Source organism: Colossoma macropomum, unplaced genomic scaffold, assembly GCF_904425465.1.
Source record: "Colossoma macropomum unplaced genomic scaffold, Colossoma_macropomum, whole genome shotgun sequence".
In the NCBI taxonomy this organism is placed as follows: Eukaryota; Metazoa; Chordata; class Actinopteri; order Characiformes; family Serrasalmidae; genus Colossoma; species Colossoma macropomum.
This window is the reverse complement of record NW_023494789.1, coordinates 33,720,946-33,822,391: the sequence shown is the minus strand read 5'-3', so window position 1 is coordinate 33,822,391 and position 101,446 is coordinate 33,720,946. Positions and strand designations below refer to the sequence as shown.

Here is a 101,446-nt window from a genome sequence, read left to right as displayed (position 1 = left end):
ATGCCCATTTTGAATTTGATGCCAGCAACACCTTTCAAAAAAGTTGGGACGGGGCAACAAAAGACTGGTAAAGTTGTGTAATCAGGTAAACACCTGAAGGTTAATTGGCAACAGGTCTGTAACATCACTGGGTAGAAAAAGAGCATCTCAGAGAGGCTGAGTCTTTTAGAAGTTAAAATTTTGAGGAGTTCAGCACTCTGTGAAAGACTGAGTGGGCAAAGAGTGCAACAATTCAAGAATAACTTTTCTCTGTGTATAATAGCAAAGAACTTGGGGATATCATTGTATACAGTACATAATATCATGAAAAGATACAGAGAATCCAGAGAAATCTCTGTATGCAAGGGACAAGGCTGAAACCAGTATTGGCTGGCCATGATCTTTGGGCCCTCAGGCGGCACTGCTTTAAAAACTGACATGATTATGTAGTGGAAATCAGTGCATGGGCTCAGAAACACTTACGAAAACTATTGTCTTTGATCACAGTTCATCTCTGCATCCACAAATGCAAGTTAAAACTCTACCATGCGAACAAGAAACCATTTATAAACAGGACCCAGAAATGCTGCCATCGTCTCTGGGCTTGAGCTCATTTAAAATGGACTGAGGGGAAGTGGAAAAGTGTCCTGTGACGAATCAACATTTGAAATTCGTTTTGGAAATCATGGACACTGTGTCCTCCCGGCTAAAGACCACTCAGCTTTTTATCAGTGCACAGTTCAAAAGCCAGTATTCATGATGGTATAGGGGTGCATTAGTGCACATGGCATGGGTGACGTGCACATCTGTGAAGGCACCATTAATGCTGAATGATATATACAGGTTTTGGTAAAATATGCTGCCATCCAGATGACCTTTTTTTCAAGGAAGGCCTTGATTATTTCAGCGAGACAATGTCAAACCACAGTCAGCACGCATTGTAACATCATGGTTCTGTAGTAAGAGTCTGGGTGCTAAACTGACCTGCCTACAGATTAGAACTGTCACCCACCAAAAACATTTGGTGCATTATGAAACGAAAAAATATGACAAAGGAGTCTCTCAACTGTTGAGCAGCTGAAATCCTATGTTAAGCAAGAACAGGAAAACATTTCACTTTCAGAACTACAGCAGTCGGTCTCCTCAGTTCCCAAACAGAGTGTTGTTAAAAGAAGAGGTGATGCAGCACAATGGTAAACATGACCCTGTCCCAACTTTTTTGGAATGTGTTCCTGGTATCAAATCCAAAATGGACATATATTTTTCAAAATCCATTAAAATTTCTCCGTTTCAACATTTCATATTTTGTCTTTGTACTACTCTCAATGAAATATAAGGTTTAAATGATTTGCGTATCATTGCGTTCTGTTTTTATTTACATTTTGCATGGTGTCCCAACTTTTTTGGAAATGGGGTTGTAGTTTAACATGTCAAAGATTGTATAACTGTTGCAATTCACTGTGTGTATATATACAGTGCTTTCCAGAGTTACAGAAATATTGGCATCCGTTGTAAAGGTGGGCAAAAAAAATTAATGTTAAAAATAAATGATAAATATTGATACAATGTATAAAATAATACAATGATAATGTACTTCTTTGTCACAGTACTGTGCAAAAGTCTGAAACACCTAAGCAAGTTTTTTGAAACCATGTCTGTTGGCAGTAAGTGTGCATATGTCCATATATAATTAGAATAAATACCAATAAACATAAATATAAGAAACTCCTTAACAAGCACGCTTGATTTAGCATAATGAAGTTTTGATTGCTCAAACCAGGTGTTGGATGATAACTACAATTAAAACTGGGCTGCCATGAGGAGAATTGGAAATACTTAAATGAATACACGTATGTAAAATCACTACTTATTGTCTTATTATTATTTGTATTTATTCTAACAGTGTTTTTTTTCTCAACAGATGAGCACCTTCTTAATTGTAATTTTTTCAGGTTTCTAAACGTTTGCAAAATACTGTATAATCTCCATAGAAAAGCACTGCCAATAAAATGTGCTGCACATGAGCCTGAAGTCTTCAGTGCTGTGTGGAGGAGTTTAACTGGAGTGATGGAGCACCATCCATTGCCCTTCAGATGAGTCGGAGTGGAGTTTGTGATCCAGAACTAATTGTCCAACATCAGTACCTGACCTCACTAATGCTATATGCATATTATATATGAATTTTATACAGATCTTGCCTGCTGCCTGTGTTAAACAGAATTTTCTTCCTGTTGGCCTGAGGGAGGAGCCACTGTTCTTACCACTGGCTCATGATGGATTTGAGGAAACAGGTTAAACTGAACTTGCAGATGGTTCAGTACTTACCAACTTTGCCAAACATAACACTTCTATCACACGTCCGTTATAAAGTTTAGTGCACATTAACCCACACTTCCCACTATTTGTAACCTTCAATCGTATGGGCTTAGGGATAATGTCTGAGTGAACTAGTGACCCCTATTTATCAAAAGACTTTATAAATTTGTTTGAGCACTAGACAGACAGAAAGAAACCGAGATACACAGAGCTTTGAGCTGTTTCCTGGTCAGACATTAACTTATTGGGAATTTGCTTTAGTGTCCAGGTGACTATGAGTTGAAAAGAGCTCTCAAAGCCATGACTGTTAGTGTTCCAGGAAGATAAAAACTAACTTAGCTCTGAAGAAGTATATGTGTTCTGTGTATCTCTATATATTTCTATATATATCTTTATATATCTATATCTATATATATATATACATATATATATATATATATACATATATATATCTATATATATATATATATATATATATATAAAAATTTTTTACTGCATTCATGTTTGTTTGCATTTACATGGTGCTTTTACTCCTAAAAACACATTGCTAAAATAAATGGTTTTAAACAATTTGCTTAGGTGCCCAAGATGTTTACACAGTACTGCACATGTATGTATACAGTCGCACACAAAAGATTTTCTAAGTGAAAGTAAGTTCTCTACAGAGAACACTCTTAAATTGTACTTTTTTCTGTATTTTTAGTACACAGTTTGTATTTATTTTCTGAGTTTAACATATTGGAAAAAAAACAAAATGTAAAATGTGACATAATGTTTGCACAGGCCACATTTTATATTTTTTCTTCCAATATGTTCAATTCATTAAATAAACAGTAATTCTGCATTACAATGTACAGAGGTGTGTTTTCTGAGGATGTTGACTTATTTTCAGTTAGAAAATCAGCAAAACATCTAATTTGACTGGAGGTGTTCAGACTTTTGCATGTGTGCTGTGTACAGCATATTCTACAGTCTTTTTCAGTTTCATTGCTACAGTAGTAATACATCCCTCAATCAGGTGATGTTTTCACGGTCTGAGAGTAACAAAGCTCTGCGTCATGCAAATATCATATGACAAATCTGTTTTTTTTTCTTCCAAGGAAAAAATGAAGTGTACATGTTGTTTGTGACTTTTGACAAGGAAGTGAAATGTCTTTGTAAACCAGTAGGAAGTGTCTGTGTGTGTGTGTGTGTGTGTGTGTGTGTGTGTGTGTGTGTGTGTGTGTGTGTGTGTGCAGGTGTGTGTGTTTTTCAATCAGTGCCTCACTCAAACCGGTGATGCAGGAAGCGCCAGTCCTTTAAACCTGTTCCTCCACTCTCCTCTCGTACACTCACACACGGCTCCTGTTTGAATAAAGCACACCAACAAAGGCCACTCACTTCACTGTGTGCACCCTGTTACCTAAGCAAAGACGAGACAACAACAACAACAACAGCAACAGCACATCATTTCCTGTTCAGCTTGTTTTAAAGAATTGAATGTAAACTCTTTTACACATAAACAGAGTTCTTCCAAACTTTTAAACTTTACAGATTACAGATTAATATAACCATAAAAATATTTGTTTCCAGAAAAAACAGATTGCTTGCTTTTGAATTTTTGTTTTTTGAATGTTTGTTTTTGTATATGTTAACAACCTATTAATTACGTGAGAGTAATTTATGTAAACAGTTGTTTGTTGGTTTGATGAAGGTCTACCTGCTCTGAAATTCTTAACTATTAACTGGGAAATGCAAAAACTAATCTCAGAACAGCGGCAGAGCAACTTCTGCACCAAATTAGCAAAGCACAATGACAGTATATGAGTACATAAACAAGCAAGTAAATATCTAAATAAATCCACAGTTTAAGCGAAATAGCATTGAAATGAGCCTACCAGTATATTTGTTCCTGATTTTGTTAACAATTAAATACTGGAACACAACACTATTTGTGTGAAAAGCATTCCTTCAGTGTTAAGTTATGTAAAGTGTTGGAAAATCAACAAAACATGTCATTTATCTGGGGGTGTTCAAATTTCTACATACAACTGTATGTGTATATACATTTACATGTCAGTCAAAAGTTTTAGAACACATTTTTCCAGTTTTTCTTGACAGTTAAGCAGTTCCAGTGAATAACCTAAAATGGTTGAAAGGTAAGTAGTTAACTGCCAGAGGTAAAACAAACTGAGAACTGAAAAATCATGTACACTTCAGAGTTATAAAAAAGGCTTTTTTCAACAAACAAGTCATACAAAAAGAGGGAACAAGGTAACAACTTACAGCTGTTCTGCAATAATGGCGGTAAATTAATCTTTCAAAGTTGAAGCAAACAATTGTTTTTGCAATGAAAAACAGTCCATGTGACATTTTTTTGTAAACATCATGTAAGCATGGTCTGTCAGTGTTTGATGTCCTGTATTTAAAATAAATGGGTCATTAAAGGATAAATAAAGCATAATTTGGCTTTTTAATGTAAAAGGTTGTACAAAATAAAACAGAAAACAAAATCATTGGTAATCCTAAATTAATTAATCGATCTTTATTTAAACTCTAAGACCCTCATTTACAATGTAACTGAGCTGATACAGAAAACAGGGATTAGAAAACTGGATTGTGAAAACATATGAAATGCTAAAAAAGTAATAATAATCATAAAAGTAAATTTAATGGTAAAACAGGAGAAAAAAATCAATAAACCATTGAAATTCCATACAATACGGTAACTTAATAAATAACAGAGCAAATAAGGACAAAACAAATAAAAACGTAATTAGTGAAATAAATAAAGGAATAGAGGAAAAACAATATCTTGGCAATAATGAAATAAATAAAAAGAACAATAAAAGTGAAACAATAGCTAAAACATGCTCAAATCACATTAAAAGTTAACTAAAATAAAATAAAACAGTTGCAGGCTGAGTGGAGGAGGTTAGAGACTAAAAGTTTAAAATATGACACCAGTGAGCGAAGCATTAGAGATTCCTGTAGTGAATTCCAGCTCACTGGTGCTCTGCAGCTAAAAGCAGATTTGCCTAGTTCAGTAAAAGCTCTCACCACCTGAAGGGTAATCTTTTTATAGATAAAAAGAAGATTTTAAAAGTGTTAAAATCAATGTTAGAGGTTCTGGAAAACAGCATGAATTACTCAACATTTAAGACTAGTTTATGATTGAAAAAGCTGATTGTAGGGCAGTAAAAGAGTGTTGCAGTTCTTCCATTGCAGTACCAATATAGTCAGTTGAGCAGTACAAAATGGTCTTGCTGGCATATAAATGTACTTTGCGATAGAGAATTAAGGCGGCAATGTCATTAATATAAATATTAAATAATACTCGTCCGAGGATCGAAACTTCAGGGACTTGGTTACAGCCTGATTTAGTTTGTCCCAGGGCCTCATATTGCTGTCTATCAGAGAGATCCTTTCTAATCCAGTTGGTCAACACCTGTATTTTGCAGAGTTTTTAAAAGTAGGGAATGATCAACTGTATCAAAGGCTTTGGAGAGATTAATAAAAAAGACTGCTCAATGTTTCTTTCTATTGATGGTGCTGAAAATATCTAAAATGAGAGTAGCAGCAGAGATTGAGCTATGCTTTTCTCTAAAACCAGATTGTTAAAAAAAGGTGGAATGGTTAGTGTGTGGGTTTTAGTTGGTCAGCTGTTGGTCCCAAATTTGTTGATTACTTACAAACCCTTGGTCTGTATAGAAGCAGTGTTGGAACAGACTGACTTACTGCACCCTCAGGGCAGAAATTGGACAGTATTACACTGCAGGATGTTACTAACAAAAAGAAAATACACAGGCCATTATAACCCTCAGAAGTGTAGGCCTTTCCTTTAGAGAAACTGCAAAATTTGCCAGGGTGTCAGTGAGTGCCATTTCCTACAAACAGTTCTTGGAAAGTGGAGGAAACTCTGACAGGAATAGGTCTGGCAGATCTAAAGCCCCAACAGAATCAGAAGACAAGTTTCTGAGAGCAAGTCTCAGTTTCACTTCTGAAGAGTAGACTTCGAACTGCAGGTTTGATGGGTAGAGTGGCAGTAGAAAGCCATTGCTAAGATGGCATAATAAGAAAAGAGGCTTTCCTGGGCCATGCAGCACCACCAGTGGACTAATGAGGACAAGAAGAAGGCCTTATGGGCTGATGAATCAAAATTTGAAATCTTCAGTTCATCATGCAGGGTGGTTCTGCACCTGTCCAACATGGAGAAGTGTGATGGTCTGGGGCTCTTTTGCTGAATTCAGAGTCAGTGACTTTCACAGAGTGACTAGCGCCCTGAAGCAAATGGGCTACCGCAGCAATTTGTAGATGAGTCAAACATTTTGTTCAATTTAATTGAAACGTTAAACTGTATTAATATACATAAACCCGGAAAAGGTGGCATGTTCTAAAACCTTTGACTGGTAGTGTATGTAATTGCAGAAATATCCACATAGTACTCAGCATTGCACAGCTGCTCCATAAAGGATTCCACTGGAAACACAGCAACATGAACCATATCACTGTAAGTCAGTCACTGAGTGCAGCAGTAGTACCACAATCATACAGATTGTATCTTCTGATTGACTGCATTTAAAAAATGAAAAAATAATAAAATAATAAAAATAATAAAAATTATTGAATCACTTTAGATATGGATCTACTCTCTGTCTCTATTCTTAGTCATTTCTATATGCTGTTTACAGCATTTAATGTATATGGTTTACTGCTTTTTCCTGCCCAAAGATGAGAGTGGGATACTTTTAAATGGCCCATATTCTACATTTTCGTTTTGTAGTTTATTTTTACCCTTAGATCCACTTGTGACGTTTGTCTAGATTTGTGTGCCAAAAACAGTCCTGATTCATTTTTACATGACCCTTTTACAACCTCTCTTAATCAGTTAGAGTTAAACAGGCTTTTTTTGTTGCTGTGCCTCTAAGACTGATGTATGTAAATGATCACTGTTCTGATTGGCTAAAGTGTACTGCACCTCATTCAGGAAGCAGTCAAGGCCGAAACACTCCTTATTACATCAGTGTGAATGAGTGGGGCTAAACTGCTGCAGGCTAAATGGATGATTTGATTACATGAAAATGTGCTGGTTTTTGCAATATCACAAAAACAAGAGGTAGTTTATATATGTATGGACTCTATGGACAGTGGAGTGAACGGCACATTTTAAAACTTTAACATACTACAGCAAACTGTTTCATTTTATAAAATCAAGGAAGATTTGATTTTACATGATATTTATTTGTTTGATTGTTTTGTCATGTCTACTAACAAAACCTTGAATAATAATTATTTTGAATGTTTTACTTTTATTCACAGTTAAAATTAATTGTCTTATGCACTAAATATGTCTGTCCTTGAAGTCCAAATTCAAACTCAAAAACATTCAGACACTTCTTACCACAGTGGAAGCAGGATTTTTCAGCACGTGGAGAATAACTAAATAATTAAACTGTGGTATCAACTATCCAACGCATCTATTCAGTTTGTAGATGCTTCAAAACATATTTATCATACGTATTTATCCATTTACATGATTGTTACATATTTTTCAGAAAGGGTGACTGTTAAAGTGTGGGGTGAAATTCTGCTCAAAGTTGCTCTCAGAAAGATTCATTCACTGCAGCATTAAATATTCAGAGCACGTCAGCAACATGAGTTGTGACGTTATTGCCAAAATGTCTCAGCTGTGCAAAACAATCCTGCTGTCTGTGTGTGTGTATGTGTGTGTGTGTGTGTCTATCTGTCTCCTTGTCTGTCTGTGTGCATACATAGTAATTAATAAAGTAATCCATCATAAACACTCATTAAGCAAACATTTTTCTTTGTCTGGTTTCGCTCTGAGTGACTGACTAGACTGTTCAACAAGGTCAGTTTTATTTTCGTTCTTTATTTTTCACCCAAAATATCGGAAAGAACAGATGAATGAGTAAACATTTGGCCCTTACATTCACTCAACAGACACTACTGAACCGCAGAGCAGCTCATCCACTCTGTTTGTGATAGTTTGACACTAACTGTAGAAAACTGTAAAATGGTGAGAAGCTCCACACTGTAAAACACGTTGTGGACTCAGAGGCAATTTGACCCTTCAGACAATGTGAGCATTGTAGGAGCAGGAGTCCAGATCTATCAAAGAAACAGTGATTAACCAGACTGGACACAATGACGTCCTTCACTTACAGCAGCATTCCCCCTCAATGAGAGGGAGAGAGAGAGAGAGAGAGAGAGAAAGAGATAGGGTGAGAGAAAGAGAGAGAAAGTCAAAGATAGAAAGAGAGAGAGAAAGGAGAAAGAAAGTTCATAATATTGTTATTATGTTATCACTATCATCATTGTTATTACTACCTTTAGCCTGATTTGGTAACATTGTACTTGAGACATTATGCCATCAAAGGTACTATGAATTGAGAAAACAAATGGAGAGAGAGAGAGAGAGAGAGAGAGAGAGAGAAGAGAGGGACACAGAAAGACAGACAGAGAGAGAGAGAGAGAGAGATAAAAAATAGAGAGGGACACAGAAAGACAGAGAGGGGGGGGGGTAATTCTATTTCACATATCAATCTAAAACTCCGCACCTCCTCCATCTCTATTCATTGATTCTATTTCATCGTCTTTTTATCGTTTAGCTATTAGACGTTATATGTAATAGAATTCAGACGCTGACGCATTTGATTGGTGCACTGATCAGCGCGCGAGCCAATCAGCGACTGCGGCATGTTCTGGCTGCGTGGTGAACAGGTCGCACAAATTAAGACCAAACCTTCGTGGGCAGCGGACGTGTTTTCGTTTCATCCGCTCTCCTGTTGCTTTGTTGTCTTTTGAAGCCGAGTTTTAAACTTTTTTTAACCGAGTATCGAGGAAGAAGCGGGAGGAACGGCTGATGAATCACTGCACGGACCCGTCGCAGTGATTCAGACCAAAGAGCTGAAAAAGAGCTGTGAAGAAACCAGGATTAAACGAGCTCCTTCACTAACTCGCTCTATGCTATGCTAACACTCTGTGGAAGTGTGTTAGTGCTGAGGTACTGCGGTAAAGAGTCTCTCTGCGTGATGCTTGATTGAGTTTTGGAGAGCGAAGATGAGCGCTTCAGGACTGCAGGTGCTCGCGCTGTGTCTCGCGCTCCTGTGGTTCCCTCAACCTGCGCGCGCACAGACCCAGGAAGGCAAACCGGGTAGGTCAGCATAGGTAGCACAGTCTCTTTATAGTACACATTTATACACTGATTTTATTTCGTTCGTGTGTGTGTGTGTGTGTGTGTGTGTGTGTGTGTGTATGTGTATGTGTATGTTTTGTTTCACGGTAGTTGTAGTTAAGATGTAGCTGTGTGACTAAATCAGTGCTCGCCCACTCTGCTAACCGCCTGAACCAGTTGACTGTGTCAAACCTGTTTACTGACTGCCTGGACTCTACTAGTACTGAGATTCTGTCAAGAGTAGTTCGTACGCTACTGTACAAAGGTCAGAGAGAACCCATTCATTTATCAGATTAACAGTCCAAACGGCCATTAAGTACAATATATTCCTTTTTCAGCAGATCTTATGTATTTTAGATGCAAAATAATCCATTTGAATAAGGAAGGGACAGTCAAAGGTAAATATATCAAAAAATAGGAGTTTTTGAAAAAGTGATTAAAAGCTACAGAGAAAATGGGACTCCGAACAACCGTTCAAGACCTCTTAGACCACCAAAACTGACCCCGTCAGATAAACCGTTTTTAAAACGTTCATCTTTGAGAGAAATTCATGCTCCACTCTTGCTTCAGATCGGAAAAATCCACAGATGATTCTGTCCATCTTTCCATTATAAGAAGACAACTCAACACTGTGAGTCTGTAAGGATGTGTAGCTGTCAAGAAGCCGTTACTGAGAAAAGGAAACAGATAAAAAAGATGAAAATTTGCAAATCAAACAAAGTAGCCGATAGTGTTCTCAGAACAGTGGGCTGTCCACCCCAGAGTCCAGACCTCAGTGTGTTTTGGACTGCTTGGATTGTGAGAAGCAGAAAGTACAACCAACTATATGACTGAACTTTGTAAGTGTGGAAAAATATCCCTGAAGATTTCTTTGAAACACTGAAAGTTTCCTGGCAAGAATGGAAGCAGTAATAAAGGCAAAGCATGACCACACTAACTACTGAAAATGTTTATATTATACTTAGTTCTTGATGTTTCCGTGTCATCTTCTGATATATGTATTCACGTTGTATTTACTTAATGTCAGATTTGACAGCCTTGGAGTCGTCTGTTTAAAATAAAGGCCACTTGGTTTGACGTTTTGTTTTCTAACAAAAAGAACTTAAGTACTTTCTGGGGCAACTACATGTGAGTATGTGTCCAAATGCATTACAATTCAAAGCACATTTTTTGCCGTTGCACACAGCGCAATGAAATTTTTACTTGCATGTTGTTATGGCAAAAAGTGTTCATTCAGGCACTCCTGAACTGCTTTTTAAATCATTTTGATGACTGATAGAGAGAAGGAGGTGGAGGAAGAAGAGAAAAAAAACAGAATGATAAGAGAGAAGTGTTGAGATTTGTACCAGAGAAGTGCTGGAAGTGCTGGGTGATCTTTGGACCTGTGTGATAGTGTTGATTAAGCAAGGTGGAGCACCTCAGGTACAACAACAACAGGTGTGTGGGCCAGGTGATGTCACTGACCACAGGTGGCACCTTTGGTACGAGTCACAAATCACAAAACACTCCTGGCATCTTTTCGTCTGGTGCACAACCCCAAAATATCCAGAACTGGATCATCTCGTAGTTCTGCAGCTCTGTCTGGTATGATAATATGTGTGGCTGTAACAAATCTCAGCTGAAGTTCAGGGTTGTTTGCTTAATGCGATTGGCTTAATGATTTTTGCTAAGCTGAACAAATATCAAATAAAGCCCTGAAGAATTTTGCAATACCAAGCACGCAAATTTGGTTCTTTTTGCACACACTTAAAAATGATGGTTCTTCAACAGGTCTGTAGTAAAGAAAATAATTTGATATAGAACCATGAACACTCAAAGAACCTTTTGGATTATTAAAGGGTTCTTTGCATCGTGAAAGGGTTCTACAGCCCGGCCTGATGGAGAATGTGCTGTAGCTGATTCTATGTAGAACCTTTTTAAAAGGGTTCTGTTATTGTTACGATGTCAAGCTTGTTACAAAAGAAGAGCCCTTTTTGGTACTATATAGAACCCTTTTCAAAAAGTTCTATATAGAACCATATACAGGATATTCTCCATCAATCTAAAAAGCCATTTCACCATGCAAAGAACCCTTTTATCATTCATGGTTTTATAAAGAACTAGTTTTTTTCACTAGAACCCTTGAAGAACCATCATTTTTAACCATCATTTTTATATGAGTAGATGACATTAGGGTTGGGGGATGTAGCAAGAAATTAAAATGCTTAACTGCTTTATCAGTTAATTTGCCTTATTTTGTGTAGTTAATAATGATTGTTGCATTTTGCGAGTTCATACTGTTTCTTCAGCATTTGGTGGTACTATGAGGGGAGACTATGATTGAAGGAGGGGAGAGAACTCAGAGAACTTGGGCTTGAGTTCTGGGCAGCTTCTGCTTGCAACTAGAAGGCTGGAACCCCACCTTTGGATGGTGGTGGGACTGATAGATACGATTGAGGAGCAGGGAGGTGATGAGGTGGTATAATTTGATCACATTATTTTCATCATGTGAACGCAGGGTTCACAAGAACCTGGACGAGGATCACGTAGAGTGAACACAATGAACCAGTGATATATCATCTTTATATATCATAGCCCTCTCATTTTCGTTTGTACAGCTCATGTATTCATTATTAACACAATAACTTTGACAGTTGTAAAAAAAATGTCATGAGATATTTTCACAAAACATCACGATGTTGGATAGAACAAATAAGATATACCTGTTGCGGCACATTTAAAAATACTGTGAAAACTATGAGTACACTGATATTTCACATACTGCACACCAGGTCTGATCAAACAGGACTAATTATACTTTCTTTGTATTGAAGCATGCAGCATCTTAGCGTCCCAAGTACTGACAATATCCACAGTATGTTCAGACAACAAGCTGATGCGACAAAATTTGTCACAAAAACAATAAATTTGTCATCTTGCATACCCAAAGTTGACATATATATTTACTGCTCTAATGGGACGTATAGTCCACACGTTACATAGTATAGTCACTTTGTTGTTGTTACTGGAATGTGGTCTGCTTAGATGTACAAAATATACTCTGAACGTACTACGGCTTTAAAAGTGGTTTGGTGGAAATTACCAAAGACTGTGCTTGTTGTGTTGTTTGCACTGTGATGCGTGTGGCAGCAGCGTGGACCCTCAGTGGAACATTCTGGACTGAATGGAGAACATTATAGAATGAAGTTTGTAGGTGTCAGTCTGAATTACTGTGGGATGGTAGTATGCAGTGCATCTCACTAACAGGGATTCTGTAGAATGCTGTTCAGCATGGTCAGCCCATGGACAGGAAGATGAGAGACAAAAGTTCAGTATACTGCAGCAGGACAGAAATAAAGTGCGGGACAATGCCGTGGTCTAGAGGAGTGCAGGCTTTTGAGCCCTTGTGTTGCACTTTAACGTTCAAGTTCATTGATGTTTTTTCTTAGGGGTGCAATGATATGGAAACCGTATGTCAATATCTGTATATTCTGTCTGCATATCTGCTGATGCCAATACTGATGCAGATACAGAAACATTTATAAAATGTACAAATTGGTACTAAATCTATCTACATTATTTTTATCTAGAAATATAACATTTATTTATATCGAATTACCTTACCTAAATATTCTGGTCTCATAAATTCTTTGTTTTTGTGAATTGTTTTTTTATTTTTCATTTGTTCCTTCCAGAGTCTCTCAACCCTTTTTAAAACTATAAACATTGAAGATGCATACTGGATGAAAACCACAAGGCTCATCAGAGATTTATATTGTAGTATTGTTCCAGATACCATTCTTGTGTAATTCTTAAAATGGTTCTTTTAAACCATATTAACTCATTTATAAATCAATATGTTTAATTAGGGGAGGTACTATAATACACTAGTAAAAAAGATGGTTCTTTAAGGGTTCTTTAGTAAAGACAAAGGACCTGTTTAGAACCATGAACACTCAAAGAACCATTTGCATGCTTAAAGGGTTCTTTGCATTGTGACATGGTTTTTCAGATTGATGGAGAATGTTTTGTGTACGGTTCTATATAGAATTAAAAAAAAAGTTTGTATATAGCACCAAAAAGTGTTCTGTTGTTATAAGCTTTACATCAAAACAATAACAGAACCCTCTTAGTGCTGTATAGAACTTTTATAGTTTTTGTTGTAACAATTCTGGAAAGAATGGTAACCTGGAGCTCCTTCAGTAATAGCAGTCCTATTTGAATTGACCTCACACTATTTGAACCCCAAAAACGAATAATATAAGAAACCAAAAGCTACACACTGTGTTGTTGTTGTTATCAAGTACGACACCTGTTGTGTAACACACACACACCCGTGCAGTGATGTTTTCATCTGGTATGTATGTGGCAAATCAGCCAGTCAAATCCCATACATCACATTGCACAACCGGTGCTGGTAAAACTAATCCAGCTAGAATAGAGCTTATTCAAGAGCCTAAAGAGCTGTAAAAGGCTGCAATCATGTATTTAGAGTGAGACATTGTTTATGTACGTTATTTTGCTGAAGTAGAACACTGAACGTGTGTGCTGTAACTGATATATACACAGATAGCTACAAGCAGTCATAGTGAGCAGGGATTTAATTCATCGCAGTGTGTGTAAGTTGCACCCACTCATGTCGTGGATTGCAGTAAGTGCATAGAATTTATATTTTTAGAACAGTGATATCTGGGGCTGTATGTTTAGCTTCAGGGTTACCAGTTTAAGTCTGGTCTAGTTTTGCTAAGCTGGGCGAAAATCAAATGTATGCCTCTGCATGTGCAAGAATGTATACAGCATCAAAAAGGATTCTAACCTAGCTTGTAACAATAACAAAACCCTTTTTGGTGCAATATAGAGCACTTTTCAAAAAAGGTTCTACATAGAACCATATTCCACAATCATGATGCAGAGAACCCTATAAGCATGCAGATGATTCTTTGAGTCCATCCATCCATCATCTAAACCGCTTATCCTTCTGGGTCGCGGTGAGGTGCTGGAGCCTATCCCAGCTGTCATTAGGCGGAAGGCAGGATACACCCTGGACAGGTCGCCAGTCCATCGCAGGGCAGACAGACAGACATACACACACTCACACCTAGGGGCAATTTAGCATGTCCAATCAGCCTGACTGCACGTCTTTGGACCGTGGGAGGAAACCGGAGGAAACCCACGCAGACATGGGGAGAACATGCAAACTCCACACAGAAAGGACCCTGGTCGCCCGGCCGGGAATCGAGCCCAGGCCCTTCTTGCTGTGAGGCGACAGCGCTACCCACTGCACCACCGTGCCGCCCTGGTTCTTTGAGTCTTTAGAGTTATATATAAAAGCATTGTCTTTACTGAAGAATCCTAACATATCTTTTTAAGAGTGTAGTTACACATTGTTTATTGTAAAGCCTTTTAAATAAACTGGTATAGAGAATAACTACTGTGTGTTTGCATGTGAGAGAGACAGACAGAGAGGGAGAGCGAGAGAGCATGCGTGAGAAAGTGAACGAGTTCATGAGTCTTTATGATGTTGTTTATCCAGATAAGATTTGAATTATAGCATAATAGTACCTGACCCAGACGTTCAGAGACAAACAGGTTACAGTGCAGCTCAGCAGAATGTGAGAACATTTGCACAATTGCTCTTATATTGAAAGATTACTCTCACACTGTAACATTACTTACACTGTAAGGTTAGTATTAAACAGTAAGATTAGTCTTATACTTTCTTTTTATAAAAAAAGGCCAACAGAGGGTTTTTTGAGGGATGCCAACATTTAAAATATTTGAAAAAGAGATTTGTCAGCATGAAGAACCTTTAAAGATATAAAGAAAATAAAGAAATTTAAAGGCTCATTACAAATGTAAGAGTACTTCCTTGAACTTTTACTTTGTGTAGAGATTCTTTAAACTTTAAAAAGTTTACTTCATACTTACTTACCTAATTTCCGAGGACGGTTCTCTAAAGAACCAGCCATTAAAAAGTACTTTAGGAAGCCAAAAATGGTAACCTTATGGCATTGCGCAAAGCATCCTTTCTGGTAGCTTTACATTTAGGAGTGTACTATAATATTACTCATACAGTGTAGAATTACTATAATACTGGAAGAGTGCTCTTTAAATATATGATAGATCTTATGCTGTAACATTACTCTTATATTGTAAGATCACTCTTATGCTATAAAATTATAGGTTAACATTACTCTGATACTGTAACACAACTCTGATACTGTAACATTTCTCTTACAGTATATGATCATTCTTACATGGTATGGCTACTCTTATTTTGTAAAATTACTCTAATGCTGTCAGTTTAGACAGTACTATAAAATCACTCTTAAACTGTAACATTAGTCTTTTATTGTAAAATTACTCTGATGCTGTCAATTTAGACTGTACTACAAAATTATTCTTAAACTGTAACATTACTCTCACATTGTAAAATTACTCTGATGCTGTCAGTTTAGACTGTACTATAAAATTACTCTTAAACTGTAACATTAGTCTTTTATTGTAAGATTAGTCTATACTATAAAATTACTCTTAAAGTGTAACATTAGTCTTACATTGTAAAATTACTCTGATGCTGTTATGTTACTCATATACTTTAAGATTATTCTTGTTACTGTTCTTATTGTTACTTCATACATCCAAACAGACGTTTCAGCAGGTATGATATCACAGGTCTTTGTTTGTAATCTTATTGTGAATCCTCCCTTTCTAGTGCATTTGTTTTCTGATGTGTTGTTTTTTTCACAATGCTTTGGCGCCAGCTAAGAAAACTGCGTGTACATGAACTTGTAACACACACACACACACACACGCACACACATACACACAAAGAAAAAAAATACCTGAGAAGTACACACACACACCTGATAAATCTGGAGTTATTTGACCACACCTGTTCTTGCCTTAGGAACTGATTGACCTGTAAACTGTGTCTCTTAAGTGCAAAACAAAGTCATCAAGCCAACTGTCTGTGTGTGTGTGTGTGTGTGTGTGTGTGTGCACCTCTCAGGTATGTGCTAATCTTCTAGAGACTGAAGCCAAGTTTCTGTTTACCACCGTCACCGTTCCTGTTTTATTCAAACTTGTTTGTCTCCTTTGCTTTTCTTCTCTCTCTTTGTTTTCTTCTTCCCCTCTTTCTTCATCTATGTCTCTTTTCATCGCTATCTCTTTCTGTGTTTATACATTTTCTTTTCCTCTGTGCTAATTCAATAATATTTAGACAAACTGTGGATTAATTAAGTATTAATTGAAATTCTGATTTGTTTAAATTCCAGTTTTAACTGTTCATAGTAAATGGATTCTGAATTCTTTGAGAGAGAGAGTGAGAGAGAGAGAGAAAGAGAGAGTTGTGGAGGTCATTTGGGCGGGCTTTTACACTTGTTTTCGCGCTCTTCCAGAATGGAAGCATTGTATGACAGTTTTTTCCCTCCAGCACACATACCCACAGACACTTTTCTATTGGTTTGCTTACCCAAACCCACACACACACACACACACACGCGCACACACACACACACACACACACACACACAGAGTTATCTAGCCCCCTATAAGCAAGACCCCAAGAGATAAGACTGTGTGAGTTCTGGTCACTATATTCAGCCTCTCCTGTATGGCAAGGTCTTTGCACTGCACGCACAGAAGTGTATTCCTGCAAATAAGTTCAATATATTTTTATATGAAATATAAAATTGATACATTTACATTTGATTTACATTGTATATCGACTGGTTTGTGTCTCCACGTCTGCCCTGTAAAAAAGGGCCAAAACATGGCAAATATATACATTTATAAAAAAGACAAAGACAGCATCCCTTAACAGTTGAAGACATAGCAAATTACCAACAGATGGAACAGTGGGTTGTGTTCGCACAGCAAATAGTAATTTTATAGTGAAGCATTGAATTTACATGAATTTATATTGATTGTGTACATTGTTCATCCACATGAATAAAACATATTATACTTTGCCCCACATTTTATTCTTAGTAATATATTCTCTCCACTGGGACATGATTTCCACACAATTGAATCACATCAGTTTTTAATGTATCACTCTTTTCAGTGTATCAGCTGTGTGTGTGTGTGTGTGTGTGTGTGTGCTTGTGCATGTGTAAGTGTGTGAGATGCTGTGCCTTGACATTCAGCCAAGGTTAGAGCAGGAATATGTGCAGGGCAGTCTACCGTTTAACCAGGTTTTTAATTATATGATCATAAATCCTGTTTGTTCCTGGAAGGCTGTTGTTTGTATGAAGTCTGAAGGTAATAAAGCTCCGAACACAGAAGCTCCAAAACTGGTTTTAAGAAATGTTGCACTGGCAGGAGTAGGTTGTTGTTTTCTGTTCTGAGGAGCTTCTGTCTGAGGCCTGTTTTCATCTCCCTATGAAAATGCAAATTTGAATAGCAAAGTGGAGTAGCTTGTTTCTCTCTCTCTCTCTCTCTCTCTCTCTCTCTCTCTCTCGTTCTCCCTCCCTCTCCCTCCCTCTCTCTCTCTTTCTCTCTTTCTATATGGCAGTGTTCAGTGTTCACAATCTTCTCTCTCTCTTTTTTCTCTTTTTCTGTCTACAGCGATGTGTTTAGGCACCCAAAACATGCTGAGTGTGACGGGCAGTTCGGAGGTGCAGTATCAGCGGATGAAAGAGATGTACACGAACTGTCAGATTGTCATGGGCAACCTGGAGATCACCCACATGGAGCACTACCGCGACTTTTCCTTCCTGCAGGTGGGAGAAATGTATATGTGTGAAAAAAAGACAGAGAGAGACAAAAGCCCCTTTCACACTCATAGACACACTGGGAATATTCCCATCACACGTAGAGAAAGACAGATTTAATATTAGAGAAAAGTTGTCCCTCCTACCTGATCAAATTTCATATGATAATAGAAACCTAACATTTACCAAGTGAGCAAAACATTGCAACGGCTACTATCAAAACTTTGTAGTTACATTACAATAAAATTATTTCATGTTGACTGGACCAATAGAAACAGTCCAAAATGACCTAGAATAATAACACCTTACACTGTTGCACATTAAGGTAAATGTTTCCCTTTTCCTATAAAGTTACAGTTTTAGAGGTGGAAGGTTTTGTTACAACAGTGACAAAATGCTGCTGTTAATGAAATATATTAATATCTCACTCAAGAATTTCTGGATCACCGTCACAGAAGCCTAGACGTTTTTAGGATTAGGTGACAGTTAACCAAGTCACGACAGTAACAGTGGCTGAGGCAGCCCCCAGTGACAGTAAAAACTCATTTACTACCAGTATAAAAAAAGTTGCATTGCATGCAAACCATAGGAAGACACTTGTATTCCCACATGTGAAAATGACTGAACGTTTAAACATGGTGGGTGATGTGATATTCCACATTAATACAACATTTATGGTGCCTAGCTAAACACTATAAAGTTTTACCTAGCAAAAACCTGTAGAAACCAGGGCACCAGGTGCAATAACTCCAGGTGAAACGGCTTTGGACACAATGACGTCAGGCTAAACGGCCACAGATAAAATTATCTCAGAGAGTACAATTTTTGTGACATTCACAATCTCCTCTTTCTTACTAGATTAATTATAGTATTGAGGCCAAATTAAACACAACAATGTAATGCAACCACAGTTTCAAATGAACCATGCTATTACAATGTTCTTAACAAAATTACTCTATTGGTTAGCAGATTACAAGACAAAGGTTTTCCATTATTATTTTTTCATCGTTGTTGTTGTCATTGCTGTGATATAATTATTGCTATTTGTATAAATGCTTTGTGGAAATAAAATATATAAATAAAGTAATAAAATGTAAAGAAAAGACCCCCCCTTTAACCGCGTTATCCGAATAAGAGGATTCTGTTACTGTCAAAAGCCTATTTAGAAATGTTATAAAGAGTAATAAGGCACTATTTTTACAGTACTAAACATGACCACTTCTTGAAATTCTTGATTGTGATTTTAAGCAGTCAAAACGTCTCTTTGGATGTTTCTATGTGTGTGTGAGTGTGTATGAGTCATTTTTGAGCCGGTTGCTTATCATGTCTGCTGTGATGATTTCATTTTCTCAATTGAGCAACATTTTGCCCAGTCCTGGCTCAGGATCCTCATAGCTTTACTTCTGTAAGCCTGAAAGATAAAAGCAAACATGTGCTTGGTTGTGTGCTACATATGCTAAGGGGCAATAAAAGAGGCGCTCAGCAAAATCCACTCACAACTTAGGTTTGAATTGTGTCCCTAATAGTCAATTCTGTTCATTTGATATTGTTCCCAACAATAACCACTGAACACTTACCTTCCTTTCTCTCTTTCTGTCTCTCTGTCTCTGTATCTCGCTGTGTTTCTCTCTAGTCTATTCGTGAGGTAACAGGCTATGTCTTGATAGCTATAAACCAGTTCAGGCAGCTACCACTGGAGAACATACGCGTGATCAGAGGAACGTCTCTGTATGAAGAACGCTTCGCTCTCGCCGTTCTCGTGAACTACCAGAAGGATGGAGACAATGGTCTGCGAGAGCTTGGCCTTACACATCTGACAGGTACACATACACATTCACAAAGATTTCTACTAGTTTTCATTAACTTTTTGTGCCTCACATAAGACACGCATTTCACAACTCCTTTTCAAACAATGCATACAGCACACAAAGCCTGCCTCCCCCGCTGTATCCATAACGACAGGACACTCAAGGTGTGGCACTAACTGGGAGTGAAAAGTCAATGGACAGAAACCTTTAAGTGTGAGCGTATGTGTGAGTGTGCTGCAAATCTAAATTTTGTGGAAATTCAAATTTTTCTGCACACAGCTGCTTATAGTGATCTGAGCTGTACTGTAGTGTATGGTCCATTGTATGTGTTACAGTAGGTATTTGTCTTCAGTGTGACAGTTAACCGCCAGACAGACAGAGACGTGCCTGAGCCTGCTCCAGTCAATACTTTACAGCTACTAGGAAATATAAACAAAAGTTTCTATCAGTCATTGTGCGGGGTTTGTGCATGTGGGTGCGTGGGTGTGATTGGGGGAGTAATATGTCCTAATGTGTGCTCGTCTTGTGTGTCTGTGTGCTCTCAGTCGTAGTAATTGACTCCAAAGAAACTGATTTTTTTTTTCCACAAGAGCCACATGCTATGTCGTTATATAATTGGTGTGTGAAAGGTGTTGCAAAGATGTGTGCACATGTGTGTATCTATTTCTAACTATGTTGTGGGTGTATCAAACAACATCTCCCCACTGCCAAAGGCATCTCCTCATACATGATTATGTAATCTGACACAGGTTAGGTTCTGTAGGTTATAGTAGTTGTAATCCGTCAGGTAACTTAAACACTTGAGAACGAATCCAGATGTCCAGATGTTTGTAAACAGCAGGACTCATGATGTACAAAATGCACAAAACTTTAGTTAGGGACAGTACTGTCATATGTAAAGCTACCAGCAATGTAAGATTTTACATTTTGCTTGCTGTGATGTAAAAGTCAGTCCAAAGACACTCATTCATTCATTGGAGTGTCTATATATATATATATATGGTGTATGGGTGTGTGTATCTCTACATACATACATACTCCTTAATGAATTTTCTCACATTTTTTCCAGAAATTCTGGAAGGAGGTGTGCAGATCATTCAGAATAAATTTCTGAGCTATGCGCCACAGATCAACTGGCTAGACATTGTAAAGGACAGTGGAGCTGAGATCATCATCAAAGACAACAGACCTGACAGTGAGTGGCAACATTATATTAACATAAGCTCTGTTTCTGCTGAATTACTTCTAACCTTTTATTGGATTGCCATCGAGATCCAAAATATTTGTCTGTAGTGTCTGTATTGTTTAGAATATGACAGTAATAAATCTAAAGTGAATAACCTGTAATTCGCTGAACCTGAAAACAAAAAATGATGCTTCAGTGCAGGCTATCTGTGGGGAATTTGGGGAAATTATACTAACATTTTATCTAGTGTAAATCACCCAGTCAGATCCCACAAATTACATGATTATAGAACCTAACCTGGTAGAACAAATCCAGCTTCAATTGTGCTGTACAGTGTAGTAGTTTCTTCTTAGTTTATATAGCATGTTGATGTTGTGTTTCTTGTACAGGGCCATGTCATTCATCTTGTGATGGTCCTTGTTGGGGACCTGGCAGAGAAAGCTGTCAGACCTGTGAGTTTTCACACTTGTACACACACACACGCACACACAATGATTCTCTCATTTCTGTTAGCTCTCTGTTTCTCTGTTTCTTTATCTCTCTTTCTCTCTCTTTAACAGAGGTTCTCAAACCACTCCTTAGGGCCCCCTAGATGGTCCACATTTTTGATTCAACCTAACTTTTTTCAGCTCATAGAGCAACAATGTGGGCTGTCTGGGGGGCCCCAAGGACCGGTTTAGGAACCACTGCTCTTTAACACGCATTGCACAAGCACCTACAAAGTCACACACACATTTACCAGTCTCCTTATCTCTCTCAGTGACTAAGACGGTGTGTGCGCCTCAGTGTAATGGCCGCTGTTTTGGGAGAAACCCCAGTGAATGTTGCCATATCGAGTGTGCAGGAGGCTGCACTGGACCCCTGGATACCAACTGCTTTGTGAGTTACAATCATGCATGTTTATACCTATGGTACTACAGTAACATACTGTAAACCTGTATCTCATAAATCACTGGTTATCAGTCCTATGAGGCTGCTGCAGTGCTTTCTGTTCTTTACTCACCTGATTCAGAATATGAAGTAAAGACATAAATAACAGGCAAACGTGAAACAGTTTTCTTTGTGTGTTTGTTTTCAGGCCTGTAGAAACTTCAATGACTCTGGTTCGTGCGTGCCTCAGTGTCCCCAGGGCCTGATCTATAATAAAGTCACGTTTAAACTGGAGCCAAACCCCAATGCGAAATATCAGTATGGTTCAGTCTGCGTAGCCCAGTGCCCTCGTGAGTCACCTTTCATTCTTCTACGTTTAATCCCATTTCAGCAGCTACCAGAAAACTCAGCTACCTTCTGTCATTTTAACTGTAGCTCAGCATTGTTTCTAAACTGTGTTGAAATAAGTTTATTTATTTATTTATTTGTTATGTTAGGCTTTTCCCACCTTCAAAATGACAAAACTGTAAAAAAGTAGGATTTCATGACTTGTTCTCTGTTTCTCTCTAAGCTAACTTTGTGGTAGATGGAAGCTCATGTGTTAGCAGCTGCCCTTCAGATAAAACAGAGGTAGACAAGAAAGGAGTGAAGAGGTGCGAGCCATGTGGGGGCCTGTGTCCTAAAGGTAGCACACATATGCATGTATGCACATGCATTTCCACACCCATATACAGCAAACATATAGTATATATATTTTCTGCAATGTTTTGTGTACAATTTCTATTTATTTACTGAGTATAACATACGGGAAAAAATAAAACATAAAATATATCATAAAATATAAAATGTGATATATAACCATTGCACAGGCCACATTTTTGTCTTGATATGTTAAATCCACAAATAAACAGTAATTATGCATTAAAATGTGCAGAAGTGTGTTCTCTGTAGAGGGTTGTTTTCACTTAGAAAATCAACAAAACGTAACTTGACAAGGGACAGACTTTGCATACGACTGTATCCTAGTACCCTTTACAAAAAAATACACAAACACACTTTAAAGCCTCCTGTTATGTTGCATATTACTCACCTAATTTTTTAGACCCAGCAGTGAGAATGGAGGCTACAAAGGGTAAAAATACCAAATTTAGACCAAAACTGATTTGTTTTCTTGAATTGAACATTACAGGAGGGTTAAGTGGATTTTTATTTCATTTGTCTCACAAACTACCTTTCTGGACAAGAAAATGCACGGATAGGAATGTAAATAACACATTAGTCAAGCTTGTGCACTGAATCATCTGAAAGAAATTACATTCCATCCAGTGCAAATCTTCCTAACACTAAGGGAAGCCTTGTGCATCTATTAAGTAGTGAAATTCTCAGAATGAATCGCTGGTAAGATGCTTGGTTTGAAGAGATTAACACAGTCTCAAAGAAGTTTATGTTCTCACATACTGTGTCATGTTCTCTCTATCTTTCTCTCTCTTTTTTTCTCTATTTATCGACCTATCTATCTAGTGTGTGAAGGTACTGGGGCAGCCAACAGACAGACAGTGGACTCTAAAAATATAGACAGTTTTATAAACTGCACTAAAATTCAAGGCAGCCTTCACTTCCTCATCACAGGCATTAAAGGGTGAGTAGTTTTTTAAAGGAGTTAACTCAGTTAACTGGTATACCTTGTGACATTCCTGTTTCAGTGGGGCTCTGGTGTAAAAAAGAAATGTATTTTATTAAGATGAATGTACGAATAAATGTTTTTGTTAAAATAGATGTACTGATGTACATATGTATTTTTGGTAAAATAGATTCATAAATGCAGGGGTCCATTTTTGGTCTGATGTGTAAAGGAGGGACCAATGTGAGGAGGATATAGCTTATGGTTAAACACAGTATGTCTACACTTATATTGATATCTCATGCTTTATATGCCAAAATAAAAAAAAAACAAATAACAGGAATATCGTACATACTGAGAATAGAGATTAGGTGCTGTTGCCTATTATGATAGCATTTCTCTTTCCATCATATTGCTAAAATTCTAAGTCTGATCTACATTATAAAATTTTCAGCTAAATACCCTAATAATGATTAATATGATGATGATCAAAAAGAAAGAAGAAGGACTGAGTAGGACTAATAGATGGCATAAGTTAACTAACACTCATAGTGCAGTAAAGAAGTGTTGAAAACGATTCCAGGGCAGGTTAGTGTTTCTTTATTTTTTTCATTACTGAATATAACTAAACAAAAAATAAAATCAGTTTTGCCATTAATTAGAGTTTTAAAATGTAGCTGACAGGTCAGATAATTGATATGGGACAGCTCTTTTGCAGCTCAGCTGTGTACTTTTTTTGAGAACCATCCTGCGACCCCCAAAAATATCTTGCGTAATTTCAGATTTACACCAATGAGTAGATGGATTTTGTTAGCTAGATGTATGTAAAATATTGTTGGTGAAGGGTTTTGTGAGAACACCAGTAACATTCCTCTCTCTCACCCTCAGAGATCGATTTAACAACATTTCAGCTCTTGACCCTAAGAAGCTTAAAATCTTCAACACTGTCAGGGAGATCACAGGTTTGTAAAAACGGAGTAAACAAATACTTGAATTTCTGGACCTGTTTCTTGTCTACTGTATATGACACTCAGTTTTCTATTTGCTAGATTTTCTGAGTATTCAATCTTGGCCTGAAGAGATGGAAGATCTGTCTGTCTTCTCCAATCTGACAACCATACAGGGCCGAACTCTTTACAAGTAAGAGCTGCTGTGCCCTTTGGTCTGTGTGCTTGAAAAAATAACAGTCCATTTGTTTCACTGCATTTCTGCCCATATATTAAGTGTTCTCACCTTAGCATGTTATATAACACTCTAATGCCGTATAACACTTTGTCATGATTATATGTATAAAACGTGTAACAATGTGTAACATATACTTTTCACATAACCATTTTTACTGCACTGTTCTTGTAACTGTTTCACATCCTAAATGTCTAAATGTTAATATCTCCTTCCTCTTTATCTCTGTCTACCCCACTTTCCTTTCTCCGTTGTTTCCCCCACCAGAGGAGTGACCTCTAGAAGGTAGGACCCCATGCCTTGATTAACTTGTGTCACCTTGTGAATCATTAACCTTCTGTGTGTGTTACGTAAGGCAACTGAATTGCTACGCTAGTGTCTGCTACCTGAGGAAAACCAACAGAAATGTGGACCAGCAGAAATGGTCAAAAATTGTTCACTATAAAATTTCATAATGTTAACTTACATGAAAGTTAAGAACTTTTTTCTTTCGCCAATGAAGTTGCCATTCTCTGAAGTGCAAAGTTTTCTTTTAACAGTGACGATAGCTTGTTTATGGACTATTCTGCCGAATTGGTTCAAAGTCAGAGTTCAAAACACATTTTGCTCATCTCATTAAAACGGTATATAAGAAGCTTCCAATTCAGTGTATTTGGTAAAAAATCTGTCAATTCAGTTAACCGAGAAACAGTGTGGGAAAATAGATTTCATCCATCAAAAAATCCCAATCACCAATTGATCCACTTTTCAGTAAAGTCACAGGTTATATTGGCTACCACAGAAGCGCTTTCCTACAAAAGCTCCTTACTATAACCAAAGCCCACAACAACAATTGGGACTTTTTTTGCATATGGTGTGGAAGTGTGGGGAGGTTTATGACTTCTGGATAAATGTTACCATCATACTGTCTGCCCTGGTGGGTAAAGAAATTACTGTGAATCCAGCTGTATTGCTGCTTAATGATGACTCCAGTTTAAATCTAACAGGAATGCAAAGGGAGATATGGCTCACTGGTTTAACACTGGCTAAAATGTAATTACACAGAGGTGGCTTTTCCCACATAATCTTGGCTGTCTCAACTACATGACACAGTTATGTTAGAATTGGCCACAGCTGGAATCAATAATGCTAAAGCATTTATTCTTGAGACATGGGGACAAATTTGTTTTGATGTGATGAAAGGATTGGAGCAAATTATATGATGCACATTGTACAGGTTTGCATTTTTCTTTTAATTTTTTATCTCATTCTTTTCATTAAAATCTTATTTAATGTATTGTTAACAATGTAATTTAAAGAAAGAGGGAATAGATGGACCGGTTGGATGGGGAGGGACAGGGCGTGATTTTTAGTTTACTTCAGTTCTGTAATATTGTGTTATAAAAAGCTGTTTAATAAATGGAAAATGCCCTAAAAAACTTATCACAGAAAACACATTTTGGACTTTTAACGAAATTCCTGAACATTCCATTTTGCCACTATCAGTACAGTCATAACACCACTAAACTTTACCAAGTTTTTTGGTAGTGACTGTTTTGGTAGCGACAATTTTAGCTCATTTTGAGCATAACTCCAAAAAACAAGCAAGGCTAGCAAACACAGCTTTGAACAGTTATACACACATAAAATCATAATATTTCTCATGAAAACACAAAAGGTTTTTATGCACATGTATCTCATCTCAGTGATGTGCTGCTGCTGTTGTTATTGCTTGCTGTTGGTGCATTGATAGACAAAAGGATCTTTATCTATACTTTGAAGTTGAAAGCATTTTACTCAAAAACACATTCAGATTAAATACTGCAAACCATGTCTCTGTTAGGGGCTATGCTCTGCTGGTGATGAGAATCCCCACGCTGAAGTCTCTAGGGCTGCAATCTCTGAAGAAGATCAGTGATGGTGGCATCTACATCACTGGGAACAGTAAGCTCTGCTACCATCACACTGTCAACTGGACACGTCTCTTTGGGACTGGAGCACGAGCCCAGCGTCGACAGAAAAACATCGACATCAAAGAGAATCGACATCGGGATGAGTGCAGTAAGTATGTCTTTGTGTTTGCATGTAAGTAAGAAAAAAGACCAAACCTAAATATATGTATTAACCCTCTGAACCCAAAACTTATTATTTAGTTCCTAATCTTGGGACTTATTAGTCAGTACCTGCTATGAATTATTCTATTACTGCTAAACTAATGTACAAGTTACGTAGATTCAAGGGTATTGAACCAAGGTATGGACCCACTTAGAGGTCCCTTAGGGTTTAAAGGCTGAAGTCAACTATTAACAGAGTTTGTTTTACAATGGTTCCAACCAAATTCTCTGTTAAGGACGAATCAAATTGTTTCTAAAATGATAACCAAACACTACCAAACTACTAACACAAAAAATGATGAATTGACCTCTGAATTGAACTCCCCTGCCAAAAATTAGTCACACGCATCATTTCTTCTGTAATACTTGCTTACGTGTCTCCTTGCCTTTATAACAGTGCCAATCCTGTCAGGTAAGGATTACATCAATCTATTAAGATTCCATTTTAGGCCACTGTTCCACAAACTTTGTGCTTCATGTCTGAGCAGAGCACAAAAATGACACTCCCACATTCCAGGATGACAACTGTAGGGTGTCTGTATGTGACTGGTTCAACAGTCATGATGGAAAACTGGGACAGTTCGGCTGACAAAATCACCAGACCTCAATCCCAATTCTTGAGTTGGAACAGCAGGTGAAATGCTGAAATAGGCACATGGATGCACCCAGCTAGTGAAAGTGTGGGCTAGAATGAACAAGAGACTGGTGTAATCCTTACCTGACAGGACTTGACGCTGTAATTAAATGGCTCATATTAAAAAAAAACAAATTTCCCTTACGTTTTAAATAAAGTAGTTTAAAGTAATATGTAATTTCCTTTAAAGTTTCAAATCATATCATTCACCCTCCAGTCTGTATATGGAAACTAAGCTGCAAAAAAACAGCTTGTTTTGAATTGTATGTTTCTTTGATGTCACAAGGACCAACTCATTTGCAATTATCCATTAGTTCAGCCAACAGCAGTTTAGCTCCACCCCTTCACGCTGTGTTTTAGGGAGTGTTTGAGCCTATACTGTTTTTTGAGTGAGGCACAACACAGGAGAGCCAATTAAAACAGCTTATTAACATACATCAGTGTTAAAGGCACAGTAAATTAAACACCCTATTTTACTCTAAGGGATAAAGAGATGTTGGAAAATGGACATGTAAAATGGACATACAAAAAAAACACACAAAAGATAAAAGTGGACCTTATAGAAAAATGTAGTATATGGGCCCTTTAAGGTATGGGACATGTAATCAGGTATTAGAAAAGAAGTGATGAGTGCAACTAAGTTTTTAATAGGTGAATTTGTCTTAAGCTAAGACTTTTTTCATTTACATTGAGGAATGTGCGAACTATAAAAATCAGTTATATCAGCTGCTCTACACCAGAATTAGTTGTGAACTTTGAACATATATATATATATATATATATATATATATATGTCACTGTTTTCAGAACAATTTGAAAATGCAAGCAAGCAAAGTTTATTTATATAGCGCTTTTTACAACAAGTGTTGTCACAAAGCAGCTTTACAAAAAAAAAAAACAGCATTACAGAAAGAAATCCGGGTCCAAGTCCCCATGAGCAAGCCAGTGGCGACAGTGGCAAGGAAAAACTCCCTAAGAGAAACAGGAAGAAACCTTGAAAGGAACCAAGACTCAGAAGGGGAACACATCCTCCTCTAAGCAACACGGGATAGTAAACATTGTTAGTACAAAAACGGGGGAAAACAGGTGGAGCAAATGATTAATTTGATTAGTTTAGTTTATGCAGCAGCAGCAGCATCAGTGGGGTCAGGATGTGAGGGTAAGGTTGCACAGCATTGTACAACATGAACCTTAATGGTGGTCAAGCCAGTCCAGACGGCTGGCAGCAGTGGTACCCGATCAAGGCAGAAGAGGCAGCAGCATCAGATGCACAGGATGGGCAGCTGTTCATGCCCTTTACATCGTATCTAAATTTCACACTGAATGGGCCAAAAAGTACATTAGGTTTTTTCTTTGTTCTGTAAAGTTACTATTTTGGAGATATAAGGTCTTGTTCAGACAGCAATGAGATATATATATATATATATATATATATATATATATATATATAATGCATTGTGAGGGTTCTCCAACACAACATTTGGATGTGTGTTTGTGTTTGCGTGTGACGCAGTCAGTGAAGGCCACGTGTGTGATCCACTCTGTTCATCCGATGGCTGTTGGGGTCCAGGACCGGATCAGTGTCTGTCCTGCAAGAACTACAGCAGAGGAGGAACCTGCGTACCACACTGCAACTTCCTGGAAGGGTCAGTATAAATGTGTCTGTGTAGGTGTTTGGTTTTAGGTACTTCGTGTTGCTCTCTTTGCTGGGACTGAATGTCCCCAAGCTCATAGGAAAACAGTTTGTGGTGACAGATGCTTTTTGTTTCTTTGCACAAAGTGCACCTTTCAGATGAGTCATATAAGAGTCTAAAGATCCTGTTACTGAAGTTTAAAGTGACGATTAGATTTAGATGTTTAAATTTCACATAGTAAGCTTCAATAAATATGCAGTGGAAAACCACTTAAAAGATGATAATATATAATTGCTCGACTGAGTTGAGAGACTCTATATTTCAATCCTGTCTGTGAGTAATTATATTCATAATGATTTTGAGTCAATCTCTTGAGAAAATAAGTCATATGCGATACTACGTCAGTATTTTGACTTAGCATCTCATATATTTTGAGGAGGAAAACAAAAACATTTTGTCACTTTTTTCTCCTTTACCTGTCAGAAATGAGATTCCATAGTATTGATCAGGGTAGAAATATTTATGGAAGTACTGATGATGAGACGTGTGTTTTTCAGTGAGAGACGGGAGTTTGCAGGACCGAACGGAGAGTGTATGCCGTGTCACTCAGAGTGTGCAGTGCAGGAGAACAGACTGACCTGCCAAGGACCGGTACGGTGACCTCTTTCATTTACTCTTTCCCTTTCCATTTCTACCTCTATCTTTCTCTCTCTCTCTGCCAATGATCCCCCTCTCAGTTTAATTAATCTCTCTCTTTCTTTCTTTTTCCCTCCCTCTCTTTTTCTCCCTCTTTCTGTTCCTCTCCCACTCTCTCAGTCTTTCTCCCTCTGTCATTCTCCCTTTCTTCTTCTCCTTCCTTGTCTTCATTTGTCTCTCCCTGTCTCTTTGTCTCTCTCTCTATTTCTCTTTCTCACCCTGTCTTTCTTCTTCCGCCTCTCTCTCTTTTTGTCTTTCTCCCTCGCTCTCTCTATATATCTCCCTGTCTTCCTCTTTATTTCTCTCCCTTTCTAACTTTCTCTTTCTGTTTTACCTCTGTCTGTCTTTTTCCCTCTCTCTTCCTCTCTCTTTCTCTCTTCCCTGTCTCTCCCTTTCTTTCTCCCTCCTTGTCTCCCTCTCTTCTTCTGTCTCTCTCTCACTCTCACACATACATTACTCCTTTTCTCTTGTTTGTCTTCCAACCTTTTACACCAAAATATATTTTCTCTCTCTCTTTCTCTCTCTCTCTCTTCCTCTTTCTCTCTCTCTCTTTTCTCTGCTTAGGGAGCGGATCAGTGTGAGGTGTGTGTGAGGCTGCAGGATGGCCCACACTGTGTCTCTTCATGCCCGGAAGGAGTCATGGGAGAAAAAGGACTCGTCATATATAAATTTCCTAATGCCCAACGCAAATGCCAGCCCTGCCATTCTAACTGTACCATTGGGTGAGATATACGTACCTTACCATCATGGGGTAACTTCAGACTACATTCATATATTCATATATTCATGTATGTCACAAACCCATGAAGTTAAAATGATCACTGTTAAAAGTTTTATGTGTCCAGAATGATGAACAGAGATTCTGAAAGGTAGAAAGCTGTATAACTTAGAGAATTTAAGTTATAATAAAGTGTATATACAGAATTAATCGTAGTTCAAAAGTGGAGATCAGATCCACAAAAGTGTGTAAATAGATACATACAATATACTACTAATAATTTATTCACTTCTTGTTCACAAAGTTCTTGAAATATTGGTTAACACATGAAAATACCTATTGAATTGTACATAATATACAAAACCACAGTGTGTAATTTATTGATGCAAAAAATATTAATCTGGCAATCTTTTAATTTGGCAAACTTTTGAACTTTTCAGTCTATGGCAGCATTACAGTGAGTTGATTTTGATCTCCTCATTCTGATCATACTATAGATATGAATTGTTTTGAACTTGTTTTTGTAGTAGTTTGTGATCCACTCAGGGCTACAGTATCCCAGCCCTCTGACTAATGCTGCTGAGCCCTTTAGCTCTAAACACCTAATCGCTACAGACATGCTGCAACATTGCAGCACTGTTTCCTCCAGCTCTTTCTCTGACAGGGCTGTCTTGTAAAAAAGCAAGACTGCAGTAGCTGCCCTAATGTCACTGCATAGCCTTAAGGTTTAAATGAAAACAACACCCATAGTTTTGATTTATGTCTGTGTGTTGTAGGTGCACTGGGCCAGGTTTGAGAGACTGTGTGGAGTCCTCCAGGAGTGCGTCAGGGTGAGTATCTCCCTCTGCTGGTCAGAAGCAGCATTACATCACAGTTAAATAGTATACTGGAGTATTACTCTCATGCTGGTCTGTGTATGTGCTGCACAGGTTGCCAGTGACTGCGATTGTGTTGGGCGCTATAGCTGCAGTGTTGGTTGGGTTCTCTGTGTTTGTTATGACTGTTCTGTATCGCCGGAGTCTTGCCATCCGACGCAAACGTGCCCTGAGGAGATACCTCCAAAGTGGAGAGGTTTGCTATTTGTATTTTTCAAAAGAAATAATTGCAAATGTTTTTTTTTTAACATGTGTGTACATTCCTGTATTCATGGTTTTATATGCATACATATGTGCATCTGTGTATAAATATCTAGAGTTTCGAGCCACTGGATCCTGGAGAAAAAGGGACAAAAGTTCATGCTCGCATCTTCAGGGTGTCTGAACTACGGAAGATCAAACCTCTAGGCTCTGGAGTCTTCGGGACTGTCCACAAGGTAGTAATGTCATGAAAATTATGGAATCCAACACCCTTCTGTCACCAGACACTACCAGCACACAGCATCATGTCTGCTCATTTGACTTCTTCTCCTGCTTGTCTTTCTTTTTTCTCTGTCTCTATCTTCATTTATCTCTCTCACAGGGTGTATGGATTCCAGACGGAGAAACCATAAAGATCCCAGTGGCCATAAAAACTGTTCAGGACCGAACTGGACGACAGACTTTCCATGAAGTTACCGATGTGAGACATAACACACACACACACACAGATAGCTGTTAATCTACATTAATCTACCACCCCTGGTGAAAATAACATATTGGAATTTTAGAAACAAAGAAGTAAAAAATCGTGGCATGTGCAAGCTATGGCATTTTACATATTTTTTATATATTTTTTAATATGTTAAACTCAGCAAATAAAATTGAAAATTTGCACACAAAAAAGTCTAACAATTTTGTTCCCTGTAGAGGATGTGTTAACTTATGTTGACTTGGAAAATCAACAAAACAATGTAATCTCACCAGGGGTGCCCAGACTTTTCCATATGACTATACCATTATGGTACATGCCTGTTCGCAAGGAGAATCAGTCAATCAGTCAGCCATGTTCTGTGTATTGTAGCATATGTTGGCGATGGGGAGTTTGGACCATCCCTACATCGTTCGGCTCTTAGGTATTTGTCCAGGCACCTCTTTACAGCTGGTCACCCAGCTCAGCACTCAGGGATCTTTGCTGGAACATATCAGGCGGCACAAGAACAGCCTTAACCCACAGAGGCTGCTCAACTGGTGTGTGCAGATTGCCAAGGTAAGTGGTCTGTGTGTATGTTTTTCATAAATTTATTTTCCCATGGAAGTGTTTAAAGTGTGTGTTTTGAAAGGAGCGAGGAATGTGATTGGGTATTAGGGCCTGGGTGATATATCAGGTGGCTGACAATATTAACTGATAGCAACAACTGGTGGTTTTATCGATATTGGTAAAAATATCTCTGATAATTAGTAACTTTTGTTTGGTTGTTTGCTTGTCGGGATCCCAGCTTACGATTTCCTGATGATATGACAACCCCATAAACAGCTGTGCATCTGAGGAATCCAGTACAAATCACCCCTTGATTAACTGCATTAATGCCAAGCAGACTGAACTGATGAAAATGAACACAAAACACCATCATGGTTATTGTAACATAAACATGTTAAACGTTTTGCATAAAAATTACAAGTTATAACATAAAAAGCCTTATTTTATGAAAAGATTTATTGAAAAAAGAGGTGATAAAGAGACATCAATATCAGTCGATACAGCACTATTTAACAAAAATATTGAAGTATAAAATTAAAATGTAAAATAAAAATCTAAAATTATATTGGTCGATATCATCTGAATTTTTAGTCCCCTAAAATTGGGATCGGCCACAACATTTTGAAATTATTCAGGCCCTAGTGTGTATGTGTGGATATGTTAGACGGAGTGAGTTATGAGTTCTTAACTGCCTTGATGGGATCCTATTGAAATTCCTGTGAACTGTTAATTTTGTTGGTTGTTTTTTAAATAGTCTTTTCTCCTCTGTCTTCGGCCTTCTCCCTCTTTCTGTCTCTCTCACTCTCTCCATATATCTACCTCAGGGTATGTATTATCTTGAGGAGCAGAGGATAGTCCATAGAAACTTAGCTGCTCGGAACATCCTGCTAAAGAGTGACTTTATGGTCCAAATCGCTGACTATGGCATTGCTGATCTACTCTACCCAGACGACAAGAAATATTTCTACAATGAAGTAAAGGTAAACCACCTTCACAGTGCACTTCTAACAACAGGATACTCCTGTATGAGATGGGCCTGTAATTCTCCTTTTTTTGTTGATTTTATACTTCTTTCCAGACACCGATCAAGTGGATGGCCCTTGAGAGTATTTTGTTCCGCAGATATACACATCAGAGTGATGTGTGGAGCTATGGTGAGTATGTATATATGTACAGTAGTTTGCAAAATTTTAGCCACTTTTTTTAATAGAATCTGTACTTAAGTCTTCTGCATTAGTGTGTCAGTAAGAAACAGCATATTTTAGATTTCATTGCAACATCGTAAGTAATGTCCCACTCTCTAGATAAAAATGCTTCAGGTCTTTGTAGGCATATAGCCCAGTACATGATTAAACAGATATAACAAGCTGGTGTTCATGATCAACAACATTATCTACAGATTGAACAAAAGTGATTAACTGAAACAGAAATAGCTGAAACAGGAATAAAGCTGGGTGAGGGACAATGGCAACGTTGTGGTAGATGTGGCAGTTGTGGTTTAACCTTCAAATATTACACTATGGCAAGAATGAGCATAACAACAAGACACAAGGTGGACAAAAACACAATGACTGGGCTACAGAACAATGGTAGCAAGTGCTCAGGACTGATGAGACAGAATTTGAAATTTTGCCTGTAACAGAAGGGCTGGAGAGAGCTATGTGGATCACTGTCTGCATTCAACAGTGAGTAATGGGGGAGGTTCCCTAATGGTTTGGGTCTGTATTTCTGCAAATTGAGTTGGTGATTTGATTCAAATGTATGCCCCCTCACTGCTGAGAAGTACAGGCATATTCTTAACCATTAGCAATACCAACAGGGAGGAATCTGATTGGTCCTGCATTCATTCTCTAGCATGACAATGCTAGCATGACAGTGACCCCAATGTGTGTGTGTGTGTCACTGTTGTAAGAAAACTTTATTGGGGCAGGGAAAAAAAAAACATTTGTAAGAGTTGTGAATGGAACATAAAGAAGCTTTCTATTTGTCCATTCATCATGAAATGTTTACATAAAGGGCAGCTTTTGTTTTCAAATAGTGTAAAAATGTGTGAAAATGCTATTATGAGGTTTTCCTGTAACAGTGACAATATAAGAGGCATTCAGAAAATAAACATGATTAATGGTTTAAACTCTTTTCCTGCCAACTCCTTTCTGTGTAGGTGTGACTGTCTGGGAGATGATGTCATATGGAGCAGAGCCTTACGCTTCAATGCGACCACAGGAAATTCCAGACCTCCTCGAGAAGGGCGAACGTCTCTCTCAGCCTCAGATCTGCACAATAGACGTTTACATGGTCATGGTCAAATGTGAGTCCACTCAGTGTCTGCATCACTTTGGGATATTAAACCACTTGAGTGCAGAAAACCTAACATATTTAACTCTCCTGGCAGGTTGGATGATTGATGAGAATGTTCGGCCAACCTTCAAAGAGCTAGCCAATGAATTCACCCGTATGGCTAGGGACCCACCACGGTACCTTGTCATGAAAGTAAGAGCAAGTGAAAAAGAAGTACCAGGGTTCATTTTGCTTTCAAATTGCAATAGTCAAAACAAGACTGCAGCAACCATTGATAACATAACTCATGTAATTTAGTTTGAAGTCAAAGAATTTTTAAACATACAGTCACATGCAAAGGTGTCCCTAGTCAAATTACATGTTTTGTTGATTTTCTAGTAAAAATAAGTTTTAACACATCATAGAAAACACACCTCTGGACATTTTGATGCACAGTTATGTGTATTTGCTGAATTTAACATTTTGGGGGAAAAAACAATCATAAAATGTGGCAAGCAACAGTTATGGTACATTATATTTTGGATGTTTTCTTTTTTCTAATCTGTTAAATTCACCAAATAAATAGAAATTGTGGCATAACATAATTTTGCAGAAAAAAACGCCATATTTAAGTTTGTTACCTGGAGAGGACATCTTAACTTATTTTCACTTAGAAAATCAACAAAACATGTAATTTGGCAGGGTGTGTTTAAACTTTTGCATACGACTTACATAAAGAGTGTTAACAGGATAATGGTAACCATTTCAGTTTGTCAGTATGTCTGATATCAAAAACATTTTTTAATACATAAAATCTAACTATTCGATTCACAGATCATATTGTTTCGCTACCCACATATATAAAAAAATACATTAATTTGCCTAACAACCCTAGTGGACATCTATGAAAATGAAGGATCGCAGTCTATAAATCTTGCGTAATTGTTATAAATATCATCAGCAGGGGGAGTGCACTGCTCCTGAGCCTGCCTCTGATGAGGCACACCAGCGGGGGACTGAGATGGACATTCTGGCTGTGGGGCTGGAGGACCAAGAAGAAGAGGTATTGGACGAAGGCATGGCAACACCCCCTGTGTACCTCACTCCATCAAGAAGTCTCTCTAGATTGCGTGTGGATACCCACAGGGTAAGAGCGCATTGGCTAAATATGGAAAACCGCAGTGAAATGGCTTGCAAAGTGGATGGGGGAGCAGATACGGGTTAAGAGCAAAGATTAAATGAGTTTGTGAATTAGTGTGAGCCACTGGTGTCTCATCAACTCATTACTTCCCCCTCTCTTTTTCCTCATTTCCATGTTTTCATTTCCCACAGGCAACTTTCACCCCATCCTGTCCTGCTGGTTACTTGCTAATGACTCCAAGTGTGGAGGGTTCCATGCAGGTACGTCTTAAACTAGGCTGGTGCTTTATCACTACACAAAAGTGTACTTTTTACACTGTTGTTACATTGATATGTGCCACTTGCACTGAGTATGATGTTCCTCATGTCTCGCTGTAGACAGTGTGGCCACCTCGCTCACGTCTCAACTCAGCTCGCACTGTCTCTGAGAGCTCAGAGGGACGTGGCACTGTGATGGAAATGGAGATGAATGAAGACTTCGCGTCAGTTGGCAGCCTGAGGCGGGTGCGGCACCGGGAGGACAGTGCCTACATGTCTCAGAGAGACAGCCTGTCAGGTCCTCCAGACACACCTATCCCTGACACGCCTTCTCCATGTACAGAAGGAGAGGAAGACCAAAATGGATATGTGTTGCCAGGACTATGTGATAGCCCAGAGAGAGGTAAGTTAGTTGTGTTTTACCATTCACAGAGGAAATCTCAGAATAAAGGGATATAGTGCTGTTAAAGAATTTGCCCCTCACCTGATTCCTTCTATTTTTGATAATTTGTCACATTTAAATGTTTTAGATCATCCAACTAATATTAATGTCAATTGAAGACAACATGAGTAAACCCAGAATGCAGCTAAATGGATCACTCAATTTATTGAAGATACAGATTTATTCAAAACCTATATCACCCATGTGAAAAAATAATTGCCTCTCTAAACCTAATAACTGGTTGTGACATCCTTGGCAGTAACAACTTTTGAGTCTTTTCACTTTGTTTCCAAAGTTTGCTTGTTTACTTTGGACAAAAGTATGTGCAAAACTGGAGGTTTCAGATAACTGCTAACACTAGTTTGCAACATAATTTTGGACATTTTTTGAGAGGATAGTATGTCGTACAGTGTTAAAAATCACATAAGTAAGTTTGTTCCATATCACTGAACAACTTAGCGAACTTTAGTCCAAACTAATCCTGGCTACATTTGGGATAAGGGGAAAATTGTGCACAATTGATCTTTTGCATAATTATTTCTCAAACTGAGGCATCTTTGTACTCTCAGATAATCATTGATCGACATCTTCCTTCCTTCTCCCTTCAGAAACGGTGCTTTCCATGGCTTCCCATGTGCGGCTGTCCCAAGGGAGATTGTCTAAAGGTCGTTCACATGAACTGTTAGAGGAGCAGGACAGTGCTGAGGAAGAGTACGAGTACATGAACAATCAAAGCCTCCCCCTAAGACACATCCCAGGCCAGAAACAAAGCTGCTGTCAGAGAACATCAAAACGCAGTTCCACCTCCAATCCCTCATGGGGAGACAGCATGCACAAGTCTGCATGTGCCAGTCACCCAAATAAAAGATCATCTATGGAGGACTCTGAAAGCAGTGGAGAGGTTTCTCAGTCCTCCTCGGATGAGAGAAGTCGCAGCGATGCGGAGCTGCTGTCCAGCGAAGCGGAGTACGCAGAGGCTGACCTGGACCAGGAGCGCCAGTATGAGTATATGGACATTCGTAGTGGTCTGGGACATGCAGCAGCCAGCATTCCACACAGAGCTGACCACCTGAGACCAGATGCCTACATTTCTCCCAAGAAATCCCTGGAGGAAGATGAAGAGGAAGAGTATCAATACACGAACCGACAGCCCCGGTTGAGGCACTCGCTGATGCTTCAGGGTTTGATCGGTGGGGAGGGAGAGGTTTATGAATATGAGGAGATGGACTCTCTGGCAGTAGGGGGCAGCTCAGGGGCTGAGTATCAGAACCTCCAGGAGGCTGGGGAAAGGGAGGCTGGGGGGCAACTCCACTCTGGAATTGCGCCATATGTTCAAGTACGTACAGGTTTGGTTGTGGCCAAGGAAGGCGGAGACAGGTGCTTCGATAATCCTGACTACTGGCACAGCCGAATGTACTCAAAAGCAAATGCAGTGAGTACATAGAACAGGACAGAGGGAGGGAGGGAGGGAAGGTGTGAGTGAGGGAGCAAGCAAGGGAGGGAGGGAGGGGGAGGGAGTGTGAATTAGATAAATTAAATGAAATACATATATGGGAGAGAAGTAAGGGTGAAATTAAGTATCAAAGAGGAGTGGAACAAAATACAGAAAAAAAAAGAAAACTGTCAGCAATGACTAAGCAGAAGTAGCAATCAGCACTAAAGCACTACACATTTCCTTGACTAATTCAGTCTTGGCAGTAAAGACATAAGCTGTGTCCAAAACCGCATTCTACCATACTAAATAGTATGTCAAAATAGTACACCACTGATTAAAGTCCATTCATTAGTGTAGTATGTCTTGTATCGTAGTATGAGGTTTTGGACACATGCATGCAAATGCATTCATGCAAATGTGATTCCTAAATCACAAAGACACAAGCACTCAGAAACAATTTACATTTTAATTTATCCTATATTTCTTGAAACACAGTGAAGGAAAGTAGTACCAGATAATGAGCTATTACAGATAATGTACTGATGATTGCATGCAAACATGTATGAATGTCAGTAAATATTTCACATGCTTAAAGACACAAATCAGTTTCTATTTTTGAGGAAAACAGTTTGTATCTGAATATGTTTATGAATCAGTATGTCTGTTACAGGTGTTAATTCAGCCTTCCACATGACAGCATGGCAGCTTGCATTCCATCATTGTGTACCAAATTTCCAATGAGTCAGGGATATTTGTTTTTAACACTATTTTATATTTCTAGAACTGATATTCTAGTCATACAGAGTTTAGCTGTGCAGTAGCAATAGCAATGTCACAAGCTGTTTTTAGTAGTCTTGTGTAATTTGAGTTGTGCCGAACACAGATGGATTTTTTTGTTTGCTTTTGTTGGTTTATAGTTGTGTGTGTGCGAGCGTGTGTGTGTGTGTGTGTTTTTGGGAGGGGGTGGAATTTCTTTCTCTTTCTCTCATATTTCAAATGAAATGGCCAGTTAACAAACTTTATGCTTTTGTACAGCTTATCAGAACAAGTTGTTTATTTTCTCATTTTCGTAATTTTACCTTTCATTGCCTACATGTCTACATGCGGTGATATATTTTTATACAGTGTATTTGAAATCTGTTTTCTTCTCACACAAATAAAAGTTTTGTGCTAAGTGTTGTAAGTTGTTTCTGAGATGCCTCGTAGATGGCCCATCTTTTAATGTGTTGGTGAACTTTGTATTATACATTGTACATTAATTGTCATTGTATTATTAGATCACAATTATTCAAAAAAAAAAATTCTAAAACAATGTATTCAAAATTCAGGGAACAAACATTAGTTGAATGTAGAGGAAACATAACAAGTAAGTTATAGTGTTAAAGAGAATTCACTGTCACCATAGTAACAGATATTGAAATAATTTGAATATCAACACTTCAAAATGTATTTTTTTTGTAAAAACAGAGTTGCCACGTTAAAATTTGATTAATTCTAGTGAAATCAGTTGAGAAAAGCTGTAAGTTCTTAGTAGTAATTAAGTAAAATCTTACATTCTAAAACATAATTCCTACCAGTAAAATTTCAGAATTCGAATTTGTGTTAAATTTTATATTTTTATATTTTTACTATTTCTAGTTTACTGGTTAGTAATGCTAGTTTCCTATTACAGAGAACTTAACTGGTACTTTTTTTTGTTCAAATTGAATTTCTAAATTTCAAAAAATTATGATTAAAGCTAAAGCTTCTCGTCATGGGGGACTTTTTTAAATTTATTTTTATTTCTTTATTTACTTTTTTGTTGCCATGCTGGCCTGTATTTTGGCGCTGGCTGTGTTGTGACGTGCTGTGTGACGTGTGCGCGGCTTGGCGCGGCGCGGGCGCTGCTGTGGCTGATCTGCTGCTCTGATCATCTCGGATTGGGACTCGCTGCGAACCCCGCTGCAAACATGTCCGACGACGAACAGCAGGAGCAGACCATCGCCGAGGACTTGGTGGTGACCAAGTATAAGATGGGCGGCGACATTGCCAACCGTAAGTTTGTCAGATTTGGGCGATAATGAGTTTAGTCGGTGACCTGATGGTGAGGCAGCTCCGGTAACGGCCTTCTTCTCTCACGCTGGTCCCGCTAACAGTTCGCCATGTGCTGACAGTCGCACGCAGCTCTGCAACGTGGGAAAGTAAAGAGGGCGACCCGGCGGTCCGTGTGCTGGAATGCTACCAACTAGATACTCTTTGTGTGCCCTGACTGCTCTGATTTACTGATATTGTCCCACAGAGAGCGCATCTCACTGATCTGCGGTGAAGTCCATGTCGGTAGCTAACACAACGTTAGCTAATGTAGCTAGCCAGCCCGTGTAACTCCCCGTGTGTGTGTGTTCCCATGTAGCCCTGCTAGCTAGCTAGCTTAGCTAACCCTGGCAAGATTACACGATACTTATGAGTGCGCGGACTGTAGAGGCTTGTAGTACTAGCAGTGTTAACTAGTTTAGTTCTTTTCTTTAATGGATTTGAGCTGTCTGTCTTAATGATTAAGTGAGGCTCTATTCTCAGAGCTCGATATTCAGCTGAGAGGGTCTGGCTGCTGTGGGTCGCTGGCTCACGTTACGGCTGTCACTGCCCACGCATCCAGACACGGGCAGTTGGCTAACCTGCTACGCTGCTAACGGGAGCTAACATTACACTAACTGCGATCACTCCAAACACCACAGTACCGCAGGCTGTAATAACTTCATTCTGTGCAAAAAGAGGCGCTCTGCCCTCAGAGGGTCCACCGCTGAAAGGCTGCTAAGTTCAGTCTGTGAGTAGCAGAATGCTGACGGAGCGTTTAACGTTATCTGTGGTGACCAGCTGCCTCACTAGTATCATTGACCCGGGCTTTGTGTGAGGAACACTGAGCCTTTTTACCTTTGTTGCTTGCTGTGCTTTTCCCTGACCTGTAGAGCAACAACACACTTCTCTCCATCGTCTCCATTATCAGTGCACAACCTGCTGGTACTGACACTGCAACAGGTGTCTGTCCTCTCTTAAAACGTTCCCACCACAAAACCCAGGTGGATAGAGTAGCCAGCACCCTTGCTAACTAACAACGTAAAGTATTGTCAATTCAATAAAAAAATTACACTATAAAAGTGCCTCTCCAAAAAAAAGACTGAGTAAAAAAATACTGGAGTAAAAAGTACTAAAGTACCAAGTCCAAGAAGTTTGTAAGTACTGAACAAGAGATAGAAGTGTGGCAGAATGCCACGGCAGGGGAGTTCACTAGGGCTGTGTCCGAAACTGAAGGCAGCTGTCTCGATGCCTTGCTGCCTGTACTCTCTTATAAGTCAGTGCTCTAGAAGACAGCGCTGTCCACTGTGTCAAAGCTGGTGTTTATTGCTTTTTTTTCTCGCTGCATTGACGTGGACGCAAAGGATTATGGGATGTGTACGGCAGAAATGGATACATCTACACTGCCTTCAAAAAATGTCCCAAAGGAGGAGCTCAGACTGGGGCGTGACTGGGTGCCTTGCTGCCTAAGAACTCTGTCGAAATAGGCAGAATTTATGTTTCAGACACAGTCTGTGGCAAAGTGTATCCTCATCGTGATAAGTTACATCACTGAGCATCATAATGTGATTTTCTAGGCATATTGTGGATATCGTCAGTGCTTGGAGAAATGCTGAAAAACAGTTTGATGTTTAAGTTTAATGTTTAATTACAAAGACCTGGATTTAGTGCAGTGGAGTATGTGAAATGGTGTATTAAAGGGCCCATATTTTAAAAAGCTGAATTTTTCTTTATTTTCTTGAAATAAAGGTATTTGATGTAGTATGTAAAGAGTGTTAAAGTGAAAATGTAGCGTTTACTCCACAGTCCAGACAGTCCATACATGGAAACTATGCTGAAAAATTCAGTTTCTATGTCATGAAAACCAAGGCGTTTGCATATATTCGCCTATTCAGGCTGCAGCCGTTTAGCTCCATCCATTCATGCTGAAGTTATAAGGAGTGTTTCAGTTTGGACTGTTTAGAATGAGGCATGATTAGGGGTGGGTGATATGGCAACAGTACAGTATCATGATACTTACATTTTCACAATGCACGGTGTGCATCACAATATTTAGTTTTTCTGAGGTTTGATGAGTTGGAATGGACAAAAAGAACCAGTACTGCCACATTTAGAAAATACAGTCAAAAACATAAAAGTACAAATGATTTTTATTATAACTTTTCAAATACTGTGATACACTAAGTCAAAATTAAAATGGATAATTATGCACTCTTATTAATGAAACATGCAGTTGGCCAGTGTTGGCAAGTACTAGAAGTACTGACGTTGACATTGATCCACAGTTTGATCAGAAAAACGTGATTTATCACAATAAAGGTAAATATCATCATATTGTTAAGCCCAAGGCACAATACAGGGCAGCCACTCAGAACGGATCTTCTATACATAGATCAGTCTTAAAGACACAGTAACATAAACAGCCTGTTTAATTCTAAGGGATAAAGAGAGGTTGAAAAATGGTCATGTAAAAATTAATTAGGGCTGTTTTTGATTTGTAAATCCACACATTATAGGTGAACCTCAGGAGAAAAAATATAGTGCAACATTTTTGATGTTATTTAATTGTGGCTCTGAGGACTTTTTTGTCTGTTCAAATTTATCAGATATATCGGAAGAAAAAAAAAAACTAATTATTTTGAGGCATATTATGTATCGTGAAATATTTTGATGTGTTTTTGCCCCGACTTTTACGTCCAGCATCTTTCAGTATAGGAACTGAAGTTTGTTAGGTGCTGTTCTCTTATAAAATAAAGAATGACTAAAATAAAATGACTAAATTCATTTGCAGTGCAATACAAGATGATGTCACCAACAGAACAGAATCAAATTAAATGGAAAAAAGCAATTATTAGCTAAATATTAATAAGTAAAACGTAGAGTCCTGTTCTTACCAATATGCTTTTTTGGATTTACTCAGTGCCCCCAAAATAGTGCAAAATTTACTGATTGCTCTCAGCCTAGGCAATACAGACACCTGTCTGTGGTACATTTCATCTCCTTAAGGGAATATAGCGTTTGCAAACAAGTTAGAGCCTTTTGATACCTGATGTAATGTCCTTTCCTCCATGTTTGTATGTATTCTGCTTATTCACTCATCATTTTCTGTCAAACACTAATCCCTAATCTTTTCTGCACCTGTCGCTCTCTCAGAGGCACTGAAGTTGGTCATCGAGGCGGCCAAGCCAGGTGTGTCTGTCCTCAGCCTGTGTGAGAAAGGCGATGCTTACATTATGACAGAGACTGGCAAGGTTTTCAAGAAGGAGAAGGACATGAAGAAAGGTAAGCTGGAGGAACAGATGACCTTGATGAATTCTAGGTTAAGAGTATGAAAAATGTTAATGTGAGACTTCATGTTTTTCTTTGATACACGTGGCTGTTGTCGTGTATCTTATGATTTGTGTGATAACCGGCATGGATGGAGTGATAGACTGAGATGTTTTGCTAGTATTTTCAGAAAGCATTTTCTTTAGCTCTGTTCAGTTAGCTGCTTATGGCTGTGAAGAAATTACGTGGCATATAGAATACACATTCTGTAGCATAGCAGTGAGGTCCAAAAATCTAAAATCTGGGGACTGGGGGGGGAGAAATAGAAAGGTTTAGAAATTTTAGTTTTTCTTAAAACAAAGAAAAGTTATGACAAGTAAAATGAAAAAGAAAGTTTCAAGATTCTGCACTAGTTGTTGGTCATCATTAAAATTAAAGCAAATTTGTGACCATATTAAGGCCTTTTTACAAAAAAAATGTTTATTTATTTATTTTTATTTAATTGAGTCTTATCCCTTCTATTGAAGCACATGTGCAGAGTAATAGAAAAACATTGCATTAAATTAGAAAAGAATCCAGAATAGAAGCTTTTTCATTAGTGGTCTCAGATGTTTGGATGCCACTGTATTTGCATCTCTCTCTGTTTCTCACTCTTACTCAGACACTCTTTACAGAAGCACTTGTGTTGAGGACTGGTGGTTGTCTCTCTTGCAGGCATTGCGTTCCCCACCTGCGTGTCAGTCAATAACTGTGTATGCCACTTCTCTCCTTTGAAGAGCGACCCTGACTACACACTTAAAGATGGAGACTTGGTCAAAATGTAGGCAACTCCCACCCTGTCCAGTTCCCAGCCTGTCTCCAGTCTTCTTTCCACCCTGCATTTTCCCTTATCTCCTTCCCCTCGCTCTCACTCTGTTGTGTCTTGTGTGCACTGTCCCCTCCACTGTTTGTCTCAGCTGTGTGTATATAAATAAGTTTATCCTTGCTAATTGTCCTGTCCTCCTTGTTTTTCCCCATCTGTGGTTTTACTGCAGCTTTTTATGTTGTCTGTATATCTTAAGTTTAAACCTTTGGTATGTGTTATCTGTAAGATTGGCTGTAAATAGTAAGAAATGTTTTAATTTGAGTGTGTGAGCTAATCATCCATGAACTGTTGAGTTTATTATAATAATTGGGAGTGTGGGGGTGGGGATAGCCATTTTTGCTTTTGTCTCTGCGCAAAATGAATAATAGAGCAATGTGTACTACATGGATTGGGGAACTTTAGTAGCTCACATTTTTCTTGTCTTTTATCTTCACTCTTATCTCCTTTTTTTCTGTACAGTGATCTTGGAGTGCATGTTGATGGCTTTATCGCCAACGTGGCCCACAGCTTTGTTATTGGGGCTAGTAAGGTGTGTATCTTCATGATGACGATGATAATGATGAAAATAATATGAATAACAATTATTATTATAATTATTATTAGTAGTAGTAGTAGTAGTAGCAGCAGCTACAGCTTTTACACTGTTTTCCAAAAGCCACTTTATGAATTAACGTATTACTCATGCAAGTTGAAATCTTCTCAGGAAGCACCTGTGACGGGCAGGAAAGCCGATGTCATCAAAGCCGCCTATTTGTCTGCAGAGGCAGCGCTGCGTCTTGTAAAACCTGGCAACCAAGTGAGTCCAAGCTGGCAACCATAAAGAGAATTTTTTCAACTCTGGGTCAAACACTGCTGTGTGTAGGTGATCCTGTATTTGCAAATAAAGATGGCAAGATGAAAAGTTGAAGATAATATGGGGTTAGAAGTGAGTCATGTCTGTATACAGAGGGTGGAGCTGTATTTAAATAGCTTCAAATTGTTTCTCTTTGCTCCAGAACACACAGGTGACAGAGGCATGGAACAAGATCGCTCAGTCGTTCAAATGCAATCCAATTGAGGGTGAGGTATTTGTTTGTTTGTTTGTTTGTTTGTTTGTCTTTATCAGATGGGTTGTACAATATAACAAAACCTCACACACCAAATATGCACCTGTATATGAGACACAGTACAGTCATATGCAGAAAGGTCACATTATATGTTTTATTGATTTTCTAAGTGGTAATACGTTATCACATCAAACAAATTTAAATATAGCATTTTTTCTGCATGTCTTAGTGCATAGTTTCTGTTTATTGTTTAATATATTGGAAAACATAACATGGCCTGTGCAAAAGTTTTTTGTTTTTATTTTGTAAATTTAGCAAATAAACATTAATTGTGCATTAAAAAGTGAAGGAATTATTTACACATTATTTTCACTTATTTTCACTTTTCAAATTAACAAGACGTGCTTTGACAAGGGATGCCCAAACTTTTACATATAACTGCTCTCGGAACAATTTTTGTCGTTTTTCATTTTTTGGCATAATTTGAAAATACCTGTTGTCCTTTACATTGTTTGTAAATTTCATGATGAATGGACCAAATTAAAAGGTTGAAAATTATTTGGGTGGGGTGGGTGTGGAGTCTAACCAAACATATTCAGACCCAGGTGCAGGTGTTACTGGATGCTTTCATGTAGGCATTTTAGAGGCACAAACCGTTATATCCATGGAGATTGCTTGAATTTTTAATGAGAATTTGAGGCTGCGAAATCCTAGTAGTGGATCAAGGACAGTTCTGTTGCCTTTTTTCTTGGGTTTTTTTTTTTCTCACTGGTGTCCTTCTGTAGGTATGCTGTCCCATCAGTTGAAGCAGCATGTCATTGATGGAGAGAAAACCATCATCCAAAACCCTACAGACCAGCAAAAGTAAGAATCCAGCTTTCATGGTTATATACTATATCCACAGGCAGAAAAAAAGCACATGGAGCATACAGACAAAGTCAGTAGGACTTCACAAGAACAGTACAACTTCCACATTCACTCCAAATAAAAACCGGTAGATAATAGATGGTTTCATATAGTCAAGGCGACTGAGCTTGTGGCATAATCTTGATGTTTCACCATTCGGGGGCCTTATCAGTTCATCAGAAGATGCCAGATGCACTTTTATATACAAAAGAAAGGTCTCTGTTCACAGGAAGGACCATGAGAAAGCAGAGTTTGAGGTTCATGAGGTGTATGCTGTGGATGTACTGATCAGTACGGGAGAAGGGAAGGTAATTAATAATACACTTATTCTACCTTTTTCCACATGTGAGACCATGTTCTAAAGCTTGAACTTATTCTTGAACTTCAAGTCTGAGAGGGTTTCTCCATTCATTTTTCATCTAGGCCTAACCTGTGTCCAGAAAACTGACCCAAAGACTACTAAGAACAGAGCTTTAATGTAGTGAATAGGAGAACCTACCTATAAAAACTGTTTCTCTTTGTGTCAGGCAAGAGATGGAGGCCAGAGGACTACCATCTACAAGCGGGACCCCAGTAAACAATATGGACTGAAGATGAAGACCTCCAGAATTTTCTTCAGCGAAGTTGAAAGACGCTTTGACGCGATGCCTTTCACTCTCAGGTAGTAAATACTAAAACCCTTTTGTGCCCCATCAGTTTGTGCTTTGACCGAAAGATGCTGTATTGCTTTCACTTTAAACTGGAGCATATCTCATGTAAGATCATGCAGGATAAAACAGTTTTGGGAATTAAAAGTATCTGTCTGTCTGTCTTTCAGGGCGTTTGAAGATGAAGGTAAGGCCCGCCTTGGAGTGGTTGAGTGTGCCAAACATGAGCTGCTGCAGCCCTTCAGCGTACTCAATGAAAAGGAGGGTGAGGATGTGTATTTCTCTGTTTTTCTTTCTTTGTTTACAATTTTTCTTTTCTTTGTGAAGACATTACCAGAATAATGAACCTGTCATCTGTTTTCTCATTTCTTTCTCTTTAGGAGAGTTTGTGGCTCAGTTTAAGTTCACAGTGCTGCTGATGGCCAATGGGCCTTTGAGAATCACCAGTGGGCCTTTTGAGCCAGAACTCTACAAATCTGAGCATGACGTTCAGGATCCTGAGCTGAAGGTATAGAAAATCCACAGCACGCACTGAAGCCTGTAAAATAGTAGATGAAATTAGTGCTAGATGATGTATCAAATATTTACAATGAACTCACTTTTTGGAGATACAAAATTAGGCCACATAGTCATTATTGCAGAGATCCTAATGCTCCTTATTTTTATATATATATTTTTAAAATTGATTATTTAAACTGTGTTTTAGTTCTTCTTGCAGGTAACATTTTGAATGTGCTTGGCAACAAATTTGGTTGCTTACAGTTCTCATTGCATTTAATAAAGGCAAATGTTTATGTTTAGTCCAGGGTATAGCTCCTATGAGTGAAAAGTCAGTCTTAAACCAGTTCAGAAAAAATGTGGAAATGCTGAGAAACATATCATTCTTTGCCAAAAGGCTGTTTAAAATCAAGCTATACAGTTTAGCCATTTTGCAAAGCCTTAGTTGAAATGTTTTGAGGCACACCTAGCATGGTAAAGCGACATTGTGATCTCATGATTTTAATGAAAGTCCTCTAAAGTGTTTTAAATAGTTGTATGCGGAAGTTTGGCCACCCCTGGTCCCACCATGTTTTGTTGAATTTCAAAGTGAAAATAAGTACACGACAGAGAACACAGAGTGTACATCTACAGAGAACACGCTTCTGCACATTTTAATGAACAATTACTGTACTGAATTTAACGTACTGGGGAGAAATACATAAAATGTGGACTGTGCAAAACTTATGGCATTATTTATATTTAATGTTTTAATATTCCATTGTGTTAAACTCAACTAAAACTTGCAGAATAATGCCTGATTCAAGTATGTTCTCCGGAGAGGATGTTTATACTTATATTCACTTAGAAAATGTACAAAACATGTAATTTGACTGGGGGTGTCAAATGTGAGGGGGACAGACATTTTACTGTAGTATCTTACGTCTGATGATACCTGACAAGGAAATTGTTATTTATTGGTGTATTTTACAATGGAAATGATTCGTTTTGCTACCTAACAGAACCCAGACTGGGCACAACATAAGCAAAATATTTGCTATCTGTTCCTTCTTCTTTGTTAATTGTACTTTCTGTTACAGTCTCTGATACAGAGCTCCGCAAGTCGTAAAGCACAGAAGAAGAAGAAAAAGAAGGTGAGGTATTTACTCCTTGGCCAACAGAAACAAATGTGTTATTTGTTATTTATAAGCCTGCATGCTTTCCAGTGTGAGTGTTTAATACAAACTCCTAATTCTTATCTTTTGTCTTTTATTCTAGGCTTCCAAGACTGCAGAAAATGCTACAGGGCAGCCAGTAGAGAATGAAGTTGCTGCAGAATAGATAACCTATACCCCTAAAAACAATACACTCACTCACATATACACATGTACACAAATGCATAACACCTAGTACAAACTTCAATTTGTCTTGCCCCACTCTTAACCTCTTGCCCATTGAAAACACTGACCAAGAGTCACTCTCAGAACCTGGGTAGTGTCCTTTGGAACAACATGAATTTGAATTTGGACTAAAGTGACTTTGTACTGATTTTTCATATAAATCTGTTTGCTCTTACCTTTTTGAATCGCTTTACATTGAAAACTGGAACACCATACCTTTTCAAAATGAAACATTAAAAAAAAGAAACTAGCAGTCATTTTGTAGTTGCGGTTTCCACCATATCAATTATTGCTCTAATAAACAAATGTTTTGGCCTAATATCTGAATCAAAACTGTGCTAAATTATGGAGTGAGGACTCATGAAGTTGTTTGGAAAAAAATACCAAAATGTTTTGTCATTCCTCAGGGTTGGAATGTTGTGATTTCTAAGCAGAACCTCCCACTGTTAAGGACTGGTAGATCTTTATTTTTTTGGATCTGGAACCTTTCTGTGGAGGACTGGAGTGCTTTCTGGGGCATTAGAATCAGAATTCTGTTCACGAGATTCCTACTTACTCCATACTTGTGAAACTAGATAATTCTTAAATGGGAACCTATGAGAACTTTTGGGAACTGTGTTTCCCTTGTTAACTGCCATCCCTGTCTTCTCTCAAGCCTGGCTGAGCTTTAAACCAGAGGGCAGCTTTGTCTGATTTCATTTCTCCTCTCATCCTCTTTTCATTGATTTTTCCAAAAAAAAAAAAAGAAAAAAAAGAAAGGATCTCTTGCTTGTCTCATGTAAAGCTTGTATTGGGTCAGGAAACTAGTCCCAGTTCAGTTTAAAACTGTACTCACATGCTCTAAGTAACATGTTGAAGCCCATGTGAAGTTTAGTTTCACATAAGGTAGAGTAGGTCCAGGTCCAAGTCACTGCCAAGCCACTTTCCCAGGCCTGTTTTTATTCCATGCACATTCACCAGATGCCCTTTAGGTAATGAATTATAAAAATGTGGGTTCTGTTTAGATCGCAAGCTCTACTGGTGTCTGAGTCTGTTTTCAAACTCAGTATGAGGAAGATTTTTGTCTGAACATACAGTCTTCCTGTGAAATTGTAGGTAAGGTCAGTTGTCAGTTTTTCTCCAATCTGAGGGGCATCTGGTCCATAGAGCTGCTTTCAGTAGAAGTGCTGATCTTGCATCTGTTTCTGTGAGGAAGGTCATCGTAAAGAAGAGAGAAATCTGATCCTAGATAGTTAGACTTCCTCTGACTTTCAAGCTTTATGAACGGGCACATATAAGGTCACGACCTTATATGTGACTTGGATGTTTGACATGAAAATGAAATAAGATACAGAATCTGGCCTTTAACTCCTTGGTTGAGTAATAAGCTAAAGGACTCCTGACTGACTTGTTCCGAATTACTGTTCCACAGCCTTTAGCCAGTTTCCTTCAAAAAGGGCCTAGGGGAAGTGTCTGGGTTCTGATTTAGAATTTGGCTGATGTATGAACCTAGCAGGATTATAATGGGCAAATAAGGTGGCATGTGATGTGGCTGTGGTGAGCGGAGTCTGGTTTAGGAGTCTTTTGTTCCATTCCCACACCCTTATCTCAGGCGATGCCTAAAGGCCTGACGTGGTGTGCCTGAGACTGACACAACCTTGTTTTTGTAGAAAAAACCAGCATATGGGACTATTTTACAACTAATGAAATAAAAGGAAACTTTGAATATTTTTTTCTTTAATTCTGCCTCATCATTTGAAATGCCTTCATCGTTGTAGGACCTACACAGATAATCATTGCACATCTTGCAACTTTAGCATCATTCACTGAAGGTTAGTACAAGATTTGGCTTGGCATTTAGTTTCAATAAGCATACAGTAAACAAAACAATTGCACAGAGTTGTACATTATAATTTATATTGCCTGGAGGTTTTTCTCCCATTTTTTTTTTCCTTTTCATTTTAATATTACCATTTGCTACAGTGTGACACTTCAGGAATAACAAAGGGTACATAAGAAGACAAATAAAAAATAAAGAAATGCATCAGGAAAGAATTAATACTGATAAAACAAGGAGCACAATAGTTTGATCAGTTGTACTCTGCAAAATCAAATTTATAACCTTTTTACATTGTTTTAGTTATCCATTCTGAGCTTTGTAAAACATTTCAATTAAAAATTCTACTGAATTTAATAAAAATGTGGGTATATTTTTCAACAATTTCATCAGTATGATTCTTTTAATAAAAAAATGCTTGTAACAAATAATGTCACTGAGTTCAGTGTTATGACCAAAATTAATGTAACAGTAAAAATAAAGGCTTACACTGCGTCCAAAATAACGCACTACTAATACCGTACACACTAAACATAGCTGCTATAGTCAGGAAAGTATGGTGGTGTAACATTTTGACATACAATTATTGTCACTATTGCTTACCACAGTAAACAGGATGTCAAAATAGAACACAGCCATTCACAGAGCACTCATTGGTGTAGTGTGTACTGTGCGTCGGTATGTGGATTAGGACGCAGCCTTAGTTTGGTATGATTTGCAATAACACCGTCACTTCCTTCTCACGGCGCTCCTCCGGTGTGTGTGTATGTCTCTGAGCTCCGAGACAGAGAGAGTGTTTAGCGGAGTGTGTGAGGGGCGAGTTAGGGAACCGAAACAGAAGACCATCCCCCGAGGAGAGTGTGTATGGAACATGGAGTGTGTGAGTATCGTTAGCTAAATATAGTTCATAAGTAAGAGAAGTAAAGTCATCTTATAGGTTAGCGAACCTAGCAGAGCTGTCAGACTGCGCTGCCTGGCTTAGCTTAGCTTAGTTTAGCTCAATGAATAAGTTTGATCCCGCCCTGTTTGCCTCTAACTCACAAACCAGCGCTAGTCGCGACAAAAGGCCACTTAACTAACGATTTTCAGCAGTGTTTCAAAGAGTCTTCAAAGAGTTTTGACACCCATTACAGAGTTACAGCATTCCTTAGCCAGGTAGCTAATGTTAGCTTACAGTGAAACCTAGCTGTAAATAATAATAGCTTGTTAGCTAACTTAGCTGGTGGCTTCCTAGCTAATGTCTTTGGTAGGTTCGTGTACTTGGCCAGCTAATTAACACGGGCTAACCAGAGCTGACTAACGTTTGTCCGGCGGCGCAGTGTGATATATCTTGCTAGCTGTTGCTAACGTTTTCTGTTTGATAATGCTAGCTAGCACGGATCAAATATACATCTGTAGGTTACACAAACGTATTTGGACATTTGGGACATTTGTGCTGTTCTGAAAAATATGGCATGCAAGTTAGTTACCAAACCAAGTGGCAAAGGGCGGCTCTTGTTTCAGATCGTTATCCTGAAAGATCCTCTTCTGTTGTTTGAGCAGTTTCTTGGCAGACTTGTGCAGGTTTGCTTTGTACACTTTGGAGTTCATGATCCCCTCACCGAGCACAAGCACCCCGACACCACTGTAAGAAAAACAGACCCAGACTTTGACGAGTCCCTCTGTGCTTTACAGTAGCCTTGCCCAGGTTTTAGGCTTTAGGCTTTCTCCACATTCAGAGTCCACCAGCAGTTTGTTGTCGTGCTAAAAGTATTTTTCTCTCAAGCAAATATAATTTGGTTAAGGAGACTAAGAACTCAATTTATTCAGTGGTTAGACTGTTAAAATGCTATTTCGGGGCCATTGTATGTATGATTTTCAGTGCTTTGCGGCATTGCTAAAATTCATTATCATCATATTTTCTGAATATTTCCACAAGTTGCAGTGATGGAGTTAATGAACCAATGCTTCGCGTGTACTTGGACCCTTATGTTAAAATAATGTCTGACAAACCTGACACTGCTTGTTTTGATTGGACTGTTCTGCTTTCATTTCTTAAAATGACACCAAGAGTTTCACATAGTATTGTAAAAGTTAACAAGGCAAAAGGTTTCCAGCATATCACCACTGTCCAAAAAAGCAAAAAACAAAAAAAACAACAAACAAGTTTCTCTATTTTTGTTATTTTTTAATAATTTAAATGTATTTATATAATTTGAGAAAATCAACTGCCTTTTACATTGTGTGAAACATTTCATGATGAATGGACCAATAGAAATTCTCTAAAATTGCTTAGAATAAAATCTCTTTACATTAACTTACATTAAAAGTAAAGAACGTTTTTGCCCTTTCCGGTCAAGTTGCCATTTTGGAGATAGTTGTTTTCCGTTGGACAGCGACAATATTTAATTATTATTGTATATATTTTAAGCTGTTCTTGTAATCTGAAGCACTGAGCAAATGATAAACAACCGTCTAAAACCAAACTAAAAACAAACAGGGCATAACTATTTCATGGGAATTGTATTGTGGATCTCAATATTTTGCTAAAAAGTATAGTATATAGATATGTCAATACAGTACCTATCTACTAAAATTTTATTGTGTATGAGTTAAATGCAGATCTCTTTCTTTGTTTTCAGCCCAAATATTTATGACTCAAGCTTCTAAGTACTGGACCAGTTAGTTAGTGCTCATGCGTTGTGTACTCCCTTCAGTGCCAGTGTTTCCTAAATATTAGTGAGCACCATTACGCTGTGTTTGATGAACATGATATGTGTTCCAGTGTATGAGTGTAGCTAGGTGACTTAACTAAACACAGTCTTGTCCAAGTTGATCATATTTCTTGTAATTGAATTGTTCATACAGAACTGTATGCTGTTTTTCTATCAGTAATAAGTAGAGTTCCTGCTTTGTGTCACAGCCTTTGCTGTTCATGCTCTTTCTATTTAAATGTAGGATTGCTGTTTGTTTCAGGCTAAGTAAATGTGAATAAAAGGAGTCAACTGGCCATATTAGAAGTAGTGTGACTAGAGGTGGGGAGTAAGTAGTAGTAGTAACTAGTCATAATTTATGTTTACTCAGTTACTTGTACTCAAGTAAGTTCATGGTGGGCTTGTACATTCTGCAGTATTTGCATATGCTAATAATTTTGCTTCTGTTCAAGTCTATATCTAAGGAAAGGAGTCAAACCTTTACTTGGTTTCATGTTAGAACAGAGTCTATGATCCTTCACTTCCTTTGCTGATAGATGCTGGATGTACCAAGACATTCTGTTTCAGTTCTGTATGTTATTCTGTACCTTTTTCTTTTTGAGTTAATACTTTTGTACTTCTGCCCAAGTTGTTTTTTTGAAAAGCACTTTTACTTGAGTCATTATTCTATGAAAGTAACCTTTTATCTTTTAAAATACTTTTAATTAAGTAAGGTTTTTGGGCTACCCTTGCCACCTCTAAGTGTAGCTAATGAGTCAGTGAAGTGGGAAAGCTTTAAGTGTGGTCACAGTACAGGCAGAGTTTTATATATCCTCTGAAAATCTGTTGAGAGGCAGTATATATTGCTGTGGCTGAAATATGAGGTCATACATTTCCAAAATGTTCATTTTCAGCCAGTAAGATGCTGCATAAACGTTTTGAGGTGCAGGCTGGCTGACCCATCAAAACTGCTTATTTAACTAATATTTAATGAAGAAGGGAAAGATTGGATCCAGCTTGAAGGAGCTAAAAATAACTGGCATGCTGGGACCTCTCTGAAATGGATGGTTTATGGGATCTGATAGAACAGGGCTGGTGAACTCTGGTCCTGGAGTCCAGATTCCTGCGCACTTTAGTGCTTTTCCTGCTCACACACATTTGATTCAACTCTTCAGTTAATTACTAGGTTTAATTGGTGTGTTAGAGTCGGGAAATCAGCAAACTGTGTAGGACTCATTTGGCACTCATTTTTTTATTTAGAGGGACAGATAAACAGATAGACAGACAGATAGTACAAAAATGTGTTCAATGTCAACAAAAGCGTTTTTGAGTGTTTGCCTATCTCCTGTATGTATCTAAGGCTTGTGTTTCTGTTTTTTCAGGTTTCTGCTGTTCTTGATGACTTGGAAGGTAAAAAGGAGACACATGTAGAGGGTAAGAAGCTGAATAATGAATTGTAATTACAAATGAACAAAGGTCCTGTCATCACAGTGCAGTAGTTAGATTGTGTCAGATGGTTTTAAAGTAAACCTGAAATCAAAATGGATCTTTTTACCTTTGTTAGTTCATGTCCAGGATCATATTAAGTATTATTCTTCATTTAAAAGACTGATTTTCCATAATCTTCCATCAAAATGTTATCACTTTTACCCACCTCTAAAAACATCCTGATTTTTGATTGTCATATAAAAAAAACTAACCAGAGAGATCACGTTTCACCTCCAACTTCCACCAAGCCCACCTATCTTAAATTGTTATGCTCAGTGTTTCACTTGGAAATAGTATGTTAAGAGGTTCAGTGAAAGATTTACATTCTGTTGCTGTTTTTCATCTAATGTTGGTTGAACTTTTATCTAATCTTTAATTTTGGTGAGTCTAGATCCTGAACACAATGTGTATACCCGCTTTATGAAGGCACATCGCTGCTATGACCTGGTGCCGACCAGCTCCAAGCTGGTGGTGTTTGACACGTCTCTGCAGGTAAAAAGACTGCTGGAGAGAGCAGAAAGAAAAACAAAAATAAATACAGCCTGTTATGTGCAGTAATTCTATCTGTTGGGAAAGTTATTGGTAAAAATTTAGATGTTTTCGTATGACAGGAGTGTATCTGAGAGAGAGAAAAAGATTGTCTTTCTTGTGTGAATCTGTTGATTCCTCTCCTTCACTAGGTGAAAAAGGCATTCTTTGCTCTTGTCTCCAATGGAGTGAGAGCTGCTCCTCTTTGGGACAGCAAGAAGCAATGCTTTGTGGGTAAGTGGGTTTTTGTGTTTTATTATATTGTCTTTATATCAGGGGTGCACAGACCATTAATTTTTATGATGATTGTAATTTCATTACAGCCTAATTGGCTTTTTGGGCAACTTCATTAGCCTTTTACAATAATTTTTTAGCCTTTCACACTACTTAGTCAGGAGACAAAGGAGATGTTCAATGCATGTCCATGCAGTGCTTCGAGCCCTGTAAAGATTTTTTTAAAAAAAATTGAAGTCTGAAGTGTCAGGTTGGATTTCGCCCGAGTTTTTCAATCCATGTCGTATGTCTTTACTTATTAATGTCATGCACAGGCTCTGGCGTCTTACTTGACAGTGTGAGTCATGCATAATCATGTTACAGTATTTTGGTACATGTGTAGCAGCATTCAAATACAGTGCAAATGCACTTACTTGGCTCATGTTATAAAAAAAAAATCAAAAACCCAAATAATAAATACATTCCACTTTTTGCCGATTCTGATTGCGCATCCCTAGTTCTCAAGATAGGGACTTTAAACATCAGCGGCTGAGGAGAAGTCTACAGTTACTGGAAATAAAGCTGCATTAATGCCATTGCCACAGAAACCAAAGTCACTAAGCAACAACCTTACCACAACAATGAAATGGATGACCTATTTTGAGAAAGTGCAAAAATAGACTTAATTAACCAGTGTCTCTGAAAAATTGCTCTGAATTCATTGAAGAAATGGTATTATTATCTAATGCAAATAAAATTCTACTGAAACAAACTAGAAAAAAAACATGAAATTAAGTTATTTAAACCTTAAGTTTTAACAACTACTACAACTTTGCTGTTTCTGCCACTGTAGCTGTCCCTGCTGGCATCATTGCTTAAAGTTTAAAATGTGTAGCTTTGCTTTTCTTTTAACGCAACATCCTAAACACTGTAATTTTTACAGGTATGTTAACCATAACAGACTTTATCAACATTCTCCATCGCTACTACAAGTCACCTCTGGTAAGTACCTGTGTATTTTGTCATCTAATAGTAACAACAGGAATAGACACCTGTAACTTGTCAGTGTGATACATTTGCATTTTACATCCATTAAAATAAATGCAGTATGTAAATTTTGTAGTTTTGAATGCAGTATAAATATTTGCCTAAAGTTCGTCACTATATTGTGTAGCACAGATAAAATCAAATGCAGACAACCTCAGTCGTGTATACTGTTGAAGTCTGTTGAAGGTTTAAATGATTCCCTTAATATCTGTCTTAGGTCCAGATATATGAGTTAGAAGAACACAAAATAGAGACGTGGAGAGGTGAGAAATTACATACAATATTACAGATTTCTGGGTGTAGTCACTGCTGTATGTAACATTAATACATATTTTGTCATCTGTTTCTTGATAGAGGTCTACCTGCAAGATTCCTTCAAACCTCTTGTTAGCATATCACCTAATGCCAGGTAATATTTTACATATCCAAGTAGGATTTTAGATTATGGATTATGTATGCGTGAGTACTCTGGAGTGATATATTTAGAATAGGGCTCACTTATCATATTACTCTTCTCTCTTCCCTCCAGTCTGTATGATGCTGTATCTTCTCTGCTAAAGAACAAGATCCACAGGCTGCCGGTGATCGACCCTCTGACAGGGAATACACTCTACATCCTTACTCACAAGAGGATCCTCAAGTTTCTCAAGCTCTTTGTGAGTACTGGGACCAGGTGTTAGTTCTGTACCATTAACACAGAGCAGACGAGGCTTTGGGAACCATATCACTCACCTCTGAAATGTTTATTCTCGCTTCTGCCTGGTGGAGGCAGAGGTGAGATGTACAACTTCTTGTGTCAGGTTTCTTCTGGTTTCATGGCAAGATTCATTATTAGATGTTTTTAAGGTGACACATTGTTAATCATGAAATTTTATGCAATGTTAGGGCCAGCTGATGTTTAAATGTTGTAGAAATATTTTTTTTTATTTTTGTTTTTTTTGCAGAGCTACAATATGTACAATATTTTCATTGTATTTTTGATATAGTTCAAGAGGGATCTCTAAATTCGATCCTTTGGGGGGAAAAATTTCTTTCCTATTTTTGTATTCTACACAGTCATTTCAAAATGTAGCTGTTACACTGACCTGATTTGAACTCTATACCACCCATTTTGTAGTGTAGGTACAAATACATTAGAAATAGACATTTTAATTCAGCACAGTTTCATGATTTATAACAGCAGGTATAGTTCTAAATCCAGTATGATTTATCCAAATGCTTTGAACCGATTTTTAATGTCTATTCTGCTCCTTTCAGATTTCGGAGATGCCCAAACCAGCGTTTCTTTCACAAACTCTGGAGGAGCTCAACATTGGAACATTCGAAAACATTGCCGTGGTCCACTCTGATACTCCCCTCTACACTGCACTGGGGATCTTTGTGGACCAGAGGGTCTCTGCACTGCCTGTAGTTGATGATAAAGGTGAGAGTGAGAAGCTGGTGTGAAACTAGAGAATTAGTTTCAGTACAGAGATGTGTAGATTGCACTCACATAGTCATTTACACCATCATGTTATTTCCTGGCTGTTAATCTTCGTTTCTCTGTTTTCTTTCCACTCCCCCCTTCTCCCTTTCACCACACAGGAAGAGTGGTTGACATCTACTCCAAGTTTGACGTAATAGTAGGTTTCTCAACTCTGTGTTCATGTGCAGTGTAGTTGTCAGGGAGGGCTTGGTGAGGTTTTTTTGTGTGTCTGTGTGGTAACAGTTCTGGGTCAATGTAGGCTACTGGTGTCTGTTTGCAGCCTCTGGCTTCAATATTGATCAGTCAGGGAATGTTCATCAGCCACAGTGATGTGTGTCCACGTAACTATTTTAACTATTTCTCTCTTACTCTGTTACACTGATAGAACTTGGCTGCGGAGAAGACATATAATAATCTGGACATTACTGTGACCAAGGCCCTTCAGCATCGCTCTCAATACTTTGAGGGTGTTCTCACCTGCCAAGCACACGAGACTCTGGAGGCCATCATCAGCAGACTGGTGGAGGCAGAGGTGAGACACAAACACATCTCCATGTGGGCGTAGAAAGCACATTGGTTGGTTGGTTGGGTTTTTTGTTTTGTTTTGTTTTTTGGGGGCTTTTTCCCCATTTGTCCATGTTCACAACACAATGATGAAGTGTATTTTAGTAGTTGTAGTAGTAGAAATGGTTCACAGAAAGCGGTTGCCTTGCCCTCATTCAGAATGTTTTGATACATACATACATACATCATCTAAACCGCTTATCCTACTGGGTCGCGGTGGGGTGCTGGAGCCTATCCCAGCTGTCATTGGGCGGAAGGCAGGATACACCCTGGACAGGTCGCCAGTCCATCGCAGGGCAGACAGACAGACATACACAGTCACACACACACTCACACCTAGAGGCAATTTAGCACGTCCAATCAGCCTGACTGCATGTTTTTGGGCTGTGGGAGGAAACCGGAGTACCCGGAGGAAACCCACGCAGACACGGGGAGATCATGCAAACTCCACACAGAAATGACCCTGGTCGCCCGGCCGGGAATCGAACCCAGGCCATTCTTGCTGTGAGGCGACAGCGCTACCCACTGCGCCACCGTGCCGCCCACGAATGTTTTGATATATATATATATATTTTTTTTTGGCTGATTTTTATTAACATTATTATCACTGTGTGGGCTAAGTGAACACATGAAACACTGGTACCAATACATTTTATTAGGCAACATAAATTTACTCATTAACAGGCCAAACTAGCATTTTAAATTACTAAAAAAGAAATGGTGGTTACCTTTTTAAATAACATGAAGACAAAGTGGTACATTGGAAGTAAGAGGCAACTGGCTATTTAGCACAATGTCATGTGCATAGTTATACCTTTAGCTTGACATTAAGCTTTTTAGGGCTTGTCCAATGGACAAATTAATCTAATTAATCTACATTTTGCTTATCCAAAGAACAAAATCCCTTGTCACTCAATAATTACATTAAAGACTTTAACTTGCTTCCAACTGTGTTAAGAGTTCTGCTTCTTAACTCTATTTAAAATTAATAATATTTAAAAAAGTATACTTATGCCGTCTGGTGAAGCCGTGTGGTTTGATGGTCACTTTTGCAGCTAATCTAGCTACTTGCTTCTCTGACAGATTTGTGACTTCTTAGACTTGTTCATTTTGCATTATGAGCTTTCAGAGCTTTATGTTGTGGAGGATGCAAAATCATTCTGACTGATGGGCTTAACTGCGGCTGCTGAAGTAAAGCCCCCAGGTTTAATGATTGTCTGTACTTATTTTCTGTTTATGCTCATGCCTCAGAATGCTTCTTCACACTAGGGCTGAACAATTAATTGGGTTTATATTGAAATCACAATTTGAAAGAGTAAAGTTTTCAAATCACATGAACTGCAGATTTAATCATATCTTACATTATTTAAGCGCCTTAGCAAGTTTGTAAACTTAGCCAATAGTAACTAACTGTTTTATCTGTCTCATGCTCTCTTAGGTCCATAGATTAGTGATAGTAGACGATCATGAGGTGGTGAAGGGCATCGTTTCTCTCTCGGATATCCTGCAAGCTCTAGTGCTCACCAATGGAGACAACGGTAAGACCTTTTTAAAATACTAGTAGTTTAGTAGTGTATAATGGTTACTGATTATCTCCATGCTGTCATAAAATTTTTGAGATTTTACACTAGATCAGTTTTGTTTTCTATAGCGTTAGCTTTGATTAATTTCTACCCAAATGTTATTTGATACTCAGGAACAATTTATTGAAGAGTTAAGATTGCAGTACTCTTGAACACAATTCTCTTCATAAGACCTCATCTTTTCATCCAGGGACTGCTTAATAAAGCACATCGCTCCTTCGACTGGGAGATGAGAAGAAGAAGAGAGAGGAGAAGAGGAGGAGCGTGAGAAGAATTGTGGCTGGTGAAAAATTGGCAACAAGTTGGCAAATCAACAAGACAGTCGATTTGCTAGTTTTCAACAGCCAAACGGGGGAAAAAATGAATCAGCAAGGAATCATCAAATCACGCAGATCTAAATCTCCAGTAAGCCTATGTTTTTAGGAAACAATGAAATGTAGACCGTTTTTGATATTTGATATTTTTCAGATTTGATGTGCCCTTTTGCTTTTGAGTGGAACAGAAGCTGATGAGCATCTGGAGGAAAAGATAAGCTCACCATCTCTTCTCTCTTTCTTCCTCTTGCACTGAGGGGAGAACAAATGTGAAGGAGAATTCAGCAATACAAACACAGGCAATAGGGAAAGAAGGGGCACAACTGTAGCCACAGCAAAGCACACACCAAAATCCTAAACCCACAAACCTGAAGCAGCTATAAGCCCCACTCAGTGCTGCAACTTCTGAAGACCGAACCAAGTATTTATCTTCATGCGTTCTCCAGTAGTGTAGCTGAGAAAGTGGAGAAAGTGGCAAGTGCGATAGGGATACCAGTATATCAGTTCCATCCATAGACAATCCATTTCACTTTTATTTCAATGGCTGTCTAAAAATATTATGACACACGGATGAAGTTATGTAAATGGGCATTTCGTTCAGTACGTCCTGTGAAGACTATTTGTGGTCCCCCTCAGTTATGCCCAGAATGCGGGCATTTTGTTGTGCAGGATGTAAAGAACAGTAAGAATTTGTTTAGGTGTTCTTGAGAATAACAGTGTAGTTGAAGCATGTTAAAAATATCCAATGTACAGCTCCCACATCCAGGGTCATAATGTCACACTCACTACAAAACCTTTTATCTCCGAAATAGTAAATTTACAAGAGGAGGAAATGAAGTTCTTGAACATGCAAAGATTTTAATCCCAGTTCATTTTGGACCATTTCTGTCGGTCTGTCTGTCATGCAGAGTTCTCACAATGAAAAGGGCAGCTGATGTCTTCACATAAGAAAAAATAGAATACCGGAAAAATGGAGATGGGGTTTTGCTACGACAGTGACGATTTCTGTCAGGTCCCTCAGAGTCAGAGTACTGTTCTAGAATCACTTTTCACCTTTCTTAACCTAATTATGTGAATCAGATTAGCACTCTTTGCTCAGATGTTTGAGGCAGATGGACCCTGAGAAATACTCTTTCGTAAGCTGGTCAATGGTAGTTTTGGTAAAACGATCTTCCTGCACTTCAAAATCAGCCACTCTTTGCTTCTGAGAAAGGGGACCCATAAAGCAATCACTACACAGGAACTCCTGTTTGCTCTGAAAACTGGACTGCACTTAAACAGAACTACTCTTCATGCCCTCACAATGTGAAGTTAAAGTACAGATTTTACTGTTTTAGTATGTTTTAACATTGTGTTAAACAGAATATATAAATGTAATCATGAGTTATTGGTTCTTACTACTATTATTGGCAACACATATCATTTCTCTTTAGTTTCCCATAATGATTTTGACCCAAACGCACTGGCTTGGATTGTGTAGTTGATCATGTCGTTGTACAGTATATTTAAAAGGGTTTATAATAAGTGTGAGTTACAGCTTAGTATCCTTCTATGATCCAGGTAATTCCATGGACATTGTTGGACAGGGGTGGGAAAATACTTAAGTGATTGTACTTTTACCTAAGTACTAAAGTATTATTTTGTGATGTGTGTACTCTACTCGAGTATGATTGACACTTGTAGATCAAGAGTAATTTTGCAAATCCAGTCACATTCATATGAATATGAGGACGTTTCCCAAAACCATGGTAATTCACCTTTGTGTAAAGACCCCTACTGCCTGCTACTCACTCAGCCTTGCTAGTTTTGGTTATGTAGTGTGTGATCAGCTCGTGGCCAGTGTTAAAGGTACTTGAATGCAAGTACTGCCTTCTAATTCCACCTGTTAAAACATTAACTTTTATATATTGAATATTTAGTATTAAATGCTGATAAATCAATTATATTTTTAGCTTCATACTTCCACTTTTAATGAAGATTTTTTTCTAGTACCCATACATTCACTTAAGTACAGTTTCTCCACCCCATTGTTGGATGTGTCCAGAGCCATCAAACACTCAAGAATGTTTGATTTAACATGTATTTCCACATAATAGACAAAGTTTATGGGACCGCACCCATAATTGTAGGAAGTGCAAGGAAGGAATAGGTTTTTTCCACTGGCATGTTGAAAATTCCTCAAGCCCCTCAAAATAAAACAAAACAGGTACTGAGAACACCATTTAGGTTGATACAGTATACAGAGGGCTTTTAAGGACCCATGTCTTTGATGCCAAATAACTTCTTAAACAAAGTTGATGGATCTATATAGCAAGACCTCGAAACACTGGCATGTTTTCCTTCGCTAGCCATTGGAGCGGGCGTTGAAGGCCATGTCAACCACCATATTATCTTTGCTGATTTTTTCATTTTATTCGTAATTTCATTTTATTCTTCTCTTAATTAATCAAATATGTATACAAATATTTGTAAATACTTCCAAAACATTTTATATTCCTTATGTTCATAATTTAATGCATGAGCAAAATAAATGTTTTGTTTATCTTAAAATGGTTCATTTCTTGTGCTGAGTTACAAATACTGCAGTGCCTGGAAATCCTTCAAAGTTGTTATTGTAGACATGTCTCTGCAACTATAGTTCGAAAGTGGAAGTAAACCGATACCTACTTTAATACTTGTGGTTTAAAATCACAGGTCTAAAGACGTGATCAGCACTTTTATATTACGGTGTTAGGATGAATGTAGTGCAAAGTCAGGTGTCATGTCACAGGTTGATCACTGACATTTCCAGCGATATATATTATTTGTATAAGTCTGAGTGCATGGCCAAGCTTGAAGATTGGAGGATAAATCTTTCCTTGTTATTGTTTCTGTCAGCTATGCTGTATTTTTTATTTAAGCGAAGAGGTTTGGTTTATAGGTTATTCTCGTTAGACTTTGGACAGGATAGGGAACAGTAAATGACGTGTGTCTGCTGAGTTGACACAATGAGAGGGTACAGCCTGAAGAAATGTAGAGTCTATGATTAGCATAATTCTGCATAATTCAGTCATTGAGGTGTGAACAAAGTCAGAGTTCACACCAGTGCTGGGATGGAACTAGTGGTCATGTCTACAGGGCAAATATTAAAGCTCTCTGTGATGTAGAGTCATTAAACACTTTGGACGTCTGGTTCCTATCACCACCACTGTGAACAATTCTAACTTCTGTGTTTCTCCACATTAAACCACTAAATCACTTTGTATAGGTCTTAATTATATAGAAATTATGTAAAATTAAATGTTAGAATTCCCCTTAAAGCACCATTATCCTACATTTGTCTTGTATTTGATTTTTTTTTATGAGGTCCATTTATAACATTCATGTAGTTTTATGCACCAAAACGTTTTTACATGACGATTTCCAGCCTCTCTATCCCTTTAAATTACACAGGCTGTTTTTGTTACTGTACCTTGAAGACTGAAATATGTAAATGTGCTCTGTTCTGATTGGCTGCTCTGTTGTGCCTCATTCAAAAAGCAGCCCGGCCTAAAACAGTCATGGGTGGAGCTAAACTGCTATAGCCTTAACAGGTCAATATATGTAAATCATATCACACAAAAAAACGGGCTGTTTTTGCAGCTCAGTTTCCATAAACAAACTGCATGGATCAGATAGTGAACAGTACGTTTTAAAACTCAGAGGCTGCAGTTACATACAAGATCTTTTATTTTAAAAAAGTGAGGACCGTTTTCATAACATGGGCCCTTTAAGAGAGCATGACTGCACAGAAGAAAGAGACAGTAAGGAGACTGCAATGTAGGAAAATCTGTCTTTATTACTGTATAATATTACCTATGTACATGATTGGAAACTATTCCTGAAAAGACTCTCGTTTGGGTTTAGGAGCTCACTGAGATTATACGCAGCTGATAGGTTTCAGGGTTCAATATAGTACAATATACCTTTCCTCATAGTAATACATCTGAGCGCGAGCTCATATCTGGCCTGTGCACTTTAATAACGATGCGGCATTTCAGGTATCGTAGCTACACAGGTCTCCTGAATTAGATTCAGAACTGGAGCAGACCTAAATTCATAGATATTATTACAACCCTGACTGTGCTCACTTCTCCAAAACCCACCAGCAGCAGAAACTTTGTCAGGAAGCTATAAATATATGTACATACACTTTCAGCTGGAGAGCTGAAACCAAAGACAGAATAGAAAACAAATACCACTGTTTAACAGTACACAAATCAAATAGAGGTAAAACATGAGGATTTTCTTATTTGTACCTAGAAACCCCAAACCTTTCATTTTCATCATTTACTGACGTTGCTCAGTTTCAGCTCAGGAGAGCGCTGACAGTAGTGTGGACTTTTTTATAGGAAGTTTCTATGGTAGTGCACTCTTCAGTAGTGTACGGTGCAGTAAAAGAGGGTTTTTTGCTTTCCTGAAAACAACAAGTAAGTCTTAATAAACTTTAAAACGACAACCCAAGAAATACCCTACTCTCCACAAATTACATTTTTGGCTTTCACATATATAATAGGTGAGGTTTCGATTAACAATTTCATGCCAAGTTAGCTTTAATTTGAAGGAAAATAAAAAAAAATAAAAAAGTTTATCCTTTAACATGACTAGGTATCCTATTTGTGTTCTGAGTATCTGTGCACCTATCCTTAAGACTGAGTAACTATATCGCAAACATGGTACATAAAGCACTAGCACTCTGTCCTTTACAATTTTCAAGATCGAGAGAGAGAGAGAGAGAGCGAGAAGAGAGTATCAGTAGTAGTACCTCCAAGTATACACTCATCAAAGAAAAGAGGATCACAAAAATACGGCAAGCTACAAGAACAAAACTGTCTATCGGATCAAAAAATCTGACATCAAAACAAAAAAAAAAAATCATACATTATACAAACTATTTACAACTTGCATATCAAGAAGAGTAAGGGAGAGTGAGCAAGAACAGGGCAGTAGTACTGAGTGATTATAGAAAAGTAATTCAGGTTGTCTGCAGTACAGTAGTCAAAAAAAATACAGTGTAAAATAGCAGAGGCCACTCCTCCAACTTCAGTTTTAAAAGGAGTCATTACTGTGTCCACAGACACACCACCAGTGTTTCAAAAGACTAACAGCTTATCAAGTCTCAGTTTACCATCAGGTAATCCAGTCCTAACTAACTGATGGGTTCCCTGTGAATAGTTAGCACATTAAAGGTTCACTCAGTTCAATATTTCCAGTGTTTTTATGGCTGACAGGTTAACGTACGTTACCAAAAGCGCATTGTTAAATAAATCACTGTTACGTTACTTAATGTTACAGTGAAAAGCAACACACAGAGTGGAGTGCCTGAACAAAAAACTGAAAAATGTGCCACCACTTTGGCAGCTCAGCTGATACTGCCATGCTCATCAAGTCCCATCACTGTTTAACAGCTCGAGCCCTAAAAAATCCTCCCCAACACTTTAGCTTAGTATCAAAGCAAAACTCTAAAAGGGTAAAGATATATACACATTAATGTACCTTTCAAAAAAATAAATTCTATGTACATTAGCTTTGCTTATGGAGTACAAGAGAGCCCTAATGACACGAAAAAGGACAAATGGAGCGTCTAAAACCTAAAATAAATACGACGTACCATTCAGTAGTGTGTTCCATAGAAGGAGATGGCGATTAGCTACGTTCATGCTCACAAAACATCATACGTAAGTCAAACATGCAAATAAGATTGTTTTGCTGACAATTTCAATGTGGCTGTCCTAACACTGAAACAATCGATGAAGTCTAAAACAGACGAATAATAATGTCTCACATTAGTCAAAAAATAAAATGAAAAACAAACAAAAAAAAAAATCATCAATTTAGCCACAATCCAGCTCTATGAAGGTATGCCATTATTCAAGCTAGTATAAATACAGTTGTGTGCAAACATCTGGGCACCCCAGTCAAATTGCTTTGTTGATTTTCTAAGTCAGGGGTTCTCAGCCTTCCCCACCCAAACGCCCACCTGTGTATGACTACTAAGCATTGCGGCCCACAGAAAAATAAAATCAGCTTTTAAAAATGCGACCTATCTTTTTAAAATGCTGACACTGCAAACTTTGAATTAGGTCATAAACAAGATCAGACTGGCCAATCCGGCTGTCAGTAGGTTTGCAAAATTTGCAGGCGTGTTAACAAACATGAAAGATGTTAAAAACCACATGGTTTAAGTGATGTCAACAAGGGGGAAAAAGAAAAAAAAAAAAAGAATAAAAATGCTCAAGGTAGATGTGATTTAGAGCTGCAGTGCATCGCGTTTTTACTGAAAAATTTCCAAAAGAGTAGCGTTAACTGTTTGGTGTCGATATCTCTCTATTTTAGAGGATTTCTGTGATTTATTTGAAGTAAACCTCACTTCGCTCACTGGGCTTTTAGATTAGCGTCGTCACTATTAACAATAACGGTAAATCTTACATGAAATCTGCTCGTCATTTATCGGTTTATCAGTTTCAGTTTAACCACTCAGGTCACTGATGATCGACCAAAAGACGCTCCGTGATCAATGAGTTGAAATCAAACGCCTCTCTTCTCTGTCATTTTATGGCTCGTCTGTAGTTTTTAGCAGCAGCCCGTGCTCAGTGTCTGATAAGTCAGTCGTTATGCTGACTGTACGGCGCCGTCGTGCCTCGAGAAGAGACGTAAAGCCAGCTCTGCTGTTGATTCCCTCGTTTGATCACAGAGGCGTTTCCATCAGCAGTGAACTGAACAGGGTTCGACCGAGACCCGCGGGTTCCTGCCGGACCGGTTCAGCTGTTTGCTGCAGACCCGAATACGGGTGGAGTGTTCACACACGTCAAAACGGAGCGAACTAAAGAGAAAGGTGTGATGATCCTCACCAAACAAAGTGCCCTGAGAAACTTCTCCATCTCTGGCCAGCTGTCTGCATCGCGCGCCCGCGGCTGCGTTGTCTGAGACCGATGACGTTTAATTAGCCCAGTACTGCGACGCCTTTATTTGTACGTCTCTATTAATATTTATTTTGGTTATCCCGTGAAAACGTTTAATTCTTAGATTTTATAATTATTAAGTTGATCATTTTTCCACTTATGTTCTAATGACTTATAGTGACGTTACCAGCCCGAATTACTGCCTCCCTCTGAGTTCAGGCCCGCGGACCACTAGAGGGTGCTTCACGGTACACTGGTGGTCCGTGGTTCGCGACCCACAGGCTGAGAAACCCTGTTCTAAATGACATCGACTTCAGAGAACACGCCTCTGCACATTTTAGTGAAAACTTTATACTATGCTGAATTTAACATATTGGAAAAACAAACAGACAGAACTGTGCAAAACGTATGGCATATATTTTGTTTTTTTTTCCCCCCAATATGTAAAACTCAGCAAACAAATATAAATTCTGCACTAAAAATTGCAGAAAATGACATATTTAAGTTTGTTTCCTGAAGATGTTTTTATCAACAAAACATGTAATTTGACTGGGAGGCCCAAACCTTCGCATACGACTGTATATCAGTAGTGCCATAACATCATATCAAGTTTTACGTTTCAGATCGTTATCAGTTCTTCCTGAACTGACGTGCTTGGGTTACCTGCGTAATCTGTCTCCTCTAATCTCCTCCTGAAATCTGAGGTTTGTGTAATCTAATATTACACTGGAGCTAAAGCTCTTGGCTAGCACCCGCATTCCAGCCTGCTAACCTTTAACACAGCCAACCCACATTTCTGAGAGAGAGAGACACAGACAGAGGGAGTGCAAGAAGCTCTGTACAAAACCACATTCAAATTTCACTCCCCTCCATGCTAGCAAACCCACCAATGGCTTCAGAGACATAACTGAGGAGTTCTACACAATATGCACATAGTGAGTCTATGAACAAACTTGTTTTAAAAGGTCACCTGTGGAGTGTGCTGCTGAAATAAGGGGGTCTTTAAAAATGTTAGAGAAAGTAGTCACATCAATAACACAGTTATCCACTTCAGCCATGGAACGGTCTATGGATATTAATAGGGGCAGCAGTGGTAGCAGTAGATCAGTAGTATCGGAACTTGCAGTCTGTGGCCATTTATGAAAATAAGAACGCAGGAAGGACTGGAGTCGGGTTCAAGTTCAGTTCAGTTCATCAAGGGTCATTAGAGGGGAGGCTGTGAGTACGATCGTTTTCAGTAGTTTTGGCTGTGAGGGTGAGGTAGGCCGCATCACAACTCTGTGGACGGCGTTACATTTTTCAAACTGGCAGGATAGTGTGGAGTAGTAGAAGTAGTATTTTTTTGTACAAGCGTTCACGACTTTGCTTGCGCCTCAGATTTTGACGTCCTCCTCCACGCTGAGTTGAGACAGGGTCTTTTTGATGCGCAGGGCGGTCAGCCGAGCGGCACCATTTGCATACCAGCACTCCCTCATGATCTTCCCCATCACACGCAATGCCTGAGAGAACAGGGGGGGCGAGGGACAGTAAGACACAAATGTCAATGACACATGACTATCTGATCTCAAGTTCTGGCAGAGCTACCATAAAAGAGACAGTGCTTTACAGAACTGACGGTCTACTGTCTGTACTACTTTTGGGTGTTGGAAAATTTGATCGTGGTCTCAAGAGTCTTAAGTCTATAGGCTATATCTTGATAGTATAATCAGTTTATCTAACACAGAGGGTCTTATTTTCTCCTCATGTTACTTTTCATAATGGAACACATATGGCAGTATGCTTATGCTGTAAGTTTTGTTTTTGCTAATGGAAAGAATGAAAGCAATAGAACCTTTAAACTGTGAATTCAAAATAATGCTTGTGAATTAAAAAAGAAGAACAAGTCTACACCAAGATACAAGAATGAGAGAAAAATTTGTTAATGTGTTAAATTCAAAAGTGAATTTGAAAAGTGATCAAATCTCGAGCCACATACCATCAAGAAATTACTGTAAATAAATACAGTATATTATTTTCCATTTAATTATTGGTGTTCCAAACAATTTTTTAAATATTAAATAAAACTTCTTAAAAAATACTTTCTGGTGTTCAGCTCATTGTATTTAAAACAACACTATGTTATTTATTAAAAGACAAAAATAAAAATAATTACTAATTTAAGTGATTAAAAATTTTAAACAGTAGTGTTGGAGAAGGGCATACTAATCCTGGCTGGCAGATACATTCAAGAAAAAGTCACAGCTTGAGAGAAAGTGGGTTGGTACATAAGATAAATGTACATAAGTTCATAAAATAGTACCATTAACAGCTGTGTGTGTGTGTAAGATTAAGTCTGTGGTTACCTGTGTTTGTTTGCATGTGACTGATTCATAGGGAGATGTATGATACATTTAAATGCTTTGATAACAATGTAACCTAATATGGTCAAGCCATAAAGCTTATTCAAGTCTGCATACATGTGGCTAAAAATATACACGTTTTAGTGTGTGTGTGTGTGTGTGTGTGTGTGTGTACCTCGTAGCTCTGCCACCAGTTGGGCACGTTTGGTCGTAACCTCTGGTCACACACCACTTTTCTCATCTCCTCTATAGATGGGTCTGAGGGCACCAGGTCATAGTAAGGAAGCTGGTACTCCTCATGGATACCTGACACACACAGACATGAAGAATATAGTGTTGGCTAAGGGAGGGCGATATAGCAAAAATACATCATGATACCTCAACACATGATATGCATCACAATAGTTTGTTTTTCTGAGGTCTGATAAGTTCAAACAAAATAAGTTAGTTGACAAAAAAGCCCCCAGTAGTACATCTAAAAAAAAAACATCAAAAACTAGATTTACAATGATTTTTACTAAGTTTCACATCCTGCACTTGACTAAATCAAATGAAAAAGGACTTATTATGCCCACTTCACAGTGACCATACAGTTGGTCGGTGTATGGAAGCACTGTGCTCAGAAAAGCATACAGCAACATGTGATGTAATTTATCACAATAACAATAAATGTCATCACATTGCCCACTATTAGTTTTGCCATTTGTTCATCATTGTTTTTCCATATTAGATTTTAGGAATGTAAATCTCACATAAAGATTTGATTGTTTAGGAAATGAAATCATAATGAATCATGAAATCGCAATTTCACCATTCAATTTGATTATTTGATTACTGACTGAACTATTGAGTTACATTTGAAAAAAAAAGGCTGAGAATTATATTTCTGCCAAAAAATGAGAGCATACTGTGTTGAATAAAATAACAAATTATAATCACTTCTAACACTCTAAAATCAGCTGAATCCTTAAATAACAGCATCACAATGGTCTGATGCATAATTACTTACTAAATTGTTTACTAAACCGTTAATCACTTTTGTTGCTTCTATAATGTAACAAAGATTTATATATAAAAAAGTGAAGTTGTGTAAAAGTTGTTGCATATTTCTTCACTTAAGAATCTAGACTAAATTATCACTTTTTATATTAGTAGGAGAGTTAGTCATTACTCTTCTTTAGCTTTTCATACCTCCAGCATTGCAGCGGCGAGCAATCTCCCAGTACACCAGCCCCAAAGCGTAGATGTCAGCACATTTAAAGGAGTCAAAGTGACGCATGTTAATACTCTCATCCAACACCTCTGGTGCCATGTACCTGAAACACACATACACAAACCTTTTCAGACACAAATACAAGCAAGCAGTTGTTGTGGCAGACAGGAAAGGGTAGAGCTACTTCTAGGACACTGGTGCTATTAAGTTTCATCTGAAGCCACTGTGGCAGACTGTTTAAATGTGTAGGTGGTGCGTCTGTGTGTACCTCTTGGTGCCAACACGCTGGTTGGGGGCGATATCGATGGTGTCTGTGACAGACTCGTGCCGCACTGCGAGGCCTAGATCCGCGATGGCACATGTGAGGTTCTTCTTTACCAGAATGTTCTTAGATTTCAGATCGCGATGAGCAATACCAGGCTTACCTGATCAATAACACAGATAAAACATTCATTCACAACACGATTCTGACATCCACCTGCAGCTCTAGAAATGTGTTGAAAGACAAGATTCTCAACTTCTAACTGATACAACATTTATCTTGTAAGTAGAAGATTTTATGATGTGAATTTATATTGAATGTGATCTGAAGTTACCATTTATACAACTTGAAAAACAAACTATACATTTTTGTATTTTATACAATTTTTGGAATATCTGAACAAAACAGAAAAAAGGCAGAGGTGCATATTCAAACTTGTCCATACAGAATGCAAATCAAAAGGAAACATTATTCATTACATAGCCATTTAATTAGTTATGTAATTACACTTAAGCAAGTACATTTAAATAGCAAAATGACACTAACTCTACACTTGTAAGGGTTAACTTTCTCTCTCTTTCATACATACATACACACATACCCTGAGTGCCTAGTATTTCCATATGCAGGTGTGCCAGGCCACTGGCTGCAGACAATGCCAGTTTGATCATGCCCTCAATGGTGACGGAGTATCGGTTCAGGTAGTCAAACAGAGAGCCATGCTCATGATAATCAGAGACCAGCCACAACTGTGTCCATGTGCCATTATCTGATAGAGATACACACAAAACATGACCATAAAATTAATAAGCTCTTTAGCCATGTACAAAATCATTTACATTCATGACATTTAATAGATGCTCCTCTTCAAAGTGACTTACAGTTTTAAAACCATACTACAGATGTGGCGAATGTAGTGTTAGGAGTTTTGCCCAATGACTCTCATTGGTATTAATCCCTGGTCTGCCACGTAGAAGGCAGCAGTGTTGCCCACTACGCTACATCAACCAATAGTGTGCTTACCTTTGTTGTCGGCTGCAATAAAGCCCAGAATGTTCTCGTGGCGAAGCATGATGGTCTGGTAGATCTCAGCTTCACGGAACCAGGAGCGCTCCTCTCGCGAGGAGAAGATTTTTCACAGCAACATCTCCACCTCTCCATTTCCCTCTCCAAACCTCCCCGAAGCGGCCCTTGCCAATGATCTCCTGCAGCACGATGGTCCGGGCAACCGTCCTCTGAACAAAGAGAGGCAGACCTGCCGAGAGAGAGCGGTAGTACAGAAAAAATGTAGGTTCAAGTTTAACCCAAGTATTCCATGTTCTATATGTCTACATGTTTTATGTTTATTGACATTTTTCATTTATTCTTTTTTAACATTTAGTCCTCTTGACAAAGGGAATGAATGTCTGACCAATCTGTCTATTCAATGACAATTACAGACACCTCTTTAGGAAACAATTCAATTCATTATGAAATGTCAAAAATTATTTTTCAAACTGAATTCACAAGCGTGTTATTGCAGCTACTAGTTACTGCAGCTATTCTTCTTCAAAACTGCACTAAGCATAAAAGGTTCAGAAAGAGAGAGCTCCAAAAAGCACCAAAATGGTAAGGTAGCCAAACAAGATTAAATCAAAGAAAGATTTCTTTGTATTCAGCTAAACAAAACCTCTGTGCCACATTAGTTCTTATTAGTTCATTCCTCTAGGGCTCTTCTTTGCTGTGATACTGACCTGATCCAGAGCCTGATGTGGACAGGTCATAGATGAGGTCCTGCAGGGTTTTGTCCTTGGCCAGGTACAGGTGCTCAGTGCTGGGGTCCTCCACCTCCAACCTCTGCCTGTGCCCATAGGCCCTCTGGTGGTGCTGGAAGAGGAAAAGTCCCAGCAGCACCAGCACACACACCACAAACACGGGCCCCGCCACCACTGCAGCCAGCTCCATCGGACCCCAGCCCCCCATCAGCCCTGCATCTGGACGCACAGTCACTAAGAAAAAGAGAGAGAGAGTGAAAGATGGAAAGATAAGAAAAAAGAAGGCATGAAATACAGACTATAAATGATCTTAATGTGTAGTGTGAATGGTGCACATGAAAGTAACCCCTGCCTGTTATCTTGAAATTTACTAACATCTTTTTATCCTTGGAGGCAATTTGTTTGCTGTCTCTAAATATATAATTATTTAGAGACAGCAAACACTGAATGGGGTCAAACTGACCCTAAATATAATATGATAATATGAGGGTTAAGAAAGTGATTTTAAAAGTGGTCTTTAGATGCTTTAAATTCAGTTTTCTTTAACCCTGGTCCTGGTGCACCTCAACCTTAGTGACACCTACCTGATCCATGACTAATACGTTCACTAAGAAGCCCTCTCTGAGTTGAAAGGGGTGTGGCAGAGTAGGGAAAATAATAAAATGTACAGAGTGGATGCTTGTATTTATTCTAATACATGGATACCCAAACCCATTTAAGTATTCTTTTACCTATCAGGTATTTGAATAAAGCATGTGCAGCACTGTGCATGAGATGCAGAACCGCAGACAATGTTAGGACAAAAGCACCTGATACTACGTCTCATGTTTAGTGAAATGGCAACATCTGAGCAGAGCTATGCATGGAAATAATTCAAATAAAAAGACGACAAATTTGCAGAAGTCGTCATTCTGTAGTACAACAAGTAGAGTGTTAATCTCATACATCTAAAACACTAGATCAAACGAACCACCAAGTGGATTTTACCTTATATCCTAGCTGTACACAATAAACGAATGTTACATCTTCAGTGTCATTTTCTTTACACTTAACAATACTGTCTTGTTGGGATATTGTAATATTATCCCTTTAAAAATCAGGCAATGATTTTTTTAATAGTTTGTACATTATTCAACTGGTGAGATATAAATAAAGTCATTCAGAGTGGTCTGATGTGGAAAAAGTTTGTTGTAGAGTAACATAGCACAGATTTCTTTACAGTGGTGTTGACAGGAACCAGGGGTCACAATGTTTACAGTGCAAATACAGCTATTTTATTTACTATCCAAAACAACCAGTAAACCTACATTGGCCTTCGCTGCTGTTGGAACAAAACCTTGTATGTCCATTGTTGCTATTTTTCAGTTTATGACATGATTTGAAAATGCCTGTTGCTCTTCACATTGTCTGCAAATTTCATGATGAATGATTACTTTTAAAGTTACATGTTAAATGTGTATGTTCCAAGTTTTAGGATTAAACAGAAGAAGGCGAACATCTTGCTATGTCAGCAATGCGAACAGCATACTATGGAAAGTTTATCCAAACACTAAATATATTTGTTAGAGACAGTTTTAATCTTGATTTTGGACAGATGATTATTTAATTCTATCATTATTTTCTATTATTTTTATTATTTTATCTCCCCATGATCTAATGCAGGCATGTCACACCGGGTACCTTCCAGGCCATTTTTGTGAGATTATTTTCTACCCTCATCATCCTCAATGCTCTGAATTCAGCTCATGAAGGCCTTGCTAAGTAGCTAAAGAGTTGCATCAGGTGTGTTTAATGAGGTAGTCTGCAGTGTTTCTGCCCGCAAGGGATGGAGCCTGACACGTGATCTAACGATTGCTATGATTGCCGCTACATGCTAATTTAACCAGTGCTATCACAGTCATTAGTGTTTATTCAACACTCTGGGTGATGAGTCGGTTAAGATCAGTTTCAGACAGAATTTTGATGGGCTCGTTTCAGATTGAAAACTTGATGATCTGGTTTGGGTCAGATCAGGTTTGGATGAAAAAATTCTTTATGACCCGAATGCTTTATTGGGGTTCATACCAAAATTTCAAGCCTGAGTAAAGTTGTTAAGATAGAGCTCTATTCTGTGTGTGGGACACTCACCAGAGGGCAACTTGAGGTCCAAGCTGTTGCAGTAGTCCGTGTAGCAGCAGTGGATGTTGAGCAGGCCCTCAGCACTCAGACACAAGAAGGGCTGACCAGGAGGGACCAGCTTATCTTTTTCAATGCAAATTCGCACATGCTGCTCCTGGCCTTCGATGAAGGACGTAGAGGCCATGCAGGCGCCCGTCGTCTCACAGCGGTAGCCATTCTTCTCACACTGAGCCGTGGTGCAGTTACACAACAGAGCTAGACAGAGCGCATGCGAAAGAGAGAGAGAGAGAGAGAGAGAAAGACTTGTGAAAACACTAAAAATGTTGCTGCCTGAATTCTCCACATGAAACAGAGAGTACAGACTTTAACATGCTGTTGCATCACTTCAAAACTTGCAGGTGGTTTTTTAGGTTCAAGGCTGTTTCTTTGGTTTCTTCAGGAACAAAACAATGGATACAGCAAAGATGCCTTACATGAGGCCCTATCAGCAATACACTGAAACTTGTCTCATGAAATGGAATTGGAGCTTTCTGCAGGCTACCGTGTTTTTTTTTATTAATAAAAAATGATATTTTATTAACAATATTAGCGATTACTGTTCAATACAACAGCTTCTAAATAAATTTGTGCACATTCAGAAAAGTCAACTCAGAAAATCTTTGATCTTAAGATAATATAGTTTGCATGTCAAATAAATGTGACAATAGCAACAAAAGAATTATCATGTTATTAAAAAAAGCAGACTTGGAAAAAAAGCTGGGTTTTTTTGTCACAACATTAAAGAGTCACAAAAAAAGGGTAGCATTTATTTATTTTAGGCTATATGAACATGCAGCCATGTCTGAAATCTAGTGACATGAACAGGGAACGCTAACAGATTTGACACTGTAAGACAAAGAGCAGTATAGATATATATGGGCCAGGAGGGCGGGGGGTTTGCAGACAGTAACCTGGTAAGTAAGCACATAATTTAATAATGGCTGAGCCAGACCACTTTTTAAAAAGTAGCCCAGACAGTACTGCTGTGCTTCCTGGCCAGGCTGAAACAATCTTGAGTCAAATCTAGAGTGTAGGTGTTGCAGCGCAAGGCCATGTCTATAAGAGAAGGTTGCACCCTGAACCATGTGGCCTGTGTTTCTGTAGGGAGAGGGCACAAAAATGAAATACCCAGTTGCTCCAAATATTTCCTTTCGACATGAATTATATTTTGGGTAATTTTCCCCCCGATGTCATTAAACCTAAGCGATGAAGACTATACACACCTACAAAACTGCCCTGAGAGAGACCAACATTGAGTGAGTCATTTAAAGACTGATAAGAATCGTCTAGAATTTCCATTACAAAGAGACGTTATCTCTTAGACTCTGTACTCACAGCTGTGGTGCTATTAGATCTTGATTCAGGGTTCAGAGATTTCGATTAGGAACATGTTTTAGGCACAAACCTTCCAGTTTGGTTAAATTACGCAGGTAGCATGAAACCACAGGTTTCAAAATCTGCAGACTTCAGAACTTCCGAAAAAGCGTGCTGTCGTCACAGGTGCGCAACCTTATCGACATATATTCACGTTTCCCACCATGGTTTCTGTGCATGTGCTCCATAGAGGCTTACAGGCTGAAAGATTTCTCTGAAGCAGTTTGCAAAATCTGTATTTTACTGTAGACTTTATTTCAAAAGTTTGTTGCTCCATGACGTAGGGGCTGATGACAGAGGCAGGAGAGGATATGGGACTTTAGAATAAGCCTCTTTCAGTCTGAGAGACAGGAATTAAGAACTTAGTATTCGCAGCTTCACTCTGTGGTCTGCAGACTGCAGTCTTTTATTTGTCTCATTTCCAATATACTGTAAGCGAACCCATATAACACTTAAACAGTTTCAAAAAAATAAATAAGGCCAAAGTAGACCTAGACTCAGGTCTATAGTCAAGTACATTTATCTAATGAAAATTAGACAAGGGCAATAATGATATGTTATCATTATCATGGTCACAGTGCACTTATATAAGCATATCACAGATCTCATCAGTACGTCTAGAACACTTAATAGCATGCATCATAAAAAAGGCAGACTTATTAGAGAGCCTGTAAACAACAATCAGTATACAGTAACTGTGTAAACTGCATAGTAACTAATAACAACAACTGACTGCACGTCATGTCATTACCTTTATTTAGTTTAACTGTTTGATTAAATACTTTATTTTTGCAAAACTTTAATTTAAAAAATTTCAAAACTTTAATTTACATTGTATTTTTTTTTAAATCCAGCATTCTCGTTTTGCTGGTCTACTTCATTTATTCCAACTTTGCAAACAGAGGAATACTAGGAACACACATGTATTGTGATGTCATAATATTTTCACGATATCTCCTTTAGCAGCCTCTGAAAAGGAAGCCTTCAGCCTACATAGAGTTAGACTAGGGGTAAAGTTGGGCAACATGACAATGTTTATTGTTATTGTGATGCATATCACAATACATTTACAATGAATCACATAAGTGCATTCCAAAGGGCACACTGTTACAGACGTGACCGAGAACGAGATCGAGGGGCTTCATCACTAACCAGCCTAGCTACACTAGGTAATATTAACTATGGGCAAAAAAAGGAAAACATTTTTTTCTCTGACAAATAAAATGCTGGCATATTGTCGACTGAGGAGGAAATACTTTTTGTAGAAGACAACGAGTCGTCAGCATTCAGCGTGACACCTGACTAATCTGAAGAGTCCTCTTCCATGTTTGGTGCGACACCAGTGTTGTCACCTAAAAAGGTAGCCCTGCTTCCCTACATCATTTTTAGCCAAGCCTGTTTTTGCCAGAAGTTTACCAAATACGCATTTATATATTCTTACAGATACTCACATATTAAAATTAGTCAGAATACACATTCCTACTTAAAGAGGACTGGCCAACCATATGTGTCACTACAAAGAGAGCATAAACAGATATTAGATTTGTTGCCATCCTATCTGTAAAATATTGAATGAATAATTGTACTCTGTGTTTTTGACAGTATTTCATGAAATATGGCACTTCTGGTTCTATTGTACCTGTTCCAACTAATCAAACCCCAGAAAAACCAAATATCATAAGTTTTTTAACTGTACTGAAATGTGCAGATCTCCCTCCCACACCACATTTTACAGCTCAGAACCTCTTCTGTGTGTCTCACTTGGTTCACTTGGAGGCACTCTGCTTTCTTCAAGACTGTACGAATGCGTCAGACTAACACAGGGCCTCACCCGAGTGGCCACGTTCGTGCTCTCTTACACACTCCACTCCACACAGTCCTGACAGCTTCCTGCCGCTGCTGAGTTTGAGACATGCAGGCACTTGTACTCAGTGTGCTTAATAACTGCAGCTTTTCATTTTCATATTCAAAGGACATGGAGAGACTTTGGCATTTCCCTACATGCACAATCATACTCACACACTCTTTCTCTCTCTTTCACACACACACACGCACACACACACACACACACACACACACACACACACTCCTGTAAGTATGGCCCTCAGGCTTGTCTGGTGTAACAAACAGCAAACAGTGTAAGGACTGGTGTGTAGAAAGAAAACAGTAGAAGTGGGTATTTGGGAAAGAGGGAAGACGAACCACATGCAACAGAAAATCTGAGAATTACAGTTAGCACTCTTACATACATACATACACAAAAGGGTGGGCAATACAGGAGTAATATCACATCACAATACTTCAACAGACTGAAAAGATTAAATCGAATTAAACAGGACTAGTAATGCCGTCCATGTAATCAAACATACAGTAGATCATTGTTCTTTATATCATTCTGTGACATCCATGATATGTTCAGAAAAGCATATTGTCGCTGTCAAAAACGTTTCATCTCCAAAACGGTAACTTTACTGGAGAAGGAAAAAAAAACTTCAACTTTCAATGTATGTTAACATAAAAAGATTTCATTCCAAGTAATTCTGGACCACTATGATTAGACCTTTCATTATGAAATGCTCACACAATGTAAAGGGCTGCTGGCATTTTCTAATTATGTCAAAAAATAACAAATGACAAAAAAGAATGTTTTGTTACAACAGTGACAATATTATAATTGATATAATTTAATTGAATTTCTGTGGTACTGACTGAATCACTTCAACACTACAGAGTGCAGAAAACTCCTGTCATTTAATATCAAATATCCATATCAATACCCAAGAAGTCATAGTATATGTAGCATACTTGCTCTAAAATCTGCTGATTTTACATTCTGAAAGCATGCTATTACCATCAGTGCTTCTCGAGCACATCTGTAATCCAATACAGTTAGTAAGTGTACTAAGCTAACTAGCTTAGTATCTAAGCTAACTAGCTTGTAAGTCTTTTTTAAATAAACAGTAACTAACCTTTATGTTTATTTACTATTTTTTCCTAATTAAGATTTACTATTATACATAAAGTAATAGGAAAATTTACTTAAATGTAAAGTAATTTATTGTGCAAAACAGTTCAAAACAGAACTGAACAATATAGAGGTAAACTTGTGGTCTGTACATGTAAGCATGCAGCAGTTTCTCTGGCTCAGCAAAAACGCTGCTGAACATTGTTTCACACCCAAATTTCTCAAGTCATATGTCTCATACGTGCCTCCTGTTCATACGTGCTTACATCTCTGAGCGTCAGGCTCTGCTGGAGTTTAGCAAAAATAATCTTTCACACTAACAGTAGCAGCAGTTGAGGCACAGCTAGCCTGGTTTTGTTGAAGCAAAAGGCCGCGAGACCACACTGCTGCGTGATGCAGCTGGCCAATGGAGGTGCACTGCAAGCAGGGCTAGTGGACACACAGGCCCGGCTAGTGGCCTGATATGCTAGGGATTAAACCAAGACTAAAGGCTTTCATTACCCCAAGAGACTGGTGGTTCCTTCGATATGTCTCTCTAACATTCACTCCTTGGATAATGACCTGGACAAACATTAACTTAAGACTGTAACTGACTGCACAGCACGAGGTGAGCGAACACTGAAAGACGCCTGACTCAGACCATTCAGGTAAGAGGATCTTAGCGCCTTTTACACTGTATGTTATGTTATCGGATGTATTTGTGACATATCAGTAAAACCAATAGCTTAGGAAGAATTCCAACCAGTATATCACCCACTACCATTGCCTTTCCACAAAATACTACCATTACAAAAAATGGTAGTTTGACTTGTTAAAGAGAAAATAATGTCATTTAATGTTGCAAATTGGGCTAATAAAACGTACTGGAAATGTGCTAGTATTTGAGAACCACTGGCTTATAGCCACATACAGACACTATAAGTACACAGACAGGTTATTGTTGGTGTACAGAATGTCCGCACTCTCAACAAGCTACTTTAGGTATGCAGGTAAATAGCAGCAAACAATAGGCCTACAGCTCATGCAACTACCACTCCCCTTTAGTCTTTTTCAGGAAGCATATTTGGGAGGTAAACTGGTGTTAAAATAGTTAACTCTAAAATGGGCCACTTGGATAAATCTTTAAATAAGCCTTCAGACTCCACCTGTGTCTACACCTCACACACACACACACACACAACCAACATTATTCCCTGCTCTGCCCTGTCAGCACTGTTTAAAGTTCACAGAGAAAGGGAGGAGGTAATGAATTACCTGCCATCATCTACAAAGGCAATATTCAGCAGCAACACACACAGACACAGACACACACAGACACAGACAGACACACACACGCAGAGACACAGACAAACACAGACAGAGACACCTGTTTTAAGTGTCTGTCCAAACCCAAAGGGGCCCAACTGCTTACGCTGAATTCCCAAATACAGTCACATGCAGGGGTTTGAACACCCTGGTCAAATGACATGTATTGTTGATTTTGAAATTAAAATAAATTAACACATCCTCTACAGGAATAAACATTGTATGCAATATCATATTGCAGAACATATGCATTATCATAAATAAAGGTAATAATATGTACACTTTGTGCAAGTTCAATTTATTTGCTGAGTTTGATATAAAAAAAAAGTAAATACGTAATATAAAATGCAACATTTGCACAGGTCTTATTTCACCCCCCATGTGTTAAATTCAGTAAATAAACAGTAACTGTGCATAAAAATGTGCTGAATTGTTGAGGATAAAACAATAACAATATTTAATACTTTAATGAAAGTATTAAAGAGCTTTAATTCAGCACCCCGGAGTCAACCACTCCTGTTGCTGAATTTAGCACAAGAAGTCCATGAGGTCCATGCTTCTGAGGAAAATGGGAAATGAACAGCAAATCTATTCAAAAGGGGACAGTTTAGTTTTGTGTTATATGTAAAGCACTAGAGTTTTAGGATTAAACAGGTGAAGGCTACCATCTCGCTATATTAGCACCACACAGCATGAGAACAGCACAGTATGGAAAGTTTATTTAGACTAAAAAACACCTGATCAAAACTGTCTGGTGAGTAAATTAGTTAATGGGGTTTTTAAGTATTACTGTAACTACAATAGAGGTCCAACGATTGATCGACTTAGTCGACTAAAATCGCCGACAATTTAATAGTCGATTAGCTGGTGACGTCACACGTGTTTCTCGCGCTAACTAGGAATGCTTTGACATTGCCGCTTACCAGAGTTAACAAAAGCGCAATGACAGCCTCAAGAGCAAACTTTGTGGGGCATTTCACGCTAAACTCCCTGTCAGTTGTGCTATTTGTAAAGCCGACCTTGGCTGGCACGGGAGCACATCCTCCATGTTGGAGCATCTGAAGAGGAAACGCGTCGCCTCACTGGATGAAGATTCGTCTCGGTAAGATAGCTAGCTGTGCTAACGAGCTAGCTAGCTAATGCTAACGTTAAAAGCCGCCATACTTCACGTTATGAGCTGAGCTGTAACATCCTCTATTTCGAAATGCATGTTCTCTGGAATCGTTAACGGAGTTGAAATGGAGAAGCAAGTAACTCTTATTCATAACGACCCTGTTCACTTTCCGGATAACGCCGCCGCCATCCATCGCTGCTAGAGTGCAATCAGTACCATTACAGAGCAGCGGTTTGAGAAAGGTTCTGTCCAAAATTATACTATTTCATGAATTGCGCAAGAAAGCGCAATAGGATTATATAACGGAGGGAACGCAGCGATCCAAACTCGTGTTTGTGTGATGTTTATGTAGATATGGCCGTGTGGTTGGCGAAGCACAGAGAACCTGTTGGTGTGACTATGGGAATACTGATTTAGGTTTGTTAGATTTCAGTGCTGCTACTTTGCACATCTTTGTTTATAAATTTTGAAAGGAAAATACATTGTTTTATTTATCTTTAGTATTAGCAGGAAAGTTCATGAATGCATGAAATCACATCAAATTAAAATCGCGTTTACTGTCACATCACATTTACACAGGTGTGAAGGTGAGTGAAAATCATAGGTGCGTAGCCACCTAGTAGTACTTAAATATACAAAAATAAAGTATGTATACATGTATGTATGTATGTGTGTGTATATGATTCATGATTCGATTCGATTACGATTCAGAGGGCTATGATGCGATTATAAAACGATTATCGATGCATCTCGATGCATCTTTTTTTTCTATATAGCATTTATATTTTCTCACTGTGTGAGCTCAAGTTTCGAGTTTCAAGTTTCAAGTTTATTTGTCACTTGCACAACAGGTCAGGACATTTATGCATTGAAATGCTTGTGGTGAGGCTCAGCTAATCACTCTTCAGAAAGTAAATAAGTAAAAATAAAAATACAAGAAAAACCAACTGAAATATATTAAATATACACAAAATATATACAGAATATAGAGAAAATATACATTTTAAAGTGACTGAGTGACTCTGTGATATTGTTATTTAAAGTGACTTGGTACTTTTAAAGCAGAGTATTTGTAATGATCCATAATGAATTTACTTCCAATATCTTTTTTAATAAAACAAATGGAAGTGATGTGGCAAGTGAACTAGAAGGCTCTCATTCAGCGCTCTTGTTTGGAGCACGAGAAGCTGCTGCTACTCATCTGTGAAAAAATGCGCAGATACGGTGAAATAAGATCCTGTGGTGATGGATGTCCACGCAGCACATGTTACAGCTATTCTATCCGTTTTCTTTAGTGATTTTATAACTTCGGTTTTGGTCTCGTTGTAGAGACGGGGGGGATCGCTGTGTCAGTAAAGTATCTTTGAGACGGGACGTGTGCAACATAGCGCGAAAGCCCTGTTTCGCAACGACTGAAAACCAGCGTGCAGACTGCAGGTCACATAGCAGCGATGCGTTATTCGCATTTAAAAGCAGCGCAGTTGGTTTCCTGGTACGTTAAATCTGCAACGAGAGACTGAAAAGTCACACACTAAAAAGTGGCAAAGCTGAAGTCGCTTCTCTTTCGAATTCTCCCGTTCCACCTTAAATGGTGCCGCATTTACATTCAGCGCCTCAGTTAGAATTTAAGGTGGAACGGGTAAATTCGAACAAGAAGCTGGAGAATAAGAAGCGACTTCAGCCTCGTAAAACAGTCGAACGTTGAGAGACATTTAACTGATCTACTTCTTTGTATAGTAATATGTTATGAAATACAAGCTATAATATGTACAGTTGTACAGATTTTCATATATGCAATTTCTGAGTCTGAGGTAGATAAATGAGATGCAGGGTACACACTGGCTAGAATATTGATATATATATTCCAGATTATACAAAGATATGGATGGAAGATGTACAAGATTTCAATCTATGTGTGCAGGTATAGATCTGCTAGAAGTTACAGTAAGATTGGAGTGAGTCTGTTTGAGGTGTGGATTGTCCATGGAGATCATGATGATGATGACCTCAAACTAAATTTAAATGTTGATAGCTACATAAGAGTTATTTGGTAACTGAGTAATTCATGTTCTAAATAATCGATCATTTGTTTCAATAATCGACAGATTATTCAACTATCAGAATAGCCATTTGTTGCAGCCCTAAACTACAATGCCACTGGGGCTATCCTGTCAGGTTTTATTTGGCACTTTGGGTGATGGGTTAGTGTCGGTCAGTTTCAGACAGAATGTTGTAGTACTCGGTCGGTTTGCTGATGTGGTTCAGATTGGGTTGGGACTCAAAATGTGATGCTGTGCGTTGGTCGGGTTTGTCTTGAAGAGAAAATTGTAAGGCTGTATTCGGGTTTAGGCCAAAATTTCAGGCCCAATTACAGCACTCATACTCACTACATACAGTCATGTTCACTGCTGACTACTTCTGTACACTCTCTCTCATACAGAGTATAGACCTCTGTATTTGCCTTTTTGAACAATAAAGATGCAACAAGTCTGGCATTCTGTGAGAGTGTGTGTGTGTGTGTGTGTGTGTGTGTGTGTGTGTGTGTGTGTGTCAGAAGTAGACTTGTTCAATTGCGTGGGAGGGAATGTTTTCATATGTACTGGCATGCCTTCGTCCCTCGGTTTCTCCCACTCTCTGAGAAATCTAGCATTGTATTAGCATTGCCTCATCATTTCCATGTTCCAGTCTTTCTACTTGCAGAATTTCAAGTCATCACACATCAATTTGCTTCTTCTCTACAGAAAGAAAGCAAGACAAATGGACAGTCCCCAAGCCTTCTGTGTCCTTCATAGTAAGCATTCAGGTTTTTATGTCACAGCCATCCATGCACACATGCCTTCCTCTCACACCTGTAGCCAGTGACATTTACAACAAGGTGGAATGCAGCCGTGACTTACCAACACCATCTACACTTTATTATGATGACACAAACGATGACAAACTGTTTTTATGACGACAGCTGTTCGAAACCCTGTTGGAGTTTCAGGTATAGATAACAGATTGAAACTCCATCACATCACTCAGTTTGTCATGTAGGCTTGAGCTGACTGACAATGGTGTTTTGAAGTGTCGATAGATGAGGTAGAATCTAATGATGATTCAATGTGCACACTACACATGGAACAATACCACTTTTTCTTTCCCAATATCAATATCGAAACCTTAAGTATTGGCTGATACTGAGCTGAAACTATAAGGCTTTAAAATTAATTTTAATGGAAAATTTAAAATTATTTTTAATGGAAGCACTTCACTTCATATGAGCATCTAAATGTAGTCCATCATCCTCAAACTACTCAAACACTCACTACCATCCCACAGGAAGAAATACACAGCTAACATCACACAATTTGAGTGTGCTATTTCAGTACAGATTTGTTCCAAGATTGGATCAGCTTCTTTCTTTTTTTGCCTTCATTTTCTTCTGCATCAAATATTTAATATCAGCCCAATATCAACACCCATCAATATCAATATGCCATCTCCAATGCACACTTAAAGTCCCGGGGAACACACAGTAAAATATGTTTGTATGATAAAAATGTTTGTATGGTACTGAACTTGAGTGTAATATCAAATATCCAGAAAAGTCTAAATAAAAAAATATATATAAATATGACACAACACGTCATGGCCAAACAGATGAACAAACGCATGGACAAAAAGGGGACTAACAAAGTATGTAGAGAAACAGATGGACTACAGTCTGTAATTGTAGAACTACAAAGTGAACCTATACAGTAAATGGAGCTCATAAAATGGACAATGAGCGAAGATACAAGGAGGCATTCCCTATAAAATGCTCAGTGAGTGTATATCAGTCATTTATTGGTCATTGGAACATTATTCAAAACGGTATACTTAGTACATGTAACTGTTTGCCTGCAAGAACAAGATTAACCTAATTTAAAAGGATACAGATTTAGGTTCTCTGGGTCTTTAAATCAACAAGGCAACTGGTGCTGTGGCATAAGAACCAGCACACTGTGACGTAACAGTCAAAATTTTACAATTTAAAAAGTTCACAGAGTTTGTGAAAAAAGAAAAAAAACGTGAAGTGTCTAAACGCCTCTGGTGAGGTAAGATTAGCATGTTGTAATGTGCTCATCATCCCAGCGTGTTGGTATTCTATTATCTCCAGCACGCTCCAACTGTGTGTTCAGCTTAGCACTCCAGATTAACCTATAATACACAATCTATGTTTATACTGGTATGATAAGATAACACTGCACCACAGTAACACTGCACCACTAGCTAAACCTCTGCTTTGCCATCCATGTTATGTAGAACCTGGCTGGCCAATCTGTAGCATTACTGCAAGACTAAAGTAAGCCTGCATGTAGAGCATAGAGTACAGAGTGTGTTAGCATAAAATTTTTGCACACAAGGCACTTGCAGTTTAATACAGGATGCCCATAGTGTGGCCTGCAGGCTAAAGTGTGGCCCATGAGGACAATTGATTTTGGCCCACAAGTTACCCTAACCCCACCCCCTCACCCAATGAGAGGACAAACATACTTGTAAAATATATATATTACTGGTGTATGATCAAAACTGGCTGATTTTTTTGTTCCAAATGCAATTGGCAGTCAGACAATTTGTTACTTTTATTTTGTCTAATCTGTGTTGCAAGTTTATAACATCAATAATGTGAGGCAGGTTAGTGCACTCTACTGTCCTGAATACTGCCAGTATACCTGCACCAAAATGTTGTAGCTCAACTATGCACAGCTCATTGTGCTAAATAGCCAGTTGCCTCTTACTTTGAATGCAGCACTTTATTTGATTTTTGTTATTTAAATACATTTTTAAGAATTTAAAATGCCAGATGGGTCCACTAAACAGCAAATAATCTTTATACTTCAGTTTTAGAGAATATAGAGAGAAATGTGTTCCAGGTTTTAGTCCTTAAACACAATACATGCTTAAAACTTAACACATGTATTTTAGCAACAAACTATAGTGTAATGTCAAAAAAAAAACATTTTAATAACTCAATTTGAAACAGTCCCACCTTCTTCATTTGCAAGCTGTTTTGTCTTTTTGGCCCTCTGCCCACCAGAAACATTCCACTTTAGCCCCCCAGTACAAAAAGTTTGGTCTCCCTTGGTTTAATCCATTTGAAAGATGGTAAAGGAGTAAATCTGTTAAAAAAGCAGTATTGCTGCTGTAGATGTCACCAACATGTTTACTTAATACTGATGACAGAGATACATAAAGGAGGGGGCACGGGGAGCATGACCCAGTCAGACCAGACAACAATTATTGACCGGATGTATCAGATGATGCTCAAATTTGCTGGGCCTACAGTAGATCACTGTGGACAGAGAATGAAGGATGGGAGGCAGAGAGAAAGAAGTGGAGTGTTGGGGCTACTGTATGACTGCACAGCTCTTCCCCAATTGACTGCCTTTTCCTTTATTTCTCTACTTTCTTTACACAGAAGCTTCACTGTAGGCTCTGTGTTCACTGGGCGAACTCAGTGACACTGGTGTTACTGTAGCCCAGCTCTGATGTTATTAGCATCCCAAACCGTATCATCTTTCACAGGCAAACGCATAGTGAACATGCAGGCCTGCCATTCTCAACCTCACTCTGCCAAGACAGTGGCCTCTAATTTCAGATCGGTTTTACAGCCAGCACAGGTCTTCAGAGTTAATATTTAGTTTTCACCCGATGGGCGTAACACAGTATAGTTGAGTAAGGCGTTATGTCTTTTTCTGTGAAACGAAACAGCAGTTGGACTGATCATCCTACATGAAACTAAGGGGACTAAGGTTACTCCTATGAAATCGTTACAAACATCTCTTTCCTAAATGATGGCTGCTGCGTGCTTAATATGGTCACTGATTAAAAAGTAGTTAGGGAGCTAGACTGCACTGATTTTGCTAACAAGACATTGTAGGCTGAGACGCGATGTGTGAATATTTAACTGCCCTTGGCTTCATACAAACCACTTGCTAGCTTGCAAAGCTGAAACTGGCTTCTCGTTTGATTTTTTCTTTCCAGCTTAATAAAGTGTAGCTGTTACATTTGGGCGCCTGTACATTCTCCCGAACGTAAATGCTGCACTTTAAGGTGGAACGGAAAATTCAGATGAGAAGCTACTGAACAAGCGGATAACTTCAACTTCGTTGGTAGCTTAAAGCTAACCAAACAAATAACCCAGACAGTTAACTAAAAACGTTACCGCGACACATTACGGTAGGGTTAGCACCTTAGACTTTAATTTACTCGGTAGATAGATGGTTAACTAGATAAAGGGAGTGTTACACTTAACCTAGCTAGCTAAGTAGCTTATACAGAGCGGGGTTCGTTAGCCTGAGCTAGCTAGGAAGCTAACGAGCTACATGTCGGAGCCGCTTCATTCGAGACACTGGGTATTTCAGCTATAACCCAAAGACAAGTAATACATGTAACATAAACAAAAAATATGAATGGTGTTCTCGATTAAACAGCAAACTAGGGCAAACCTATTACTACAGAACTTAACGCCTGGCTTGCTAGCAAGCTAGCTAACGAGCTACCAAATCCGAGCGCCATGATGTTGTTGTAGGAAATGCCAGATTCAGATTAAATAAATAAATACAGAGCCAAAGATCGCTGGAGTAAACAGTATTCCACTCACCATCACACACTCCACCAAGCCCCACAGCAACCAGACACAAGATCAGGATTCGCCTTTTATCCATGGTCACAAGAATCCCATCGCATCGCATTTAAACATTTAACTGTGATATTGACAAGAGAGCCAGACCTCAAACCATCAAACACACACTCGCACACACAACACACACACACTCCGTCCGCCAGCAGACACAGCTAGACTCACTTAAAGGGAGGTGCGGTGTTTAAAGGGGAGGATTTCTTTATCAGCTTTATTTTTGTCAGGGATATAAAATATAGAGGTTGTGTGATAAGTTGGGATTTTCAGATATGAATGGACGAACATAAGTGATCAATATTTGAAGTAAGTTAGTCATTACTTTGAGATATTAGGTCAATATTTCTGGAAAATAAGTTCATACTGCAGCCAGAAACGGAGAAGGAGGCAAATAATAATAATAAGAAGAAGAAGAAGAAGAAGAAGGCGATTTTTCTCCTCTATATGGCGAGAATAGGCTTTCATAGAGACGTGTACAAATCAAAGATAGCAAAAAATAAAGGAACATAGCAAGTTAAAAGTAGAGCCTAACAGACTGAACTTCTTATACTGACAGGTGACGTACTAAGATGTTCGACTGCAGTTCTGTAAATTACTCAGCACTAGTTTTTTGACCTGGCGTGTTTTACGTCCTCTAAAGTTGATTTTTGGAAAGGTACTTTTGCTTGACTCATTTTATTCACAGAAGTAACAATACTGTAGCATGTTCAAGCAGAAAGAGCTGAGAGCCAGACTGGAACTGAGTACCAAAAGAGTTTTAGTAAGGAGAAAACTCTGCTTATATATGGCGTAGCTGTGGCCAACAGCAGTTGGATAACAAAGTGCCATGACTGTGTCTCTTTTAATAACAGTTTACTAGTGTTTAATAACACTACAGTATGTTTATTTGAGTATGGGTCCAGGCTACTGGACACATCTCTGCTGGCAAACGACAATCCTGTTAAGTTCATTTCAATAAAGAAATAGAATTCAACACTTATGATTGACATGCCTTTCAGCCAATCACAGCTGTCTCTTATTACTACTCCTTCCCTTTTAAATGAAGGAAAAATGCCTACAAAACTCAGAACATACCTGCAGTGAGAATGGTGATGGCAGTAAATTAGCCAGAACTATTAGGCTAAGAGTTGCAAAAGTGTTATTGAGATGCTTGTAAGGTTTTAGTCTGTCATCAGACCACTGACTAAACTTGCATGCAACTCTAAATAGTGCGCAAAAATGGTAGTCCAGGAAGGCCAGTTTGTCGGAAACCATAGTGTTCCTCAAATTGTAGGTAAAAAGATAAAAAATAAAAAACACCACAATAACTGTTTAGTTATTACTGTGTTATTCACAACAATAAACTGTTAATTCCTCTGATTCCACTGGTACCAAGGGGCTTGGATTGGTAAGCGTCAGTATGAAAAGTTTCATATTCACTTAAATGTCATACAATAGATTAGTATATTCTGTTCCATTGTGTGAAATTTCTGCTGTATTGCACCTAATTTCAGATGCAAAGCTTGGCTATTCTGTCCTAAGAGCTAAAGAAGCCCTGTCGAAGAGCACCTCCCAGTGTTTGGAATAGAAACAGCACAAAGCAGGACAGAAACCTGGACAAAAGGTGACCGATGATAGAGTACATTGCATAATTAGAAATCTACAATTAGAGTTACAAGAAACTGCAATTTATAGAGAAGAGCTTTTGACTACTTAATTCAAGCATACCTAGTAATGTTGTAGTACTCAAGGCCGGTCTCGGTCTCGAGGTAAGGTGAACCCAAAACCAGCCGGGTGCATTGCCTCCGTCTAAAGTAATTGGAAACTGAATTGAAAATTGAATTTTTCTTTCATTCATTAATTTTTCTGTATTCATTACTGAATATGAAAAATACATTCAAATACATTCAAACAGAATAAAACAGTCCTTTCCCTACATGTTTAAAGAAAATCTGTTTGCTGCCTGTTCAGGATCTAACTGATCTTTCTAAATGGCTTAACTGGGTATTATTTGTTGGTTGATGTTTTGGTACCAAAATTCAAACATTCACTGAGGGCAGATTAGAATGTTTTTATCACTATATTTTCATTTAATAATAAAATAGATGTATGCTGTTTGGTTAACATTCAGTTGACTTTAAGTGCCTTCTTTTAGAGACTATAATATAATGCTAATAGATAATTTGGTACCACTTTAAAATAAGACTACTCTTATAAAGCGTTCTTGAATGGTTTAAAATGTGTCTATTAATGATTATTAATTAGGTCATGAAGACCTTAAAATCATTAAAAAGCATTTACAATATATAAATAAAAAGGGCAGCAGTTACCTTTTGTTTGCCTAATAATAAACCCACATTCATCCATACAGTTAAACCTCAGATTTTGATGTTTACTGATCTTGCTTTGTCTTTATCAGTTAGCATTACAACTGCTTCACCACATATTCATATTCATCCGATATAGCAGCTCACTTTTGCCCTTTCTGTTAATGTTATAACTGTTTATTAATGATGAATGAAGTGTTTATGACCTAACTAATAACCATTAACAAACTATTTTTAAACCATTCATAGAACTGCATAAGGGTAGTCTTATTTTAAAGTGGTAACAATAATTTTTTTAGGCTAAATATTATTTAATATTATATTTTACAAAATATATAGTGGGTTCCAAAAGTCTGAGATTCTAGTTAAATTGCTTTTATTTGGATTACATTTGAATTCCATACAAGGTTTTTCATTACAAATGATATTATCAGCATAATTGACATTAAAAGCATTTTCATGAAGAGCAGAGTGTTAGACGTTTTAATGGTACGGTTTTTATGATAGTGTGCACTTGAGCTCCATGGACCCATTAGTTTGTGCAATAGCCGCTGATGAGTAGATCAAATCTAGCTGAACATGAGCTTCAATGGAAGAGAGAAGCCAAAAAAAAAATTGACCTTTTTGTGTCAATGTCACAAGTTTGCTTAAATTTGAATAGTGACCTAGAAATAGTGCAGAATCTTGAATATTTCTTCTTAATTTTTCCTGGCCTAATTTTAATTTTGTTTCAAAATTTTCAAAATTCTGAAAAAATCTGTTGTTTATTTTTAGCTTTCAATGAAAAATATACCAATTAAATTTTTGTATTATTATAAAATATTATTTATTAATATGCCTCAGGCATAATGGATTATGATTCAATGTACAATAAACTATAAATACATTTCCATTTTTCCCTTTCTTTTTATTTTATTTTCATATTCTCAAAAAATCTTAATCTGGCCTCTAGTCTTCTAGTCTTGCCAGTCTCTATGTCTCAATCTTAACTCAGACTCGACTACTATAAAGTCTTGGTCTTGACCATCTTCCAGGTGCTATAAAGCAGCTCTGTATATGTGAGTTTAGTTTTATATGAAGTTCCCAGAGACAAAAAGAAATAATATTTTGCTTCAGCCAGTGCAGCCAGTTCAGGAAAGAAGATAAGAACTCTCAACTCATTGTCACTAATATATTTCTAAGCAAATTGTATAATATATCCTTACATTTCAGTTACTTGTCAAAAGGTATTTATGGTTATTTTTCCTGAGTTGTTCAGAACATGAAAACCACTATTGAGGCCTGCTTGCTTCAGTGGGCTGTAAGTTTGTCACTGATGTTCTGTATGTCTTCACTGACGCATTCTTAGTTTGCACCCAATAAGGTGCACACTTCCTTGCAACAGAAAAACTCTTACTAGGCACTTAAATCTTCATGGTGTCTATTAAGAAGCTTTAAGTCTTGCTGGGAACCTCCTGAATTCAAACCACTATTGCTTGAGTGTTTGGACTGCTGTTTAAAGATGATGAAAATGTGTAAATAATAGTACTAAAAAAAGTGAGAAACTTTTTATATGTGATGCAGTTAAAAAGAGATACACACACTTGCAGTTTGATTGCATGTAGATTTTAGAGCAAACCTCCCCACAAAAAATATTTCATACTTCCCTGAAAATATTCAAGTAAAGGATTCGAGAGCTTTCACTGATTAAAGTTACTTATGATTTCATGCTCCAGCAGAAATCTTCTTGTCTTTTCTCTGTGTGGTTGTCTGATTAGGCATGTGTGGAAGGCTTAATCAATGTGATTTTTCACTTTTAAACATACATTCTTCGGTCCCCTTGCTTTACTACAATAGTTCCACATCTGAATGGAACTCCGGGATGCAAAAAGATCTTCTGTGTTCTGGAAATAACATAAAAAAATCTGGAAACATTTCCAAACACTGCATAAGAAAAAATTCTATTACACATATTCATTGCAGGCCGGTCTGCTAGTTCACCGTTTTAGACATTTTTTGATTAAAAGTTAATATTGCAATTATGAGCAACAACAAAACTCAAACTGCAACACAGCCAACAATGCTATCTCAATAACTGCCTTTCTCAATAGATTACATGAGTTTTGTGCAAAATCACTGTGGACTAAATGTGCACTGAACCCAAAGTTAACTCACTGGCTCTTCTGTTCATTGATCTTTAAAAATTGAACATTGTACCATTATTCATTTGTTCAGTATTTAAAGTACTGTTGCTGCTGCTACTGATAATAATAATAATAATAATAATAATAATAATAATAATAATAATCATCATCATTTGATTACAAACTTACCTGTTTAGCGCTTTTTACAACAGGTATTGTCACAAAGCAGCTTTACAGAAAATCAGAGTCCAAGCTCAAAATGATCAAGTGGCGACAGTAATTCAAAACTCAAAAGGGGAACCCATCCTCCTCTGGTGGACACTAGATATCTAAACAATAATGCAACAAGAGCAATATAAATAAGGAATAAGAACTCACTGTGACTATACAATAGTGACTGTGGAATAAAGAAAGGAAATGAGCCTATTATTGGACAGGAGGATTTAGATTAACCAATTATAAATGACTGTTACAGGCCTATAAGAGTAACAGTGAGAAATAGTTCTATAAAAACAGCGACTTGTGTTAGGATCGTGTCACAGTGAAAATGAGAATTAATCTAGGCATTTCTGATAATAACGTATTAATACACTGTAAAAAAATTATTTGATGTTTAAACTTAAGTAACCTGGTTGTCTTAAGTTCATTGAAGTTCTAATAGTAAGTTAACAGGATGACAACCTGTGTTTTGCATGCTGTTAACTTGTGATTTGAAGTTCAATGAACATCCAAGTTACCTAAATAATGAAATCCTCTTACTACTACTGCTGCTGCTGCTAATAATAATAATAATAATAAGTAATAATAATAATACTTCAATGATAATTTAATGCTGAAGGGTATTATGTCATGTGTAGGAAGATGTTTTAGTTGCTATTTACTAATAATGCTAAGTTCTAATTTAAGGCTCAGTATATTTTTGTTAGCTGAGCATTTTTAAGTGTACACACGACTGACTACTTGTTTACTTTAAGATCTCCGGCTTTATAGTTATATAAAACTACAATGATTAATTACAAAACTAGTGAAAATGATACATTTCCAGATTTTTAAAAAATATAATGTACAACTCGATTAGTATGAAGAATTCAGCTAGATATTACCCATCAGAATCCTCCATGTGTATAAATACCACCCGAGAACACGGTTTTTATTTTGAATACACAAAACTTCTTGGCTATGTCCTCTAGTGTACTCTGTTTTTTCATATCTGCTGTCTGTTTAATGCACACAAGGACACATTTTTCAACAGCACTTTAATATTTGGTTTTATATTCAACACACAACAGTATTTCTGTGAAAATCACAGGGAAGGTTAACAGTGATCCTGATTTTGAAAACTTTGGCGACAGAGTCAAGAAATTTATTGTTCTTTTAAAGAAAACCACTAAAAATAACATATAAAAGAAACAATCTAATAAATCAAATACACATCAATAAAAAAACAATGGATGAATACATTCATGACATGAAGTCAAGTGTGTAACAGATGTCTAACAGTGCCAGTGGTGAATTTTATGTATCTGTAACAAAGTAAATCATATTATATTGTTACACCATCATAGAACTGGGAAAGTTTATTAACTGTCAATCATTTCTAATGTCCTTGTTGTGTATGTTCTCCATTGTCTAATGCAAGAAACAGCACAGCCCTGTAACTCTGTAACCCATATTTAGGTATTCATCAAAACAGCTCACAGTTATCTGAAGCTGTGTGGCTTTGCAGTAAAGATGTGACCACATCTGGTTTAAATGTTTGAATGTTTTGTTATGTAAATTAGACTTATTTTTAGGACCATGGCTCCTGTGAAGTTAACCACTTAACATTCTAGACTTATTATGTATTAAGGCTTATTATTCATTAACTGCAGGGACTTCAAAGCAAAATAATGGAGCTTTTCTTAGGTTATAGTAGTGAGTAAGAAAACTTTGGGCCTGCCGGCAGGCCTATGGCTTGTAAAGGGGTTAAAGCCCATCAGCATTGTTTTTGGCCAAGTTTACACACTGCTGTGGTTGGAACACTTAACAGTGAGCATCAGTCAGCGGTTAGATCTCACTATGATGCCGGAACTCCCCACCACAGTCAGCCGAATCCACCTAGCCACCCACACGCGCCCAGCACTCATACATGCAAGATGCATGTTTTTTTCCATCTATTTGAAGTATGAAACACATACACTAAAAATGATATGATGTTACTATGACTGTAACCTAGTTAGTGACCATACATTTTCTATTTTGTTGAATTATAAATGAAAAGTCGAACGGGAATTCCACTGATTTCTCAAAATGTCACCATGTGAAATGTTTTAAATTCTTGTTCACATTGTTGGTGATGGGACCCAGACATCCTAAGTATTTAATGCATGTGAGCTGGCTCACATAAAGCTATCTGATGAAATGGCTGAGACATTTTATTACGATGGTTTTGAGAAAAGGTTAACACTTTGCAGGACATTACAAGGCAAAGTAATATCCAAAGAAAATGGATTTAACACTACCATTATCATTATTGCCTATTAAAGCTCAGAAGATACATGTAGGTTCACTAGTGGTTTTGGATAATAAATAAAATGCTGTGCTATACACATCTCAACCCCCGGTTCCCATCACCACCACTATACAGAAAATGGAGTAAATGTCTCACTTCACATTAAATCAGTAAACAAACTGAAAGACTGTTTACATCTCAACCATTTAATTATGCAGAAATCTTGAAAAATCGGTGGAATTCCCCTTTGACAGAATGTAATATGTATTATTATTCTGTTCGCTACTGAAAATTCAATGAGCTCGATATTTTAATGCAGACAAAGTAAACCATATCAACTAAAACAGAATTCATTAACTGTGCAAAAGAGCCACGATTAAACTCAATGCTGGACTAAATGAGATTGATCACAGTGCTAGAGAAGAATCGCACATATTTGTAATAATTTTGTGGGCACATATATTAACGTCTTTGGTGTTGATGTTCTCATCGTCCTCACTAAATAACTGCTGATTAAAGGAATATTTCAGCATTTTTCATCCTACCTCTCTCAGCCACATCTGCAGTGTGCAGTCAGTTACCACGGAAAGTGATTATGAAATGTTTCCCTGGACTTCTGTAAAAAAGCTGAAAACCTCTGGACTCAAAACGTATAGTATAAGCCATCGGGCAGTCGCTGAATTCAGACAGTACACGCATGGGTACTAGAAACCCTCAGAGAAAGCAAAAGAAATGACTTTTTAAGGTGCGGATCCAGTGTTCGAAATTTGGATAAAACTTTGTATGAGCTGCTTTGGTGTAAGGCATTCATGTCTGTCTCATCCTGAAACCTGTATTGCTACGGTGTCACACTTGCTGTTATTTATTAAATTTTCATTATTCATTATTAACATTTATTCATGAAATTCAGCAACTGCCCTATGATGTCTATTATAAGTGAGTTTTGTGCCAAAAGTTTTCAATTTGTTTCTATATATATATACAGAGAAATGTGTCAACATTATTGTCTGCAGTAATCAGTGATACAATACAGGTGCAGAATACAGTGATTAGGTTGAAAAATGCTGGATTGTTCCTGTAAACAGATAATATATTATAATTTTAGAGCAACCCTAAAATTACTGCAGACAGTAATGTTGACACATATCTCTGTATACATAGAAACAAATTGAAAACCTTTTGGCGCAGCTTTTTTCTGTCTGTCACGTAGAACATTTTGTACAGCAATGATAAAATGATGTACAAACCTATTTACTTTCATGCACACAGGAATATTTATTAAGCCTGAAATAAGAAATAAATGTATTCAGTCAGTTTCTGTGTCTGACTACGCCATCTCTTTGGTTCATTTAGGGTTTGAGAAATGCAGCGCACTGTACTGCACTTCAGTCTCCTCCTGAAAACAGATATAAATGAAATGTTTCAAGCAATTAAGTGTTGCAATATAGGTATATTATTTATATTTCAGTGAATAAATCAGACATAAATGCTATAAACAGCATTACATACCAGCTTCTCAACTTGTCGCATTCGCTGTCCAGTTTGTGATGTTCCAGTGCGTCTTCCCCCTTTTATCATGTAGATTTTTGATTATATGTTAATGCTGTGTTTTGATTGTATGTTTAAACCATTTATGTCATTATATGAATTCAATACATAAAGTAAGTACAATTTAAATCAACTTACTTTTCTTCTGGATGATCAAAAGCACCAGTGCAGTTAAAAGGATGCTCAGAGAGCACACAATGCTCACCAAAGTCCAAACTATTCCACACTGCCCACTCTCTCCAGAAGAACTCATCTGTCCAGCGGTGCTCACAGGGGTTGGAGTGAAGGTTTCCAAAGGCTCTGTTCATGATGAACATATGATGAATTAACCCCTTAACCTTGCAGGCTTATTACATACTACAGCTTATTATTCAGTAACTACAGGGACTTCAATGCAAACTAATGGACCCAGCAAGGTTATAAAAGTGTGTAATAAAACTTTTTGGGCCCACCGCCGAGCTTGGTAAGGGGTTAAATCTTGTTTCCAGTTAAAACTGACTGGAAAGGATGGGGTGGAAAATGTCCTCAAAGTAATGTTGAACTTCAAATTCAACCTCATTAACAAGGACTTTGCAGAGATTTTTATAAAAGAGATATATCGCTGCTGTTGGAACAAAACTTTGTATCTCCAAAATGGTAACCTTACAGGAGAAGGAAAAAACATACTTTACTTTTAATGTAGGTCAATGGAACCAGACATTTATTACTTCATTTGGGACATTTCCTTTGGTTCATTCATCATGAAATCTATACACAATGTAAAGGGCATCAGGCATTTTCAAATTGTCAAAAACTGAAAAACAACAAAAATGGAGATATGAGGTATTGTTCCGACAGCAACGTTATATATAATATCAAACAATATATTTTAATGTGTATATATAATACAATTACTTATAAAGACATCATAAAACAAAATGGATGATATTTACCTTCTAATTTAAGAATGTGACCAGTTCCTGGAGTAGTAAAGATGCCATCTCCAATTGTACAGAAGTAGAATCCCTCATCAGACTCGTTGATGTTCTTAATGGTCAAACAGATTGAGTTGTTTGTTGGATTCCATGTGACATTAATTCGTGAGTTGTAGCCCCAGTAGAACTTGATAGGTGGACGTTCCTTGTGTCCTGAGGTCATCTCAGCTGAAATTATGATAAATGGTGCCCTGTTGTATTTCTGTCCGTACCACATAGTTTTGTCCCTGTGATTTTTATCACAGCACAGATCCACAGCGTCTCCAGTCCTGATGATTCTGACGCTCGGTGTTTTAATTTGATATCTTACCTGCGTCTCCTCTGTTGTAACGGGAGTAACCTCGACACGGCAGAACACTAAAAAAAAAAAAAACATCAAAAATATTATCGGCTGTTGCTGTCTCATTACTGACTTCATTTTAAAGTGTAAACATCCTAATATCTGACAGTTAGACAGTTAGAATGTTACTTATAAGTTTACTCACAGTGTAAAAGCATCAGAGTAACAAAGATCACCTCCATTTTGTCTGCATTCAGTCAGATTGAGCAGGTTTTATACCAGCGTCCTGCATCAGGCTACCATAAATGGTCAGATGAAAATCTATTGGTTGTTGTTGAATTGTTGACCTCTTTGAAGAAAACAGGAGTGAGTTTACAGTTATGAGCAGCTTAGCACATGCATGATAGCAACATGATGAAGTTTATTAACTGAAACGTATTGGATTTGTTATGATACTTTGTAATGAGCCTGGAAATTAATTCATGTCTAAGGTGTACCCAAACTATGTGATACAGTATTTCCTGTATACAGCATAAGTTTGAGTACCCTTGCACAAAACTAGATGCTTTCATAACCAACATTTTTGTGCTATGTAGGTTTATAAATGCGAAATAAAATTCCAAATACAATGGAATATTGTCTGGAAACTTGGACTGTGCACCTTATTAACGGCTTTACAGTCATGATAAATTTAATAGATTTCAGTGGGCAATCATCTGGTATGTTTTCCCACCTCTTCTGCAGTAATTCCCAGAGATGCAGGGCACTTGTGGTTTGCTTGATGTTGTCTCTTGGTAGCATTGGAGCTCACAGAGAAACATACATTTTTTATGGCGTTACAGAATGGAAGACTTCTCAAATTACCATAATCCTGATGGAATTGCATGTTTCTTGCTTCTGAAGTACAACAAAAAATCCATGATAATTGAGATTACCATGGCAGGCAAGAAATGCAAGCAGTAGGCCATGCATATGCTTAAGGCGTTGCACTTTCTGTAGACAACTGTTTATATCCCTTTGGGAGTTTGCCCAAGGTAATAGTTTTAGCATTAATGCCTTGAAAGAGAACTGAGGTCGTTCAATCCCTGGTAAGTTAAGAGATGCAGATACATGGATTTCAAGAAAATTAACTGCTTTAAAGGGGAATTCCACTTATTTTTCAAATATTACACATAATTCATTGGTATAAATGTAAATAAAGTCTTTCAGAGTGGTTTGATGTGAAATGCTCTGTTCTAGAGAAACGTACTGTAATGTATTGGGCTTGTAGGCCAGCTGCGTGTGCAGAGTAGCTTTATTAGGGCCAATTCAACATCACAGTCATCAAGGTAGGCAGAGGTCAAAACACCAGAAAACCAGAAAACTTGGCTTAGCCCTCAGTTAAGGTAAGACTTTGCAAACAGGTGAACGGGTCAATGAACTGTTAGGTCAATAAAGCTGCAGGTGTGTGTGCAGAGAGGTGGAGTCAAGGAAGAACAAGAGCTGGGAAGAACCATTCCAGACCAGGTGGGTCCAAATAGAATCTTCCTAGAGGGAGAGGTAGACATCATGACACTTAATGAGTCTGATTTCTTTATTGTGGAGCTGATACGAACAAGGGGTTAAATTGTCTACAGTGCACATTTAGTTTACTTATTGTCCAAAACCACCAGCAAGAAAAATAATTTTTGTGTGGAGATATGTACCCCTCCACCATGAATGGATGACTGGGGTGAAAAAGGTTTCAGGTCAAGGCTATTATAAAGCAATGTCTCAGGCATCAGACAGCATATTCATAACCATTGTAATGTAATAACTTTCTGTGAGAGCACGTTTTTAAGCAACTTCAATGAGTAACAAACAAACAAATAGGGGGCTGCAAGGCAGCTGGTGGAGATGATTACTGCCAGATGGATAATAGGACAAGCTATTCACTACTGTATATGCTTAAGATTTAATCACACATACACTGCAAAAAGTGAATTAAGTTGATATCCAGCAATTATTCACTTGATGATCAAAGCAATCATAGCATGAACCACCAGCCCAGTCAGTACAGCTGCAGACCACTTCAGGCACAGTGAACCTTTACAACAGTGCATGAAATAAGGAATTAAATACATAAGAACACTGGGACAATATGGTTTTCACAACAGTCTAAAGCAAAGGCCCATATTCCTCTGTAGCTTTTAAACTGGCACATAAGCAGCTATATTATTCAGTGCTGCTAGAACAGGGCCTTAGGATTGATCAATAAAGGCTTGTGTTCGTGCCAAATCACATATACGAATGCAAATAATGATAGGAAAGAGAAAATCAGAGGAGATAAGAGGCAAAGTAAACCAAAGAGCATTGATAATATCTGTCCAAAAAGAAGAGCAGCAACTGGTAAGAGAAGGAAAAATGTAAGGTAGGGGTGCTTTAGTGTGTATGTGTCTGTATACACTATTCAAAATAAAATTCCCTCATCCTGACAGAGGCTTAAAATCATATGGAACAAAGTTACAGGTAGCTCATACAGCCCAAATTGTCTGTTTATCTAAATGGTAGATAAATATCTAAATGGAGTTCTCCACCACTGACACATGCATTAAGCGTCTTGTTTATACAACCTACTTGGCAGAGCCACACAAACAGGACTCATTTGTTTGACTCATTTTTCCATAAGCGTGATTGTCACAGCTCAAATGTTCACTTTCTTTGTCTTGTTTGACTCAGACAAGCCTTTTCCTTTTACTCTGCACTCTTATTAATGGTTTCTTTCCAGTAATTCTTTCACTGCAAAGTTAGGCCAACGTCATGCAATCTTCTGTCAACAGTTGATGTTGATATCTAAACTCCTATTAGTTCCTATATGTTTATTGCAGAAGCAGTTAATCTTTAGTTTTGTAGACTATGATGACTTGTGACATTTTATGACCTTTTTTGTGACCTTTTGTCACCTCTGGCCTGCTTAATGTTTTTCATCCCTCACAGGAGGCAGTTCTGTTTAACGGTGCTCTTGCCCGCAGAGGTTCTGACTTTCACAAGGTTTTTTTTTATTTGTCTTGACTGACT

At 38.0% G+C, this 101,446-nt stretch overlaps 5 protein-coding genes across 5 annotated transcripts; 3 read left to right on the top strand and 2 right to left on the bottom strand.

Annotated features, from left to right (window-relative positions):
* The first annotated feature begins 9,012 nt into the window (after positions 1–9,012).
* Positions 9,013–39,453, top strand: erbb3a (erb-b2 receptor tyrosine kinase 3a). The gene is made up of 29 exons (XM_036571067.1): positions 9,013–9,448; positions 18,020–18,174; positions 19,799–19,985; positions 21,043–21,168; positions 21,549–21,611; positions 21,920–22,038; positions 22,238–22,379; positions 22,601–22,714; positions 23,551–23,668; positions 24,539–24,612; positions 24,700–24,790; positions 25,100–25,117; positions 26,655–26,872; positions 29,073–29,205; positions 29,751–29,844; positions 30,454–30,611; positions 31,384–31,437; positions 31,537–31,678; positions 31,800–31,919; positions 32,066–32,164; positions 32,546–32,731; positions 33,547–33,702; positions 33,801–33,876; positions 34,884–35,030; positions 35,115–35,212; positions 35,961–36,146; positions 36,332–36,400; positions 36,518–36,800; positions 37,448–39,453. The coding sequence occupies exons 1-29, from the start codon at positions 9,355–9,357 to the stop codon at positions 38,281–38,283; spliced, it is 4,356 nt and encodes a 1,451-aa protein (XP_036426960.1). The 5' UTR covers positions 9,013–9,354; the 3' UTR covers positions 38,284–39,453.
* Positions 39,454–40,125: 672 nt separating this feature from the next.
* On the top strand, positions 40,126–50,642 carry pa2g4a (proliferation-associated 2G4, a). Its single transcript, XM_036571065.1, has 13 exons — positions 40,126–40,308; positions 43,477–43,605; positions 44,305–44,410; positions 44,915–44,984; positions 45,159–45,251; positions 45,451–45,514; positions 46,287–46,365; positions 46,637–46,715; positions 46,935–47,068; positions 47,225–47,319; positions 47,435–47,562; positions 48,632–48,685; positions 48,810–50,642. Exons 1-13 carry the CDS (start codon positions 40,224–40,226, stop codon positions 48,870–48,872), a joined length of 1,179 nt encoding a protein of 392 aa, XP_036426958.1. The 5' UTR covers positions 40,126–40,223; the 3' UTR covers positions 48,873–50,642.
* An 833-nt stretch (positions 50,643–51,475) lies between these two features.
* On the top strand, positions 51,476–63,934 carry prkag1 (protein kinase, AMP-activated, gamma 1 non-catalytic subunit). The gene is made up of 13 exons (XM_036571066.1): positions 51,476–51,627; positions 54,802–54,853; positions 55,299–55,399; positions 55,588–55,669; positions 56,592–56,650; positions 56,913–56,958; positions 57,050–57,104; positions 57,225–57,351; positions 57,953–58,118; positions 58,280–58,317; positions 58,546–58,692; positions 60,163–60,262; positions 60,498–63,934. The coding sequence occupies exons 1-13, from the start codon at positions 51,514–51,516 to the stop codon at positions 60,506–60,508; spliced, it is 1,098 nt and encodes a 365-aa protein (XP_036426959.1). The 5' UTR covers positions 51,476–51,513; the 3' UTR covers positions 60,509–63,934.
* A 4,125-nt stretch (positions 63,935–68,059) lies between these two features.
* On the bottom strand, positions 68,060–88,852 carry LOC118808405 (activin receptor type-1B-like). The gene is given in 10 exon segments (XM_036571064.1): positions 68,060–69,040; positions 70,056–70,186; positions 71,072–71,196; positions 71,362–71,518; positions 71,957–72,124; positions 72,379–72,490; positions 72,492–72,610; positions 73,089–73,343; positions 75,237–75,482; positions 88,653–88,852. Coding segments are annotated over 10 exon segments (1,530 nt in total). The 5' UTR covers positions 88,744–88,852; the 3' UTR covers positions 68,060–68,914.
* Positions 88,853–96,917: 8,065 nt separating this feature from the next.
* Positions 96,918–98,439, bottom strand: LOC118807560 (junctional adhesion molecule-like). The gene is made up of 4 exons (XM_036569590.1): positions 98,089–98,439; positions 97,295–97,456; positions 97,118–97,176; positions 96,918–97,004 (listed from the first exon to the last, which is right to left on the bottom strand). Exons 1-4 carry the CDS (start codon positions 98,345–98,347, stop codon positions 96,954–96,956), a joined length of 531 nt encoding a protein of 176 aa, XP_036425483.1. The 5' UTR covers positions 98,348–98,439; the 3' UTR covers positions 96,918–96,953.
* Positions 98,440–101,446: the final 3,007 nt, after the last annotated feature.

What these genes read in the sequence shown, in the direction of transcription:
- erbb3a (XM_036571067.1), top strand. Translation starts at nt 9,355, where the DNA reads ATGAGCGCTTCAGGACTGCAGGTGCTCGCGCTGTGTCTCGCGCTCCTG. An exon ending in GCGACTTTTCCTTCCTGCAG is followed by an intron (nt 18,175 to 19,798) that starts GTGGGAGAAATG and finishes GTTTCTCTCTAG; the next exon opens with TCTATTCGTGAGGTAACAGG. An exon ending in GACTGACCTGCCAAGGACCG is followed by an intron (nt 29,845 to 30,453) that starts GTACGGTGACCT and finishes TTCTCTGCTTAG; the next exon opens with GGAGCGGATCAGTGTGAGGT.
- pa2g4a (XM_036571065.1), top strand. Translation starts at nt 40,224, where the DNA reads ATGTCCGACGACGAACAGCAGGAGCAGACCATCGCCGAGGACTTGGTG. An exon ending in TTGTTATTGGGGCTAGTAAG is followed by an intron (nt 44,985 to 45,158) that starts GTGTGTATCTTC and finishes AAATCTTCTCAG; the next exon opens with GAAGCACCTGTGACGGGCAG. An exon ending in TTCAGGATCCTGAGCTGAAG is followed by an intron (nt 47,563 to 48,631) that starts GTATAGAAAATC and finishes TTTCTGTTACAG; the next exon opens with TCTCTGATACAGAGCTCCGC.
- prkag1 (XM_036571066.1), top strand. Translation starts at nt 51,514, where the DNA reads ATGTCTCTGAGCTCCGAGACAGAGAGAGTGTTTAGCGGAGTGTGTGAG. An exon ending in TGTTTGACACGTCTCTGCAG is followed by an intron (nt 55,400 to 55,587) that starts GTAAAAAGACTG and finishes CTCCTTCACTAG; the next exon opens with GTGAAAAAGGCATTCTTTGC. An exon ending in GCTACTACAAGTCACCTCTG is followed by an intron (nt 56,651 to 56,912) that starts GTAAGTACCTGT and finishes TATCTGTCTTAG; the next exon opens with GTCCAGATATATGAGTTAGA.
- LOC118807560 (XM_036569590.1), bottom strand. Translation starts at nt 98,347, where the DNA reads ATGTGGTACGGACAGAAATACAACAGGGCACCATTTATCATAATTTCA. An exon ending in TCACATTCTTAAATTAGAAG is followed by an intron (nt 97,457 to 98,088) that starts GTAAATATCATC and finishes CATCATGAACAG; the next exon opens with AGCCTTTGGAAACCTTCACT. An exon ending in TGCGACAAGTTGAGAAGCTG is followed by an intron (nt 97,005 to 97,117) that starts GTATGTAATGCT and finishes ATCTGTTTTCAG; the next exon opens with GAGGAGACTGAAGTGCAGTA.